This window comes from Lissotriton vulgaris, chromosome 10, assembly GCF_964263255.1.
Source record: "Lissotriton vulgaris chromosome 10, aLisVul1.2, whole genome shotgun sequence".
Taxonomy (NCBI): Eukaryota; Metazoa; Chordata; class Amphibia; order Caudata; family Salamandridae; genus Lissotriton; species Lissotriton vulgaris.
Window position 1 is genome coordinate 10,584,799 of NC_141698.1, and position 144,179 is coordinate 10,728,977.

The following is a 144,179-nucleotide window of genomic DNA, read 5'->3' on the forward strand; positions in this document are numbered from 1 at the left end:
GACACAGTGGGTTCAAGACTTTTCCACTTTCACAAGTCAGAGATATTTAAGATATGACCCTGATGACGTTGCTCAGCCTTGGGTCTCAGTGAAGATGGTTCTGAGGCTTTTTTGACTCCTACCATTAACAAGTGGGCTCCGGAGAGAACCATCAGAACCCACAAAGGGAAGAGAGATCCTTTCAAGATTGAAAGGAAAGAGGATACATACTCCCAATTAAATAACCTTACCTAAATAGTATCCTCCCTTAAAAAAATCACAGTGATTAAGGAGTAGCAAACGGATAAACATGTCCTCCACTGCACTTAGAGGTGGAAAAAGGGAAAAAAACATTTTTTTTAAAAGCCCTAACCCACTTTACTAATGGCATACTTCATCATCGGGTTCATCCAGACTCCTCAAGGTCAGGATGGGCGTGACCGTATACCAGGGAGCTCTTTTGAGTAGTCTTGATTTTTTCGGGGGGCATTTTAAGATTTAATTAAAATACCTAATTCACGGAAGGGGAAGGTCACCAAGATGACCCCGCTGTGGGACTCCCGGGCATTGGGCAATCTGAGAAATACCAAGGGATTTGCACACTGGGACACGATAGGAATTACCACGGTTGGGGATCTGTGGGAGAGAAACGCAGTGATTCCATTTACCCGGCTAAAAGAAATACATGATCTTGGAGATAGGGAACTTTACAGGTACATTCAAATTCGGCACACACTGCTCGCGGCCCTGCCCCCCGACACACCTCTGCCTGAGTCCTCGCCACTGGAAGATCGCCTCCTCACTGACTACATGTTAGAAAGAGCTACATCGCTCACTTACCGAAAATTGCTCAATAATGCCCCAGATCCTACACTCCACATAAAAGGGAAATGGGAGGTGGACGTGCATGAAATGGACGAACACGAATGGACTGAAGCACTTGGGTCCCCAAAGGAAGTGGGCATATCAGCGCGCATGCGACTAGTGCAATTCAAGATCCTACACAGGGTCTACTATACGAGGACCATGTTCCATCGCATACATAGGGTGTCCCATCCATACTGTCTTCGTGGGTGTGGGGAGGAAGGCACATTCTTTCACACCATATGGGATTGTCCCAAGATCCAGGAATACTGGAAGCAAATACTCCGCACACTTTCACAAACATTAGACCGGTCCCTACTGCCTGACCCAAGGAGGTGCCTACTAAATATATGGGAGCCCACAGACCTTTCCAGACATGAACAGCTCTGGGTCACAGCGGGGTTAATGGTGGCGAAGCGTGACATAGCACAGCGATGGGGTGCAGCAGACCTGCCGACTAAATCCCAATGGTGTCTGAATATGGATAGGGTAATGTTGACCGAGAGGGCAGTATACTCCAATCGAGCCTGCCCAAGGAAATGGAACAAGATTTGGTTGAAATGGAATGAGTACAGAGGGGACATTTGTGGCCCATTGTCGGAGGATGATCAGGAATGCACTGATGAAGAAGCTGAAGAGGGTTGTAACTAGGCGGGATGGAAGGGTGAGGGGACGGTCACGGCCACTACAATTGTGCTTCCCCTTGAGCTGTGAATGTGGGTACGGGGCGTTGAGACTAGAAGGTGGGCGGGAACGTTAGCATGCTGGGATATGTAGATAGCGAAGGCCTCATCCAAGGGGCGCCTACACCTTGAACTGCATTGATTCATGACAGACCGCAATGTCATTCCTAACAGTTTACGTTAAGAGTTTATTGTTTTTCAAAAAAGATATAAAAATGCCATCAAAACCTTATCTACTGCTGATAATGCTTTCTCGAACTGCACTTTTACTTTTCAGCACGCTCTACTGGACAATTGTTGTAATTGTTGCTTGATGAACCACTTTAATGTGCTGCACTGTGACTAACGACCACGGAATAGCGGCCGGCCCAATGGGTTGTAGGCATTCCGCTGTGTACTATTCAAAGTGCAATAAAGGTTTTGGAAAAGAAAAAAAAAAATACCTAATTCACCCCAAGGCATCGCTTTATTAGTTGGGCGAGTGGGAACAGTAAAAAATATATGCAAAGGGGCAAACAGGATATTGTGGTCCTATGACCCAAATTTTAAAACACCAACACGTTTCTGCCCTACTCTATTGACCTATATCAGTCCTTGGCATTCTACAGGGCAGTACTAGAAAGAAAAAATTACTCCCCTAGTGTTGCAGCCCTGTAAAATTCCCAGGTGAATGCTTCAACATGCAGAAAGGAAAATATACAGGCCTGGGCATAGTTCGTGGAGTTTCGATACGCAGAACTCCGCAAAGTGACAAAAAAACTCTGTGAAGTTCCACAAGTGGAGGAGGGGAGTGCGAACAGCTCGCGTTCGTGAACTTACTATTCGTAAGCATGAGCGGGGAAAAAACTCTGCTGCACTCCGCAGAGTTTTCTACACTCCGCGGAGTGCAGAAAACGCCGCAAACGGAGCAGAATTCACTGCCCAGGCCTAAACATATACTTGCTGTGTGTGGGAAGTACCCCAGCTCTAAATATACTATACTTATCAGGGGATGGTTGGGGTTGGCCCTGTAGTCAAACTAGAGTCAAGGGTCCTGGCCCACGGCAAACCAAGATACATGCCCGCTCTCCCAGGCTGGTGAGAGCTGGGGTACCTCCCACACACAGCAAGTATATTGTGGAGAAGTGTGGCTCACTGGTTAGAGGAGGCAGACCTGGAAGCAGAGGTCAGCCCGGGACCAGGGTTCAATTCCCGGCTCGGCGGGGTCTAGAGTCCTAAAAATGTCCATGGACTTGACAATTTCACGGGTTCACACTTTGCGACTCTGGGCAATAGCTTGCTTAATCTCCACAATGGCCCCTCGCGGCAGGATGCCTGGCTTTCACCTTGCGGATACCCTGCTGGGGTTATCTCACAGGGGAATACCAGGATGGGTTCCCTAAGCAAGCGCTTAGAAACCGCTTGGTGATTTGCGCTATATAAATTCCTGTACATTTACATTTTCCTTCAAACACTTCTTCAGAAGAGGGTGGTGATGTAAGCTCTGCAGAATCAACTAGGAAAAGGGACCTACTTAAGAATCTTCCTGGTTGGGAAAGTAACAGGAGGGCTTCACCTGGTCTTGATGGGTTTCATAAAGCCTTTTCATTGGCTACATTAAGAGCACAATGGGCTGCTTTTCAGTTCTTTCATATTCCTGATGAGTTCCCAGATAATTTTCTTTTAGTATTCAGACTCCTTTAGACTTTTGCTAGCTACAGATCTGTGACTAGATCCTTATGTCCTCCGTGGGCTCTTCTGTTAGTTCTCACTTCTCTTCAGGGATTATCCTTTGAGCCGCTTTCCATTGAAGTGGTTGACTTTAAAGTTTGTATTTTTAGTCACAATCTCATGTGCTAGACGAATAGAGGAGCCAGGAGTATTTATATGTAAGTCTCCAGGTCTGCAAATTTCAGAAGATGGACTCATTTTGAGAACGTATCCATCTTTTTTGACTAAAGGTTCCTTTCTTGGCACACAGAGAACAAGAGCGATTTCTCCCCTCTTGTTTTCTTAATTCTTCGTCAGAGGAGGAGAGGTTGCTCCATTAGCTGGATGTAAAACAAGCCCTTTTAATGTGCTTAGATTGTACTCTCTCTCAGGAACTCTGATATGTAGGTTGTTTGTTAATTTTGATGGGGATGATTTGTTTGTTTCTTTTGGGGAAGATAATCAGAGCAACAAGTCTTCTAGTATTGCGATTAGTAGATGGATTTGAGAAGCTATTTCTGTTGCATACAAGTCGGCTAAAGTTTACCCTCCTACCAGTATTCAAGGGCACTAAACAAGAGGAGTAGCAGATTCATGGACCACGTTCAAGGGTGTCTCTTTGCAGGAGATTTGCAGAGGGAACACTTAAGCTATTCGTACCTTCTTACAGCACTATAACATTCAGGGTGTGGGGTTTGAAAATCATTATTTTGGTCATAAGTTTTGAAATCAGCATTGGATACTTGAAGGTTCTTTATGGTTTGTTTTACATTTTTCTTTTGCTTTATTAAACTAAAGAATATTCTGGATAGTAATTCTGAGTCTTGTGATTCTTCGACCTGCATTAGCTTTGCTATTCCTCACAAGTAATTGACTGAGAAGAGGACGTAGGGAGAATGCCCCAGTTACTTACAGTAAACCTTCATTACAGATCATGAAATGTTGCCATATCATGAAAGGCTACCATTAACGAGGCATAGTTTATTGATGAACCTTTAAAACTACTGTGAGTTCAAACAATAAGAAGTTAAAGGTTTCTTTGGGTTGATGCCGATCCAGTACTGTTGCCTGATTTGAGCTAAATTGTCTTCTTTGCTCCACTTCTAGTGCACAATGCTGTGATCTGAAACGTTCCTTGAAACGTATCCAGCTATCTCGATATGATTTGGGACCCTTCTAACACTGCAGCTTTCATTCTGTCACTCAGTTGTGCAATCTATGTGCATGATGCAATACTCTTTTTTTATTGCAGAGCGCTCCAGCTGCTTGGGATGGTCAGGGTCGGCTTTAGCACAGGTGGTGCTCAGTGTGACAATTGCCCCCCCCCCCCCAATAACCCCCCATGAATTCCTCCTCGGATTCCCCCATTACCGACCCAGAAAAATTGCCCTACCGTCTCTCCATAGCCACTCTCACATACATTTTATTTGTTTTAAGGCACTGGTAAAGGCTGACTTTACTAATAAAAATGTATATTCATAAAAAGAAAACACTTTTTAGCAACATTAGGAATAGATAAAGAAAGACTTGGGAAAACCCATAATGTCCTAACCTATTTTATGCAGGTTGCATGGAGTTCTTTGATGACACTCTGTGATAGTCACTGTTCTGTATTAAAGTTGTAGCTTATGAACTGAGGTAACAAAAGGCTATTTGTGAAAAAAGCAGCATCCCACTCAGCTATCCACATAAAATGCAGGTCAGTGTCGCAGGCATCTTAACCCTCTGCGCTACTTTATTGCAAGCCAATACTGCCACTAGGCAGAACTCTGATTTCTCTCTCTCTAGCAGAAACATTCATCACAAGAGATATCTTGACATTTATATTGGTGCCTAAAGCTGAACGCGCAAGGAATTATGAATTAGGTGCTTTTAAATAGTTATTGCTAAACCCTGCGCCCCTCCTGAGAGGCCGCACCCGGGGCGGCCGCACCTGTCGCACCACCCTAAAGCCGCCCCTGGGGACGGTCCACTTCGCCGGTGCCCTGTGCAGTACCTGTCCACCTCACTATTATTCGGTACCCCTTATAGCTTTGCACTGGTATTCATGCAGCTATTTAGGACCATGTAATCCTTGAGCCTTGTGTAAAGTCTATTGTAAAGGGTTTTACCACCCGCAGCTAACATGCACGCTATATAAAGCAGCATAAATAATCCCTCCCCGACGTTGACAGCACACTGACCATACATGCCAACATTTTAGGCCAGGGACGTGGAGATTTAGAGTAAAAAATCGGGAGAATGAAAATTCCCCATTGATTTTTATTGTAGAAAATTCAATTTCAGGGGGAGACAGCTGAAATAAAGCCATTTTTGTCTCGAAACATCGGTGGTCTCCCGCCTGAATCGGGTCTATTGGCATTTAAACCAGAAGCAGTTGGCATGTATGCTGGTCTGAGGCGCTCACAAAGGCACGGATCTCCCCGGTGGACACCGCGGCCCTGTCCAGGGGACCCTGTTCAAAGGCGGGGGGACAGGCCCAAGCATCTTCTAGCTAGAAAGTAAGCCCGATCCAAGATGGCGCACCGCTGACTAGCCTGTGGGCGGAGCTAAGACCTCCGAACTAAGATGGCGCCTCTCCAACCCAAAGCAAGATGCGGCACCGCTGACGAGCCTGGGGCGGAGCTAAGTCCTCAGAACTAAGATGGCGCAACCTGCTCCTCTCCAACCCAGAGCAAGATGGCGGCATCGCTGACGAGTTTAAGGGCGTAGCTAAGTCCTCTTTCTATGTCCATGCTCCGGGCCCATGCTCCTTCTCCCTCTGGTTCCCGTCACCTCGCTCCCCGTGTACCATGACCAGGAAGAGTGAGTATGACTCGCGCGCGCTGTAAGTAGGTAGCGGCCACGAACTAGGACTAACATTGCTCTCTCTCCTCCCGTTCACAGAGCAGAAGAGGCCCGGCAAGATCCGCAACCGCGGCAAGGTAAGCGCCGCTTAACTGCGCTCCGTGCGCGTGCTGGATAGGCGTCATACGTAAATCGTACGCATGCGCTGACGCGCCGCCTTTGGCTTGTTGACAGGAAGGCGATGATAAACATGCGCAGTAGCGAAAAATGCGAACAGAATGGTGTGCGCATGCGCAGTAGTACAGGCGCGTTGCAGTTTGGGATTTGTGGTTCTTTTGTAGGTGATGCAGTTCAGGGGAACTTGCACTGTCAGTCTGCAAAGCATGTTTTTACACCCACTCAGTCTGTACTCTGCAGGGGAACAGGGAACATCTTGTAAGACTAAAAACATACCTGGTAATAACATTTCAAATGTATTAAGGACATACAGGAACAGCTGCACGTTTTTAGATTGTGTATGGGTGACACTTCTGTGGTTTCACTTGGTGTTTGATTGACACCCCATGTCACATATGTGAGCATTGTTTTGTCATCTAGGACTCCAGGGCTGTAGGGTGAGGGTGGAGTAGAGTGTTGTGGCCTTGATGTGGGCGTCAGTATTTATTTAGTATATGTTATACTCTTGCAGCAGTTATTGCCTCGCCAGCTACATGGCTTTAGTGCTGTGTCGTCCTTTTGAAAGTGCAGGAACGTTCTTCTAGCATATGGTGCCAAGAGTTTTCTGTGTCACTCTGAGTACCAAATGAGGTTTATTAGGGCAAAACTTTAAAATGTTTTAAATTACATTAATGCATAGAAGTATTAACTAGTACAATCCTCACATGTTTTGAGATATTGAATAACACAAAATATAACAGTATCCAAAAAACCTGGTTAGATAATACGTTTAGAATTATCTTTCGATTCTCTTAGAAATATTTAAAGAGTCTTCTTCCTGCGAAAATACCCCACCTCCTAAATTTAAGCCCTTCATGACGGAAACTCTTCAGTAAGACACCAGATTCAAAAGCGTTGTCGGTTTAGCTGGTGGTTGTTTGTGTGTTTATTCCTACTTCCCAGACCACCTCTCAAGGAATCTCCCGACCATATTGACATATCTCAGTATTGTATATCTGGGTTCCGGTGGTCTCGTCAATCCTTGAGCAGCTGACAGACCATTGGTCTGGCTCGTTTGTTACTGGATGATGACCTGCCGAAATGCCCAATCAGAAGCGTTATAAGTTTGGCCTTCTGACTTTAATTGAGACAAGAAATGTATCACTTGGGACGCATGCCTCCACAGTATCCAAACTCTGATTGAAGCACCAAAGTACCCATCTCTTTCAAGGTGAAGAGTGTCATTTGTGCATTCCACTGGACCAGGCTTGTTTAAAATAGAACACAGCTTGATCGCAAAGTACTGGCATTGTCCATCGGATCCCTGGCAAAGGGGTGAAGCAGGCTTGCCGCCACTAATGGATGCTTTTGGTTAATTGGATTGGTCAAAATCTCCAGAAAAAGAGAAATGGGACTCAAGGGAGTCCATGACCGCTGCAACAGAACAGAGCACAATGCCTGTGCTTTACAGACTGGAGTCACAAGGATTAGATCTGCTAACTTCCTTCTTGTCTTCGAAGCTCCTCTCAAGATCAACATGAATGGAAGAAAGACTCATACCGTTGGCTGCACCTCAAGGCTTGTAGAAACGCATCTGTCAGTCGGGATCCGGTTTCCAAGGGAAAAATGATGGAAGGTATTGGTTCAGGCAAGATGCAAAAATGTCAGTCGGACACGCCTCCCACTTATTCATCAGTACTTGGAAGATCTGAACACTCAGCATCCAATTGCTGGCATCTCTCATGTATCAAGCATTCTAGTCTGCTTCTACATTAATTCGCCAACTAACGCTGTTGGGGTCAATAATGCCAGAAATCTGTTGCAATCTGTCAGAATCTGAGACCTCAGTCTTCCCAGTTTGTTGATGTATTGAACAGCCAGGAAGTTATGTATTTTGAAAAGGATGCAAGATTTCGACTTCGAAGATAGGGATTTGATGAAATATAAGCTTGAGGATCCTGCACTATGATAATTGTTTATTCCAGTTAAATTATTATGCAAACTCCTCTTGACCCTTGCATTGCACACCTGGTTTCATTCCCTTGGTGAAAGACAGTCTGAGTGGTAGAGTTGTGACTTTGCACGTTTGCCACTGAAACTGTAGAAACCACCCCGCTGTGGGAGAAAAATTGGAATTGCAAAGTACTCATCCATGAGATGAAGGCAGACCATCCGGTCATCTTCTTGCAATAGATCTGTCAGCGGATTGATGATAAAGTAGAGAGAAACGGCAATATATGATCCAGACATTGACATCTTGAACAGGGCTTGAGGAATATACTTCACCACTCACTGTGACGAGTCAGATTTTGTCAGGGCCAGCTATTTTTAGTGCGTTGGGTCCAAATCCGGCGAGAGAGCTTAAACGGCAAAGAACAGGTGTTCTGCTCAAATCAGAGAGTGAATGAGCAATACAGAGGCCTTTAAATGACAGAGGTCAAATGTCAGCTGATGTCTTCTTACAAATTGCAGCTTATTTTATCCTGGATATTGGTGTTTTATAAACTCCTCGTACTTTGCGGTCAGAAAAAGAAAAGTTAAGTGAACTATCTGACAATCGTGCTGGGGTCAAGCAGTGTGAAGTGAATGGCTGTAGGATGTCAGTTTTTTCCTAACACATAACATTTAAATAGCTTGTAAATGAACTGTACAAATATTTCAAAATATATTTCAATAGTTAGGAAAACACTTTTTAAAAATTCTGATGCCTGAAGCAAAGATTTTAATAGAAGCAAAACAAAGGAAAATACTACTTGGTGAGGTGAAAATTTCGTGGCATGCTTGCAAGAGCTGGCCTCATGGATGGCTAACAAATGCCTGAAATTGAATGGCATTAAGACTGAGGTGCTTGTGGTAGGGAGAGCCCCGTCGGTGTGGTCCCAGAGTTTGGGGTCCACCCCTACGCCCTGCACTCAGACGAAGAACCTGGGGGTATGGCTGGACACAAAGCTCTCCTTTGAGTACCAAACAAGGCGGGTGGCAGGCAACTGTTTTGGAGTCCTGAGGGGCCTTCGCAAAACCCTGGACATGTTGCCTACTACAGCCAGGAAGACCATGGTTCATGCCCTGGTGACATCGCGCCTAGATTATGGCAATTTCATTTACCTGGGTGCAACAACGAAATGTATGCTTAGACTCCAGGGTGTACAGAACGCATCAGCTCGTCTGGTTCTCATGAGCCCGAGGAGGGTCTCCTCATAGGCAACGCTGGCTCTACTCCACTGGCTGAGAGCGTTTTGTTCAAGGCACTGTGCGTCTGCCACCTTATTATTCATGGGACGGCTCCTTCCTATCTGTCTGAGTTACTCACTCCTTATCTCCCAACACACCAACTGAGATCATGGGGGACGGGTTTGGTGTGCGTTCCCACTATTAAGAGAGCAAGGATGGGTGGGCCCTCATTCCGCTTTCTGGCTGCCCAGCAATGGAACAACTTCCCTTGATTCTCTGGGTGGAGGCACGGGAGTGCTCCTTCAGGAAAAATTTGAAAACGCATCTCTTCCCCCGGGATAGTTAGGACTGGCTAGGATAGGCTGTGGCAATCTGTGCAGTTGCACTGCAGCGCGGGGACATACTGGCCGAGTGTCACCATGAGCTTTATAAATGTGCCTATTATTATTATTATTATTATTATTATTATAATAACTATTTTGCTGAAACCGGATTCCCACACTTTATTTTTACGCTGTATAGTTTTATCAATGAAACTGCATGTTAGTGGGAAAGTTTGTGGTCATTTCAATGTAAATGGGCTGTCGGTAAATGACCGTGCACTACCACAACATGCTTTAGTGATATATTTATTAAAAGTGAGAGTTTTTGAACTTGAACTGGGAAACCGTACCACCCTCATCCTGATGATATTAGTCAAAGTAGAGGCACATCTGGGGCCATGTGTACCCTTTGTGGGAAAAGCTGAGTCTATTAAATCAAACAAAAAATGTTTGTACAGGAGACATGCTAAACTCACATATTTGAAGGCGCTCTCATATGTGAAAATGGAGAAAAAAGCTACTCAGTGAAATAAAATATTTGCCTAGGATCTCACAATTTGGGACGAGTTTATTGGCCTCCCTGAAAGTGTGCAAAGAGCATCACCTGACAACCTGAAGAAAGTGATGGAGGGGCGCGGGGGGGGGGCAATGGAAGCACCCACAGATCTGTTCATGCGCTGACCCGAAGGGCTGTCACTTGGGCCATACAGCTCCTGTTTTGCTTAGATGCGAGCAGCAAGGGAGGTTTAGCTGCAAGTGAAAAGTAAGCTATGTAGAGTTTAAACATGGCAACGACTGACGGTCGATACATTGTTTCACGGTTCATTCAAATATTTGACACACATAGAGGCACTTATTTAACTGTAGCCCAGCACGGAAAGAGACTGTCAAGATGATGGCAGCTCTGTTTGGACTCCTGGCAGGTAACTATGAGTTGCTTGTTTTTTTTGTTTTAAAGTATCTTAGGAGTTGTAAGTTGTTTTTTACTTGCTGCTGTGTAAAAGAAGAGAGGCAAAGTCTGAGCTTGCGGCCCTGTCATAGAATCTTATTGGAGAACTCCGTATTTCTGAACTGAACAGGCTAGCTCAGGCGGCGGCCTTTTTATTAATTCAACCTCATCTTCAAAGTGTCACACCTACTCTTAACATATTTGATCGCCTAAATATTCGACATGGTTCCATAGATTTCAGTGGGATCATAACATTTGTAGGTGTTCACCTTCCTCGTTTAAAAGCCTTCAGCCCCACTAAAGAGATCGCCTTACTGGGGAGCGGGGTTGTCTCAGGGCTTGGGTTTTACTTGTTAAGGTCAGTACCAACAGCGGGGTGCCCAATATTGCACCCCAGCAGCTCCCAGCATAGCACACTTCACATGAAGGTTGTCTCCCCTGAGCCCGAGGCTGAAATCCAAAGCCCGTGCAGAGCCTGTAAAGGTAAGACCGCAGTCCAGGAAACTGAAGACGTCTCTGAATTCCATACATTCAATGTGGCAGAATAAGAGGTTGTGTCATGAGGGTGAAGTCGTGCTAGCTGGAGGCACTGTACCAAACTATACATTATTTTTGACAAAATCTCGCCCGCCACTAAAAGAAATTAGCAACTAGGAAAAATGTGCCAGTGAAGTTGTTCTGGTTTACATATTTAGACACAAACTGCATTTTTAGTTACTGGAGGAGGTTACGTAGTGCTCTAAGTGGGGTGAAAAAGATATCAGTCTCAAAGATGGCCATTGCTTGAGAGAGCGCAAAGAATCATTTCTAAGATGACTTGCTGCTCTAAGGCCATATCTTTATACAGGTAACTTCACATCACACGCCCGACTCCTCGTGGCCCAATTACTCCTCCTCATCCTTTTGGTTTTCCTTTGAGTCCTCCTTCTCCAAATTCTACCTTTTCTGGTCCTCGTTCTCCCGATTAACACAACACCTGTTTTAGAGGCCCCTAGCTGCCAATGGATGGAGAACTGAAACTTGTGTCATATTCAGCTGTGTTGATGGTATTGTTGCCATCATTGGTGGCAACTTTACTGGAAAGCCAAGCCGATGGCACTGATGGCAGCACAGTGTGAATTTAGTGCTGCCAGGCAACATAAAAAACCAGAGTAAGGTATACAGGCAATGGTATTTTCACCAAATCCCTCTTAACCCCCCCAAAACATGAATCTATCTTCCTGGAGTCCCTCCACAAACAACCCTCACCCCCTAGACCCATTACCTGAAACCTTGCTTTCCCCACACCTTCCTGCTTCTGCCATGAGACACTTTTATTGAATACAGTTTAAGTGGAAAACATATTGTTGAAAAGTGGTTTCATTGAAAGGTATCGGATACAGCTCAAAACATTGTATGTAACACAGGCCTATAGAGGCTGCCTTCTCAAAGCTCAGACTTGAATTCGAGGCAGAACTGTGAGGAACTATTTCCCAGTGAAGAGTGTGGTGTTTGGGGTGGCCCAGGTGTGGAAGGTCGCTGTGCCTCAGGTGGTGTTGGATTTTTGTAGGGGAAGCCACTATCTCGTTCTTATGTTATTTGTTCAATAACTCTATCTCCCTTCTCTTTGCAGGGAAAGGACACAAAACAACCGGGGAAGCATGCTACAAACAAGAGTCCTGGCCTGCCTAACCTGTCGCAGTTCGTCCACCATGCTAAAAGGGCAGCCGAAGAGAAGAAGAAGCGGGTGAGAGGCTGTGCCCACACTGCGGCCCAATGGCTGTGAATCTATGCTGCTAGGCCAGAGGTCCCCGGGGAAAGGTCCAAGCGATCCCAAGTCACAGGGACGTTTTGTGATAGGATAGAATCCTTCCTAAAATCAGTGTCTCAGAATGATCTTCAGCCTAAGCCTTCCCTACAGGATCCAAAACAGTGTCTGAAAACAACTTTGGCGAACCCTTATCCCCTGTGCTCAGCTGTTCTATGACTGGCACAAGTTTCACTTTGATTAAAAAAAGTAGAATTGTTAGATGCACTGTGGTTGTGTGAACCGTAGATGGGAGGGATTGGAGGTTTGAAGGGAATGATTCCCAACAAGGCTGAACAGTGATTCTCCGATGACCCCAGAAATCCTAGGTGCAATGAGGGACCCACCTGTCCAAGCACACACCTTGCAAGTGTTGGGTTCCTAGAGATTTTCTGTCAATCAAGTCGCGCTGTCTGCTATTTCAACAGGTAGAAGCCATGAGGGAGAAACAGAAAGCAGCTCGACAGAAGGAGGTCAGTAAGCGGCGGAGTCTGGAGGGGCTGCAGAAAGATGCTCTGAAGAGACAGAGGGAGTTCGAGCAGAAGGTAAACATGGCGGCTTCAGTGCATGCTTATTGGGAGGTGATATTGGGGCGCACTTATAGGAGGGATCATTTAGAACCGCTCTGGTATGACTCTAGGACTATACGAAGAAGCATATAACCGCTTGCTGATGGTCTTGGCTGATTTCTGTGACACAAACCTCATCACATGGCAACATGCAAAACCACCCGATTGTTTCAGGGATCTGTTTAGGTTACAAGCTGAGGTCCGGCCTCCAGGGGGCCCTTCCTGCTGGATCCTGCCAGTCAGCTGCAGGCTAAGGTCCTTCGATCTCTAGGCTGGTTGTTGCTGGAGATATCATTACACCTCTCCATACTTTCTATGCTTCTTCCCACACTGGTCCACTACAGGCCTTAAATCTTACCATGTAGTGTGACGGCTGCTTACAGTCTTAGGATGTCACACCTCCTGGTTCTTACCTCTCATGTCCAACCTCTCAGTTCCCTCTCTCAGACCCCACCACTGGTTTCTCAGTTTCAGGTCCATCCCCCAGAACGCCTCCTCTCTAGTACCCCTACAGGCTGGCCTTCTTGGGTACCACGTCCGGCTTCCCCCTTTACTCTAGTTTCCTCTCTGGGTTCTCACTATCTGTTGTTACCATTGGTGTGTCCCTCTCTTGTACCGGCTGAGTTCTCTGCCTCCAGTCCTGCATCCTCTCTGGCCCTACCCCAGGACCCCCCCTTGTCCCCTGTCCTGTATCCTCTCTGGTCCTACCCCAGGACCCCCCCTTGTCCCCTGTCCTGCATCCTCTCTGGCCCTACCCCAGGACCCCCCCTTGTCCCCTGTCCTGCATCCTCTCTGGCCCTACCCCAGGACCCCCCATGTCCCCTGTCCTGCATCCTCTCTGGTCCTACCCCAGGACCCCCCCTTGTCCCCTGTCCTGCATCCTCTCTGGTCCTACCCCAGGACCCCCCCTTGTCCCCTGTCCTGTATCCTCTCTGGCCCTACCCCAGGACCCCCCCCCTTGTCCCCTCTGGTGTTCTTCCAGTCTGGTCCCATTTTCAGGTTCTACTTCTGTAGTATCAAACCTGACTCCGTCCTCTCTACTACCATCCCTGTGACCTCCCTATCTTGTTCTACTCTGGTGGCCTTCTTATATTGTGCCCCCCCATGATTTTCAGCCACCGAGCCTATTTTTAATGTTCCCTTTCCAGGTTCACTCGTATGAGTTCAACCTCCGAGTCCTTTGTTTTAGATCACATTTTTGGGCCAGTCTCTACGTTTTTTGTTTGTTGTTTTGTTGTTTCCTTCACATTCTCCCGTCTGCTTCAGTTCCCATACTTGTGTTCTCGGATTTTACCATTTGCCTCATCATTTCATGGCTCCTGCCCCACCACCTTCCTTTTCTGCTTGTGGCTCCACCTGCCACAGGCCCCGTCACACAGAGTCGACCAGGCTTCAGGCCAGTGAGAACCAAAAGAGAAATGAGCAGCCTCTGAGCCGCGAGAGAGTCTTGCCGCCCATTCACTGCGGCCAACGATGCGTTGCTGTGTCTGGACGGTACGGCTCAATATGAAGGGCCTGGTTTAGATCTTGACTGGTAACCGGGCAGAACCGTGACCGATATCCCGTCCGCCGAAATATAAATATAATGATATCCTCTGGGATTTATATTTCCGCAGATGGCATATCCGTCACCATAGTAACCCGTCCGCCGAGCTCTAAACAGGCCCTTAGCTTAATGTCACCTGTCACTGTTGACTCCGCATACACTTCGGTGAAATGAATCTCTTTTGTTATATTTTGCTTTTCTCTCCATCACCCCCTCCCCCAACAGGAGATCGATCTGAGAAATTTACAGAAGCACTCGCAGCTTGAAACAGAAAACTCTAGAAAAGCCTACTACCGCGAGTTTAAGAAGGTCAGTGGTGAAGCTTTGTGGTAGTGCCAGTCTTTTGTCCTTTCTTACTTTTTTTTTGTTTAATTTCCAAGTCGGCGACAGCATGGATTGGCTGCTGAGCTTTAACTGCGAGATCCAGTGCAATGAATACACGTAGCAAACAATCAACTGTATTGGAGGTCATACAGTGCCCCAGGAAGGAGGAGGGAAGTGATAGTGGAGAGGTAAGGGAAGTGGTGGAATAGTGTGACAGTAAAATCAATCATTTAAATGAACTTTTCATGCTATAATTGGTATAGCAACAGCTGCCATGAGTAATGGCCACAATAATTTTAGAAAGGCATACAACACAAGGTACAGTGTATATACAAAATATTGGCGTGAGGTTGCCGCAATTGGAAAAACAGTCGACGTTTCGACCCTCTGATAGTGCAGGAAAAGTTATCCTTGCTGCGGGGTCTTCATCAGGACATGGGGGAGGGGCAGGGAACCTAATGAAAATGGGTATAATAGACTAAAGTTAGAGGGGTGCTACTCCAGCCTCTCATTATTATCACAGCGGTAGTTTAAAGCGTTGGTCAACATCCTAGTTAAAGATATTTAGCTGATTGATTAAAAGGGGATTGTGAGTCAATACACATCAAGATTAAAAATTAACGTGATATGAACGTGTCCAGAGCATGGAACAAGGTCTGAACACAGTTAAGGGCAAGGGCCAGAGCGCCTGGGTAGGGAAACCGGCACGGTTCTAGGCAACAAACCACTCACAGGGTAAGGCATGTATTAATTGAATTACCTGAAATAGAACATAGACTAAAATTCAAGGAACATAAGAGAGCCTGAAATATAGTGAATGAGACTATCCCAAGTTACTCTCATACATAGTGACAACAAAAGTGAGTTAAAAACTAAGGAGAAAGACATACCACAGGGTAAGGAGTCCTCCGTGTGGTCTATAATTAATTAGGGCAACGTCAGTAGTAGAGCTGCACCTAAAATAATGAGCGTACACTGATTACAGGTCTGTAAAGAGGAGGACAGTCAAATGAGAGTCACAGCGATATCCGATTGGATACAGAGTAGTAATGCTTACCGGTAGCGGCGTCAAGCACTCAGTCGGTGCTAGATACATTAAGGCATCGTGGGGAATTGATCCAAAGTTCGTCTGATGAGGCAAAACAATGGAACCATGAGAGAGCAAATCACTATTAAAGGATTTAAGACGGAAGGCGGAACAGGAGGGGAGTCATACTCACTAGGTTAGATTTAATCAGGGAGCTCCGTACGAGGGCAGCCGATGTGTGCTGCGTTTCCTGGTTTAGTGAAATAGTCATGGCAACGGATCACGTGGTGATCGGCAGAGCCGTGAAACGAGAAGAAAGACTATCAGTCTCGTCAGTGATGTTACTGGAACTGAAGGGGCCAGGCAGTTGAGAAGTGTTACAGAACACGTTTAACATGTCATGAGTCCAAGACATTGCCATGAGAGAATAAGCAAATGCGAGACAGCATTCGGAGCAATTGAGTCAAACGAAGAACAATTGTGATATCAGTGACGTCTCAATACAACCAATTAGTATATTCAGGGCGTACCTCTCGAACATGAGGGTAAGGCCCGTAGTGCAGTCAATTAACACATACAATCACAGACTATGTGATAGTCACCAATGGAACAGTAGCGTACCTCTCGAACATGAGGGTAGGGCCACCTTGCTCAGACTAAGAAATAGTTAGAAGAAATTTACTGGGAAAGGGAACCCTACTTAGGATGGTCAAAAGAGGGAGGTTCATGTATAATCAATGATGAGAAATTTGAAACATATATGAGCAGAGAGACCCATCATGGAAGTGTAGCCAATTGGGAAAATGAACTATCCAGTTCATTGAGGCCAGTTTCAATTGAATTAAAATAGTAGATCCATTTCAATTCTCGGGTGTTTAGAATGTCCGAGATATTTCCACCTCGTGGTCCCAGCGTTGCCTTTTCAATGACCAGCCAACGTAGACTTTCAGGGGGATGGGAATTCAACTTGAAATGTTCCACTAGTGGTGCGCCAGGGACATCACATCGGATTCGGCTCATGTGTTGTAAAATCCGAGCTTTTACTTTTTGTTGAGTCTGGCCAATGTACATTTTTTGGCATGGGCAAACGATGGCGTAGATGATGTTATTTGAGTTACAGTTGCTGAAGGATTTGAGTTTGACTGTAAGGTGAAGATGCAAAAATTCTTTGGTCTGAATAGCAGAATCGCAAGCCTTACAATGGCCACATTTGAAATGACCAATAACTGGTGGTAAGTTCCACATGGAGGTAATCGTGGGTTGACTGTCTGTGGATAAGAAGGAGCAAACCACATAGTCCTTAATGCTCTTAGCCTTCTTAAACGCATGGAGTGGTGTCTCAGGTTGTTTGATATCATCAGATACCAAATGCCAGTGCTTGTTGATAATCCGTTTGATGCTATTGCTTTTGGTATTGAAGGTGGTGACACAGACAATACGGCTCTCTTCACAGTTGGTTCTGTCTTGTGGTGATAGTAGTTCTTCACGGGGATAGAACCACGCACGTTTGCGTGCTTTTTTATCAGGCGTCTTGGGTATCCCCGGCTTAGCAAGCGGTTTGAAAGATCCTCTGATTCCGAGAAATAGTGGTCTTTACTTGAACAATTCCTTCGTATCCTTAGAAACTGCCCGAAGGGCAAGTTATCGCGGAGAGCTCGAGGATGATGACTGTTGTAAGCCAATAGAGAATTTCTCTCAGATGGTTTGCGATATAATTTAGTGCAGAGTGATCCAGAGTGATGGTAAATCGTGACATCCAAAAAATCGATGGTGTTGCTGTCCGATTGGATAGTAAACTTGACAAATTGAGATTGTTGGTTTAGCCAAGTAAAGAAACTGCTTAATAGGTCCTGACTGCCGTTCCAAACTAGTAAAATGTCATCAATATACCTCATCCAGAGACCAATCTGGTCTCTGAATGGGTTCAATTGATTAAGGACTGTATCTTCTTCAAAAGCTGCCATGTAGAGTATGGCTACATCGGGAGCGAAAGGAGCACCCATGGCTACACCGGAGGTTTGGAGGTAAAAGTTATTGTCAAACAAAAAGAAGTTTCGGGTCATCGCTATTTTGAGCAAAGCTACAATGAACTCAGAAGGAACTTGAACAGGAGCAGGACGTTTCTGAAGACATCTGGCTATCACTGGAAGAGCCTCTTGTTGTGGGATACATGTGTATAGGGAGACTACATCACATGTAGCTAGTCTCTGGTTCAGCGGATCATAAGATATGCTTTCAATGATGTTAATGGTGTGCATTGTGTCTCGTAGATACAACAATAACTTTTACCTCCAAACCTCCGGTGTAGCCATGGGTGCTCCTTTCGCTCCCGATGTAGCCATACTCTACATGGCAGCTTTTGAAGAAGATACAGTCCTTAATCAATTGAACCCATTCAGAGACCAGATTGGTCTCTGGATGAGGTATATTGATGAAATTTTACTAGTTTGGAACGGTAGTCATGACCTATTAAGCAGTTTCTTTACTTGGCTAAACCAACAATCTCAATTTGTCAAGTTTACTATCCAATCGGACAGCAACACCATCGATTTTTTGGATGTCACGATTTACCATCACTCTGGATCACTCTGCACTAAATTATATCGCAAACCATCTGAGAGAAATTCTCTATTGGCTTACAACAGTCATCATCCTCGAGCTCTCCGCGATAACTTGCCCTTCGGGCAGTTTCTAAGGATACGAAGGAATTGTTCAAGTAAAGACCACTATTTCTCGGAATCAGAGGATCTTTCAAACCGCTTGCTAAGCCGGGGATACCCAAGACGCCTGATAAAAAAAGCACGCAAACGTGCGTGGTTCTATCCCCGTGAAGAACTACTATCACCACAAGACAGAACCAACTGTGAAGAGAGCCGTATTGTCTGTGTCACCACCTTCAATACCAAAAGCAATAGCATCAAACGGATTATCAACAAGCACTGGCATTTGGTATCTGATGATATCAAACAACCTGAGACACCACTCCATGCGTTTAAGAAGGCTAAGAGCATTAAGGACTATGTGGTTTGCTCCTTCTTATCCACAGACAGTCAACCCACGATTACCTCCATGTGGAACTTACCACCAGTTATTGGTCATTTCAAATGTGGCCATTGTAAGGCTTGCGATTCTGCTATTCAGACCAAAGAATTTTTGCATCTTCACCTTACAGTCAAACTCAAATCCTTCAGCAACTGTAACTCAAATAACATCATCTACGCCATCGTTTGCCCATGCCAAAAAATGTACATTGGCCAGACTCAACAAAAAGTAAAAGCTCGGATTTTACAACACATGAGCCGAATCCGATGTGATGTCCCTGGCGCACCACTAGTGGAACATTTCAAGTTGAATTCCCATCCCCCTGAAAGTCTACGTTGGCTGGTCATTGAAAAGGCAACGCTGGGACCACGAGGTGGAAATATCTCGGACATTCTAAACACCCGAGAATTGAAATGGATCTACTATTTTAATTCAATTGAAACTGGCCTCAATGAACTGGATAGTTCATTTTCCCAATTGGCTACACTTCCATGATGGGTCTCTCTGCTCATATATGTTTCAAATTCCTCATCATTGATTATACATGAACCTCCCTCTTTTGACCATCCTAAGTAGGGTTCCCTTTCCCAGTAAATTTCTTCTAACTATTTCTTAGTCTGAGCAAGGTGGCCCTACCCTCATGTTCGAGAGGTACGCTACTGTTCCATTGGTGACTATCACATTGTCTGTGATTGTATGTGTTGATTGACTGCACTACGGGCCTTACCCTCATGTTCGAGAGGTACGCCCTGAATATACTAATTGGTTGTATTGAGACGTCACTGATATCACAATTGTTCTTCGTTTGACTCAATTGCTCCGAATGCTGTCTCGCATTTGCTTATTCTCTCATGGCAATGTCTTGGACTCATGACATGTTAAACGTGTTCTGTAACACTTCTCAACTGCCTGGCCCCTTCAGTTCCAGTAACATCACTGACGAGACTGATAGTCTTTCTTCTCGTTTCACGGCTCTGCTGATCACCACGTGATCCGTTGCCATGACTATTTCACTAAACCAGGAAACGCAGCACACATCGGCTGCCCTCGTACGGAGCTCCCTGATTAAATCTAACCTAGTGAGTATGACTCCCCTCCTGTTCCGCCTTCCGTCTTAAATCCTTTAATAGTGATTTGCTCTCTCATGGTTCCATTGTTTTGCCTCATCAGACGAACTTTGGATCAATTCCCCACGATGCCTTAATGTATCTAGCACCGACTGAGTGCTTGACGCCGCTACCGGTAAGCATTACTACTCTGTATCCAATCGGATATCGCTGTGACTCTCATTTGACTGTCCTCCTCTTTACAGACCTGTAATCAGTGTACGCTCATTATTTTAGGTGCAGCTCTACTACTGACGTTGCCCTAATTAATCATAGACCACACGGAGGACTCCTTACCCTGTGGTATGTCTTTCTCCTTAGTTTTTAACTCACTTTTGTTGTCACTATGTATGAGAGTAACTTGGGATAGTCTCATTCACTATATTTCAGGCTCTCTTATGTTCCTTGAATTTTAGTCTATGTTCTATTTCAGGTAATTCAATTAATACATGCCTTACCCTGTGAGTGGTTTGTTGCCTAGAACCGTGCCGGTTTCCCTACCCAGGCGCTCTGGCCCTTGCCCTTAACTGTGTTCAGACCTTGTTCCATGCTCTGGACACGTTCATACCACGTTAATTTTTAATCTTGATGTGTATTGACTCACAATCCCCTTTTAATCAATCAGCTAAATATCTTTAACTAGGATGTTGACCAACGCTTTAAACTACCGCTGTGATAATAATGAGAGGCTGGAGTAGCACCCCTCTAACTTTAGTCTATTATACCCATTTTCATTAGGTTCCCTGCCCCTCCCCCTGGTCCTGATGAAGACCCCGCAGCAGGGATAACTTTTCCTGCACTATCAGAGGGTCGAAACGTCGACTGTTTTTCCAATTGCGGCAACCTCACGCCAATATTTTGTATATACACTGTACCTTGTGTTGTATGCCTTTCTAAAATTATTGTGGCCATTACTCATGGCAGCTGTTGCTATACCAATTATAGCATGAAAAGTTCATTTAAATGATTGATTTTACTGTCACACTATTCCACCACTTCCCTTACCTCTCCACTATCACTTCCCTCCTCCTTCCTGGGGCACTGTATGACCTCCAATACAGTTGATTGTTTGCTACGTGTATTCATTACACTGGATCCCAGAGTGAATAAACCTTTGCGGATCAACATAATTGTTTTTGATTAATTCATTGAATTGTACTATATGTTCCTTGTTCACACTGGGACCCCTTCCTCCTAGTACCTACTGAACCCAGGTCCCAGTGACTACAATTGGGTAACCCCCTCATTCATAACCGAGCTTTAACTGCAGCAGTACCTTGGACTAATAGATCTAGTTGGAAAGTAGCCCAAGTGGCCAGCCACCAGCTGAGAGCTTGGCTACCGATGTGCACGAAGATATTTTTTTCTGTACCGCACCATACCTCAGAGGGCATCACTGCATGTGCAGCGTACCGCAGAGGGCCTTACTGCATGTGCAGCGTACCGCAGAGGGCCTCACTGCATGTGCAGCGTACTGCAGAGGGCCTCACTGCATGTGCAGCGTACCGCAGAGGGCCTCACTGCATGTGCAGCGTACCGCAGAGGGCCTCACTGCATGTGCAGCGTACCGCAGAGGGCCTCACTGCATATGCAGCGTACCGCGGACACACTCACTGCAGTGTTTCTCCCTGCCCTGTCTCCTCCACCTCAGGGATTTCATTGTATCGTGCAGTTGTGCACATTATGTCTGCAAGGTTTAACCACTATCTCGCCCGTTTAACTAACGTACTTGCAGATTTTCAAGTCTGGCGGGAAAAACATTTGGCACAAGAGCAAAAAGGGACAGTACGAAGCCACACAGGCAGTCTGTCCCAACACCTGGGTCAATAAATGCTTTGAGAACTGGCACCATCTGTTACTTAAGCGTCCATGATGGTCGCAGGGCATCAGTACATGCAGAAAGATGCACTGTAGGACTCGTGGGATCACTAGTAAACGAGAAGAGGCCCTCGCAAGGTGAACCTCTTATTTCTGTGCTGTCTGAGGCACTTAGGATGGAAATTGGTTTCTGATTTGCCAAATCTGAGCAATAGCAGTACTTTTTCTGGACCAAAGCAAGTATGGGGCCCTCGCAAGTGTAGGTGCTCGCAAAGGATGCTGAAGCGAGCTGCACGCTGGACGATCTGCATTCCTATTTTGTAGGCAGTTCCCTTATAGATCCGGCCTGCAGCCCAAACGATTACTACAGTGTTGTACAGCAATAACCGGCGTGGTTGGTGGAGACTCGCAGAACATGCTGAAATCTGGTCTGTGCCAGGAAGGTTGGCCCAAAAAGAGCAAATGTATTAATAAGTTGTTTTATCACCACCAGCTGGGCCTTATTCGACCCACATCTCCATTCTGTACTTTTGGATCAGCGCACATATGCCTTTTTGCTTCACAGAGTTACCTTCGATGGTGCTAGAGTAAGTACATTCGCCACGCGAAGGGTGACACTTGTGCACACTCAGTCTGAGCGGCTGCTCTTCTTCCTGCAGGTGGTGGAGGCAGCGGATGTGATTCTACAAGTCCTGGATGCCCGGGACCCGCAGGGCTGCCGCTGTCCTCAGGTGGAGCAGGCAGTGGTGCAAGCCGGAACCAACAAGAAGCTTGTCCTGGTGTTGAATAAGATTGGTGAGTAGGGGCTGCGAATGGCCTCAGCTTTTTACGCCACCTGCAAATGGACAAGCAGCCTCTAATGTTCCCACTGCTGTTCCTCCCTGTTGTTGGCACAAGCCTGCAGCTACACTGCCCCATTTCACTGTCATCGGCCGAATGGGGCCGCCTTTAGGTTATGATGTTAAAGGAATATTTGATACCTCGGGCACTGCACCAACAGCCTCTCTCTTTTAAGGTATAAAAGAAAGGTACTGCAAGAATGGGCTGTCCTCTGACCCACAGTATCAGAACCCCATAGCAGGGCCCTGTGCTTGTTGCATTTCCACTCACAATCGACCCAAAGAGGGACTCCTGAGCTATGGGCGTTGCCGCCAACCCCGGCTACAGAGGTCTGATAAGATTCCACATTGGTGAAGAACGCCCTCCTTTTCAAATGACTTGTAAAGCCGGCTCCTTCAGAGTTCCGTCTGTAGCCATTCGGTATTTAGACTAACAAAGTTCTGACTCCGTTCCTTTTCATTCTCCCTCCAGATCTGGTTTCCAAAGAGATTGTGGAGAAGTGGCTCAAGTATCTACGCAACGAGTTCCCCACTGTGGCCTTCAAGGCCTCAACGCAGCAGCAGAATAAGAACCTGGTGAGTCTATGTTGTAGAACGTGCTCCTTTGCCCTCACTGTGCCTTAGCACCGGTATCAGGACCGGTTCTAGCATCGAAAATCTGTACTCCAGAACAAGCGATGATCCACGCCCTCACTCCACTCCGTGGGACACCAGGCAAGCCTCGGTCTAACCCATCTCTGTTCCGGTAACGTTATTAGCGTGCAACTTGGAAACTACTTTCCTTCCTCGATTAGGCACTTGAAGTTTACAAACCAGGAGCGTGGAAAGTAAAATCCACTGCATTTTTGTGTGAGCACCAGCTGTAGGGTTTTGTGAATAGATTTGAAGTCTGTGGCTTTTCTTTCGTTCTTCACCCATCAGAATCTCTCAGTGTGGGGCACCCTTCTGATCTGCCTTTCTTTTGTAGAGGGCACTTCCCTTGCCCTGATCACCAGTACACAGTTTTTTTTCAGATTTGTGAAACTCAATACAAACCTTTGATTTCTTTTCTTTAGCAACAAAGCCGGGTGCCGGTGAGCCAAGCATCCACCGACCTGCTGAGCTCTGGAGCCTGCATTGGGGCTGATTGCCTGATGAAGCTTCTGGGGAACTACTGCCGGAACCAGGATATCAAGACGGCTATCACCGTAGGGGTCGTAGGTGAGGCAGTGGGGCATTGTGAAGCAGGGACATGGGCAGGCTTCAGGCCGCTGGCTAGCCAACATCTCTAGGAGGCGCTGTTTCTGGCTTATAAAGCAGACATGCTAGAAGGGAATCTGTGTGCACTTGTCTCACACTTGAAACTCTCTGCAGTTAATAATACTGCATCTGTCGTTCAAAACAAATTCTCTTTTTTTGCGTGACAGGCAGACGTTAACTGATTTCTTGGTTGTGACATTCTTGCAGGGTTTCCCAATGTGGGAAAAAGCAGTTTGATTAACAGCTTGAAGCGTGCCCGAGCCTGCAACGTGGGAGCAACACCCGGCGTCACGAAGTAAGTGGTGTGCACAAATATGTTGTGTGAAAAGTGCAAAATCACCGCAAGGGTATCCTTTCGTTTAGCAGGGTTGTGTGCCTAGGCCTACAATCACTGCTTCTCTGTACAACTTCTCTGCGCTGTCTGACCTACCGGTGATATATGCGCCTAACAAATACCAAATACATACATACATGCATACATACATACATACTTACATACATGGTCTTTGCAGTTATTGGTTTTCCTCCACCCCAGCTGAACCTGCCCCCATGACTTTACCACCTTTTCTATAAAAACTTCCTTATGTGTCTCTCATCCTGCTCTTCCTCCCCCATGGGGAGAGTTCACTAATCCCTGTTCTGCGACCTCCCAGCTTGTGGCAGGTGTTAACATCTGTTATTCCATCTATAGCCTAAAATGCTTTATTTCTACTTTATATTTATACACTACATATTTCAGTGTCTCTCTTTTCTGTGTTTGTACCCCATATTTCTGCCAAGTTTCCTACCTCCCTCTTTTATTGTATTTATTCCAATGACATAATAGTACTTCTCATACCGTCTTTGAAACGGTTTATACCCCTAAGATATCAAAATGTCCCCTGTACCCCACTTCGCCTCTGTTTACACCCTGAGTTTTAAATATCACTCGCAACTCGTCTCTCCATCTTGAGGTTATCTATGAAAATATTACTCACTCAAATCTCGAATTGTCCCCTTTCGTAGGTCAGTTGAACATATCTTCTCTGTCTCCTATATACCCTCTCTTACACTGTCTTATTGGCTTTAACATATGTGTTTGATAATAAATAAATGAGGCTGTTTGCCTTTTATTTGTCTTTCTTATAATCTTTATTAAAATATATCAGCACTATGGCGTCTGGCATACCTTCTCCCACTGAATCGAGGCTTTACCATTGGCTCGCCATCGTACCCAGCTCACACCTGCTGTACTGAGCCCAAGCTTTCCCACACTGCAACTACCAGGCATAAAGTAATAAAGGTATATACCTGTCAAAACCTACAAAATACCTCCTAAGAGGGCCTCAAGTTTGTTCAAGTGGGTCACCTACAACAAAACCCTTGCCTACTAAAGTAATCAGCGAGGTTCCATTTAACAAATTCCTGCATACGGTCTTTGAGCTCAATGTAGCAACAATCCATCGTTCAAACCCCGTTGCCTTTCATACATGCTCGTCACAGTAAGTAAGTCAGGCCTATGGGCTGCCTCATAACTTGTAAAAATGAACAGATCAAATCTTGCCTATCTTCTCCCAATGAACCAATCACTCCAGTAGCCTCTACCATTGTCTTGACTCTGTAACCAACACAAGACCATTGAAGTGCACGTATACGAGCAACCGTCCTGCATAGTTATAAAATTACACATATGTAAATAATTGCAGTTGTCAAAACAATATCTAACTCCTCTCAAAAGGGTCTAACCAGGATTATCCCAATGAAAATATTCGAGCCCCAGGGTTTGTCACAGGAGATGCAGAGCACCAAAACCATTGCCTACTACAGGAATAAGATGCCTGTCCACGGCTTGTAACGCAGCACAATAATAATCCGCGGTTAAATGCCTGAACACGTGCTTTCCATGATAAATAAGCCAATCCTGCTGCCCTTGTAATAATGTTTCATAATAAACCGTTCCGACAAATGGCTTTGTCATAAGTTAACACTGGTCCAATCAGGTCTTTACCTTTTATCTTTGACTCGTCCTCATGACTAACTGACATCTACTGTATTGAGCTAAGAAGTCAAGCGTCGGACCTACAATCACAAAATTAGAAATGTAATCAACATTACAATTGGCGAAGCAAAATACTAGTTCTGCTAAGGAAGGCCTTCAAGGATTATCAGAGAGCAGATATATCCCACAGGGGGTAACAACACTAAAACCTAGGGAGATTGCATGTAACAAAATAACTCTCTGCAGAGTGGACTAGAGTAACAACAATCCAACCTTCATACCTATTGACTTTAACATTTCTTCACAAGAAGTCAGGCCCGCTGACTTTCTCATAACATTCCCTAATAAACAGATCTGGCTCATAGCCCTGGTCAGGGGCTTGCCACCACAAGTAACAAAGGCCTGTTGTAAGGAGTAAAAGCTCTCACACATGGCAACGATGGGAGAACTAACACCAGAATGATCTAACTGTCTAGAAACAGCTGCTTACAAGGTGGGAAGAAGACTATTCAAGTCCTTTCTGGGGTCCAAGTCATTTTAAAACCAATTGTTCAAGCTTTTCAGTCAAAATAGGTGCTGTGTATATTACACCCATACTTATATTTCTTGTGCATGTTTCCTCCAGATGTCTCCAGCAGGTGCACTTGGACAAGCACATCAAACTCCTGGACTGCCCTGGTATTGTGATGGCCACCTCCACCTCAGACGCGGCCATGATCCTGCGCAACTGCGTGAAGATCGAGCAGCTCGTGGACCCGGTGGGGCCGGTGGAGGCCATTCTGAGGCGCTGCAACAAAGAGCAGGTATGGATTTCCCAGCGACCAAGTGATTCTTTTATTGAGAGGAAGTCGTGCCTGCTAAAGCATACGCTTCAGTGCATAATTTGTGCTGGTGGTTGCCAGTGCTTGGCACCGGCACTAACTTGTTGACACCGGCTCTAGTGATAGTCCACCACATGGTGGCGCTGTCTTTTTAATTTTGAGATGAGCACAGCAACTAGGTTTATTAAGCCAATATACACCGAAATGTAATCATACCAGTCTCTCATACCCAATATTATAGATTTGTGCGCCTGAAATAATCTGAATTGTCACACTTGTAGGAGTTCAATGGATAGGTGTTAGCTTGGTACTGTCATTGGCAGGGTATGGGTGGTGCAAGCTGCAGTGGGCTTCGGAGAAGGGCCCTGGCACAAATTAACCACTGTTCTGCTTTGACTTCGCAGATCATGCAGCACTACAACATACCCGACTTCAAGAACACCATGGAGTTCCTGGCGCTGCTGTCCAAGAGGCAAGGGAAGCTGCGCAAGGGCGGTGTTCCTGACCACGAGAAGGCAGCTAAGATCGTCCTTACCGACTGGACCAAGTAAGGGAACAGGAGCCGTGGTGAAGTCACTTACAGAGCTACAGCAGCCTATGACGACAACCAGCAGAGCGAGCGCCGCAGTAGTTATAGGGATCCCTTTAAAGTACACTTGTGCGTATCGGGGTACGCTCCGGCTGTCTGCTCACTCCTCTGCAGAGCAAGTGCTGCAAATGATAGAGTGGCGGGACAAGAAAAATTCAAGACATTATAAAATCTAGGGGCCCGATCAAGTGAAGCTTAAGTGTTCAATACCAAGAGAGCCTACTTCAAAACCCAGGAAAGGGCAGTATTTAAGTTCAGCGATTACCCTCTTCATAATGTTTATTTTGGGGTGTTAGTCCCATAAAAAGTGTACATACATGAAATGTCCAAAAATAAGCATACACATGTAATATTACTCATACAATCAAAGTGTACAATGCAGGGCCGAGCGTGGGGTCTCTGGATAAGCTGCGCCAATCTCCCGCAGTCCCTGCGGTGGGATGTACTGATGCACTCGCGCAGGAGCTCTACCTGCTGGTCTCTGGAGAGCTGTGCATCTGTGCTGTCACTATCTGGAGATTGCTTGAACTCGGTCGGGCTTCTGAGCCCAACTTTGGAACGGTGGTGAATGGGTTATGGAACAGTACCCAGGTGCACCAAGACACCTGCAGGCAGGCTGGTGATCGCCCCCTGTGGTGCAGGCTTCGGTCCTGTTCCTTGCAGGATATCCGTTGGGCATCTGTCCTGACCTGGAAGGATCTTGGCATTTCCTCTCTGCTGAGGGGTGTCCAGGGAGTGGTACTTCCATGGGGAGCATCTGCTGGTGGTGCCTTCTGCGTCCATTGGCATGTGATAAGCAGCTGTATCAAACTATGTGCCCAGCCACCATTTTGAATCCAGTGTTCAACCAATCAAAGGCCAAGCTTCTTCTTCCTCTTCTCATGCCATATCTGCCCAGTCCTTGCATCTTTCCTGGCTCTGAATGTTCCCCTTATATTGGTTACTCGAGTCCAGTCCCTTAAGATGTGTTCACAGCCCCCGTGGGTCCACCCTAAGATTGCTGACACACAGAAAAAGGTGATTTCACCACCAACTTTTCCGAATGTCATGCAGCACCACAAGTTCTTTCGTATTTATGCTGCTGTTTGGATTTTCTGGCCTCAGACTTAATCCACTCCCCTAAAACCCTCCCTACATTCTGCAGACCAGCTCATTAAACACAGCCGGGTCTGGTGGCTCAGTGGTTCAATGCGTCCACTGCAGGGGCCTGTGTTTGATCTCACGGTCACAGGTTCGAATCCTGGCTGAGCCACCCAGCTTTTCATCCATCTGAGGTTGATAAAATGAGTACCATTGCGTTGGGTAACAATAAACATCTGTTATTCGGCGCCAAGATACCCTGGTGGGTGACAATGCTTTAAAAATACACGTTATATTATGTTACAAATGTTTGTTCACGTCCCCACTTTCTTGTCATTAGCCATCGACTTCTTGCCCGACTCATCTTACGTTCACCCTCTATGGGTCTTGCATAAGTCCCTTTGTCCTGCATGACTATAGACTAGAAGGGTTTGCGTCATATCCACATTTTCCTTTCACACATTTATTTTGGATCTTGTTTTGAGTGGACGAAAGATTGTAAAACTTGGAATCGGTTCTCTCCTCCTTTGAAATATTCTGTCAGCTGATGTCAGAGGTGCGCCCTCCCTGCACCGTTCGCCAGGGCTGCAAAGCACACTCTGGTTCCAGATCGCTAAACTAGGACTTGGATATGGTTTTGTGGTGAATGTATGTGTGCACGTGTTGCTGTAAGCAGTGCTGTGGGTGATCATACGTCATTCTACACTGCTAATCGTTGTCATTCTCTCACCCTTCCAGCGGGAAGATCTGCTATTTCACGCACCCCCCAGAGACGCACACGTTGCCCACGCACATCAGCGCTGAGATAGTGACGGAAATGGGGAAGGCCTTCGACTTCGAGGAGCTGGAGAAGGGGAACCTGGACGCACTCTCACGTGAGTAGCCAATGCAAGCTGATTCGTGATTAGTGAAGCCACTTGCACTACTGTGCGGGCGTGCACCATTCATTCTCACTGTGAAAACCTGCAATATTTCAGTGATTACCACATTTGTACAGTCGGAGAGGAGTTGTAACCGGGAGCTTCTCTTCTTCTTGCACATTCTCTTCCATTTTAGAAATGGCTTCTGTGCCCCTGGGGATAGGAATGGAGGCTTCTGGTCTGACTAGTGGAGGCGTGGAGGACATCGACCTGGAGGAAGAGGAGGGCCCAGAGCTCAGCGATGAGGCAGAGGAAGTCATGGACGACGCTCGAGACATGGAGGTGAGATCGTTTCCTACCTTCCAGCTCCTGTACTCCTAAGGTTTGAGTAAGCCAGACCTCATCATTACATATGTGTCCCTGTGGGGTAGCGTTCCTCATAATCCACACTGGTCAGCCCAGGCCCTTCCTTGTAACGGGGGTCCACACGAGAATCCGCTTATGAGGCTCCATCTCCAGGCATGCAGAGGTAGACCGATGCCTGCACATAATTCGGGACGCCTTCCACAGTGAGGATGATTCGGGCATCAGGCCCACTTTTACAGTCCGTGAGGGCACAGCCTGCCACAATCTGGCAGCTCATGAGTGCTCCAGGGATGGAAACAGCAGGTGACCGAAGTTTGCAAAGATGCTCTGTTGGAGACTGTCCCTTCCTGCATTCCTTTGATGGCACAGCAGAAGAGTGTTGTGTCCCCAACCCCACAGGGTCCAACACGCCATGTTTCCTCGTGCTTCCCCCTGCCTGGGCAGAGTGGGTTTTCTGGTGGCTTATCCCATTTTTTAATGGTTAATATACATTTGTTTATGTTTTTCCAATGATGCTTTGGAAGCCTGCTCCAGATTTGAAGAGTTTGCTCATGCACCATGTTTGAACAGAATAGAATTAACATTGGGAAGTCAGAGCTACTCGTTTTTACAGATAGGAGTTTGGGGCGAGGTCACTTCTGAGTTGCACAGACACCAGCCAGGGGGGGTGGTAACTTGTTTGCAGATACACCTGTTTGGGGTGGGTGGGTGTTTGTGGTTCTCATGGATTGAACTTGGTGGACTGTTGTCTGTTTTTGTATTCCTGCATGTGATAAGGAAATGTTTATTTCATTCTTGTCCTATCCCCTGCCGGCTTCTAGTTTGGCACCATGACGGTGGAGATCAAAGACAGTCAGAAGAGCAAGCCTCAGGCGGACAGTGAACGAGTCGTTCCTCGAGCCCCAAATCTGCAAGAGATCTGGGCAATGGACCCCCTCCAGCAAGGCCAGGGGCTGCGGGCAGCAGGCAAGAAACGAAAGAAGATGCAGAAACGCGCAGGTGAGTCGTCATTGCAGGGTCCGGGGAACCTAGATCTTGATTCCAGTGGTTGGAAGGAGTCTTGGTACAGATGGTTGCAAGACATGAGAGTCCTTGATTCTACATTATGGATCCTAAACTACTTTGGTCGCAGAATCGCACTGGTAGAACCTCGACTCATTGGCACAGTGTGTAGGCATAACGTGGTGCCCCTTTTCCTCTTTATAGAATATTCTGTGTATTTGCGTAACTGACAGTGAAACAACATCAACAGCTGGTTCTAGGGCCATGTTTCATTTAAGTCAAAATTGGGTGCCAATTTCTCCCGCTTTCTAGTAGTAGTATATTTTAAAAGCCTTTCCGTGAGCGGGTTTGTCAGGTGTTGGACATTGGATGCATTAGGATCTTCTTGAACCACAAACGTGCTTGTGCGGGGTGTGGGTTTACAGCAAGGATTCAGAACTGTGCTTAGTGCTCTGTGACGCCGAGGATTGTCTCAAATACACATGCTATGTCTCTTGTGGTCCAGTGGCCTCGGACTGAGATATCTGTGGGGAAGGAACCAGACAACAGGCTTCAGAGCCTGTTTTGGCACCATGGTAGGGTCAGTGTGCTGGCAGCTGATAGGGCAGTTAGGGCACTGTAGTTGACTAGAAGAGTTCTTTAGTGGGGGTTCCCTCTACCCCTGCCCGGGCTCATGGGCACTGAATATTTCCAGCACTATCTTGCTTGACCCTAGAACACTTTTACAATGACCTGGCTTTTTTAATAGAAAGTACTTTCTTAAAAGAAAAAATGAATTGCTTTAAAGAAGAGCCCATTCGTTTGTCCTCGGATGAAAATAAGGCACTGTCCATTTACATTTTGAGGTCTCTCCGAATGGTTTGCCCCAGGCGGACACTGCAGTTTGATTTACAGACCTGTGTAGTCAATGTATCTGATGTGTGGAGTGGCAAGAGGTGTGTACTTCTGAATCTGGCATGGTAGCTGCAGGAAGCTGGCTCTGTATATACAATACCAAAGTAAGGTATAGTGTGCACAGAGTCTGTGGATCCCCAAAGGTGGGTAGAGGTAATAGTAGATGGCACCTTTGTGGTAGCGTGGTCGAGCAGTAAGCCAGTATCAGAGGGTAGTGTTAAGCATTTGTAGTACACACTCAGGCAAAAAATGATGTCACACACTCAAAGACTGAACTCAAACTAATTTTGTTTGTATAAAAATATTATTTAGTTCTATGTATTTCCTAGAACTAAGCAAGCCTGGCACAGGTAAGTGTAAATGGTACTTTTAAAGGCTGGTTGCTTTCCAATGAGGGATTGGGGGCCTCCGGTTGGTGGCTGCTAATAAGCAGACCACAAGGTTGAGGGAACAAAGCTCCTGGACCTGAGCTCAGAGCAAATGGTGGTTAAAGTTAGCATCCAAAGTACACCCACAGCGGCACTAGGGTGGCCGGGTGCTGTTTGGCGGGTGCCCAGTTGTTTTCAATGGGAGTTGCTAGTTTGGGATTTTGGCTGCAGGCTCGGTCCAGGAAGTCTTCCTGGAGGAACCAACAGCAGGGCAGGTAAGTTGGAGGGCTCGTGGGCGTAGGTCCACCTCTGGTCCTCTTCTCCAGGGCACATGACGGCTGAATGCAGGGGTGCCTTTTGAGGTCGGATTTCACCTTACCGGGCCACTCGCGGTTGGGGGGAGTCTCCGCGCAGATGCTGCAGGCTACGTCAGAGATTCCTGGAGGGGTCAACCAATGGTGGACTCGGACTCTGGAGCGCTGAGGGGCCTTGCTGGCACCAGTGGGTCACTTAGACTCGGGCCGTGGGCGACGGGTGCAGTAGTGGCTCCAGGCATCGGGTTTCTTCGTCCTCAGCAGCCTCAAAGTCTGTCTTTGGAGTTTCTTTTGAACAGACCTGCTGTTCACAGGAGACCCGGTCTTTATTGAAGGCACTTAGTCCTCCCAGGGGTCTTCAAGGTCGCTGGCTGCAGGCAGGTTGACTTTTGGCGCAGGATTCTTTGGAAACTGCAGATGTGCCGGTAGGGCAGGGGCCAAGTCAGTTCTTCTCCACTGGGCATCTTCTTTCGTCCTTCTTCTTCTTTGGTTGCAGGAATCTGTCTTCTTGGTTCAGGGTTGCCCCCTAAATACTGTATTTAGGGGGTGTTTTAGGGATCTCAAGGTCAGTAGCCAATGGGCTATTGACCTTAGGGTGACTACACCCTTGGTGTGCTCACCCCACGGGGAGTAGTAAGCACAATCCCTAATCCTGCAAGATGGCGGGCACTGAAGAGTGGGCTTCACTTTGCCTCCCCCACCTGAGGGGTGGGGTTGGCAGAGGTGGGCACACCTTCTGGGCAGGCTAATTTTTCCCGCCTTTCTTCCTGCCGAAAAAGAAGGGGGACAGGAAGGGGGCCTGGTCCTGATAGCAGGAGAGGCTGGGGTTCACATTACAAAGGCTGCCAGGCCTTTGAAGCTCCTCTGCCACAGATGGAAAAGAAACAGTTGATGGACTGAATGCTGGACAATGCAAACATTCGCCCCCAGTCTCAAGAATCCAGGTTTAATCCATCCTCATTCTTTTGCTCACCACACCACCCCAGTTTGGACCCAGCCATATGCAAATCAGTCTTGACCCTAGGATGATTGTTATCAGTCCAGGAATGACCTGGCCTGGCAGTTCAGGCTGGACAGGCCAGGCATTGGGTCAAGTTTGGGCGCAGGGTCAAGACTGATTTGCATATTGCTGAGTCCAAACTGGAATGGCATGGTGAGCAAAAAACGATGGATTTAGGCCTAGATCTCTGTACTGTAGTGAATGTATGACATGGTTCTGTATTCTGTCCATCAATTGTTCTTTTTGCATTTGTCGCCCCGAGTGGGACGGGTATGCCCTGTCGTGGGTCCCGTGCTCTCCATGCCACTGGAGTCAAGCTATCCTAGCTGATGAGGGCTGAAAGTCCGAAACCGGTCCTAGGATGCTTGTTTCCAGCCCAGGGAGGACCTGGCCTGGCAGTTCGGGCGGGACTGTTCCCATTGGGCACAGGGTCAATCAATTGTTCTTTTTGCCCCTGCCACAGATGGCTCTTCCTGGCCTGGGGGAGGTTTGAGCACCTCTGTGAATGAAAGGCTTTGTTTCTGGGCTCAGGGAGCCAAGGCTTCCACACCGGGGTTCAGAAACAGGTCTCTTGGTGGCAGGCTGGAGAGTACCAGTCAGGGACCCACCAGAGGCTGGTCGTGTTTTTGGGGGCATCTCTAAGATGCCTTCTGAGTGCATTGTTCATTAAATCCCACACTGGCATCAGTGTGGGTTTAATGTGCTGAGAAGTGTGATACCAAACGTCTAAGTCTTCAGTGCAGCCATCATGGTGCTGTGGAGTTCGTAATGACGACCTCCCAGCACCATATACTCTTAATGGAAGCACTGCACTTACCATGTCTAAGAATTGACTTAGACACTGTAGGGGTACCGGGCACATGCTCCTGTACCCTCACCACTGGTATGCTGCACTTAGTTAGAGGGGTGACTGATCTATGCCAGGGCAGTGGGTTGTAGGCATGGCACACAGGGATGTGACATGTCGACTCTTCACTTTGTTCTGCACCGAGACACGCAGCCTGCAAAAGCAGTGTGTGTGTAAAGGTACAAGGCCTCTAAGGGTGGCACAATAAGTGCTGCAGCTCTTAGAGGCCTTCCCTGATCACAGTGCCCTGGGCATCTCTGGTACCTTTTACAAGGGACTGACGTGTCCAGAGAGGTACCAATTGGAGGTACAAAGGTATAGTTTTTGGAAAGAACACAGGCCCTGGGAACCTGATTGGCAGGGACCCAGGGCACATCAAGTCAAAGTGCATCAGTAGTCTGGCAAAAAGTGGGGGGGTTACTGCAAACACCCAGCTTCCTACAGCAGCCATGTTGTAGAGCTACTGCTACATGTGAGTAACATTAGAGATAATAGTTTAGTGTGGCTGCTTTTACTCTTGGGAGGTGCTTCACACAACCTGGAAGAGACCAGTTAGCAATATATTTGTGAGACCAAATGAAGGTTCATGTGAAAAGGGTTCCTTAGAGGCTGTGTGTAGTTTGTATATGGGCAATACAAGATTAGTCACTGTAGGAGGCTAGCAGCTTTATCAATGCAAAATAATTTTGCCCTGCTACTTATTGCCTGAGTTTGGAGTGCTTGTGTCAGAAACATGTGCAGAAGATTACATGGGTCCTTAGGAAAAATCATGTAGTAATACAGTACCGTGAATTACCAGTAATTTGGGGTGCGATGATTGCGAAGGTGGTATTACCTTACAATTAAAGATTTGCCATCAGTAAAGAATTACTTCAGAAATCGGTATTTATGTTCAAATTTCTGTAGATTGTTCATTCATTCCCAAAACATCAACACACCTAGAACCTTGCTTTAACGTGGCAAATTGTGCCGGTGGGAGGGGGTCACCCATGGTTCAAGTTTGTGACGACGCCACTTGTAATCCTGATTTAGTCTGTACATCTCATTGATGCCTGAATCGGGATTCCCCCCAAACGTACATTAAGCACTGATGAGATGCTGATGACATTTATAGAGCCTATAACTCAAAACCAAGGCAAACCCTGTATGCCCCCAAGACCCGGGTCTATGCATTACGGAAATAGTGGTTCCATGGGACTCTTATGCGGAGACCGATATGTACGTATCAACTGTATCCTGATAAAATGCAATCAATTCACGCAATGCAATGAATACCGGATACAAGACTTTTTTTTGTTATAAAAAGTGGCTGGTATTTCCACTTAATATCATCAAGTTGGTGCATAATAACAACGTGTTATCAATGGTGACAGTAGTGCTGCAGGTACAGTGTGTGAACAAGGTGCAGGAAGTGACCATGCAGAAGGCAAAACAAAACTTATTATAGAAGCTCTGGTCCCAGGAAGTCACTTTTGACTCCCAGAGATGAGAGCAGAGATTGGATAGTTATGGTCAGCACATTTAAGCCCATGAGTATCAATATACAAAAACTCGTCAAAGGGCATGGGCAACTGGTAGAGTAAACAAGTAACCAGCCTCCTCTGTTTGCCTTTGAACAGAAAAAAAACACTAGGGAGAAGGTTTTGACAGCATATAGGGACCCCCTCTGCAACACACTCTGGTCACTATGGAACCTTCCAGTGGTATTGAGACTTTACAGATGCAATAATTACTAATTTTGTCAGTTCACATGTAACAAGAAAGTGTTTGCGAAAGGGTCGAACGAGTACAAACTTAGATCATTTTGTAATTGTAACACAAGAAACCATGCACTGCGCTCTGCCAACCAATGTCAAATGGCCCTGCCTAGATATAAATATGCCAGACTGGGAGGCCAGTCCATTGCAGTTCAAGCCGCCAGAGCCTGGAATGCACTTCCTCTGTACCTTAGAGCCTCTCCGACCATCTCTGTTTTTAAGAAGGGGTTAAAAACCCATCTGTTTAATGCCCCTCTCTAGTTGGGTTGGTTATGCTATGTTCTGACACTCTCTTTTTCTAAAACTCACCGCGCCAGGATACTTTGTAGTAACAGAGGGCGATACAAAAGACTTAACACCTTGGCTGCTAGGCGTTTTCCCCCTCCTGTGCTGATATTTTATCACTCCCATTGTTCATGCTCGTCATCAGCACAGCTCAACTGTGCATCATGACGAGCTGAGCTCGTCTTGAGCATCGAAAGGGTTAATAACAGAACATAACATTTAGGTCATGTAGTGTCCTTGTAATCTGGCATACATGGGTTGGCCAGACCCAAATAATCAAGCAGAGGATTTGTCAACAGAGAAGCCAGGTGAAATATAAAGTGGAAAGGCCACCGTTGATCGAACACTAGTTAGAGTTGAACCACACTCCTGACGAGATACGGTGGCAAGTGATAAAGATGGCGCAACTGGAAAGCCGAGGTGGAGATATAGCGATCTAACAGAACCAGAAGGAAATGGATTGATTTGCTACAGAGTCCAGCTTATGGACTAAATGACATCCATGACCTTTGTTGTGTGGCCGCATTGAATGGATTCACTGCATCCTGCATAGCGGGTTTGTTGATCGATATTTGCAAGGTCGTTAGACCAGTCAAAACATGAGAATGTGAAGCTGGTTTCGAACTTATGTATGAATTCACCCACATCCGGCCTTGTATGTCTTCAGTAGTAGCACTCTGTGTCGCATGGTAAATAGACTGATTCATTTAAGTCATTTTTGATGCCCGGCATTCAAAAGGCGGGACTGTGGCACACCTTGATACATAGCACCCCTGTTATGTTTACCACCAATCACACTCATTCCCAACATGTGCTAGGGGCCAATATACCTCACGCTGACACATGTACTGCTCTGAGGACTGTCTTTTCTAACGTGACATGACCAATATATGTTTTATATCTGGTATACAGCGGTCGCTAATGCTGCAGGAAAGTAGAGCCATGCAGACATCTCGGCAGGCCTTGACGTCATGATTATAGTGACCGTGTATACATTAAATAAGCCATATTCTTTCAGAATAGCCAAAATGACATGAGTCCCAGAGATCATACGTGTGAAGGGGCACATTATAGTTGACCTTGTGTCGTGGTACATATATTTTTAAGTGGTTTAGGGGAAGTGGCACTGATTGATCCCCTGGACTTATTCCAAGATGGCGGCTGGACATGTGTGCTAACGGTCTAGTGTTCGTGGACACTCAGTTATTTTAGAGGGAGCGCCCCGCTCATCTGCGTTCAATGAGCCGCAGGCACTGGAAGTGCATCCAGGCCTCGCAAAAAGCAAGTGTTGTTGGAGTCCACTGCTGAGTTGAGGAGACATCTTGGTGTACTGTGAAGGTACTTAAATGATTTCTTTGCAATTATAGGGTATTGACACCATAGGTATGTTTGCTTTGTTGGAGTACAGTGACCGAAGTATTAAGTGGATCTTGGTAGGAATGACTTACGCACACACTGGATTGTCAAGCGCAATCAGGTAATTGTTTGACCATTGGTACATCAATCTGGGTGTGGCTATCTGCATGGTGTGGTCTCACGCAGGTGTATGATGAAGAAAAGCATATGGGTACCTCGTATGAGTTAGACAAAGACAATATTCATGGCAACACACGTGATTTGCACACACACTGAATTGGTAATGTTAGGCACAATCTAGTAATTGTTTAAACATTGGTTACAGTAAGTGGGGTATTCCTATCTGCATCATGTAATCTCACCAGGCATGTGTTCGAGGGAAAAACATGGTTGCCTCACAGGAATTAACAAAAACAATACTTCAGGTGCCGTATGCTGGCACATATGATGATAGCGGTGCACAGGACGGGTACCCTGCTGCTGCATGTATATTGAAATAGGATATGCATTTCTTTTGAGATTACCCCTTCCATTTCAGCTCAATACACCATACCCTTTTCTTGCAGAGTAGTATACTATTTTGGACTCATGAGTGTATACCTGGGGTTCACATCAAGTCCAATAGGTGGCGAGTACTCCATATGGCCATGCAATGACTAAACGGGCCTCTGACTGTTTTCTCTTGTCGGTGAATTCAGTAGCAAGATGGTTTGTCCTGATGACTCCCTGTAAACAACTGTACGGTCGAAACATCGAACCAAAGATCATAGATTATATTTAGGGAAGACTTGTGATTTGTAACACGCTCCGAGAGATTGTTTCTGAGAGCAGGGATTCTATAATAGGAGCAGTTATTTTACCCTGGACATAGCAGTTTCTTGCACCTTGTTCACAAACTGCGCCAGTTTCAGTGATGTCATTTATAGCCACCAAATGGTCCTAGACATAATTTTACTAATAAGAATAATCATAGTATTCGGTCAATTTTAATGACTCAAAACCCAGACTGAATCTGTTGTCTCAATAGCATAGAGGATATTAGCCCACAGCCTCAAAGAAATTTAATTACAGTAAGTGCCAAAGAAACCATGAAACCAAGAAGGTCCTCTTGGGACGATTAATTTAATATACCATATAACAATGTTTGAAAATCAATCTAACTATGTACATATATTTACACACATCATAACGCAAATTACAATTTTATAAAAAGAGGAGACGTGCACAGAGAAAGATAAAGTAAGTGCTCAAGTGAATGATCAAGAAGATCAGAAAATAGTGTAGATGATTTATATACAAAGAAATAATGAGCCTGTCCTAGGTAATGCTTGTAAAAAATACTTCTTTTTTACTCGCTAAATGCTATATACAATTCCTTGGTCCTTCAATTGCACCGTTGGCAATGGGGTGGCCAGGAAGAGAGAGGGGGGGGGGGCAATGGACAGGGATTAGTAGGTACAGGCTCCCAAGGGGGAATGTCGTCGACGTTTCGACCCAACCATAAAGTGGGTTGTTCAAGTCCTCAACAACGGGTCTTCATCAGGACGGAGTGGGAAAGGGGAATGTCTCTCAGAGTGCACGTCAATTAGAATTCATTGGGCACCTGTAATGATAAATAAATAGCGGGGCTAAGTATCACTATACCTTATCAAAAAGGGGTCAACTAATGGCCTGTGTGAAAAAGCACTCACCCTTCAGTGGTGCCTTGTCAAGACAAGGTGCGTCGATTGATCCGCACCCACAATGTTAAAATCCAAAGTTATACTGCAAGAACAAAAAAGAAGAAAGGAGGTAGCCATTAATGCTACAACGCTGTTCTCTCTTTGTAATAACTCCACAACAGTGAGAGATTAGACAAAGTCCATTTAGTAATTGTAATGGCTCCATAAAAGTGAGAGATAAGGCAAAAACCATATAGTAATTGCCAATTGTCTGATAAATCAATATCTCAGTCAATACATGAGAATCAAACTTATTTGTATATATATCCAAGTACTCGTCTGGGAGGTCTATACTCTATACATGAATTCCTTAAAAAATGTTCTCACAATGTTCTCGCAGTGATCACTTACCCAGTACGTGTGTACACTGCTGTTATTCAAAAAAACGTTTTCCAAGCCAAACTGACACTGAATGTCGAGGCGTTAATTCGCTGGTTTAGTTAATTCTCCAGCAAAACAGACACACAGTGCTGTAGAAGAAATGAGACAAAATACGTCTTCATTAGGGCGGTGCCAGCGAGACTCAAAGCAATTATAACTTCGGATCCTCCATTAAAACATACGGATGCTCCGTATTACATACCCCGTTTTTTCTTATGAGGGCGAAGAATATTGTTTCTTACGTCTCACTCTTGCTCCGCTGAGTGGTGCACAGCTTCCCTCACCGATCCGCGTTATGGAATGCGGAAGCTGAATCCAACGCGGCGTGCTTGTGCTCGTAACTAAGTAACCAACGCGCCTACGTTGTGGCGTCCCACTGGTTGCTAAGAGATCGGCCATTGTCGGGATGATTATAAAGAAGCGGTATTACGCCCTGGAAGGATTAGGCATAGCCTGTCGAGGCTTCTTTTTCTTACGTAAATGTCTCCAAAATTAAAAATAATAAAACGTGAGTTAATCCTGGAATTGCACCTTAATTCAGTACGTCTGTATTTATATGAAAGACGGGTTGTCTTCATTGAAGCATATGGCTATTTTGATGAAAGGAAACCATGTGACTCATATACATCAATTAAAACACAAACAAACATTGCAAATATTCAAAAAGTGACATATATGAACAGTTATAATAAAATCATAGTGCATATGTTGCAAAACATTTACAGCATGCGCAATACACAATAGAAAGATTCACGGGTACAGCCCTTGATTACTGATGCCTGCTAGGTAAGTCACAACATTAGCGCAGAGGCTTCAACCATTATAGAGCGTTGCCATCTGTCTTGTTATTTCCTCATATTCATTGAGGCCCTTATTCACAGTATCAAAAGTGTGCATCCACTTACACTCACGCACATTTAAACAGTTTGAAAAATTGCCTCCTCTCACATTGACAGTAACCTTCTCTAATATCCACCATTTCAGACTTTCAGGTGTGTGATCAAAATTCGTAAAGTGTTCAACCAGTGGGGCCCCTTGGACTCTACAGCGGATCCTGCTGCAGTGCTGGAGGATTCTGGTTTTGACTTTCTGGACCGTTTGACCTATATACCAAAAGTCACAGGGGCATGCAATCACATATATCACTCCAGTTGAATTGCAGTTAGTATGTTGTTTCATTACATGCGTGTAGTTGTTGTGAGTGCATGATTGTAATTCCTGTGTTAGTTGACATGCTTTGCACGATCCACATTTATGGTGGCCCAATACAGGTGGTGTGTTCCATAATGTGGACTGGGCCTCCCTGGGTATTTTGGGTAACAATGATTGGACTACATAGTCCCTCACACTTCTTCCCTTCTTAAAGGCAAACATCGGTGGGGACATGATCCCTATATCGTCCGCCACCAGGTGCCAATGGGTATTTATTATCTTCTTGATTTCAGTGCTCTTTGTATTAAATGTGGTGACACATGTTATCCTATCATCACTGTTACTGACTTTAGTTTTTGGTTCCAACAGGAATTCTCTGTGGCAAAACCAGGCCTTTTTTCTTGCCTTTTTCAACAGTCGTTGTGGATAGCCTCTCTCCAACAGGCGCTCCATAAGTGACATGGATTCATTAAAAAAATCCTCCTTATGGGTGCAATTCCGACGCAATCTCAGGAATTGACCATACGGTAAATTGTCCCTGAGATTGCGCGGATGATGGCTATTGTATCGAAGTAGAGTATTCCTCTCACTCGATTTTCTATAGAGGGTAGTGTGTAACAATCCCTCCTCCTCCACTATATTGATATCAAGAAAATTAATTTTCTTTTTGCTGAATTTGCCTTCCCAAATCATCAGGACAAGGCGATGAAAAAACTTTGATGGATTTCCATGAATGGTTAAACCTACGTTCTAAGGATATACAGTTTACCTTGGAATTCAGCAAAAAGAAAATTAATTTTCTTGTTATCAATATAGTGGAGGAGGAGGGATTGTTACACACTACATTCCGACTTACCGACTCTTAAATACCGACTCATACCGAATCGGTATTTAAGAGTCGGTAAATTGGAAGGAGGCAGATGTAGGTAAAAAATTACCGATTCTGTAAGAGTCGGTATTTACAGATTCTGTAAATACCGAATCTGTATTTCCCATTGATTCCTATGGGCCTTGAAGCCCATAGGAATCAAAGTGAAATACAGATTCGGTATTTACCGAATTGGTAAATACCGAATCCTGGCAGGGGGAACGGGGTGTCACTTTGACACCCTGTAGCACCCCAAATGCAGGCTTGTGTGCCATGTGGCACACATACATGCCCTAAGGGCAAACTGTGCCACCTACATATGGATTTACAGAATCTGTATATTTACCGATTCTGTAAAATACCGAAGTGGTAAATTTACCGAATCGGTAAATTCTGACCCAATCACCGACCAGTATTTGGCTACCTACATCTGGCCCTGTGTGTAGTGCTTTGGGCGCCCCTCTTGATCCAACAAGACTGCAATCTGTTAGACGGGCCTATGTAATGGCACACACGCATGATCTGTGTTTGCCCATGAGAACAAAAATCAGCATTCGGGATAGAGATACAAGTACAGTTGGGCACTCAGGGCGGGGGGTGCACATCTCTTACCATGTAGAGGACTCTTCCATCCCAACCCACCCCGAAAGGGGTGCAGATAAAAATTCCAGACCATGGAGGGGCCAGAAGTCTGTGCTCTTTGGGTTCTCCCTAACAACATAGCTCAGCTCTCATGTCTTGCAGTTAACGGGGATAGCACCACCGGCTTTCCATGAAGGTCATGTCTACTGAAAAAATAAAATCCACAGGATTATCCAGAAGAACTTTCAACGTGCGAACCTGCAAATACAGTTGTCCAACAGCGATGTCTTTCGCAGAGGCACTTGTGATGCTTCCTTCTCCCAGACATGCAACTATTCAGCAGATCTCAAATGAGACTATAGGCAGCCTCCGTGGCAGAGCAGAAGATAGTCACATCATTGGCTGGCAGAAAAGAAGCCCAAAACGAGGTGTACAGGCGACTATAGTACGAGCGTTCTTAAAAACGTATTTAAGAGGTTCCCAGCCTGACGGGCATTGTTCCTAAAGAGATGAATACATTAAAGATTCTGTAGCATGGAGACGGGGCCCGTGACCCCGGTTGGAGGGAGCGAACTTATAACGTGTGACCCCCCCCTCTTATCTCCCCAGGCAGAGAACAAACCTACATGGCACAGAGTAGAGGAAACATACAGCAACGACGAGGATGAATGGGAACATGGTCCCTTTAACTGGACAAGTACGCTGAAGGAGAAGGAGGAGCCTAGACCGGACATAAAAGACTCCCTACCCGTGGACCAGGTGTGTCTATACACCGGAGGAGCGGTCAGAGTGGATGAGAGAGGCGGTGAGGCGTGGAGCATTGGAGACTTGAGAGACGAGAGAGAAGAGAAGGCGAGGTATCGTGAGGACATCGGAGGGCCGGGAGAAGACGAGCCACGGACGGCTGCAGCGCCGGGTCCTGGACGTGTTACATCAGCGGGAGGAGCTACTGAGGCGGGAGCTGAGACCAGATCCGAGATATCCGCTACAGCGGTGCCAAGAACGAGGGAGCCGGCCACGGACGGAACAAGACATCGGTGGTTCCTAAGGAGACAGTCAGGAGCAGCAGAGCCAGGAGGCCAAAGACCCCACGCTTCGCCCAGCCACTCCCCCGGAGGGGCGTGGCTCACAGAGGTGCGTAACAAGGTTGCGGGGTGGGTGTGGAATAGACACCGTGGGAGCCCCGGTCCCGTAGAATAAGGCCCTGTGCACTTCACTCACAGTCACGTTGGGGAAATAGGTGCACCGTGTGATTCCTCACCCCCTACCCTGTTCTGTCTTAAAGTACAAACCCTGTCCTGATACTTTCCTCTGTCTTGCTTCTCTCCTTCGGTGGAGGCTGGGACGACGGAGACCGGCAGAAGCGGACGAAGAGGGATCAATCTGAGGCGGGAAGAAGGAGTAATCGGGAAGAGCCGACGAGAAAGGAGCAGATCTCCGCGGCGCCCTACTACCCGCCCTACTTGTACAGACCGCTTATATCACTCAATAAAACCTAGTTTGAAACCTACCAGGACTCGCCTCCTCCCTATCCCGGTCCAGCCGATTACAGTGGTGGAGAATGCGGGCAATCCGACCATCTGTGTAACCGAGATGGAAGAAATCCTGCAAAGACTCGCTAAGGGCCAAGAGCGGCTGGAATGGGTGGTCGAAAAGCAAATCCAGTCGGCGGACGCCGACAGGGAGATCATGAAGGCTGCAGTGACGGCGCATGCCCTGGATCCAGTAATACCAACGGTGTCCTCCTCTACGGGATCGGTGCCCCACAACATAGGCGGGGTGTCACTCCAGAAATACATTCCGGGAGAAGACCCGGACTCGTTTCTACTCAACTTTGAGAGAGTCGCCCGGGCCTGTGGCTGGCCCGTAGCCAAATGGCCTTTCTTTCTGGCCCCCTTACTGGTGGGGGAAGCCCAGGCGGCCTACCAGGTCGCCAACCCTAAGGGTGATACTGCCTACAAAGACATTAAGCTCATAATCCTGGATCATTTGGGGCTTGATACAGAGGCTTACCGAATCAGGTTCAGGAAGGAGAGGGGTGTTCCGGGGGAAACTCCAAAAACACTATTTGTCCGGCTGAAGATGGCGGCCGACAAATGGTTAACCCCTTCAGTGTGCACGAAGGAGGAAATCATGGACCGAGTCTACTTGGAACAATTCTTGGAGGCCCTACCCTTCGCCACACAAAGGTGGTTGAAACAACATCATAATCTAACCACGGCACAAGCAGTGGAAATGGCCACCACCTTCACAAGGGCTCAACCCAGGTCTCTTCCCTCATGGGATGGGGAGAAACCTAAAATACCGATGAAAACAGACAAGAAACCCATGCGAGCCCCTGAACCCGTACGTTCCAAGCCATGGAGACCGGAGCCTCCGGTACCCAGCGGACCCCTGTGCTTTGAGTGCGGTACATGGGGCCACATTGCTAGGATGTGTCCGAGGAGGAAGACAGGTGAAGAGCCCATGGAAGTGGGATACCTGCCCCGAACAGTGTTATACTCGGCGGAAATGGGGCCAGCATTCAGGGTGAGTGTTAAGGTGAATGGTACCCTCATACAAGCGTTGTTGGATTCGGGATGCCGCCAGTCCGTGGTGCAATCCTTGCATGTGAAACCGACTCAAATAATACCCCAGGATCAGGTATACATCCGGTGTGTCCACGGCGATGTTAGGCCCTATCCAGTAGCCCTCCTTCCAATATGTCCCGTCGTGGGTAGACCCCAGTCGGTAAAAGTAGGAGTGTTGCCCACCCTACCGGAGGACCTAATTATAGGGACCGACAACCCCGCATTCCTGGAAATGTTTAACAGAAGCCTGCAACCTCGAGGAAGGAGGACTCCCACACACCCCGTAAAACCTGCGTTGGTGTCACAGGAGCCCTGGATACTAGACCGAAGTTTCCGGTTTTCCCAGGCTAACGATGCGTCTTTACATAACGCCTGGGATAACGCTCAAAGGACCCAAGGACAAACCCCGGTGCTCTATCCCAGATTCTTCATCAAAAACGACCTACTGTACCGACAGGGGGCTAAGGACGATCCAGAACAACTGCTAGTCCCCGTGGCCTTCCGGGAGCAGGTCTTGTTCTATTCACACGCGCACTTAGTGGCGGGCCACACCGGGGCGGAGAAAACAACGCAGAACATCCTACGCCATTTCTACTGGCCAGGGATATACAAGGATACCATGGAATACTGTCAAACCTGCGAAACCTGTCAAAAAAAGAACATGACCAGGCCGTCCGCGGTGCCCCTCCAACCCCTACCCATCATAGGAGTCCCCTTCGAAAGGGTAGGCATGGACTTGATTGGACCCCTTCCAACAACCCGGAAAGGTCATCAGTACGTGCTTGTGATGGTGGACTATGCCACCCGATTCCCCGAGGCCTTCGCTTTATCATCCACGACGACAAGACAGGTGGCCGATAAAATGTTGGAGCTGTTTTCCAGGGTGGGATTCCCCAAAGAGATACTTACCGATCAGGGGACCCCCTTTGTGTCTAAACTGATGAAGGAGGTATGTCAACTATTAAATATACACCAAATAAGAACCGCTGTTTATCATCCACAGACAGACGGTCTTGTGGAGAGATACAACAGGACACTGAAGACTACATTGAGGAAAATGCTTGAAGTAAACGGTAAGGACTGGGACCAAGTACTACCTTTAGCCCTGTATGTGATCCGAGGGCAGAAACAGAGCAGCACTGGATTTTCCTCCTTTGAACTCCTTTATGGGAGACAGCCCCGGTCTCTCTTAGACATGACTAAGGAGGCCTGGGAGCAGGAACACCCTGAAGATACCCTGCACACTCTGGAATATGCTCGAAACCTGAGGTCCAAGTTGGGAAAGATGAGAGACCTGGCCTACACAAACCTAGAGAGAAGCCAGAGAAGACAAAAATCGGTGTACGATAAGGGGAAGAGATGGAGGCGACTACAAACAGGAGACTGGGCCCTAGTATTGCTCCCCTCATCTACCCAGAAATTCAAAGCAGAATGGGGAGGACCCTATCAGGTCGTTTCGACAATAGGTAATACCAGCTACAAACTTCGGTTATCTCCACGGAAGACCCAGGTGTACCATATAAACTTACTCAAAAAGTGGTTAGGACCGCCACCTGCTGGAGTACTGAACACCGAATCTTCTCACAGAGAGGACACCAACACCATCGGGAGCTTAGTGATTAACGAAGACCTACTGGACCACGAGAGGAAGGATCTCCAGACGACTCTAGGGAGACATGCTCCGATATTCTCGGATCAACCGGGAAGAACCTCCCTGACGGAACATCAGATCCGGACCACTCCGGGCAAGGTGGTAAAAATCAAACCGTATCGCATTCCGGAAGCACGAAGAAAAGGCATTCAAAAAGAAGTGGAGGACATGTTGAAGTTGAAGGTGATCCGGCCCTCTAACAGTCAGTGGTCCAGCCCTATCGTGATGATCCCCAAACCGGATGGCACCCGCCGGTTCTGTATGGATTTTCGAGCGCTCAACGACATCTCTACCTTTGATGCCTACCCCATACCCCGGATCGACGAATTAATCGAAAAACTAGGGGAGGCCCGGTACATCAGTACCATAGACCTGACAAAAGGGTACTGGCAGGTGCCCCTAAAGGAGGAGGATCGACACAAAACGGCCTTTTCAACTGAATCAGGTCATTATGAGTTCACAGTACTGCCTTTCGGGCTGCACGGGGCCCCAGCAACTTTCCAAAGACTTATGAATAACGTGCTGAAACCACACAAGGAGTATACGTCGGCCTATCTAGACGACATAGTGGTGTTCAGTCCGGATTGGACATCCCACATGACTCATCTGGATCAAGTGTTCACAACGCTGCAACAAGCAGGGCTGACGATCAACGCCAAGAAGACGCGGCTGGCCTTCCAAAAGGTGAAATATCTCGGCTACGTTCTGGGACACGGGATAATCGAACCCCAGATCGAGAAGGTACGAGCTATATCGGAAACACCCTTTCCTCGAACCAAGAAGGAGATGCGCGCGTTCCTTGGCCTGATCGGCTACTACCGGCGCTTCATTCCGCAGTTCGCACAGCTGGCTGCCCCCCTAACGGATACCCTGAAATCTACGGTCAAACAAACGGTGCTAACGTCCCCCTCGGGGGACATGTTGAGAGCCTTTGACACCCTGAAAAGAAGGATCACGTCTGCACCTATACTGACGTCCCCAGATTTCGATCGCCCTTTTGCCCTGCATACAGACGCATCCGACTACGGCATTGGGGCGGTGCTGTCACAACCGGGGTTGGACGGAGTGGACCATCCGGTAGTATATGTCAGCCGTAAACTGTTTCCTCGGGAGCTCAAATACCCTACGGTGGAAAAGGAATGCTTGGCTATAAGATGGGCCGTAGAGAAACTGGCTTATTACCTTGAGGGTCGTACCTTCACCCTGTACACAGACCATGCCCCCCTCCAGTGGATGGCCCGGAACAGGACCAACAATCCGCGGGTGCTGCGATGGTTCTTGTCTTTGCAGCCTTTTGCCTTTCGAGTGTGCCACAAAAAAGGGGTCGACAACACTGGGGCTGACTACCTGTCACGTAATCCCCTTCCCGAACGGAAGAGTCCAGGGGGGGAGGTGTGTAGCATGGAGACGGGGCCCGTGACCCCGGTTGGAGGGAGCGAACTTATAACGTGTGACCCCCCCCTCTTATCTCCCCAGGCAGAGAACAAACCTACATGGCACAGAGTAGAGGAAACATACAGCAACGACGAGGATGAATGGGAACATGGTCCCTTTAACTGGACAAGTACGCTGAAGGAGAAGGAGGAGCCTAGACCGGACATAAAAGACTCCCTACCCGTGGACCAGGTGTGTCTATACACCGGAGGAGCGGTCAGAGTGGATGAGAGAGGCGGTGAGGCGTGGAGCATTGGAGACTTGAGAGACGAGAGAGAAGAGAAGGCGAGGTATCGTGAGGACATCGGAGGGCCGGGAGAAGACGAGCCACGGACGGCTGCAGCGCCGGGTCCTGGACGTGTTACATCAGCGGGAGGAGCTACTGAGGCGGGAGCTGAGACCAGATCCGAGATATCCGCTACAGCGGTGCCAAGAACGAGGGAGCCGGCCACGGACGGAACAAGACATCGGTGGTTCCTAAGGAGACAGTCAGGAGCAGCAGAGCCAGGAGGCCAAAGACCCCACGCTTCGCCCAGCCACTCCCCCGGAGGGGCGTGGCTCACAGAGGTGCGTAACAAGGTTGCGGGGTGGGTGTGGAATAGACACCGTGGGAGCCCCGGTCCCGTAGAATAAGGCCCTGTGCACTTCACTCACAGTCACGTTGGGGAAATAGGTGCACCGTGTGATTCCTCACCCCCTACCCTGTTCTGTCTTAAAGTACAAACCCTGTCCTGATACTTTCCTCTGTCTTGCTTCTCTCCTTCGGTGGAGGCTGGGACGACGGAGACCGGCAGAAGCGGACGAAGAGGGATCAATCTGAGGCGGGAAGAAGGAGTAATCGGGAAGAGCCGACGAGAAAGGAGCAGATCTCCGCGGCGCCCTACTACCCGCCCTACTTGTACAGACCGCTTATATCACTCAATAAAACCTAGTTTGAAACCTACCAGGACTCGCCTCCTCCCTATCCCGGTCCAGCCGATTACAGATTCCCACCCAAGAGAATGGTAGTGACCACGAGGACACTCTGGTATAGGCCGCTCATGCAAGACTTGCCTCCTGTGTCTCAAAGACTGGAAAGAAGCTCGTCTGCACTCCACGTAAGTTGCATCTGAACATTTAAACACAAGAGTATTTAGTACAGGTCTGAGGCTCCTGACGGTGACCATCGGGTCGAATGAGAAACTAGAAGAAGCACTATTTCTCATAAAGCTCAGAAAACTCCTTCTCTACTTGAGATTTTTAAGTTCATCGTGATACCTTGTTCAGCTGCTGTCTTCCCACTCCACCAGGTGAAAGATTCAAAAGCGGGGCCGAATCCGCACAAAGCCATTAGTAACCTTCCAGTTACACACTCCTGGAAATGGTAGGAAATATTGATGGGGACAAATAGTGAAAAGGTTGACGAGAAAGAAACCTTGCACAAAACACCCCAAAGTTCTCGCTTAGACTGTACTACTTCTGCAGAGATTCTGATCGAGTAATCATCGGAAGGGGCAGACATCACAAACATTAACCCTACAGTGCAAGGGCATGGTTGTCCCTTAAGACATACTCAGACTTTTGATACCTAGGCTATGTCCCTCTAAAACTGAAATCTACTGAAGTTAGCTGCCCTTAATTAAGCAGGATCCTTTTCCACTGCTACTCGTGTCGAGTGAACGTGCTGGTTCAAACTGTACACAGCTGCAATCTCCATCTGATGACATCCTTATAGATGTTAAATACTAGAGATGCAAGTGCAGAAAACTCGTGCACAAAGCCAAGAGCAGACCGCAAAGAACTACAATTGCCCCAAAGTGCCCCCTAGCCTCCTGAAGCATGTTTTCCACCCACACCAAGTAGATGAATCCAGATGTGATCAATGTGCCAGCTGCTTCTCCAGCAAAATCATTATTCTCGGGAAAGAGATGGACTTTTGTGCTAGTAGCACAGCAGAGACACCAAGATTGACAGCAAACATCTTGACCAGAGATGCACCTCACCTCCGCAGTGCATTAGTAAAGCGATTACCAAGACCAAGCCATCTCCATACTCACTTGACCATAGTCCTGAATTATCAACAACAACAAAAATACACAAATGCCCTTACTCCACTTGTGGCCAAACTGTACAGATGTCTCCTCCGACACTAGGCTGCTTCTTGACCCACTATAAATTGGCCATCTATGACATGCTTAAAATGGTGGACAGACTTCCAGCCGAACAGAAATGTTAAGACCGCTCATGACCTTCCCTACTGCACAAAGATTCTCAGGAAATGTGTGGCCTTCCTGCTCACCACACAACCAGCTCTTGGGCCCTTACACTTAGGTTTTAGAGCTCGGCATAGTACAGTCAGCAGCCTCCTCAACTACTTAATATAGAGAACACGTCTGCTATCATTTCTACTCTTAAGCGTTCGAGAAGCTCGTTCACAGCATCCTCCTCACTCTTCTAAAATAACGCTTCGGCCTCCGTGGCATTGATCTTAACTGATCCAGAGCCCCACCTCTCAAACAGAGAGACAATAGTTAACTCTGCATTGAAACGCTGGCCATCACATCTGTGTGTGCTACAAGGCTCCGTTCTCTCAACATCCAGTTTCATATTTACGCTGAGTGAATAGGTGAATGCTTGTAGAAACAGGGTCTCGGTTTACGAATACCTGGATGCGCCCAGCTATAGAGAATTGATTGCCCACATGGCCTCCTGTCAAACATCAACCTTGGAACGCTCACTGAACCATTAGCAATGGTCACTGTTGAGAGATCATACAGCAGGACAGACAATCCATTGCCAAGAATCATCTAAAGACGCTAGTCAAGCATTGGTCATAGCAAGGACTGCCTATGGTAAGACTGTACCAGCCGCCCCAGCTTATGTCTAGACCTACTAAAAGCGGTCCTTGATCCTACAGCACAACCCTTATTCAGAACAAAGAAATACCAACCATATCATGCCTGCCCTTGCATCACTACACTGGCCAACCTAGAGGCGTGCAGCACCCACATGAGCGCTTGTATCACCTACAAGGCACGGTATGTGAAGACACCGGAGTATCTGCAAAACAAAATACCTTATCCCGGGAAATAAGCTTAGGAGCGAAGGCCCCTCTAGGTCTTGATTCACAAAAAGTGAAAAATGAAACGGGCCTTCTTCAGGACACCTTAAGATCTGGAACTCAGTCAACGAATCTCTGCGTGGATGCCTAAATTACTCAGTTTGAAACAAAACTGGAGAAGCACCTACAAGACATCCGATACCCATTCGTATGCTGGTCCGGCCAGGTGTTCTCAAATGCTCAGTTTACCATGCAAAACTTTTGACCTCTTGTGAAATGCTCGGATAGGGAAGACTCATCGGTGGCCTCCTCCGCCGCCTCCCCATGTGAAGCACTTCGCCACCCTGTATAAGAGGGTCCGCTCTCCTGACCAGCTGGAGTGAAGAAAGAAGTCTCCTGAATGGTGTTTAAGTACAACAATAGTGAAATGATCTATTGAAAAAAAGCTTTGCTGAAGGCAGTTCTAAACTTATGACCTAGTGTCCCTTCTGCAGATTTGTTTGGTTTGTTGGAGTCCCTGCCGAGTCTTCTTAATGGCCACGCAGATTCTCGACATGGTGGCCCTGGTCACGAGGAGTCTTGCACCTCGGAGAATAGATTTTGATCTCATTGGAGTTTGGGGCCAACAGTGCAGAGTCCTTCTGTGCACACAAAGGCTGATCTTGCGATGAACCGACCAGGCACGCCACTTTATTTTTTTGTTTGGGTGGCCCTCATGCCTATTGCAGCATTTTACTTGGACTACTTCAGTGTGTTCCAGAAGCTCCCTTCAACATAGCACACATGGAAGTGATCATACCCTAAAGAGGTTACATATGGGGGCAAGGTTCGGTAAGGGTGGAGCTGGAGCTAGTCCTGACGAAGGGGGCACTCAGCCGATGGCAGATGTAGAGTGAAGATGGAGCTATTGAGCTCCCTCCAGGCTGGGATGGTCTTGGTATAGAGAGCTCACTTCCGCGCTCCAGGACGTTTGGTTCTCGATCTCTTCCCGTTTGAGTTTCTGGGTCATCACTTTTGAGAGGGAGGCACCACACACCGCGCAGAGCCAACAACACATACAATTGTGCCGCGGGGTGGTTGGAGGACGGATAAGAGGGTTGTGGTTAGTCAAATTGGTGTTGGAGGTGGGTGTGTGTGTAGATAAGCTCTCAGTGTCCATGCGGAAGACACCCAGACCTTGAACAGTGGTAAACTGGTGGAGGGAGGGGCGGGCTTGGGCGCGATTGTATTGCAATGTTTTTTGTAGTTGCCTCACCTCACTTCAATAAAACCAGTTTGTGGGCTCGGATTGATGGAGGGTTAAGTCTACACCAGACCTCTCCCACCCTGGACACAGGGATGCACAATTAATTTATTCTGTGTCGGGGTATCTGCTTGGAAATGTACCATTTGTTTACATGAATCTCATTCCGCTCTTTCTTTCTCCTCTTTCAGATAAGTTAGCAACTAAGCTTTCAGACACCTTGACGGCGGCCATGAACTTCAATTTCTTGGACATTTAGTCCTGTGGGTGCCGTGTTACCACCACATCCAGGCCTCGCGAGGAGAGTTTGTAACCGTGACATTCAGAGGACACATTAAATCTTTGAAACATCCCAGTGTCCAGTCTCTATCGGGATTGGTTGTGAATGTTTTCAGGGGTGTGGAGGAGACGGTCGGACACGCGCATTACAAAACCACAGAAAAACAAAGGAGTAAAAAAATGCACATTAAAGGGTTAAGTTGTACAAAAGCTTTATTGAATCACAAAACATTAACATCTTTCCAGTCATTCTAAGAGCTCCTGGCCCGGCCCGCGGGCATGGAAGGCAGACACTCCGGAAGAGAACATCCTAACCTGGGCTGCCTCTAGAACCCAATAACATTAAAGCCTTGAAAAAAGGGACACATTTATAAAAAAAATCAGGACACTGAATTAAAAATACTGACCTTTCACTCTGTGATCTGTTAGATTTAAAAGTACATTGGACAAAAGTGGTATTCCTGCCCTGCATGTGTCTTGTTTGGTAAAAGTTAAGTAACTAGTGATACAGGAAGAGCCTGAACATCTCCCTTCCTCCTCCCCAATTTACTGGACCAGCCAGAGATTTCATTGGACAAGCTTACCTCACTGGTGTCCACTGGTCCAAACAGGGACATGGCTGGACTCCGGCCAAGCAGAAGAACCAGCGTAAAGTACTGAACCCCACCCCAGCTCCCAAGGAAGTCTCTCCCTACCCCCCTATTGACAATGCTCCTGTAGCCCTCAGTCTCAACGGAGGCTCAGTTCTGAGAAGTGACCACAGGGCGCATGTTGTTAAACTGGGCCTGGAAGGATGACATTAAGAGAACGGCCTTTCCTGCCTCACTGGTCTGGAGCAAGGACATTGGAGGCTGAAGACGGGTTCTTTGAGGTGATGGAGTGCGAGAACCAGATCCAGCAGCACGGACTAAAAAGGGGGGTGCAGGATACCACATGGACGACAACTCCGCCTTGGCTTCGGTCTAGAGGTGCGGAGACTTTGCACTGCGTAAGCTGTATCTTGGGCTCTGCAAGAGAGAACAGATGATCATTCAATGGACCGACCTCAGACACAACAAAACCACAGGATATGCAAGCAAAACAGCTGCAGGGACTTCTCTTGCAAGGTTTGAGGTGTTGGTTTGACAAAAGACCTAATAGCCTGCAGGACATGGGGACACCGGGCCTTAGGTTATGCAGAACATACTTCTGCCATTGGTGTGTCTTCATGGTGCTCGTGACCATCTCCAGGTGGCAGATAAAGCCCAATCTATACAGATGTGTGTTTTGATGATGCCACACCGAGGGCACTGTTGCGGAATATGGGATACGAGTAGGTGTTGCCTTCAGGGAGCGAGGGGCGGAGCTTCTTATTCATGGCTCCAGGGTGGCAGAGGCTGTTGCCACAAGAAGCTAGTCAAGATGGTAAATATCTTCTTGCCTATGGACATTCTCCTCCATTGGAGGGACAAAGGCACACCTGTCCGAAGCGGCATAAATCAATGTGTGCGTATGAATGTATTGAATGAAACTAATGATGGGTGGGTGTTGAGGGTGGTCAGATTAGGTCTGTCAGCAAATGGATTTTTTTTGCAAGAAAATTGTATGTAAGCCATAAATTCACAACAGCCCTGTTCGCAGTATGTCATATTATGATGATACATTCATGTAGCACATGAAAATAGCCCTTCACATATTTACAACTGAGTATGACACAGAAATGGTAACATTTCAATAATCCAAAGATGCAGCACATTGTAGGCAGAGCGACCTCAGATGGACGTACGAGAACATGAAAGCAAACAGCAGCTATAGCCGTGCAGCATCTGCCGACTCACTGGAGTGTACTGACACCAGACACAGTTTCCAGATATCCTTGGACCTACATCTCAGCCCTGGATTTGCACCATGGTGCTTGCTCTAACCATGCCCTCGCCGCTGTCAGTGGTTTGTCACCAACCGAGTGGCGCCTGTCTCCTTGCCAACTGAAGCAACAGGGCAGTAAGTCCTCCTACAGTCTTGGACATCAGCCACCTAGCCAAGAAGCAGGACCAGGGGCTGACGGTATCGCTTGTACCAGTATTCGGTTAGGTTCCTCTCCAAAGGCAGGCCAGGAATCTAAACCGCCAGGGCATTGCCATGCCAAGTGCATAAATCCAGCGTGTGGCATCCAATGCAGATCACAGATCTTTATTTGGGTCAATCTTATGCAACCACATAGAGTCACAATCTGTGGAGGTACGCAACATGCACCAGTCTACGTTTAGCGTTAGGGGATACAAGAGTGGCTTGCATGCAGGAATATGCCCATTCTCTTCCGTCCATCATTCTGTTTCTGCTGCTGGCACTGCGACATCCCTTCTATTTTCAGCAAACCCTCTACAGAACCTGGTAAGCCCTCCATTCCTGCCTCCGGCGTAACTACTGCTAATCTCATAAAACACTCCACGGTCATGAAGGCTTCGTCCTCAGATAACCGTCCCACTGACTGAGTGTGTCATTTAGTCAATAAAAACCATAAACATTGCCAAGACTTGCATTTACACATTACAGTGCTTGTTACTCAAATAAAATATACAATATGAACAGTAACACTGATAATATAAAAAGATATAATCACATTGTTAAAATATCTGTTCCTATTTTTTAGCCTGTGGGGGCTGCCGTGCATAAAGTGCTGCGGTGCGCATTGTATCCTAGGGTGACTCCATCTCTAGCAGCCCACGCTGGCATTAAAGGGCGGGCGAAGTACTGCCTATGAGCATTAGGCACCAGTTCACTATAATGGATTAAAGGCGCCAATCCCAGGGCAGGCAGAGCCATGGGATGAAGAGCACCAATCCCACAGCAGGAAGGACCACAGGATGAAGCGCACCAATCCCAGGGCAGGAGAGACTAGGGGATGAAGCGCACCAATCCCAGGGCAGGAGAGACTAGGGGATGAAGCGCACCAATCCCAGGGCAGGAGAGATGAGGGGATAAAGCGTACCAATCCCACGGCAGGAAGGACCACGGTATGAAGCACACCCATCTCTGGGGAGGAGGGACGAGGGGATGAAAGGCACCAATCCCAGGGCAGGCAGGAAAGAGGACGAAGCGCACCAGTCCCAGGGGAGGAGGGACCACAGGATGAAGCCCACCAATCCAGGGCAGTAAGGACCACAGGATGAAGCGCACTAATCCCAGGGCAGGCAGGATCATGGGATGAAGCGCACTAATCCCAGGGCAGGAAGGATCATGGGATGAAGCGCACCAGTCCCAGGGCAGACAGGACGAGGGGATGAAGAGCACCAATCCCAGGGCAGGCGGGACGAGGGGATGAAGCGCACCAATCCCAGGGCAGGCAGGACCACAGGATGAAGCCCACCAATCCAGGGCAGTAAGGACCACAGGATGAAGCGCACTAATCCAAGGGAGGCAGGACCACGAAATGAAGCGCACCAATCCAGGGCAGGAAGGACCACGGGATGAAAAGCACCAATCCCAGGGCAGGCAGGATGAGGGGATGAAGAGCACCAATCCCAGGGCAGGCAGGACAAGGTGATGAAGCGCACCAATCCCAGGGCAGGCAGGACCACAGGATGAAGCACACCAAACCAGGGCAGGCAGGATCGCAGGATGAAAAGCACAAATCCCAGGGCAGGCAGGACCACAGGATGAAAAGCACCAATCCAGGGCAGGCAGGACCGCAGGATGAAAAGCACCAATCCCAGGGCAGGCAGGACCGCAGGATGAAGCGCACCAATCCAGGGCAGGAAGGACCACAGGATGAAAGGCACCAATCCCAGGGCAGGCAGGACCACGGGATGAAAGGCACCAATCCCAGGGCAGGCAGGACCACGGGATGAAAGGCACCAATCCCAGGGCAGGAAGGACCACGGGATGAAGCGCACCAATCCAGGGCAGGAAGGACCACGGGATGAAAGGCACCAATCCCAGGGCAGGAAGGACCACGGGATGAAAGGCACCAATCCCAGGGCAGGAAGGACCACGGGATGAAGCGCACCAATCCAGGGCAGGAAGGACCACGGGATGAAAAGCACCAATCCCAGGGCAGGCAGGATGAGGGGATGAAGCGCACCAATCCTAGGGCAGGCAGGACAAGGGGATGAAGCGCACCAATCCCAGGGCAGGCAGGACAAGGGGATGAAGCGCACCAATCCCAGGGCAGGCAGGACAAGGGGATGAAGCGCACCAATCCCAGGGCAGGCAGGATGAGGGGATGAAGCGCACTAATCCAAGGGAGGCAGGACCACGGAAATGGCGTCTGGGGGCTAAGATTTCCACACACAAAGAATAAAACAGAAACCAAGCTCTGCTCAACCCAAGAGCATTTTATCAAGTTTGTCAAATGTCTGAACACAACTGGAGAACAAAGCAGACGGACAAGGAGAGAAAAAGAACATATGCTGAACACGAAAAAAGGAATAAGCCAACAATACTCTAAGTACAACTAAGGATGTAAGAGGTTTAATCCAAACAGGGAGTACAATGCAAGGATCTAGTGCTGTGAACTTTAGAGATTTTATGTTGTACCCGTCCCCAGGTTAAAAGGAAAAAAATAAGTTGACCCTTTTTCTGATGGATACTTCTACCCACAGCTTCCTCAACTTTTGAAAATTCACCAGACTAATCTTGAAACATGGCAATAGCTCTGCGTGCTGGTGTGACGCCACTGGAGCCTCACAGCGCCACCTTGGTGCCCAGATGTCAGCTCTGTTTCCACGCCCTTCAATGCAGACCTAGAGCGGTTCTAAGGTTTTCTTTAAATGTTTTTCCAAGTCACAATTCTACAACAATTAAGTGCTTTAGAGAAGTGCTTCCACTAACACCCCACCCAGGAATCCGTGCTTAATCCTGGCTGTCACAGCCATGGACAGATGTCCCTCTCCAAAGCCCCCCCTCTCCCCAGAGTCTGCCGGTGGGGCCTGGGGCTGAAGCAGGACCCCATGTGTGGACCAAACCAAGGCTATCAATGAGGGGGCAAGCTCCTTATGGCACGCCCAAAGAGTGTCGGCCTCAACGCCAGTCACAGTTGCAAATGAGCTTGAAGTGTCACTCTTCGCCATCCTCAAAGTCGCTGAAAGAGGAAAAGGAGTGAGCACAAAAAGCAGAGAACTGACTACACCTCACAGTCTCTCAAGCGTAGTTCACCCCCAGCAGAGTCCTCTTCGGAACTGGAGCTAGTGGGTATCATTCCACCCGAGCAACCTCCCCCTGTAGCACCAGTATCTCCTCCGGCACCTGCTACAGTGCCGGTCCTGCATCCTGGGCATACCCTCACCTGTTCCTCTGCCGGCAGCTGCACAGGTTGTGGTCTGGTCCCAGCTCCAGCCCCTGTTCCGGCTTACCCAGACTTTCCGTCTCCATCCCTGCGGGCCATGATACAGAATCTCAGAACACAGCTTTCCCTCCCCTCACCCCCGGTGCTCCTTGTGTGCCCCATGGGACTGGTCTTGGTTGTATTTGTAAAGCACACGTTCACCCTTAGGTATGTTGGCGCTGAATAACAGATGTTCATTGTTACCCAACTCAATGGCCGATGCCAGCAGGAGTCACATTGGCACTGTGCCCCTTCCCTGTGGCCCCTCCACTTGCACAATTCTGGCAACTGTATCAGGGTCGCCAACGTCAGAGCTGCTCCTGCAGCTTGGATTAAAGGATGAGGAACTGATGTCATAAGGCTGGGGTGGCCCTATATAGCTCCCGTGACATCACACCTGCACAGATCTGGTGCCAAGATGCAGCCAGTACCACCTACCAGCATGGAAGAGCCATTGCAAAGTTCCAGTTCTGGTCTGGCACCTGGGAATATTCAAAAGGTGAGAAATCTGCAGGTAGTTATTAAGCACCAGAAAGATGCTTACCAGAGACAAGAAACTGTCTTTAGGGAGTAAAATGACATATATCCTTCTTGGCAGCGCCCAGCGCTCCAACTCTGGATGGTCCAAGCAGATAACACCACCACACACTTACGGTTTCCTCGGACACAGGGATGTTGTACACTGACGGTTCCCCTCGCTGCACACCACTCCTCCGGCTGCCCTTACGTGATGGGGAGGCTGCCCTTTTCCGAGGGGTGCTGGTGAGGCGCCGATCCGCTGAGGAAGCAAAAGCATTAGTTTGTTCACTTAGGAGATGAAAAGGGGATCAAAACCTCTCGAGAAAACAATTCACTCCACTAAAGCTTTTGGAATAAAAGAGGGCAAACTGCGCGTCTTGTGTATGGTTTAGAATTTCTGCAGTGATCAGAGACAACTTACCGCTGGAAAAGTATTAAATTGTGTCTTCATTTATACACCCCCCCTCGCAGCTGCACACCGTTTCAATAACAACCAAGAAATGGGTGGAGTTTACAATCTGTAGTAGTGCATGTACCCCCCTACACAATGTAGGGATGATTTCGTGTAGTAAGACGTTTAACCTTCCTACGCCTGGTGGTATACGTCATATGTTGTCCATCTTGAGAATTAGAAAGTCCCTACCAGAGCAAGGGATGTGATGCTCTTATGCTGGTAGGAGCTAGAGGTAGTGGTTTCTCAAGCAGTGCCCCACCCCAGAGTTATTCTGCACCTTGTAGGATTTGTCTTCAAGGCCTACCAGGCTTCGTAAGGCTATCTTCACAAGTTAACCAGCTTTGCGCCTGAGCACCCCACAATCGCCTCATAAGTGTCCAGGCAACAGCTAAGATCTCATCCTTGCACCTTTGACACCCAATCAGTGTTTCCACATCCCGTCCATTCCAGAAATCTCTTTACGAAACACTTAAGTGCAACCTGATTCGTACATGTGTCACCATAGCGTGAGTTAACCACAGAAAATGAAAGCCTTTGTAGAAGAGAGAGTAGAGACCAGGGTTAGGACACACCAGGACCACGATTGCCCAACATGGATCTTGAACTGTACCGTTTAGGTACCTGGCACCCCCCTACCATGAACACACTCACGTGTCAGCTGCTTAATCACTGGCAGTGGCTGGGGGCTAAGCAGGACCTGCGGCTGGACCAGGGACGGCGAGGCAGGGAGAGGCTCTTCGCTGGGGATGAAGGTCAGCTGGAGTAGCTCAGCTTGCGATGGTGGAAGGGCTGGTTCTGGAGCAGCGCCATCGTATATATCGGCCACAGAAGTATCGAGCATGCCCGAATCCACAAACGTCTCATTCAGCTTGGAGAGATGAGAGCACCTCCGGGCAAGGGGAGAGTCACGTTTACCCAGGAGCCTCTCTGTGTGAAAATAAAAAAAAGCACAAAACACATCAGCCTTAAATCCTAAGAATACCAGGGGACCGCTGCCCGATCTCCTACATGGATGTGGGTACGGTGGTCCTTCATGTGCAGAGCCATACTCTGGCAACAATCCTTACTTCGAGTAACACTATCACTGGACCAAGGCCTGCTTGGTTGAAGGCTTTCAAACAAATACTACTCCATCAAGTGGTGCCATGGGCTGCGTGAGTTTCACTTCTGAAGAGGGGCCAGTCGAATCCTGTGCCTTTGGCATGGACCCAAAGGCGCAAGGTTGACTTTACTTGAAATTAAACCACTGCCATAATCAAGATACATCTACAATAACTCCAGCATGGACTTCAATCCACTCAGACCTCCCATTCTTCGTGGACGAGACTCTCAAACACTCTACAAGAGGTTCAACTCAATGTGCTTCCTGCGCACAAAGTCATATTTTGCACCCAGGGTCGGTGCAACCTGCCCTCCTGATGGATACTTCTAACTGCAGAGGCCTCACTTTGTGAATTCCCATGGTGGCAGGCTGAATCCAGAAGCATATTGCGTTCATATGCTGGGAGGTGACTATCCGACGTTACGGCGGCCTTGACCCACTGGTGGAAGTGACTGCATGGAGCAAGAATAGGCACTACCCCTGCGCACGCCAGTCCGTTCAGCTTTTCTTCACCCTTCGACAGGGATTCGGAGCTCAACTTCCAAAATGTGGGGTTTTCATCGACTTCTAAGACCACTGTTTCCAGCAACAGTGTGCTTGGGACGTCCCTCTCAAAGTCTACCGGCTTCGGACTGTGCTGCACCTACAGGAAGATATCTCAGTTACAGACCCTATGATGTCCCTCTTTGATGTCTCCGATCGAAGCAGGATTCTAAAGTAGGCTAGAAATTCTTCCTGAAGTATATAAAGGCAATCTGAGAGAGAGGCAAAGCTGTATGTCACAGAGTTGAAGAAACAGTCCGGTATCAAGTCCCGGGCACATTCCAACTCCAAGTCCCAGGGGCGGCCCAGGTCCAAGTTCCAGTCCGCAGGTACATCTAAGAAGTCATTGATGAAACCCGAGGGCAACCACAAGTCATTGAGAAGACCCTTACCCAGACATGATCATACAGTCATCCCACTCTGACCCTATTCTGCAGCTGGCGCTGGTGTGGGGCAAATGTCCTGGGCGAGTTTGAGTCCTCCCGGAGCACCTTCAGGCCAAATTAATCCACCAGGACCGCAGTCAGAGTTTCTCTGATCTTTCCTGCCCGTGTGCTAACTGACCCAGTTAGGCCTCCACTCAGCCCCTTCACAGGATCCAAGACGCACCGCTACTTTTTTGCTGGAAGTCAAAGCAGTCCCGTCTGGACCCCTGACTGCACCGCTCCAGAGGCATTGGTTCTGGATCAAAGTTCAGCTAAATCTACGCCAGAGTCTGGTTATGAGATTACTAAGGGACAGCAAGTGGTGTTTAAGGACGGTCTGACCAGGTCTCTGCCTCAATGCCGATATCCGGCACCCCAAAACCTTATTTGGCTCAGATCTGGCTCAAGACTTGCTGAATGTTCCACATGGCGGGATGATGGGGAGGGGGTGTGTAAATTTGTAGCTTCTTCACTAAACCAATTATTAACTCTTTTTAGACTTGCAAAATGCTGGACTCGCGTATAATGCTGGTGCGTCTTGTCCATTGGCACATGCGGGCTCTGCAGTGGAATCTCTACCTTCAAAAGGCTGAGCACATTGGGTGCTGCTCGGATCTCATCCGTGAGTCAGATGGGGCAGCTTAGGACCAAAATGTTGAGTGGAGGATTCCAACGTGATGTGTAGCAGGGTCTTGCTTCTGTACCACACCCCGAGCTCACAGTGGAGACTGATGCATGGACTGGGCTGGGGCGGCCACCTGGATGAGGCGGAGATCAGAGACGAGTGGAGAGCAGACACACCAGATCAATCGCCTGGAGCTGTGTGCCATCCAATTGATCAGGAAGGTCCGTCTGCCCTCCATCGAGGGCAACCCCGTGCAAACACAACTGCCATATGGTACTACAACAAGCAGGGCAGTGTGGGGCCACGCCTGCTGTGCCAAGAGGCACTGAGTGTGAGAAGCTGGCTGGATCTTTTTCCTGTCAGTCATCTAGCAGGGTCCGTGAATGCCAGGGCAGAACAGCTCCACAGGCGCCATCTAGCTGACCACAAGTGGAATCTGCGTTCAAAGGTGGTTCAAGGCATACTGGCCCAACGGGGTGTCTCTTGGGTAGATCTTGTTGCCACCTCAGAGAACGCTCATGGTCGGTCTTTTTGCAGTGGAGCGTTTCCGCCTCAAGGCCCTTTGAAATAAGAGTTCCACCTCCCGTAGGACTCTGGTCTCTAATCAATCCTACCACTGCATCCCAGTTTTTTAAAGAGGTCAGGAATGTCTAGGCTCCGTTGATTTCGACAGCCACGAACTGAGCTTGGGAGGTCTGGTATGGTGATGGTACCTCCTGAAACTGAGCACTTGTCCCATGCGCAGTCCACCGCTTCAGGAGAACCAGCTCTCCCAACAGGGCAGGGTTTTACACCTGAACCTCCTCCGCCTAAACCGCCAAGCACAGAGAGTGAATGGCTTTGATCTACCAAAGGAATTGGTAGAGGTTATTGTGGCTGCTCAACGTCTGTACATCCAATAGATCTATTCTGGACATCGGGCAAAGTTTCCGATGGAGCGTGAGGACAGTTGTGTCGATACATTGCAGGCTAAACATTCCGATTTTGTTCTATTGGTCTAGAGTTTTCACAGCAAAGCCTTGTGGGGGGCACGCTCTTGGCCTTTGTACCTTTGCCAGATCAGCCCTTTTAAGTCAATAGTGGTGATGCGTTTGTTTGGAAGAGTTACATGTAGGTCTCCTCCGGCACCCTGTGATGTTTGGTCCTTACCTTCTTGATGGGCACGCCTTTCAAGCATATGCACAGATGCTCTTTCTGGCAACTGACTCTGAAAATGGTCGTCCTCATTGTAATGACTTCAGCACACTGGGTCAGTGAATTACAGGCGCTGTCAGAACCGCCATAAACCACCTTTCCATAGAAGCGGGCGCTTCTGCCATCATTTTGCCGAAGGTGGTGAAGCCTTTCCATGTGGGGCCGTCAGTTATGCTCCCAGCTTTCTCCTCACCATAATATTCCTCCAAGAAGGATGAAAGGCTGCACCAGTACGCCCTCTTCAGGGCTTTTAGTTTGCGCATTGACCAGACTAAGGAGCACAGAGAGGATGACCAGCTTTTTGTTGAGTTGTCTGGTGCCAAGAAGGGAAGGACAATACATGTTTTTTGCATACAACGTGCTATGCCTTGGCTCACTCTACCACCGAAGCTTGCCCAGGGGTGTCCAGTGTTGGACAAATTATAGGCAGCTACGTGTGCGCCCGTCCACACTTTCACCAGGCATTACAGCCTTGACTCACAGGTCAGCATGGAGGGCCACTTTGCTGACGGTCCTACAGGATTTCCCAGTGTGATGTTCACTCCTGAGACCCTCCACCTTTTGGGGTGTATTGCTTTGGTATTTATTCAAAAGATAAGGAAACTGCGGTTAGAAGTATCCATCAGAAGAACAAGTTACTTACCGGTGGTAACACTTTTTTGGTGGATACTCTTTAAATGCAGATTCCTCACTGACCTTCCCTCCTCCCAGCTCTGTAGAATTACTCTCCAAGTGTTAATGTTTCAAATTTGATTTTGCACCTATATATGGCTCCACGCCACCACTTCGAGGTGGGGGGAATGCTCCAGCAGTGAACAATGCCTGTCAACAAGTGAGAAATCTGTGGTTACATAGAGTATCCATGTGCAAGAGTCACAGGAGCGAAGTAACATGTTCTCTGCTCGACCAACCGATGGAAATCCGGATGGCTCCCCACCAAACACAGAGGTCTCCTGGGCTCAAGGCCAACCATGGCATGGCTACTTGATGGGAAACATAATTTACAAAGCATACGATACATCGCATGCCATTACAATGACCGCGTTGTTACATCGCAAACTATTACAATGAAAGTCGTTACAACGACTTGTTGTAGGGTGCAAAAGGTGTTGAATTTAAAATCCAACACCTTCCTACTGTTGCACAGACTGGAGCTGGAATAGTAAATTATACGATTCCAAAATCTAGTACACCCCCTACAGCAAGTTGTTGTAACGACTTGCGTTCTAATGGCATGTGATGTAACAACGCAGTCATTGTAATGACCGCGTTGTAATGGCATGCAATGTATCGCTTGCTTTGGAATGTGGCCTATTCCTACTTGATACTGCTCTAATGGTAATGCACACTCACCCGGTCACCTGCTGGTTGTCCTCACGCAACCCCTGTGCCCGGTTACAATTCACGTTTCCTCTTGCAAGGACTGGCAGCCGCCCTGGAGTGCCCATCACTACCGTACTCTCCTTCATGAAGCAAACAAGCACTGAAAGATCACCAAGGTTACTCTGACTCCATTCATCCTTCCCTGATCAATCTCAGCCCTTGTTGGTCTGTTTCACTCCAATCCATGTGCCAGCCACTAGCCGAAGTCTATTGCAGGTCTAAGTGCGCCCTGGACCTTATAGGCAGACTTGTTACTCTGAAGAGTAGTTGTGGGGTCGAAGGAGTGTCAAATCTTAACACTAATGGGTCCCAGTGAATCAACGCACCCAATAGTTTTCCACTGTTTCAGAGTAGAATAGTGGTATATAAGTTATTTATCAAACCTGTTAAATTGAATGTGGTCAGGTATTTTTATTAAACTGGTGTGTGCCGTATTTCCCAAATGGGCAAAGTAGCGCTAGATAAACACCGTAAATGAAGATAGGCACGTTATGGGGTAAAACTCTGAACGGATGCACCTAATCCCAGGTCTGGATGTAGCCTTTTCTCACCTTTAACAGTCACAAGTTTGTTATTGTCCGAGTGCTTTTATTTCACGGTGCACTTCAGACTGCGCAACGCAACAGGCGCTGTAAACAATGGTATTTGCAGGTTAAGGTTCTAGGTAAACTTCAGCTCTCCATCGGTGAATTCAGAGGGGTGACAAAGTGTAAACAGGAGAGGACTCGTTGGCATCAAACCCTACAGAAGGAAGTTCTCCCCTCCTCGTCACATTACCTGCTTCCCGTACAATGTGCTGCAGCTCTGCCTGTGTGCTGCGCAGTGACTGAAGCACCTGCAAGTTCTGCCTGTGCACGTCTCTGTAGGTGGCCGTGAAGTAGCCCAGAACGGAGAAGGCGATCGCCGCAGAGGTCTTCCGCGCTATTCCCACCCAGAAGGCAATCCTTTCCTGGAAAAAACAATACAGGAAGGCAAGGAAAGGCATCATTAGTTGGACACTGGGGTGATATTTTAACATCGAGTCGAGGGGAGGGAACCTGCGCCAATCAAATCTACAGATACAGCAAGTGCCTTACCTGCTCCTTGTCAAATGGCAGCAACGTTCTTGGATTGGAGGACACTCTGCTTCCTTGGCTAGTTTTCATCTTTTAAATATTCCCAGGCACAAGGCAAGACCATTTTAACTTTCAGTGTTTAAGCAGCACAGGCCTGGCAGGTTAGACATCAGTGAAAGTGATAGCTCCCAGCACACTACTGGCATCGGGGCTTACCAGCAGCTGGCAGAGAAGCAGCGAGCAGAGAGAGTGGTGGGCAGAAGAACAGCCAGCAGGGGGTTTATTCTGACTTTTCACCTAGGGAGATCTTCATTCTCTGGACTCTTCATAGGAGTGGTCCTAGAAGGCTGTGCACATGTGGATGGACAGACAGACGGAATCTACCTGTAGTACATATAGACCAAGCTTCACAGGACTTCAAATGTAAATCCCAGAGCGGGCTCTCTTTCAGCATGTGTAGCCGGGTGTGGCTAGGTCTGAAGGGCGCCAACAGAAACTGCTTTACCCAGAGGACAGGGAGGGACCTTCACACTTGGGATCAGGGCCAGGGGTCCTAGAAGCAGAGCGGTGGACACACTCCTCTTTGGGAGAAATCTACAGCACATACTTGGTATTAGACCTCAAAATACCATTAGAATAACTTTTACAGTACCAGACAGCTATTTACCAAGACAGCAAAAGGCGATCACCATCAACCCGAATCAAGAAAAACATTACCATGATCTGTAGAACAGCCATAGGCGCGGCTAAGGGTGTGCACGTCGCCACACACACCGGGGTGTCTTTAGCACCCGGAGAAGGCTGATCGTCCCTCCTGACCTATAGAGTTGAGATCCGATACCCAGGCAGCCTCCGGCGACCAAGCTCACCATGCTGCCCAAGGGCCCGATTTAGATCTCGGCGGACGGGTTACTCCGTCACAACGGTGATGGATATCCCGTCCTCTGAAATATAAATGCTATTGTATCCTAGGGCCTGATTTAGATCTTGGTGGACGGGTTACTCCATCACAACGGTGATGGATATCCCGTCCTCCGAAATATAAATGCTATTGTATCCGAGGGCCTGATTTAGATCTTGGTGGACGGGTTACTCCATCACAACGGTGACGGATATACCGTCCTCTGAAATATAAATGCTATTGTATCCGAGGGCCTGATTTAGATCAGGGTGGACGGGTTACTCCATCACAACGGTGACGGATATCCCGTCCGCTGGAATATAAATGCTATTGTATCCGAGGGCCTGATTTAGATCTCGGCGGACGGGTTACTCCATCACAACGGTGACGGATATCCCGTCCTCTGAAATATAAATCCCATATATTTCAACAAACGAACTATCCGTCACTGTTGTGATGGAGTAACCCGTTCACCAAGATCTAAATTTTGCCCTAAGTGCCCTGTTCATTATGCAGAACAGGAAGGGGTTTACAATATGTTAACTGCACCACTTTAATCAGGACGGTATCCCTCTTCTTTTGAAGTAATCACATTTCTATTTTTTCTTAAAGTTGTATCTCCGACTACACTATATATTTATTGCATCCGGAGGATTTAGTTTCCAGCTATACCTTGGCGGCTGACTTGATTGCGTGAGTGAAGAGCTTTGAACAGATTGTGAAAGGCAAACTGAGTGAAAATAAGAACGCAATTTTAATGCGGAGCCTCATTGGGCAGGAAATGAAGTCACTGTGGATGAATACAAGGTGGAATGACTGACACAAAGTAGTATCTATATACATAAGATGCTATCATTTGGGGGCTAAGGCGGACCCCGGATCAGTACCATGAAGACATTGAGAGGGCAGAGCGAGGCTTGTTGTGCACTGGGAGACAAGCATGGGATTTACAACAATGTGTGGGTGTGTCAATGGGAAGGCGGTTAGAATTATGAGGACTGTGCAATCTGCTCCTTGTTGGGCAGGGCGTTGCAGGGCATGGGGGGGCCAGAGTCTCGCCGGGCATGTGGGGGGGCCAGGGCGTCGCAGGGCATGGGGAGGCCAGAGCGTCGCAGGGCATGGGGAGGCCAGAGCGTCGCAGGGCATGGGGAGGCCAGAGCGTCGCAGGGCATGGGGGGGGGGGGGGTCAGAGCATTGCAGGGCATGGGGGATCCAGAGCATCACCGGGCATGTGGGGGGGCCAGGGCGTCGCAGGGCATGGGGGGCCAGAGCGTCGCAGGGCATGTGGGGGGGCCAGGGCGTCGCAGGGCATGTGGGGGGGCCAGGGCGTCGCAGGGCATGTGGGGGGGGCCAGGGCGTCGCAGGGCATGTGGGGGGGCCAGGGCGTCGCAGGGCATGTGGGGGGGCCAGGGCGTCGCAGGGCATGTGGGGGGGGCCAGGGCGTCGCAGGGCATGGGGAGGCCAGAGCGTCGCAGGGCATGGGGAGGCCAGAGCGTCGCAGGGCATGGGGGGGGGGGGGGTCAGAGCATTGCAGGGCATGGGGGATCCAGAGCATCACCGGGCATGTGGGGGGGCCAGGGCGTCGCAGGGCATGGGGGGCCAGAGCGTCGCAGGGCATGTGGGGGGGGCCAGGGCGTCGCAGGGCATGTGGGGGGGCCAGGGCGTCGCAGGGCATGTGGGGGGGCCAGGGCGTCGCAGGGCATGTGGGGGGGGCCAGGGCGTCGCAGGGCATGTGGGGGGGGCCAGGGCGTCGCAGGGCATGTGGGGGGGGCCAGGGCGTCGCAGGGCATGTGGGGGGGCCAGGGCGTCGCAGGGCATGTGGGGGGGGCCAGGGCGTCGCAGGGCATGTGGGGGGGGCCAGGGCGTCGCAGGGCATGGGGAGGCCAGAGCGTCGCAGGGCATGGGGAGGCCAGAGCGTCGCAGGGCATGGGGGGGGGGGGTCAGAGCATTGCAGGGCATGGGGGATCCAGAGCATCACCGGGCATGTGGGGGGGCCAGGGCGTCGCAGGGCATGGGGGGCCAGAGCGTCGCAGGGCATGTGGGGGGGGCCAGGGCGTCGCAGGGCATGTGGGGGGGCCAGGGCGTCGCAGGGCATGTGGGGGGGCCAGGGCGTCGCAGGGCATGTGGGGGGGCCAGGGCGTCGCAGGGCATGTGGGGGGGGCCAGGGCGTCGCAGGGCATGTGGGGGGGCCAGGGCGTCGCAGGGCATGTGGGGGGGCCAGGGCGTCGCAGGGCATGTGGGGGGGCCAGGGCGTCGCAGGGCATGTGGGGGGGGCCAGGGCGTCGCAGGGCATGTGGGGGGGGCCAGAGCGTCGCAGGGCATGGGGAGGCCAGAGCGTCGCAGGGCATGGGGAGGCCAGAGCGTCGCAGGGCATGGGGGGGGGGGGGTCAGAGCATTGCAGGGCATGGGGGATCCAGAGCATCACCGGGCATGTGGGGGGGCCAGGGCGTCGCAGGGCATGGGGGGCCAGAGCGTCGCAGGGCATGTGGGGGGGGCCAGGGCGTCGCAGGGCATGTGGGGGGGCCAGGGCGTCGCAGGGCATGTGGGGGGGCCAGGGCGTCGCAGGGCATGTGGGGGGGGCCAGGGCGTCGCAGGGCATGTGGGGGGGGCCAGGGCGTCGCAGGGCATGTGGGGGGGCCAGAGCGTCGCAGGGCATGGTGGGCCCAGAGTGTCGCTGGGCATGGGGGGGCCAGAGTGTCGCAGGGTATGGGGGGGCCAGAGCATTGCAGGGCATGGGGGGGGGGGGCAGAGCATTGCAGGGCATGGGGGGTCCAGAGCATCACCGGGCATGTGGGGGGGCCAGGGCGTCGCAGGGCATGGGGGGCAGGGTGTTGCAGGGCATGGGGGGCCAGAGCGTTGCAGGGCATTGGGGGGCCAGAGCGTCGCAGGGCATTGGGGGGCCAGAGCGTCGCAGGGCATGGGGGGGGCCAGAGCGTCACAGGGCATGGGGGGGCCAGAGCGTCACAGGGCATGTGGGGGGGCCAGGGCATCGCAGGGCATGTGGGGGGGCAGGGCGTTGCAGAGCATGGGGGGGGGCAGGGCGTCGCTGGGCATGGGGGGGGCCTGAGCGTCGCAGGGCATGGGGGGCCTGAGCGTCGCAGAGCAAGGGGGGGCCAGAGCGTTGCAGAGCATGGGGGGCCAGAGCGTCGCAGAGCATGGGGGGGCCAGAGCGTCGCAGAGCATGGGGGGCCAGAGCGTTGCAGAGCATGGGGGGGGGGCAGAGCATCACCGGGCATGTGGGGGGGCAGGGTGTTGCAGGGCATGGTGGGGGGCCAGGGCGTCGCAGGGCATGGGGGGGGCCAGAGCGTCGCAGGGCATGGGGTGGCCAGAGCGTCGCAGGGCATGGGGGTGGCAGAGCATCACCGGGCATGTGGGGGGGCAGGGTGTTGCAGGGCATGGGGGGCAGAGCGTCGCAGGGCATGGGGGGGGCCAGAGCATCGCAGGGCATGGGGGGGGCCAGAGCGTCGCAGGGCATGGGGGGGGGGCCAGAGCGTCGCAGGGCATGGGGGGGCCAGAGCGTCGCAGGGCATGGGGGGGGGCCAGAGCGTCGCAGGGCATGGGGGGGGCCAGAGCGTCGCAGGGCATGGGGGGGCCAGGGCGTCGCAGGGCATGGGGGGGCCAGGGCGTCGCAGGGCATGGGGGGGCCAGGGCGTCGCAGGGGATGGGGGGGCCAGAGCGTCGCAGGGGATGGGGGGGCCAGAGCGTCGCAGGGGATGGGGGGGCCAGAGCGTCGCAGGGGATGGGGGGGCCAGAGCGTCGCAGGGCATGGAGGGCAGAGCATCACCGGGCATGTGGGGGGGCCAGGAAATCGCAGGGCATGGGGGGGGCAGGGTGTTGCAGGGCATGGGGGGGCCAGAGAGTCGCAGGGCATGGGGGGGCCAGAGCGTTGCAGCAGATGGGAATATAGACGTTCGCTAAAGTTAACACTTTAAGTAACAGATTTGGTGGGGGAGACTGTGGGTGTTAAGTCACTGGTCCAGTGCTGTGTTTCTACCTGCTCACTTCATCATTCTGGTCGCATGTTTTCCAGTGCAGAGGCCTTGCCTGCTGAGAGGGTCTCAAGATCTGACGTACTCAAACTGTGGGACACCCCTCATCGATTGGTGTGCTAGACCTACAGGTGTGAATGGTAAACGCTGCTCCTGCTGCCACTGTCGAAGTTGTGCTTTCGGCTCTAAAGTGAAGCACAGATTACGGTCATGCCCGAGTGCCGGCGAGTAAGAGTGGTGTGAGAGATGTGGTCTGATGCAGGGGTATCCCCATTTCGTTTTTTCTGCTTGTATGAAACCAAAGGTTTTTAGGGTAATTCACAGATTTAGTCAGAGTGAGAGTAGGGTGTTTTATCCACTGTGTGTGTCCCCCTCCATGACTTTCCTTCCCTTTTTTCCATGTGGACGCCATTTTAAAGCAAGTGAGCTCTGTCGGTAGAGTGGATTCTGGAACGTTTCACAGGATCATTGTGTGCCCCTCTCTGGATAAAGACATTCCCATCAAGTCAACCAGTGGCTCTAGAGTGGAGACAGCTGGACAAAGTAATGTGGCCAAAGGCCGTGGCTGTGGCAACATACCTACAAAAAACGAGACGCCCGCCCGCCAAAACCTGCATCCTGTTCTGCCCAGAAGCAAGGACCCTGCAGCAGCTAGACTGGTCTGAGGCTATCTGGAGGTACCCCGTGCCACAGTGGATATTTTGGGATACCTGCCATCTCCAGGGAAACCAGAGTGGCAGGATACCATTGAACTGTTCAACAAGTACAGGAAATATATACTTTATAGAGATTGATTCTATTCAAAGGGTTGGGAACAACTTGGAGTTTGAGTGGGAAGCGGTCATGGACCCAAAGAGGTACTGCTTATGGATAGAAGCCAACCCGGTTACTCGGGTCAGAGTTCACCAGCTCACCCTCCAGCACACAGACTGGACCAGAGACCAGGAACTAGTCTTCCTTCCTTGGAAGAGCTTGGAATCTACTCCATGACTCCGGAAAAAGCTGGCTGCTGCTCAGACGTGAAACGAAAAGTATTCAGAGAGCCTGGTCTGCAGTGAACCTGCCTTATTTCAAGCCTCGAGTTTCAGGGGCGGTTGCCCTGTGTGCCCTTGGCAGAGGCACTACATTTGTTATGACCGTGTACCCGTGGCTGCTCCTGTCCAGTCAGAAAAGAGGGAGGAGAGAAAATTAAAAACCCAACTATTGCCCTGGTGTGGGATGTCCTCCGTTGTTAACACTCAAAGGGGTGCTCAGGTCAGAACCTCTCAGACGTGGAGCTGGCCTTACACAGGGCAGTTATCCAAGAGGAAGACAGGTTTGGAAGCCGAGACTCACCATCTGCTCATAGCCAGACTCCTCTGCACTCTCCAGGATGGACGAGCAGATCAGGCGCTCTGCGTAGACATTCATGGCGACAACAGCAAACAGCATCAACCTGCGGAGCACAAAGGGCAGGTTTGAAGACACGGATGTTCATACGGTAAACCTGGAGAAGAGTATGGATCTCAGCGAGGCGCAAAGAGCCCAATAAAGCACCACACAACACCAATAGTTCATTATGGACAGAAAACGTTCCTTCATTTTGAACACCTTTTCCCAATTTTGTGTTTTTTGCCATGAATGTACTTATTTTACATGAACTACACAGATGAAAACAAGGGCGACGCTTTGTTTTAATGTTATGACAATTAAGGCAATCTCATGCCCCTTACCCTGCTGAACCCCTCACCTTACAGGTAAGCTCAAGGTACACGAGGCCTCAGCAGCGACCCGCAGCAGGGATCACTTGGGCTGCTGATGGCCAGATTACACCCGTTACTAAGGTCATTACCATCTCTACAATTTTCAGCGGGAGCTCCCTTAAAAGTTCAAAACTACCACCATTTACATATGTAGGACACTCTTAGCTATCCAATACTCTAATGGGGGCCACTTTTATTTTGGGCTTAGGCCAGTTTCATGTCTCAGCCCGACCCTAGTCCTGTCTTTGCCGCGCCTCCTGTGATGCCTCAAAAGAATGCAAACTACCATTGTTTCTGGAGCTTCTGCAAAGCGCTAGTCTGTACAGATCAGCTCAATGTGGCGCTTTAGGGCACCAGGTTGTAAAGGAACAAGAAGTGCACTGGATCCGCCCCTCCCCCCATCTGAGTTTCGTACCTGGCCCCTGCAGTGCGCTGTGTGGATGTGACCAGGAACACGGCGGCGCAGGCCAGAAGATTGTACAGGAAGGAGTAGAGCGTGTTGGACTCTCCCACCACGAACTGGTGCAGGTAGGTGACCCGGTTAAAGATCTCCGCGAAAAGGAGGCGCTGCTCACTGGCGGAATGCTGCATGTCCTCGAAGGCCTGCTTCACACCTGCAGAATGGGAGAGAGACGAGAAGTGCTTAGTCCCTCACAATACAGCATCCTGGTTCTGCACACCCTGGAAATACAAAAACCTGTAGGTATCCTCCTCTTAAAGGTGGCAGAATGGTAAGGAAGGGAAATAAGTTACACCTCTGGTCCACCACACTCAGTGGCGGGACTACAACATCTTCCTGGAAGGAACCTTCATGACAGAAGCACCGAGGTAGCACATGGCAGAGTTTTGGATGAGGAGTATGTACCCACCACTAACATCAGAGCTTTTATTTCTGAAGATTCACAGTGAACAGTAGTCCTACTCTGGGCAGAGCAATACAAGATCAAGGGACCTCCTCTGGGCGGAGGCCCGTGGGGTCCAGGGACCTACCCCGGGCTGAGGCCCGCGGGATCCAGGGACCTAACCCGGGTCGAGGCCCGCGGGGTCCAGGGACCTACCCCGGGCCAAGGCCCGCGGGGTCCAGGGACCTACCCCGGGCCAAGGCCCGCGGGGTCCAGGGACCTACCTTGGGTAGAGTCCTGCAGGGTCTTCTTCAGGAGATCGCCATTCCTCAGGATCTCCTCCTGGGTCTCTAGAGTGGCATTCTGGGCCTGGATCATTTCGGCAGCCATGTGGTTAGTTACCTCCAGCTGCCTGGCCACGCTGTCCGAGTTCACTGTTAACCTGTAAAGATAAACACAGGCGTGTTTCGATAGCAGCAACAAGTCCAAAACTCTAAAAACAATCCAAAGTTAGAGATAAAGACATATGCAATAGGACCACAGAAAACAGACTTCTTGCAATACCAGGGAAGTGAGGTATCGAGAGCTCAGCTGAACCTCAGGCCCAGTCTTCCTCTAGATGAGGAAATGCCGGGGTCAATGAGCGCAAGCTCAGGTTCTCCGAGCACGAGAAACAAGTGTGCCCATTTGCTCCTGAAAATGGTGCGAGAACTCATTTTAGGGTTGTCCAACATTCCTAAACCAAACTTCAATATGGTGGCAGACACCCCCATAGTTTCGTTATGTCAGGATTATAGTAGACACCTTACGTAGCCCTGTCGTACTTTAGGATGGTGCAGGACCCATTGCATGAGGAGCCCTATCAGCTCAGAAACACTTAAGATACTTCCTGCTGCCTCTTCTTACCGCAGGATGGTGTCCTCAGCCTGCTTCTGCCAGACCTCGTTCTGCAGGAAGTAACAGATGCTGTGTGCATGGGTGAAGAACTCTGTGTAGGTACCAAAAGCCACAGCGTCCATGTCCTGCGTGCATTCTCGGATCGAACTCCTCTCCGTGCACTTGGGGAAGGTCCGTCCAGACCTAGGAGGAAACAGGGTGAGGAGAGGATGAAGCCATTGTATCAGTGTTGTTCACTTACAGGAAAAAAACAAGTTGTTGCATTATTGGAAGCATCTCTGGAACAAAGGTCCTGCCTCACTGTCAGGGGAGGCCAGGAGTGCTGTCACAGGAGCAGGTGTAGTGCAGGCTGGCGGAGGGGAGGGGTTGGTACCTCTCCCATCTGAAGTGGACACACTGCCTTCTCCATGTAGAGGACAAACTCATAGAAACTCATCATGAACCACCATCTGGACTAGGCAGGACACAAAATCAGAGAGAATGGGGGAGAACACAAGAGAACACAGAATGCCAGTTTGGACCACTGCGGTCAAACCGCTGACACCAAGGCACAGATCCTCAAAGCTCCCAGCTGCCACAATCCAAGGTCACAGCCTCAGGGAGAAGGCAGCTCAAACTTCAGGGTGGTACAAAGGGCAGAAAGTTTACTGTCAGAACTCAGATATAAGGTGCAATGCTTGATCAAAAGAGAATCTCTATTTGATCTAAAGGACTTGGGCAAACCCATAAAGAATGGGAATTCCTGAGGTTATTGTGTGCTATCAATAGTGTGAGGGGCAACTAAACACGGTTCACAAACAAGAACCAAAGGCACTCTTTACCAAAGCTCTACGTGGTGGATGTCGATGAGCCCGATTCCCAGGCCAATGATCTTCATTCTCTGAGTCAAGCAAGGGATCGTCAACAAGCACCTGAGGAAGACGCGTCACCAGTCACGTACACCAAATGTCCTGATGCATAAAGATGCCACGTTATTGACTAAGGTCTTGCCCAACCGACTAGATGTCGCCTCAGACCAGTCTGCGCTGTTGAGGCAAAGAAGGATGGTGAACGGTGTTCAAGACCTCACCAGAAGGAAGGCTCCGTGAGTTAACAATCGATGCAGAAATATGCAGTTATTGAAGGACAAGTTCTAATCCTGACAAGACAGACTCAGCCTACCAACTTTTCCACCCCACTAATGGAGTACCATCAAGTATGGAATTCCCTCCCTAATTCCTTGTGCCAGATTTCTTCTGAAACAATTTAGGCGAGCAGTAAAAACATGACTTTTTAATTTAGTTTAATCCTCTGTAAACCTTGATCGCTGCTTGTCTCCCGCGTGTCACTTGTCGCTCTAGCGCCGGGTCACCTCTTTTGAGGTAGCTGTTTGCGCTCTATAAATACCTGTATTATTATTATTATTGAGACATATTTGCATCTGATATTTACAACGCTCAGCAATGGCAGACTTGTGGTACGAGGCACCATATGAAGAGAGCAGGAACATAGATACCTTATTGAGAAAATAATGAAAACAAAACCTGTATGTAATGGGATTTAGACCAATGTTCAAAGCATGAATTTTGGCCAACTATTGGCAGCCTTTATCACGATAAATCTGAATGTGATGCACGTCAATAAAGTCTGGTTCAGTATGTACGAGAAGGAGCAGCTTCCGGTCACCGTTCCTCACTCTACAGATCCAGGTGCTAAAACGATACACAGCAATGCGAACATCACGGTGAGCAATTTCAGCTGCAAGTTGCGTAAAATATATTGATATTCACTTCCATTTGGGAAATCTTTGGATTTCCACAAAGGAACTTCCCGGAGTGGAAAGTCCTTTAAGATGTTCTTGGGATTTAAAATATGTCTCAATAACTCAGAAATGTTGTGGTGAAAAGTCACGGAGAGGTCTGCAAATTACATATCAAACATGTCCTTATAGGGCCTGGCCATCAACGTCAGCGATGGAGGTCACATTACCCAAGATGCTACTTTCGGTAAAGCAGATGAAAACGCCAGGGCCATCCAGCAACTTAAAAAATAAGGTCATGCCGGGGTTAAATATCCTCTTCCAAAAAGCCTTCCATGAAAGCTATAAGACACAGAGAAGCGAGTTACAGAGTTTGTTCTGGCAGCAAAAAGGCTAAAATGAGCCAGAGAGCACTGCTCAAGGTCAATGAGGAGCAGGGGTGGAGGTGTCCAACTAACCCAGATAATGTACATTTGTATCCAGCCACTCAGCACAAGAAATGAAGTGAGAAAGGAGGTGCTCTCCTGGACCAAGTAGGATGAGTATTAATAAGCCATATTATTTCCACATGGGCAGACCTACCTCTGAAGGTGGCAGTGTGTGAAGGCCACAGCAATGCGGCTCTGCTCGTCCTCGTCCAGCTGCCGGCAGCCCACGTCCACTCTCTTGAGAGCCGTGGTCCAACAGTCTCCGAAACTGGGGTGCCTTGAAAACTCCTGCAGCCTCTGCAGCTGTGTCCGTCCCTCCTCCAGGCGCCCCGACTCTAGGTTGGACATGACCATGGTAAGGCAAGAGGTCAGCAGAAGCAGCCGTGGCACATCCATCTGTGGCAGTCAGTAAAAGACGCTTTTTTCCAAGTCTTCGACAGCACCAGCCCTTTAGCTGCGAGGAGGGGAAGAACAGAACCACACCGCACATGATTAAATGCAGCAGACAGGAGCATGGCCCACACTGAGCACCCCCTCATTCTAGACTCCAACCCAGCCTCATACAGTAACTGGTCCCCATGGAGCCCCACAGCCAACCCCCTCCAAGCCCTTCCCCGTGGTTGCTACAGACTACTTCTGTCCACCAATGCTCCCTTACGACTGGTCTTAAATGAACAACTCACCTATTCCTCCTCTCTTACATTGTCCACTCCACATCGCCCGCCCTTCCGCACTCCAACCCGCCCGGCTCAAGGAAGGCTGCATGAATCAAGAGACCTTTGGTACAGAACCATATTCTTAAACTAATTCTAACACCTCACCATGAAGCATTCTTCAAGGCAAAAGAAAACGGTTTCCAGAAGCATTAGACCTAAAGAAATCCAGTACAGAGATTCTTTGAAACTATTTGCCCAAATCGTTTTGGGCGAATTTAAGAGCTCTTAAAATCGCCCAAAGCGATTTACTATCAGAAACGTGTTTCTTCTTATATCCTACACCAAGCAGAATTGCAAAGTGGGGGACTGGTAAAGGTACGTACTGTCCGCGATGCACTAAATATAGTACAGATTCCGTTCATATGTTTGCCACTTGCGCAGAGCTTGGGCCATTATTAACCAAGATACAAGATTTTCCTCGGACAGGTTTTATGTCAAAACATTTTGCTAACCCCTACGGCAATTCTATTGGGCATACAAGATACGGTTGATAGAAAGAGTGGTGGGGCCCTAATATTTATCGCTATGGCAATTTATAGGCTATGTATAACCTCTGCATGGATAGATCCTAACCCTCCTTTATTCTCACAGTGGTTGGCCCGGTAACACTCAATATGAAAAAGCTATCTACTCTAAAAAGGGCACTCGGGCCAAATAGAAAGGGTTAGTTACCTGGGAATCCCTTTCTTGTTGGCTCCACCAAACAAATCCACAACAAAGTTAAAGAAAGGGGAAACTTCCTTGTTTTTTGGACAGGGGCAGTATAAATAGGAGTGTGTAAACCTGCCCGCAGCACTGACACCACCGAGATGGGATTGGTTTGGTATGGTAGCCATTTATACAGTAATCAATATGGTTTCTTTTTTTAAGCAACATTCCTTATGCATATTGCACTTTACACCTTATCGCACGGAACACTTTTTCCACCCCCCAAGGAGAAATTGTTAAGAATACTGCAAAACAGCAGCTTATGTACTTATGATAGCAAGTGTTAAAGAATGGGTTTATTAACATTAACAAATTTGTTCGCTTTATAGATCAAACTAGAGGGGACAGCCTAACTTGGTGTATTATTTATTTGTATATTTTGCACAAACTCTTATTAAGGCTATATGATTTTTGCACAGGTCACTTTACCTCCTAGGGACTTATTTTATGAAAAATGATGAAATTCAATGTTCCATTGCATTGCACTTTATGTAGGTTTTTTTTTTACTCAAAGATCAAAAGCATACTAGTAATAGCTTGTGACTCTTGTGTTTTTTGTGGCCCGATATAATAAACTCAGCTAAAGTGCTCATTGGGATTATTGGTCTTTAGCACTGGCACATGTCTACCTATTAAGGCTCGGGGAGAGGGTGGTCGCTGTACTGTGCTTTTCATTAAAAAAAGGTGCAAAAACCTAATTTAGAGTGCTTGACGGCCCAGCTCTGCGCCAGCCTCTTATTCATTGACGGAGTGCTGTATGTCTGTATTGGGATTTATGGAGCGCAAACCTAGCTCAGAAGCACCAGTGCATGCAGGGGATGGGGGCGATCTACAAGATCAGTACTTCAAGTGGGGATCACACAAATACAATTGACACATTTTTGGATACAAGGAGATATAGTAATGTGCTCAGAATCACATGTTGTTGAACCAAGTGCAGAGGCTACCGACATATTACTTGATGCTATGTGCAATGGGTGGTGGTGGCAGAGACTCTAGCGCAGGAGCGAAGGAGTTTTCACTTGTACAACCTGTGAGGAAACTGCCCACCTGCTTCTCCCAGTAAAAAGGTCTATTTATTTCCCATAAATGAAGTCCATGTCGGGGACATCACTGAAGGGAACCGGCTGAGTGTCCGGCATTGAGCGAGTGGTTTACGAATAAATGGAGACTGCAGGGGTCCTTTGGTTCCCACGTGTCTGCTGTAGATAATGGGATTCACCTTTGTGTTGACAGTTTGTTTTGTGTTGTAATTATTTTATAGGTATCAAGAACTCCAGAAAATAGCAACTGTGACAATGACATGTATATCCATCATGGGTACAGAAGAGATGGACCCTCAAAGAGCAAGACATGCATACCCAACAACGGGGAGCACAACAAAACTAACCATGTGGGGACGACATGAGACAGGGATGGGAAAGGGAGAGAGCAGAACCCCAGAGGGCAAGATAGAGGGAGTAGAGCGTAAAGAGGAAGGAAAGAAAAGTGAAGAGAAGAAAGTGGTGCGAGATCAGAGGACGTTGAGCTGTGCGAGCAGACGGCATACGCAGGCGGCCTTATGACGAGGAGAGGTGCAGGCAGGAAAGAAGGGGGAATGGGGGAAAACCCAAAGTAACTGTGGGTAGGGCCAGGGCTCGTTCCGTTCTCCTGCAGGAAAGAGGCCCATATAGGGTGAAACAGATCAGCTTTGTACAGCAAGTTGTAGATTATTCTTTCATATGAGGCGGTTTATATACAGTGAGGGCACCTTTTGTCATCCTTGCAGCCTCCCCATTTCACAAAATCTGGTTCATGGCAAAGGTCTACTGCCCATTTCCTTTGAGCAAGGGTAGATAGCCCAGGTCTGAGTGAAACTCACCTATTTAATGAGTTATAGCTATAGACACGGACAATGAATACAGACCCATCCTGCGGAAGGAAGCAGATACACACTGAACCAGTGAAAATTCACTGAACTGTGGACACTGGGCAGAGAGCACTGTTAAATCAGTCGAGCAGCAACAGAATGCTACTCCCGGATAGGAGACGGCCACAAACCTTGAGTGTGGCAGACCCTCTAGTTGGCTCAGGCATCTCATCTAGACCACCAGGATAAAAGTACTGGGGCCTTGAGTCAGTACTGGGTGACCATCACACTCTTGACAGTGGCCTGTACATCTGTGTAGTACAGAAACAACATTAATATCCCTGCCAGATTGAGTCCTTCTTCCAGAGTAGGCTGAAGGCTAGGAAAAGCCTACAATAACCTCGCTGCTTTGGCCTTGGAAGAGAAGGAAGAACCAAGCAACTAGAAGGCTGGGCGGCACCTTCCATGGGGCAGCGATCTTATTCCTAAAAGACCTGCACAAGACCCAGGTGACTGGAAGACCCTCATGGGGCTGCATCGATGGACCAAGACACCAAGCCCAGGAGTACAGGTGTACAGGAGAGGAGGAGAAAGAAATCTGACTCAAGACCTGTTCCTTCACAGAGTGAGAAGCTTAAGAATGCATCACCTCCAACGCCCTACCGTGTGTGTACATTGTTCTTATTCATCTAGCTTTTTTTATAGAGTTATATATAGCACGAACTTGATCCGAATCGGGTATCGGAGTGCTTTACACTAAATGAGGACACATTAATTTTTGTTAGGCAAGGGGAAATTAAGTGATTTGCCCAGAATCACAGGATGTTCAGCGTCATTGCCGAAACTCGAAGCCAGTTCCCCAGATTCAAGGTCGACCGCCCTAACCATTAGGCCAACTCCTCTCGCCCCCGAGCGGCCCAGGGACAGTGTTGATTAGCACGCCCAATCTCTTCCACTGCCTGGAGGACCTTTTTTTTTGTTTAAGCAGCCACTGATGTTAAGGTTCTAAACCTATCACAGGTAGAAGGTGGAGTAAACATTCATCCGGTTCGGGCAAATAGCCAGGGTTGTCACTATATAAAAAGGTTTTGGGGTGCATCTGAACCCCAGAATGCAACTTATTGTTGTAAAAATGTTGGTGTCTATGGCTGCTGAGGACATTCACAACACTTTACCGTGCTTCATTTGTGATATTCTGTGGTGGTGTTGAGGCGGCCGGGATTGTCACTTGAAGTCAATTTCCAACAACTGTTATGATACAAGTACAATAAGACAAAGGTAATGAGGCAACTTAACAAAATAGATCCCTTTTGCTGCAAACAATGGACTTGTGAATATACACCTAATGTATCAGAAATTACCACCAGTCAACCAAATAGCAATATGTGTGGGGTATTTCTGTGCATGGTGGGTGGTGCATTACTAGTAATGTGAAGTGCCAGCAGACAGTGGGTTGGATTCAAAGCTATAAATGTGTTGGGTCTTCACTGTTCTCAGTCATAATACATGGACATTGAAACTGGGCCCTGTGTTCATGGCTTATTTTTGAAATCCGTTTTCAACCTGTGCTGTGATTGGTGGTTCTTTGAGTAGGTTTCAGAAAGCTGAAGTCACAGTTTGTGTAAAATTAACACTTATTTGTCGAAAGCGCTAACCCAGTTATTAACTTCAACAAAGAACGGATAGAACCTTGTGTTATATATAAAAGTTATGATTATTATTGCAGAATGCCATGGCCTCAGTGTATCACCATAAGAAAGGAGACATGCTGAGTCGACACCAGCAGATGCCAAGAGCAGCAATGAGAAGGGAGATGCTCAGGGGTCTATTTACAAGTCCCATGCGCCCCCGGTGCGTCACCTTCAATATGGGAAAAAGTGGCGCACAGGCAGCGCTTGGAGCTTGTAAATAAGCCCCCGATTCCGGTGCATGTTTTACATACATGCCAACATTTTAGGACAGGGCCTGCGGAGATTTAAAATAAAATATTGTGAGAATGAAAATTCCCCATTGACTTCTATATTAATAAATGCAATTTAAGCTAAAATAAAGCTATTTTAGCTTGAAAAATCGGTGGTCTCCAGCCTGAATCGGGTCTAATGGCATGTATGGTTTTAGGCCACTCTGAGAAGGATCTGTTTAAGCTTCATTGGGCATACCCCCTTCAAATGCCCTGCATTTTTCATCCCCCTTAAAGCAGTATTTAAATGTCATTCCATTGACAGATTCTGTGTAGCGCTTCGGTGTCTTCAAGGCGCTCTCCTGGGCACTATACACGGAAAGCTCCTAACCAATCCCCACCCTTAGTAACCACGCTGGAGCCCCGCCCCCACCAGTCTCCTTCTCAGCCATTAGTGAAAAGCATCACCAAACCACGCCCCAGATGCACAGTACAACCAATGCGAGCGCAGGTCGGAGGAGCGCGTGGCTTCCGGGTCACTGCCCCGCCTCCCGCGCGAGCTGCCGTAAGAGGACGATAGCGCACGGCTTGAAGCCGTTACCGAAGGGGCCCGCGTTTCTCCCTCCGTGTTTTTAATCCTGTTTATTGCGCAGTTTCATTCTGCCAGGACGATCCACTCTCTTCCCTGCCCCGAGTAGGCGAGTTTAACGCTTGAAACCGTCGGCTACGCGCGCGTGCGCTCACCCGCGTTGTGGCGGCAATAACTCCAATCAGCAATCTCCTTTCATTCGCGCGCCCACCATTGGTTCATTTATGGGTACTCATGGGCGGGGCCGCGGCTGGCACATTTAAAACGAGGCTTGAATCACACCTGGGAAGAGGCTTGGAACGCACGCGCAGTGCAGGCTGTCAGGCGGTCAAGGTTCAACGGTCATTATAACTAGGGCTCCCGGTTTTATGGTATTTATTTTTTGAACATTTCCGTCTGTATTTATCCATATTTATTTTTTCATCATTTTATCTGTAATTATCCACATTTATTTTTGCCGCAAACAAAAGAAAATACTGCAGCTAGTATTTTTTCACATGTATTTAAATAGACACTGCAAACTTGCACTCAGTTGTTATAGGTTTAGATATATGTATATATATATATATATATATATATATATATACACCTAAAATTAAATAAACAATATATTCATCTGAACACTATGCAAAATAATTTAAAGAGAACATAGGACTAAACAGACCTTGAGTAACTTCCATTAAGAAACCTTTACTGTGGGTCTGTACACTAGGTACCAGAGGGAGGATAGAACTAGCTTTTTGTAAACCGCTTTAAATCCTGTCATCTTGTCACATTTGCTGTGCATTCAAAGACAGAGGTCAAATGACAAGCTGTGTCTATGAGGAAGCAACCCATTCTTTTTTCTCATTGCAAAATAACTTGTCTGGGATTATTTAGACCTACATAAGAATTCTTTTGGCAGATTTTTCTACTATTTTGTTTTAAAGGGAGGAGATAATAATTTTCCAGTGTACACTATTTATGCCTTGCTGAAACGCAAGGTGACCCCTCATATTTTTTAGGGCAACTGTGAGAGAAATGCTTTTTTTCAAAATCGGAAATATTCTTCCCCTGGAGCAAACACGGATGCACCACCCTAGATCACTCAATGAAAGTATTTAAATTGATTAACTGGCCAAAAGTGTTTCACCCTGCAACAAAAGGGCCACAAAATTGCGTACACAATAAAGCTATGTACTACTCGCCCCCACCCCCTTCCCCTCTGAAGCAAACATAAAGACAAGGGGCTGCTGAAAGCGCCGACCAAGGTAAAGTACTGCACATTCAATAGGGGAAGGCACTCCGAGGCAGGAGCAACAGGCTCTAACACTGCCCAGCTCACCTGAATACCGCAAAGCACTCTCAGATTACGAGACCTAGCACACATCCAGAAGTGACATGGGGAGAGTATGCTGGAGGAGGATGACTACCCCAGGCTCCCCCCAGGGGTCCTGATGAATGACCTGCGAAAGGAGAGTGTCAAAGGCGTCTTCCCTCTTAGTAGGACGCCTTTCATATGCAGATAGATGGCGGCCGCATTTCCCTTGGCATTAGATTAGGCAACCCTGGGGTGAAACACTGCCCGAGCTCAACTGAATGAAGTACTCTCAGACTAGGAGACGTGGCACACGCTGAGTGCAGCTGCATTCCTCTGTGCACTAAATTAGACAATCTTGGGCTGAAGCACTTTTTCGAAATCGTGTTTGTTACTATTTTTCCGTTTATATTTATAAATACAGACAAAGGAAAAAAAGTTTTCCGTCTGCATTTATATGTGAAAATCCGTTTAAACGGAAAACCGGGAGCCTTAATTATAACATACATGCCACCATTTTAGGACAGGGACGTGGGAGATTTAAAATAAAATATTGTGAGAATGAAAATTCACCATTGACTTCTATTTTATTAAATGCAATTTAAGCTAAAATAAAGCAATTTTAGCTTGAAAAATCGGTGGTCTCCCGCCTGATCAGGTCTAATGGCATGTATGGTTTGAGGCCACTCTGAGAAGGATCTGAGAGAGAGAGAAAGACTCTGTTTATTTAGACCTTAGTCTTTAAAACCAAATCGAATAAAATTCAGGATATTATACATAATTAGTTATTAGTAAAACAGTGTACAACTTTTGTTAAAATCTTTCAAAAGGTATAAAACATACAGAACATTCTACTTAAAATCCGAATCATCTTTGACTTTTAAAGTCAGGGCTGTTCCTTCTCTTCAGCAGTCCACCATTGCTGTAAGGAGATTAAAAGGTATTAAAACCCATAGGACTTGTCCTGCCTAAGTTACTCTTCTTCTTTTATTGTATACAGAGTAACAGGGGTTTCTCACTACACTTCTTTGAGCTTTCCCCTGACCATTTGATTGATTTCTTTCAGGTAATAACCCAGAGCTATAGCTATTTCTAGATATTCCATTCTTAGCACTAAATTGATTGCTTGGGCTCTCGCTCTTGTTATATTTTCTGAATATGGGTCGCAGAATCCGTTTTCTCACTTCAACATACCTGAGACAGTCAAGAAGTATGTGCATTATCTCACACTTCGACACCATACCGCACTTGCAAAAAAAACCATCTGGGTACATCATTTCTGCCGTGACTTTCTCCTCCACTCGCCAGGGGATAATGCCAATTCTCATTTTTAAAATATCCCACCTAAATCCATAGTTCGGGAGTGCTTCTAGGTATGGATATCCTATATCGGTTTCCCACACTGCTATCATGTTTTTTACCGATTTTTTTTTATTTCTTAGATAACCTAGGTCCTGTGACCTTGAGTGCTCCCTTCCTATTTGTCTAAGTGCCTCTTTTGTAAAGACTGCTTCTAAGGGGTTTTGGGTTGTACCTACATCTAGGCAACAAATTGTCTCTTTTATCTTCTTTTTTGCCTCAGCTGCCCATCCTAGATTGCTATGTTGTATTTCCCCACTACACCAGTGTGACACCTTTTGCGCTTCCTCTAGAGATTGCCGTTTCCAAAATCTAGCCACAGCCATTCTGGTCTGGGTATTCCACCCTATCAGTCCTGTTTCGAGTCTAATTGCCTGTAGCATGGCTGACTTTGGCAAGGACATTAGCGTTTTTACCGCTTTACCGTCCTCCCGATTCCAATCCCCTTTACCACTAAGGAATAGGACCTCTGCCCCATATAATACTTGTGGGGGGACCGTGGCTGAGAAAGCTTTTATCATGGGTTTATGTGACATATCTCCGTAGGTTTTATTAAATTTTTTCAAACCACAAATAGAGGAAGAAGCTTTTGCATTTTGGTTTTCTACATGTTTGTTCCATTTTAAGGATGATTCGAACCATAGGCCCAGATATTTATATTCTTTTACTGTTTCTAATTTAGTTTTATCTAGATACCAGCAAAAGCTTTTTGGCTTTTTACCAAAGCACATAACCTTTGTTTTGTCCATATTTACTATTAGCAGTTTACTCTTGCAGCATTCGTTAAAAGCATTTAATTTCCTCTGTAGCCCCAGCTGTGTCTGGTCAGTGATAACGAGATCATCTGCATACAATAAGCATGATACTTTCTTACCACTCATTCTGGGGCTAGCACTCTTCTCCACCTCCAATTCTACCGGCAAGTCTGCAAGGAAGATTGAAAAGAGTAGAGGAGCTAACGCGCAGCCCTGTCGGAGTCAATCAATCAATCAATCAGTGACACTTATAAAGCGCGCTACATACCCGTGGGGTCTCAAGGCGCTGGGGGGGGGGGGAGCCGCTACTGCTCGAACAGCCAGGTCTTCAGCTTCTTCCTGAAGGAGAGGTGGTCTTGGGTCAGGCGCAGGTCGGTCGGGAGGGAGTTCCAGGTCTTGGCGGCCAGGTGGGAGAAGGACCTTCCTCCTGTAGTCGCTCTTCGGATGCGGGGGACGGCGGCGAGGGCGTGGTTGGCTGATCGGAGGTGGCGTTTGGGAGCGTAGAAGTTGACTCGGCTGTTGAGGTAGCTCGGGCCTTGGTCGTGTAGGGCTTTGTGTGCGTGGGTGAGGAGGCGGAAGGTGATTCTTTTGTTGACGGGGAGCCAGTGAAGGTCTCGCAGATGTCCGGAGATGTGGCTGGTTCGTGGGATGTCGAGGATGAGTCTGGCTGAGGCGTTCTGGATCCGCTGGAGTCTCTTCTGGAGCTTGGCGGTGGTCCCGGCGTAGAGGGCGTTGCCGTAGTCCAGTCGGCTGGTGACGAGGGCCTGGGTGACGGTCTTCCTGGTCTCGGTGGGGATCCACCAGAAGATCTTCCGTAGCATGCGTAGGATGTTGAAGCATGCCGAGGAGACGTTGTTGACTTGCCTGGTCATGGAGAGGGAGGAGTCCAGGATGAAGCCCAGGTTGCGTGCATGGTCTGTCGGTTTGGGTGCGGTGCCCAGGGCGGGAGGCCACCAGGAGTCGTCCCAGGCGGAGGGAGAGGAGCCCAGGATGAGGACCTCCGTCTTGTCCGAGTTCAGTTTCAGGCGGCTGGTCGTCATCCACTCGGCTACCTCTTTCATCCCTTCGTGCAGGTTGGCTCTGGCGGCGGCGGGGTCGTTGGTCAGGGAGAGGATCAGCTGGGTGTCGTCGGCGTAGGAGATTATGCTGAGGTTGTGTTTGCGTACGATGGCCGCGAGGGGGCTCATGTAGACGTTGAAGAGGGTGGGGCTCAGAGATGATCCTTGGGGGACGCCGCAGATGACTTCGGTGGCCTCTGACTTGTACGGTGGTAGGCGGACTCTCTGTGTTCTCCCGTCGAGGAAGGAGGTGATCCACTCCAGCGCCTTGTCCTGGATTCCGACGTTGCTGAGGCGCCGTACTAGGGTGCGGTGGCAGACCGTGTCGAATGCCGCGGAGAGGTCTAGGAGGATGAGGGCCGCTGTTTCTCCATTGTCCATCAGGGCTCGGATGTCGTCGGTGGCGGCGATGAGGGCGGTCTCGGTGCTGTGGTTGGCTCGGAAGCCGGACTGTGAGGGGTCGAGGGATCCGTTCGTCTCGAGGAAAGCGGCCATCTGCTTGTTGACGGTCTTCTCGATGACTTTGGCTGGAAACGGGAGGAGCGAGATGGGGCGGTAATTCTTGAGGTCGGTGGGGTCCGCTGTTGGTTTCTTGAGTAGGGCGCTGAGTTCGGCGTGTTTCCAGCTCTCGGGGAAGATGGTGGTGTCGAGGGATGTGTTGATGATGTCTCGCAGGTGGGGTGCGATGACAGCGTCGGCTTTGTTGAAGACGTGGTGAGGGCAGGGGTCGGTCGGTGATCCGGAGTGGATGGAGTTCATCGTGCGGATGGTGTCTTCGGTGCTGATCGGGGTCCAGGCGCGGAGGGTGGTGGTGGGGGGTGGTTGTTCGGTCATGGTGTGCGTTGGTTGGTTGTTAAAGCTGTTGTGTATGTCCGCGATCTTGTTGTGGAAGTATGAAGCCAGGGAGTTGCAGAGGTCTTGCGATGGGGTGATGTCGTTGTTTCCTGCGCTGGGGTTGGAAAGCTCTTTGACGATGTTGAAGAGTTCCTTGCAGTTGTGTGCGTTGTTGTCCAACCGGTCCTTGAATGCTGTTTTCTTGGCGGCGCGGATCAGCTGGTGGTGTTTCCGGGTGGCAAGTTTGAAGGAGGTCCTGTTGTCCGGTGTCGGTTCCCTTCTCCAGACTTTCTCGAGGGCTCGGCAGTTCTTCTTGGAGCTCTTGAGTTCGTCGGTGAACCATGGGGCTTTCTTGCTGCCGGGTCTGCTGGGCGGGGTCCTCAGTGGGGCGAGTTCGTCCGCGCAGTTGCTGATCCACTTCGTGAGGTTGTCGGCGGCCTGGCTGGGGTTCGCTGAGCTGGCAGGAGGGTGCTGGCTCAGGGAGGTGGCGAGCTGGTCTGCTGTGATCTTGTTCCAGCTTCTGCGGGCGGTCTGTTGCTGGTGGTGGTGGGTCGTTGTTTTCTTGAAGGTGAAGTGGACGCAGCTGTGGTCCGTCCATTGAAGCTCTGTGGTGTGGCTGAAGTTGATGTCCTTGCTGGATGAGAAGACAGCGTCGAGTGTGTGTCCGGCGAGGTGGGTGGGGGTGGACACCAGTTGCTTGAGTCCCAGGTTGGTGAGGTTGTCGAGCAGTCCATTGTCCATTGTCTATTGCTATTTTTCTTTGTGAGTACCCCCTGTGTATCTTTTACTACTTGGGCCCAGTTTCCTCTATGTAATTCTTTTAATATCGCTAATAGGTCAGTTGGGATATTATATTTAGTCAGGCACTCCCAAAGTTTCCCGCGATCCACTGAGTCAAAGGCTGCCCGGAAGTAGACAAAACAACAAAACAAGTTTCCCCTTTGCTCTATCGTCTTCCGGGCCAGCGCCCAAAGGGCATAACAGTGGTCCATTGTGGAATGGCCTTCCTTAAATCCTCCCTGTTCCACTGGGATAATTAGATTTGTCTCTACCCAGTTTTTAGGTTTCGTAACCTGGCGAGGGGCGAAGCCCCTCCCAGATCGAAAACTATTGTCTACAGTAGGGATGTCGGCCCCGCCTCTGCCTCTCATTGGCTAGCTCCATAAATGGAGGCTAGCCATTGGGAGACAGAGGCTGTCAATCGCGCTTTCTCTTGAAAACGCGATTCGGGGGCGTTTCTGGTGCTTTTTTTAAGCCCCGCCCCTTTGTCCCGGGCCGCGCTGCGATTGGCTGCCGGCCCGGGACACCCCGTGACGTCATTCCCGGGCCGCGCTGTGATTGGCTGCCGGCCCGGGACACCCCCACACCCCCGTGATGTCATTCCCCGGGCCGCGCTGTGATTGGCTGGCCGGCCCGGGACCTGACTTGTTTCTCTCGCTCTCTTCAGTGGGACTCGAACATAACAAGAAAAGCTGAAGTATTCCTTCCAGATGCTGTTTGCAGAAAAAATCTTCCCATATTCGAGTATCCGAATAATCCTGAATATTCGGCCCCCTCCCCACCCCCATGTGCTTCCAGGAGCCCAAGGTCACACGTGCATTGCGAGATATGCCCAGGTCCGTTAGGTCATGGGTTGCTTACTGTAGCCCTCCCCCCAATGTATTCTGCTTTTTGTGATGTCCTCAGGGCAGGAAGCGGGCAGGACACCCCTCACGGCGGGGCCAGCACTACATTTGCACCCCGAAGAGGCCAATTACCATCGCCCCCTACCCCCAGACAAACATTTAAGGAGCAGCTAAAGTGCTAAACTCGGTCCCATCCACTCCCCCTCCCAGAGGCCTTGGTGGGAGGGGAGGGGGGCGGGGTGTGCGTCTTTCATGGCCCCCACCTTTGAAACAGGAGCGGGACTTCCCTCAACCATCGCCATGAGAATGTGCCGTTAATGAGGGGGTGCAGCAGGGGGCGCTGTCAGGGCATGCCTCCCTTCACCCAAGAGGGCACGAGTGCCCACTCAAAGCAACTTTACAGGTGTGTGCTGCTCAGGGGCAAGACTGTAAAGCAGCTCAGTGGGTTGTGCGCCTCTGCCCGCCGTAGACTGGTGTGTACCCTGCGTTTGCGCCTCCTCTGGAGCAGCAGAGATCGGGGCGCATTACTAAGGGGCACCCAGGTTATTTCAGGGTCATTGTGCTCGAGTGTTACTCCTAGCACTAACATAGCACCTTCTGGCTGCTTCTTGGCGCTTTGGCCGCTAACATCATCAGCCACGGATTTGAATCTTGATCGGGCCAACTAGGTCACTACACAGAATGTCATAGCTAGTTACACCTATTTTTCACAGCACTATAGAATGGAGCCAGGGAGTTGGCGCTATACGCCGAGACTCATTAATATCAGGACAATGCCGAGGTTTAGTGGACACCCCACGAGTGACACAGCAGAGAGGGGGCGCGTCAGGGAGGAGGCTTCAGGAGAAACCCAGGGACTGAGAGTAAAATATTCAGCTGGAGAGAAGGTGGGGGCAGCGGAGGGAGGGGGCGGGGGGAGCATTTCTGTGCATTAAGCAGGGCCTCGGGGACGTGCACCGCACGTGTCAGCGAGTGTTTAACTGGTAGCAGCTGGGGGCGCCCCTCCCCCAAGCCCCGGGGTCTGTGTCGGGATAATCCCGGATTATTGAGGGTGAATGAACCGGAGCAGAAGGCTGAACCTGTGGGAAAACCGGGAGCAGCAACTGGTGTGTGTGTGTGGAACAAGAGGCTCTCTGGTGGCCGGCGGGGCTGGGGTGGAGGCCAGGGCATGCCTGGGGTGCCCTGCTGCCCTGTGCCACCGCCCCCTCCCTACCGCCTGGCATGCCTTAATGCCAGCACCGGTTCTGGGATACTGTGCCCTCCTCTCCTGTACGTTTTCAGAGACAGTTCTTTTGTAAACTGTCCTAGAAAATACCCCGGGGCTGAGCATTTTAAATGAGCATTTCGAATTCATTATATTTAACCCAGTCACTCCCGCCAACCTGTCCCTCAAAGCGGGTCACCCGGGGCCGCGATTTACAACTGCGGACAAGCTGCTGCAGCAGGCGCAGTAACCCGCGGAGCTATTCCGCCTTCAAAGACAAGGGATGCGCCGACATAAAGCTCTATGTGCTTGTGTTTGGGGGCTCTGTACCTCCGCGATTCTGTGGGCTCTCAGTAACACCTCCTGGAGGGAGGGGAATTGACATGAACCACCCGAGCTACCTCCTGACGTCTGTGCGTCACTGGCTCAAGACGAAATACAGTAGATTGTAATTTTGGTCTTTGAGTCCCACAATTAATCAATTTAAAACATCACATCATATGCATTACCTTACTTCCACCAATTCATTTAACAGTAATAAGACAATAAATATATTTAAACAACAGGTTTATTTGGCCTTGCGTATGCCCTGCTGACGTCAACGTATTTGACCGCACAGTATCTGATATACGTCACTATAATGTTTCCAAAACAGTTACTGAAGCCGATAACACACTGGGGTCTTAAAAGAAACAAGATGATTCTTGAAATCATGCACAAAGAAGCCAAAGACACGAAAACGGCTGATGATGTACCTTTGAAAATCCTTGCACATAACAACTTTGTGGGACAACAGATATCATCCAAGAGGCGGTCTGGCCGAGAGCGGGACGGAGGAGGGATGCGGGCAGAGCAGTGGCGTCACTAGGGTTGGTGTCACCCGGTGCGGGTAACTCATGGTGTCACCCCCTCACAACTTACCGGATGGACCAACTCACCCTCTACCTGCATCATGTCCCCTCTGTCTGCACCATCTCTCCCTCTGTCCGCACAATCTCCCCTCCGCCTGCACCATTTTACTCCCTGCCTGCACCATCTCACCCTCAGCCTGCACCATCTCCTCTCTGCCTGCACCATCTCATCTCTGCCTGCACCATCTCCCCTCCGCCTGCACCATCTCTCTCTCTGTCTGCACCATCTCTCCTCTGCCTACACCATCTCCCCTCCACCTGCACCATCTCACCTCCGCCTGCACCATCTCCCCTCCGCCTGCACCATCTCACCCTCCGTCTGCACCATCTCCCTCTCTGCCTGCACCATCCCTCCCCCTCCGCCTGCACCATCTCCCCTCCGCCTGCACCATCTCTCTCTCTGTCTGCACCATCTCTCCTTCTGCCTGCACCATCTCCCCTCTGCCTGCACCATCTCACCCTCTGCCTGCACCATCCCCCTCTCTGCCTGCACCATCCCTCCCCCTCCGCCTGCACCACCTCCCCTCCGCCAGCACCATCTCCCCTCCGCCTGCACCATCTCTCCCTCCGCCTGCAGCATCTCTCCCTCCGCCATCACCATCTCCCCTCCGGCTGCAACATCTCAACCTCTGCCTGCAACATCTCACCCTCTGCCTGCAACATCTCACCCTCTGCCTGCACCATCTCTCCTCTGCCTGCACCATCTCCCCTCCGCCTGCACCATCTCACCTCCGCCTGCACCATCTCCCCTCCGCCTGCACCATCTCACCCTCCGCCTGCACCATCTCCCTCTCTGCTTGCACCATCCCTCCCCCTCCGCCTGCACCATCTCCCCTTCGCCTGCACCATCTCACCCTCTGCCTGCACCATCTCCCTCTCTGTCTGCCTTATCCCTCCCCCTCCGCCTGCACCCTGGAGCACTGCGAAACACAGCCGATATTACAGAAAGGGATTTCTTTTAACTACGGTATTACTTGGAATTTGTCATCTGTTTTGTTCTGTGGGAATTTCAATCTTGGGAGCTTTCTGGGCAATTTCAGTCCATTGCCTGCCTGAATTTAGTGACTAGCAATACCGAACCCTCTCATTTCAAGTAACCTCTTCCGTTCCCAGAAAACTGTTTTTATACCCGAGCAGTGTTTTTGTTTTACTTATATATGCCCAATCAGTTTAGCACCTCGATCTCTGCACTGCGATGATTTTTTTTTGTGCTTGCTTGTGGTGTTTTTCACGTGATGGTTTGAAAGTGAATTGCTTTCATTCACGTCATTAAGCTCCTGCCGGCCGCAGACTGAGCTGTGTTACATACACAGCCTAACCAGATGGATGGTGTCACCCCCATGTCAGGGTGTCACCCGGTGCGGTCCGCACCCCCCTAGTGACGCCACTGGGGCAGAGGGAAGGGGGGACGAGAGCAGGGCAGGCAGAGGGGGCGAGAGCAGATGGAGGAGGGCTGCGGGCAGAGGGGGCTAGAGCAGGACGGAGGAGGGCTGTGGGCAGAGGGGGCGAGAGCAGGACGGAGGAGGGCTGTGGGCAGAGGGGGCTAGAGCAGGACGGAGGAGGGCTGTAGGCAGAGGGAGCGAGAGCAGGACGGAGGAGGGCTGTGGGCAGAGGGGGCGAGAGCAGGACGGAGGAGGGCAAATGGAAGGGGGGGGGGGCGAGCGGAGCAGAGCAGCTCCAGAAAGAGCTGAAGGCGAGAGACAGACACAACGCCCACGGATCGCATCAAGCCGGGGAAAAGAGTATGGGACCTCGGCGAGAGGGTGGGTGTGGGGGGCGGGACTTAAAAAAAGAGACAGAAACGCCCACGGATCGCATCCAGGCGGGGAAAATAGTAATTGACACACCTCTCTTCCAATGGCTAGCCTCCATTTACGAAGCTAGCCAATGGAAGAGAGAGGCGGAATAAAGCACACTATTGAAACAAGCATTTACAATGCAACGGTTTTGCCTTTGGAAATGTTAAAGCTATTTGCAATGTAAATGACAATGCCATTTATTTATCTGTTTTCAAAACCAACACATAAATACAAATGTTGTAATTTACAATGCCAATAGCTCAAACTTTTCCAAAGGCGAAACCGTTGCATTGTAAATGCTTGTTTAATTTGCCTAGTACTATTTTGGCGAAGATCTTCTCCCCAATGTCAAGTAAATTGATTAGCCTATAGTTTTTAGGACTATGCATATCCCCTTTCTTATGTATGGGCCGTATTATGGCCCCTTTCCAGGTATCGGGGAATCTCCCGGTTTCTAGGATTATTTGAAACATGTCTGCGAAAAATTTTGCCCACCAGTCTGGTTGTGTTTTGATTATCAGTGCCGGGAGGTTATCAGAGCCTGCCGCTCTCGTAAGGTTTAGACTCTTTATTGTTTTTCTAACCTCATCGACAGAAAACTCAGGTTTCATACCTACTACCAGACCGCTCCAATCTGTGTACAGGTTCTCTTCCTGATCTGTTTTTGCGCTATACAGGTCCTGTAAGTATTCCTCCCAGGCCGCCTCCTCAACAATGCAGTTCATTGCCCCTTTGTGGCCTTCTGCTGCTGAGTTCACTAGTTGCCAGAACTGGCGTAGGTTTCTTGTTTCAATCGTCTCTAGAAGTTTTACCCAACATCCTTCTTTAAATTCTCTTTTTACCCTCCTTGTTAACATGTTATACTCTCTTTTTAGGGCCACTAAGTCCTTTCCACTGGCCTGATTCCCATTTCGGGCAAACCGGCGGGCCATTCTCCTGACTTCTCTTTTCTTCTCCAGACATTCCTTTGTAAACCAGCCTGTTAGTTTACCTATTTTTCTATTACTTACTTTGGTTTTGTTATTTCCCCCATTACCATCTCTTAATCCTTTGCAGAGTATTTGGACAACCTCCTCGATTTTTCTTACATGCCAGTCAAGGGTTTGTCCACTTACTATCTGTAGATCTAGATTTTGTTGCAACCTTATTAGTCTTGAGATGTATTCCTCCGTTAGTTTAGTTGTACGGCGTCTAGGGTAATCCATCTGTTGCTCTAACACTTGAGGGCGGGGTTCTACCTTTACTACTGGAAACTCTAGGGATAGCACATTATGGTCACTCCCTTCTCTATTTGTGATGCTAAACCCCGAGACTAAGTGGAAATTCCAGGGTGCCAGAAAAACATAGTCAATAGGGCAACTCTGCGTACCCAATTTAAATGTTCTCTTGGCCGGACAGTCTTGGGGGCCCCTTCCGTTTAGGCAGAAGAGATTTTTAGCTCCTAGGAAGTTAGCCAACTGTGTGTCCTTTGCACCTAGTAAACATTCGGGAAATTTTGCCTGCGGTATGTCATATGCATCTAGTATTTCTCGGAAACAGCAATCTACATTCTTTGTGTGTAATTTGTGGTTAAAATCTCCAAGAAGCAAAATAATGTCCTCACAGTACTTTTCACATAGAGAAACCAAATCCTCTTGAAAAAAAAGCCATTTCCTCCACATATTGCTCCATAGAGGCCCATTGGATGTACACATTTATAATCAGTATTGTATCAAGATTTATACTTTCTGATAACATTATTCTACAAACCAGCAGCCATTTGCATCTTACAGTTATTTCCACTACTTTTTTCATAATTCTTGTAGACACTAGGGTCATTAATCCACCTGCGGGGCGCCCAAATCTATTCTTCTTTGCAGGTCGAATTAACTGGTAGAAACCATCGAAAATTAGTGTCTTGCCACATAACCAGGTCTCCTGGATACACATAATTTCTACGTTTTCTCCAAGTTCATTTACATTTTTATGTTTTTCATCAGCTCCTAGCCCATTTATGTTCCAGGAGGCCAGTTTTATGCTATGTGGCATACCTTTTTCCTATTCAATGTCCTCTAACCAACCTTCCTCCCCCTGTTCTTCCTTGAATTTCTGTGATGGGCCTGCCTGCCCTAACTCCTTGCTCCAATTCCCCCACCACTGGTCGATATTTGAGTTATTTGCTGTTATTTTTGTGTTTCCTGGCATCTCACCATCCTCAACCTCGTACTCACATAACCTGACCTGTCTCTTTCCTAGACCTGCGTGGCATTTAAGGAAGTGTTGACCCTGCCCTTTCTTCTCGCCTATGTCTACCAATACTTCGTTCTCCTCTAGCAGTCTTATTCCCTCCTTCTGTAACTCAGTTGCTGCTTTCTTGATCATCTCTATTACCAGGTTGGAGTACAGTGTAACTTTTGTAATCTCTTTCCCTTCTCTGACCTGACTGAACCCCACTCCCCTTAGGTCGTTTGTTCCAATTGCTTTGAGGTTCTGACATTTTGCAAAACCTTGCAGCAGTTGTGACCTATTTAGGGGCGGCCTCTTTCCAAGATTCTTCCCCCCTTTTCTTATTGGGATTTGTTCAAAGTATAACTCCATATTCCCGTTATTCTCTTTTCTTACCCTAGATAGAGGGGAGATTACTTTCATATTAGCTTTTACTACTTTTTCATACGAACTACCAGGTCTAATCTCCCTTGTGACCCAGGTCTGCAGATTTCCTCCCAATGGCCTCGCGGTCACTTTGGACACAGCTAGGGGCTTATTTCTATCTAGGTTCTTTTGTGTGTTCGAACTCTTGAGACGGGGCGTCACATTTAGCTGCCCTTTTGCAGTTTCTTTTTCTTGTGTACTACTATAGTGTGCAGATCCTTTTGTGACTCTTCCCTGTGTACCTCCTACTTTTACCCATCCAGTTTCCTTAACCATTGTTTGTTTTCTTTTACTAACGATTTTTTTACCTATACCCCTTGCACTTTTAGTTACACTTCTTCTATGCCCACATCTATTATGCTCTGCTCTCCTTATTACCCTCATAGGCCATTTTGATATATATACTTGATGGCTCTCCTTGAGGAGGTTATCGGTCTGTAGCTGACTTTTCCCCTTCATATCTCTTTCTGGCATTGGCGTTTTGTCTACAATCTTTGGCAAAAGCTCTTTCCCTAAGGGCGGTTCATTGCTTTCCTCCTGTATCTGTATTGATGACTCATGACCGGGGATTTGTCTTACCATTGCTGGCATGAGAGCCCTTATCCCCTGCAACTCCCCCTCTATTTTGCCTAAGTAAACAGTTTGATTTTTTAACACCGTATTATTAGACAGGGTTACTTCTAGTAGACCTTGTAGGGTCTTTTGGAGAATCAGCATTAGATCCAACATGGAGACCGCAGACATTGATGATAAGTCCCGATTTAGATCTGGATTTAGCTCTGGAGTTGTATTTAGTTCGTCGGCTTGCTTCAAGCTGTTATCTAGGGTTCCCAGCAGACTTTTAAAGTCCTTTCTTTTCTGGCTTGTCCTGCTGCTGCTCCGGGAAATTTCTGATACTCTCTCCTTCCCTTCCGAGGGGATTGGGCTGTCCTGTTGAATCAGGCTATCTAGGGGGTCTCTCTCCAAGTTTTATGAGAAGAGTAGCTGTGGTGATGATGGTAGGTCCCCCTGATCCAGTAATAGCTGTAGAGAGTGGTTGACCATATTATGTGAATCGGTACTATGCACCTCCACCGGTAGGGAGGTACTTCCTTTCTCGCCCATATCGGAGTTCCCATTTATGGAAGCTAATTTACTTATAGTTTTTCCGTGGGTTAGGTTTTGGTCATGTACTTGTGCCGATGTGACAACTTTTTTAAAATGTCTCCCCACAAAATCCTTCATTGCTGTGGCTCTGCCTGGAGGGTCAACCACAGCTTTGGTCTTCTTTAGCCCCTTTCTTTTCCCTTTAACTGGGGACAGGTCTATACTCCCACTGTTCCCTTCCAGGGAGCCCGGGCTTACTGCGTTTGCCACCTTCATTTTTGTCTTTAAGTTTTGTTCTACCACTTTTTTACCTTTTTTTGCAACCATCTTGGCGATTTCCCATGGTGCTAATGTTACTCTTGGGGCTAGTGACTCTTTCTCGTTGTGTGGGATAGGAGGGGAAGTATTTTTAGTAGTATAGTTTAATCCACTGCTGATATTGCCTGAGTCGAGCAAGTCTTGTTACTTTGGCTCTTCGTATACACAGAAACAGGCCTCAGTGGGGTGCCAGTTCAACTTCCGATTTTGTTGCCGAATTGTTGTTTTAAAAACCCCCAAGCACGAAGTCGCCCGACAGCTGAAGCAAAAAGCGCCCGCAGTTCCACTCGACTACTGGGGCTTCATGCTCCTCCTCTCCTCATCCCTCACTTACCTCTGCGTGTCTGACTTGTTTGGCGTGCCTCGTGCCCGGCCCGTCTGCCAGCAGCTTTGGGCAGGGAGACCCCTGCTCCACTGCGTCTCACAAGTTGCTTAATGCTGTCCTCGTTTTCCTTCCGTTTCCTTCCGTTAAGTGCCGGTTCCAAAATAGATGCCGGTTCGCTTTCTACTGCTCCGCTCACCGCGGCTCGGGTCGCTCGCCCTGTCTCACTCTCGCTCCCTCTACGTCGAACGTCGTACGTGCGGTAGCTCTAGGGCGGAGGCAGAGGCGGGCTACGGGATCCGACACGCTCGGTCAGAAGGATCTGTTTAAGCTTCATTGGGCATGCACCCTTCAAATGCCCCCTAAAGCAGTATTAAAATAATCTCATTTCATTGACAGATTCTGTGTAGCGCTTAGGTGTCTTCAAGGCGCTCTCCTGGGCACTATACACGGAAAGCCCCTAACCAATCCCCACCCTTAGTAACTATGCTGGAGCCCCGCCCCCACCAGTCTCCTTCTCAGCCATTAGTAAAAAGCATCACCAAACCACGCCTCAGAGAAACAGTACAACCAATGCGAGCGCAGGTCGGAGGAGCGTGTGGCTTCCGGGTCACTGCCCCGCCTCCCGCAAGAGGACGATAGCGCACGGCTTGAAGCCGTTAACGATGGGGCCCGCGTTTCTCCCTCTGTGTTTTTCATCCTGTTTATTGCGCAGTTTGTTCATTCTGCCAGAACATTCCACTCTCTTCCCTGCCCCAAGTAGGCGAGTTTAATGCTTGAAACCGTCGGCTACGCGCTCGTGCGCTCACCCGCGTTGTGGCGGCAAGAATTCCAATCAGCGATCTCCTTTCATTTGCGCGCCCACCATTGGTCCATTTATGGGAACTCATGGGCAGGGCCGCGGCTGGCACATTTAAAACGAGGCTTGAATCACACCTGGGAAGAGGCTTGGAACGCACGCGCAGTGCAGGCTGTCAAGCGGCCATGGTACATGGTCATTATAACATACATGCCACCATTTTAGGACAGGGACGTGGGAGTTTTAAAGTAAAAAATAGGGAGAATGGAAATTCCCCATTGACTTCTATTATTGAAAATGCAATTTCAGGCGGGAGACAGCAAAAAGAAAGTTATTTTTGGCTTGAAAAATCGGTGGTCTCCCGCCTGAATTGGGTCTGTTGGCATGTATGTAACAATGACAATGATTAATACATCTAGAGCGCCTATCTTAACCTTAGAGAAAGGGTGTACCGTACGGATGTTATGAGGCTCGCTAAAATCTTTTGCGTGTTAAGCTTTCCACCTCCTGCTGCAACTGAAACCCTAAGCATAGCCCTAAACATGCAGAACTGTTTTCTGTGTGTAAACGTCATAGACTGTGGGCTGCGTGTGGAGAGGTTCTACCCTCATGTGCTCCTTGAAGAGCCTTGAATTGTAGAAGGACAGACGGTGGACAAGGAGTGAGCCCAGTTTCAGAGAGTGCACGATCCACTGTAGGGCGTGCACAAGCGAAATACTACTGGACTGGTCGTTAGCATGATTCCTGTCCACAAACCCCCACAAGTGGGAAGGAAGACCAACCAGAATTAAATACCTGAAAACAATCCAAACCTCCGAAATGTCATAGTGTCCATCCAGTGTAGTTAGTGTTCTGCTGGACCTCCCTGCATGCACCTCCCTTGGGGCAGTTTTAACACCCACCACAGACGTCACTGATCAGGCGACTCTGGCAATAAAAGAGTTTGGGTGCATGTTCCCTGGGCCAGTTTGCACCCCCCAGAATAATGTGTGTTCATTACAGTATATGGACCTATGGCCCACAACTACATTGGCGACAAGGGGGAAGGGGGGGGGGGGGGTCTGACACCACCTGATGTGCTGCACTGTGAGTGAGGATAGTGGGTCAGCTCTGCTGCACATAACCCGACCAGGCATCAATCAATCAGCAAAAGTACTAAGCAAAATAAGATCCTCAGGTGCACCTGGTCCGAACAGCCTCCCGGCCCAATTGTTCAAAGAAGACTTGTCACTATGGTCCGCAATACTTCTCTCACTGTTTATAACCTGTACTAAACTCCATCAAGTACCCGACAGCTGGAGAGGTTCAATATTGCACCCAATTTTTAAAAGGGGCGACAGACTGAATCCCTGTAATTATCGGCTGATAGCCTTGTTGGATATTGAGGCTAAGATCTATGCAGCCGTACTCTTAAAAGATCTAGAGGCTTGGGCAACAACAAACACAATAATTCCTTTTTGCCAAACTGGCTTTAGGCCCAATTCCTCCACACTGGACAACATAATCACCCTATCCTACCTTGCTTACCAGGTGTTAGACCTGACTGGCTTTTTGGCGAAGTCCCTCCTAATTTTTATTTATTTTGTCCCCTTTTTGCCCCTCAAACCCTTATTAATTTTTGTGTCTACTAACTTTTTGTAGGTGTTGGCCAGGGGGATAGGTGTTCTTTCTCCCCCTCATAGACTTTTACCTCAGGCCCAGAGGCCTGTTCTGACAGGAAAGTTGGCACCACCTAAAATGGTGGCCGCCAACTGCCCCAACTGTCACATCCAGAACTTGGCCATAGCCTAACATAGGGCATTCCAGAACCTTCTGGTCCATTCTGGACCACTGAAGGGCAGCCTATAAAAGGCGGAATGCAGGGAAGCCATTTTGTGCTGACCAGAGAGAGGAGGAGTGAGGCAGTGGTGAGAGGAGGAGGACGCACTGGGAGCAGTTAGTTTGTCCTTGTGACAGACAGCCACTACAGGAGGACGTTCCCCCTTCAACCCCTGACCAATCCCTCCCAATCACCTTCTTCTACTGAGGAGTAAAGTCCTCTGCCCAGCATAGGACTTCAAAGTGACTGTTCCAGTTAAGGACCCCAGTGAGGTTATTGCAGCCAGGGTTCCAAACGAAGTGAGGTTAATCCTAGTGCCCTTCCCCTCATCCAGTTCATCCAGTGGTCACAGACCGACTGCTGGCAGCCCCCATTCCCCTAGCGCCACATCGCCATCGTGTCCCTCTTCCTACCTGTGGTGGAGGAGACAGTGAAGTGACAGGCTGTGTTGCCCCTATCCGGCGCGAGACAAGCGGCGCCGTGCGGAGCATTGTGCTGATCAGGAGGTGAGGAGCCGGCTTGTGGTGGTTGCCCCGGAGTTGAGGAGAGTGTGGGGAGGCGCTGTCGCGAGTGCGCGATCTCCAAAAGGAGACGCTGCTCCCTCGCGCATGCCCCAGCGTTGTAGTGTCCCTGTGCAGGAGGGGCCTATGATCGAGCAGGCCCGGGTGGACGCCTCCTTCCTGGGAGCGTAGGCGGAGATTAGCAGCATCAGGGCGAGCGCTACTGCGCAGGTCAAAGAAGGAAGCGGCCCCGCCGAGCATCGGAGGGAGCACCGGCCGCCTCAGGGAACCCAGAGAGAGTCCCGCCTTCTCCCTCGGCTCGCGCGCCACGCAGAGGAGCTGGCCGAGCCGGGAGGGGGAATCTGAAAGGCCCGAAAGTGGCCTGGGGGCAGTTGAAATTGGCATAACCTTCCCCTCGAGTGCCACGCAGAGGAGCTGGCCCGAGTGGGGAGAGTGAGCATTACGGAGCGTTTTGAGGCGTGAGGGCCTCCCCAGCCTCAGTTCCTCGACCCCCTTCATTGCTGTTCCTCTATCAGCCTGGCGCAGGACGACCCCAATTCTGTGAATCCAAAGTAAGGAGAGTGGGGGTGTGGGAAAACGGATGCCAGGGAGCCTTTTTCAGGCAGAGAGATTTACTGATATCAGAGGTGATTCCCAACACCCTCACAGTTAATGACCAGGGTTCTTGGTTGACAGAAATCTGAGGAACTTTATATTAAGGTGTTGGAGGAGTGAATCCAGCTATTCTTCTTGGTGATAACCTTGGAACTGACTACTGGGAGGAGGCCTTCTCTGTATACAAACTGGCCAGGGTGATCTAGGTTAATTGAGATCATAAACCTGTTCCCCTTTAATCAATTGCTCAGTAGTTGAGCCTCTTAGTTCAACTGTAATGTACTGAATTGTGATTCCTTTTGAAACTGATAGGCATTGAACTGTGATTCCAACTGAAGCTGAATTGTTGCACTTTATCAATTGTTTGACAGAAGAAAGGAGTTACTTACTAAAGGTGACTGTGTAATAAGATTAAGAGTGCTGAAGAGGATAATTTAGTAATTTACTTAATAGTCTTAGAAATGTGTTTGCCGATACTAAGATAACCTATAATGACTTGCACTGTATAATTTGAAACTGAAGAGTATATTATTTTTATAAAGCAGCACATATTTTTCCATATTTTTGGTGTAGTGTTTTCCTTTTGAGTGTTATTGCGTGGTGTTACTTTTGGGTGGTCTGCAACCTTTACACTGTGCCTCTGTATGCTAGTCTTGCCCTAGGCCAGGCTACCTAATTCCAACATATTGGTGCCTAGCGGTGGGATTGCGGACTTGGTTGCAGCTACTTACTAGTAATTTGACGTAATACACCCAACCTACACCAGGAGTTTTCTCCTTGCGGCCCTCCCAATTAGTCTTTTTGTTTTTTCTAAATTTATTCCTGGTGGTGGGTGGAGTTGGCTTTAGGTTGCCTTTGCCACTCCAAAATTTCTGGTGTGTATCCAGGTTTGCCTGACTCACAATGGAGTTTGCGGTGGAAAACCTGGAAGTCTATTCCGTGCCCCAATTGAGAATGTTCTGCCAACAAATGGGGGTCTTTTTCAAACATGGTGCTAGGAAGGGGGAGCTCCAGACTAGCCTTAGGGCCTGGGTGGAGGCACACCAAGAGACAAAGGAGGAGGATGAAGAGGTTGACCAGGACGCGGTGGGGGAGGTAGAAGAGTTATTCCGCCATGAGGGGGAAAACTTACTCACCGGACCAGTGTCCTATTCCAGAAAGGGCAGTAGCACCTCTGGGAGAAGCCTAACGGAAGCTGAGCTCACCGATAGGAGGGAGAAAAGACAGCTAAGGTGGGAGTTGGCCAAGTTGGAGCAGGAGAAAGAGGAGAGGAGGATGGTCCACGAGTTTAGACTGAAGGAACTGGAGCTCCAAAGTCTACGACGGGGGTCCTCTCCTGTTAGGAATGGTGGCAGCGAACTGAAAGAGTCAGCCAGGGAGACCAAACCCTATATCCCAAAGGACCTGATAGCGAGCTTCAGTCAGGGGGACGATGTAGCTAAGTGGCTGGCCGCTTATGAGGTTTCTCTGAAGGTTCATGGAGTGCAGGAGAAGCACTGGGGGGGTAGTTTGTACAAGTACATGCCTCCTGCTGGTCGGGACACCTTGCTGGCCCTGGATCCAGAGGAACAGACAAACTACCCCACCATGAAGCTGGCGTTATTGAGGAAGTTCGGGCTCACCCCAGAAAGGTACCGACAGAAGTTCAGGGGGAGCCACAAGATGGGCACTCAGAACTGGGTGGACTTCCTTGATTACGCCAGAAAGGCCTTAGAGGGTTGGGTCAAGGGCAGTGAGGTAAAAGATTATGAGGGGCTGTACGATCTGTTTTTGAGAGAACACCTCCTCGAGAAATGTTTTCCCGAGCTGCGCCAACACCTGGTAGACAGCAAGCTGACCAATCCCCGGAAGCTTGCAGAAGAGGCGGACATCTGGACAAGTACCCGGGTGTCCTCCAAGGGGACTGGAGGGGAATCTCAAAAAGCCGGACATGGCGCCCCCCAAAAGAAGGAGGGGGGGGAGAAAAAGAAAGAGTTCTCTAAAGGTCCCCAAAATAACTTCCAAGGGAAGGGAGCAGGTTTCACCCCTAGGGCAAACCCGCCCCGGAACCCTCATCCTGGCCAAAGCCAGCAGCCCAGGGTTCTCCACTGTTTTGAATGCGGTGGCGTTGGACATTATAAGGGAGATGTCAGATCCCCAAAGAGACCACCCCCTCCCACCGGAGGAAAGTCACCGGGAGTAGCTAGTGTAGCGCTCGGGGAGGAGTTGCCCTTAGATAAGGGGGGTGAGTGGGCGGGTGTCACCTTAGTGTCCTTGGGAGAGCGGGAGATGGTGCCAAAGATCCAGGTGCCCCCAAATACTACAAAGTATGGGCAATGGGTTACCATCAATGGCCAGAGAGGGGAGGCTCTGAGGGATACAGGAGCCAGCATGACTATGGTGAGAAGTCAGCTGGTGTCCCCAGAGCAGATTGTTCCTAATGTACTCCACCCCGCCGCGATGGCTGACGGCAGAATGGGCCACTATCCAGTGGCTGAGGTTCCCTTTGAGTGGGAGGGGGTTGCAGGTTCACTTCGAGTTGCCGTAAGCCCTGCCGTGCCAGTCGATTGTCTGTTGGGGAATGACATGGAACACAACCCTTGGAGAGAGGTGGAATACCGGACGCATTCTGCGATGCTGGGTACACCTGACTGGGCCTGTGTTAGCACACGGTCTGCGACTGCCCGGAGAGGGAGTTCGCCTGGGTTGGAGCCTGGAACAATGGCCCAACCCGCTGCTAAGAAGGGACAGACCCGGAGACAGGGAAAGCCTGCTCCGGCTTCCACACCCCATGAGACAGATCGGCCACCTGCGGTGGTGGACCAGGAGTCCGTGGAGGGGGAAGTAGACTCTCTGGAGGATTTACCCATCCCTGCGGAGTGGCATGTGGAGGGAGGTCCTACCAGAGAGGAATTCTGTAAGGGGCAGAGGGAGTGCCCCACCCTTGAGGGACTGAGGCGACAGGCTGAAGCCCAAGCAGCAGGTGATGTTACGGGACATTACCATATTTACTGGGAGGATGGACTCCTCTACAGTGAACCCAAGGTACCCTTGCCTGGTTCATCAAGGGCCTTGGTAGTCCCGCAACAGTACCGAGCCTTTCTTTTGGAACTGGCTCATGCCATACCCCTGGCAGGACACTTAGGTCAGGACAAGACCTTTGCACGGCTTGTCCTCCACTTTTACTGGCCTCGAATAAAAGTGCCGTCCGACACATACTGTAGGACATGTGTAACCTGCCAGGCCAGTGGGAAAACAGGGGTGAAGCTAAAGGCTCCCCTGGAACCACTTCCAGTCGTTAGCACACCCTTTGAGAGGGTGGGCATCGACATTGTAGGGCCTTTGGATCCACCAACAGCAGCTGGTCACAGGTTTATCCTGGTACTGGTGGATCATGCCACACGGTACCCAGAGGCAATACCTCTGAGGACAGTCACTGCACCTGTAGTGGCAAGAGCCCTAATGGGAATCTTTACCCGAGTGGGATTTCCCAAGGAATTTGTGTCCGACAGGGGGACCAACTTCCTGTCAGCTTACATGCGGGCAATGTGGAAGGAGTGTGGAGTGACCTACCGGTTCACCACCCCTTATCACCCCCAGTCGAATGGACTGGTTGAGAGGTTCAATAAGACCTTGAAGGGCATGATCAGAAGTCTGCCCGAGAGCCTGCGGAGGAAATGGGATGTCCTCCTACCCTGTTTACTCTTTTCCTACAGGGAAGTGCCCCAGAAGGGAGTGGGCTTCAGCCCCTTTGAGCTTCTGTATGGGCACCCTGTACGCGGTCCTCTCAGCCTGGTGAAGGATGGTTGGGAGAAATCTCCCCGGAAACCCCCCCAGGATGTGGTGAGCTACATGCTGGCCTTCAGGAGCCAAATGGCGAAGTTGTGGAAGCAAGCTTCTGACAACTTGGAGGCCAGCCAGGCAGTCATGAAGGAGTGGTATGACCACAATGCTCACCAGGTGGAATTGGAGCCTGGACAGAAAGTGTGGGTGATGGAGCCTGGAGAGCTTAGCGCCCTCCAGGATCGCTGGACAGGCCCCCTTGAGGTGTTGGAGAAGAAGGGTAAGGCCACATACCTGGTGGACCTTAAGACCCCTCGACAGCCCCTACGGGTGCTGCATGCCAACCGACTCAAGCCCCACCATGAGAGGCCCGAAGTCATGCTGATGATGGTGACTGACGGGGAAGAGGAAGCGGAAAGCGAACCTCTCCCAGATCTCTTTTCGTCCCAAGAGAAGGATGGGTCAGTGGAGGGAGTGATTCTCTCTCCCACTCTCACTCCTGAGCAACGGGAAGACTGCCGCCAGATACTGGAGCAGTACTCTTCGTTGTTCTCCCTTGTCCCGGGAAGGACCCACCTGTGTACCCATGATGTGGACACAGGAGACAGCCCACCAGTGAAGTCCAAGACCTACCGGCTGTCTGACAAGGTGAAGGCTAGCATACATGGAGAAGTTGCCAAGATGCTAGAGCTGGGAGTAATTGAACCTTCCAACAGCCCTTGGTCCAGTCCGGTGGTGCTCGTGCCAAAAGCCGCACCCCCAGGCACCACACCTGAACTGAGGTTCTGTGTGGATTACCGAGGACTGAATTCAGTGACAAGGACTGATGCTCATCCGATCCCTAGGGCGGATGAATTGATTGACCGGCTAGGAGCTGCCCAATATCTGAGTACCTTTGACCTCACTTCAGGGTACTGGCAGATCTCCTTGACAGATGGAGCAAGGGAAAGGTCAGTCTTCTCCACGCCTGAGGGACACTACCAGTTCTGTGTGATGCCCTTTGGACTCAAGAACGCCCCTGCCACATTTCAGCGGCTGGTGAACCAGGTCCTCTCTGGAATGGAGAGTTTCTCTGCTGCTTACTTGGATGACATTGCTGTCTTCAGTAGCAGTTGGGAGGACCATCTGCAGCATTTGCAGGCCGTTCTCCAGGCCCTGAGACAAGCTGGATTGACCATCAAAGCCAGCAAATGCCAGATTGGGCAGGGGTCGGTTGTGTACCTTGGACACTTGGTGGGTAGGGGGACTGTGCAGCCCCTGCAGGCGAAGATTGAGGCAATCATGGCCTGGGAACCCCCCAAGACACAGACTGAGGTCCGAGCTTTCCTGGGCCTCACAGGATACTACCGTCGCTTTGTGAAGGGGTATGGCACTATTGTAGCGCCCCTCACAGAGCTCACCTCCAAGAAACAACCTCGACGGGTAGTTTGGACAAAGGCTTTTCAGCAAGCTTTGAAAAGTTGAAACAGGCAATGTGTGCGGCACCGGTCCTGAGGGCCCCAGACTTCTCCAAGGAGTTCATTGTCCAAACAGATGCATCAGAACATGGCATTGGGGCAGTGTTATCGCAACTCAACGAAGAGGGCCTGGATCAACCTGTGGTCTTCTTATCCAGGAGACTGCTTCCCCGGGAACAGAAGTGGAGTGCCATTGAGAGGGAAGCTTTTGCGGTGGTGTGGGCTCTGAAGAAGCTGCGGCCATACCTCTTTGGCTCGCACTTCCTGGTTCAGACTGACCACCGACCCCTTCGTTGGCTAATGCAGATGAAGGGGGAAAATCCCAAGTTGTTGAGGTGGTCCATCTCCCTACAGGGAATGGACTTTCGGGTGGAACATCGGCCTGGAGTGGACCACGCCAATGCAGACGGTCTCTCCAGGTATTTCCGCCTTAGTGATGAGGACTCCCAAGGGGTTGGGTAGTTCTCCCCACTTTCAGCTGGGGGGGACGCGTGTTAGACCTGTCTGGCTTTTTGGCGAAGTCCCTCCTAATTTTTATTTATTTTGTCCCCTTTTTGCCCCTCAAACCCTTATTAATTTTTGTGTCTACTGACTTTTTGTAGGTGTTGGCCAGGGGGATAGGTGTTCTTTCTCCCCCTCATAGACTTTTACCTCAGGCCCAGAGGCCTGTTCTGACAGGAAAGTTGGCACCACCTAAAATGGTGGCCGCCAACTGCCCCAACTGTCACATCCAGAACTTGGCCATAGCCTAACATAGGGCATTCCAGAACCTTCTGGTCCATTCTGGACCACTGAAGGGCAGCCTATATAAGGCGGAATGCAGGGAAGCCATTTTGTGCTGACCAGAGAGAGGAGGAGTGAGGCAGTGGTGAGAGGAGGAGGACGCACTGGGAGCAGTTAGTTTGTCCTTGTGACAGACAGCCACTACAGGAGGACGTTCCCCCTTCAACCCCTGACCAATCCCTCCCAATCACCTTCTTCTACTGAGGAGTAAAGTCCTCTGCCCAGCATAGGACTTCAAAGTGACTGTTCCAGTTAAGGACCCCAGTGAGGTTATTGCAGCCAGGGTTCCAAACGAAGTGAGGTTAATCCTAGTGCCCTTCCCCTCATCCAGTTCATCCAGTGGTCACAGACCGACTGCTGGCAGCCCCCATTCCCCTAGCGCCACATCGCCATCGTGTCCCTCTTCCTACCTGTGGTGGAGGAGACAGTGAAGTGACAGGCTGTGTTGCCCCTATCCGGCGCGAGACAAGCGGCGCCGTGCGGAGCATTGTGCTGATCAGGAGGTGAGGAGCCGGCTTGTGGTGGTTGCCCCGGAGTTGAGGAGAGTGTGGGGAGGCGCTGTCGCGAGTGCGCGATCTCCAAAAGGAGACGCTGCTCCCTCGCGCATGCCCCAGTGTTGTAGTGTCCCTGTGCAGGAGGGGCCTATGATCGAGCAGGCCCGGGTGGACGCCTCCTTCCTGGGAGCGTAGGCGGAGATTAGCAGCATCAGGGCGAGCGCTACTGCGCAGGTCAAAGAAGGAAGCGGCCCCGCCGAGCATCGGAGGGAGCGCCGGCCGCCTCAGGGAACCCAGAGAGAGTCCCGCCTTCTCCCTCGGCTCGCGCGCCACGCAGAGGAGCTGGCCGAGCCGGGAGGGGGAATCTGAAAGGCCCGAAAGTGGCCTGGGGGCAGTTGAAATTGGCATAACCTTCCCCTCGAGTGCCACGCAGAGGAGCTGGCCCGAGTGGGGAGAGTGAGCATTACGGAGCGTTTTGAGGCGTGAGGGCCTCCCCAGCCTCAGTTCCTCGACCCCCTTCATTGCTGTTCCTCTATCAGCCTGGCGCAGGACGACCCCAATTCTGTGAATCCAAAGTAAGGAGAGTGGGGGTGTGGGAAAACGGATGCCAGGGAGCCTTTTTCAGGCAGAGAGATTTACTGATATCAGAGGTGATTCCCAACACCCTCACAGTTAATGACCAGGGTTCTTGGTTGACAGAAATCTGAGGAACTTTATATTAAGGTGTTGGAGGAGTGAATCCAGCTATTCTTCTTGGTGATAACCTTGGAACTGACTACTGGGAGGAGGCCTTCTCTGTATACAAACTGGCCAGGGTGATCTAGGTTAATTGAGATCATAAACCTGTTCCCCTTTAATCAATTGCTCAGTAGTTGAGCCTCTTAGTTCAACTGTAATGTACTGAATTGTGATTCCTTTTGAAACTGATAGGCATTGAACTGTGATTCCAACTGAAGCTGAATTGTTGCACTTTATCAATTGTTTGACAGAAGAAAGGAGTTACTTACTAAAGGTGACTGTGTAATAAGATTAAGAGTGCTGAAGAGGATAATTTAGTAATTTACTTAATAGTCTTAGAAATGTGTTTGCCGATACTAAGATAACCTATAATGACTTGCACTGTATAATTTGAAACTGAAGAGTATATTATTTTTATAAAGCAGCACGTATTTTTCCATATTTTTGATGTAGTGTTTTCCTTTTGAGTGTTATTGCGTGGTGTTACTTTTGGGTGGTCTGCAACCTTTACACTGTGCCTCTGTATGCTAGTCTTGCCCTAGGCCAGGCTACCTAATTCCAACACCAGGCAACGAACCAGAAGACACCAGCACTCTACGCATGTTTTGTGGACTATTTATCTGCATTCGATCTGGTGGACAGAGGCATTCTTTGGAGAAAACTGCAGACATGGGGCATTCCCGGCGGCCTTCTCAATTCCATCATATCGCTATACACAACTACCTGGGTGAGGGTCAAGCTGTCAGACACTGCGCTAACCAAGAAGGTCAATACCACCCAAGGGTTAAAGCAAGGGTGCGTCCTTGCTCCAATGTTGTTTAATTTATATACAGCGGACATGTCGCTGGCGCTTACCAACGTTAATCTAATCTCCCCAAAAGTCAGCAACACAAAGATCACAATATTGCAATACGCGGACGACATCGTCCTCCTCGACAACTCAAAAATAGGTCTCCAGCGAGCACTAAAATCTCCACCTACACAATAGTGTAAATAAACGGAGAGTAAACAAAGCAAAAAAAAGGTTCTATCATTCGGAAAGACGCAAAAAATAAAATACCAATTGGTCCCTGGGTCCCTTAAAAATCTCTGGAGCCATATCCTATAACTATTTGGGCACATGGTTTTCTGCAAACGGCGCATCAACAACACACAAGCGTCACATAAAGAACAAGGCAGCGTTAATAACCACAAGACTGTGTCAATTACACGCTGCCCTTGAAAGTCCATCCTCTGCGCCAATTAGAAAGGTACTCAGGGCAGTATTACCATCCGCAATTACCTACGGCAGTGAGGCCTTTCCGGTCAACTCACCAACACCATCGAATAATTACATCTAAAAATTTACAAAAGAGTGTTTAAATTGCCCTGTTATACCAGGGGACCCCTGGTGAGACTTGAATTTGGCCTGGAGGGCATCACAGGGTCAAGTATGGGGTCTTTTGTAAAGTACTATCACAGATGTATCACGGCAACACCGGGCACCCTGAAACTTATTTAGCAAGATATCTTCAAACATAAAATCAAATCCATGGTCCACTTACTTAAAGACATCAGTAGAAACTTTACAAATCGACCTGACCACGTTAAATACTTCTTCACTTACGTTCACTGCAATAAAAAGTATAATGAAAAAACAGACTAGATTACTTTCCAAGACCATGGACCTGCAAAAAATTAATACCACTCCACCATTAAGGGCCCTAGCAGCGTCATACAACAATGAAAGTCAAGTTGGACTTAGAGCACAACCTTACCTTAATCGTACTATAGGGAAAGCCTGCCTGACTAAAATCTTGGCAGTAATCAAAGATTTTAATCCTAACTGGCCGCTGCTCTCTATAATAGACAAGTGCAGATTCTGTGGCTACAAATCAGAATCTCTTTTACATTTACTGTGCAGCTGTCCGATCTTGCTTGATTGCCGTCGAACTTTACTAAAGCCACTCTTTTTAATTCACGGCATAAGAACATGCAACCAAGCAATGAACTGGATTTTTAGGACAATGGTCCCCCCTGAATTGGCAAGAATAGGTACATTTTTTAAAGCTGCGCAGGAGAGGGACTTTAATAGGGGTATAGCCCATCTACGAAGGGCTATAAGACTATTAGAACATTCTGTCCATAGAGGACACAATGTTCTAACAAAAAAAATAAAGTCTTTTGGGAGCGTGAGGGGATGTGAATCCCCTCAGGCTCCCTGAAGCCTTTGTTCACAGACAGAGCTGTGAGCAAAGAAACATTGGAATGATGGAGCTCCGGGCTTATACCAGCCATTATAAGCCCGGAGCACTCCATTGTTTTCAATGGAGCTCCCAACATTCCAATGTTCTAATAACCCTTAACCCATGGACAACGGACATTGATGCATAGCAGAGTTAGCCTACGCCATAATTGAGTCTTTTTTTGTTGTAAACTTTTTATTTATTTTATGGAAGGTTTACTTTCATTCATTATTTCCATAACAGACATGGGAAAGGGAAGATGGCAGAGAGAAAGTCTATATACCAAGTGCTTCCTTTCCTCATGCACAATAAGCCATTCATATTGCATGGTTTTGACATGCAACTAGCATTTTATTTTACTTCTGTATAATTGTGTTTCTTCTTAAATGTTTTCTATTGTCATGGTTTTAAGTAATCTACACAATAAACTTTGTATTGACTTGTGTGGCGGTTGGTTCACACTAGGAAGCCTGAAGACCATCCAAGCCCAAGAGGGAAGATCAAGAGAGGCCAAGCCCAAAAGGCACATTCAAGAACACTTGAGCTGCTGGTGGAGTGCATCTAGACACACAAGCAGCAAGCCACCAAAATGAAACGAGGGCAACCTGGCAACAGCACAACATGGGAACCAAAAGTAAGCTGCAAGAATGCGCAAACCAAGATTCTGCCCCACGCTTACGATTAAATCTGTCCAAGTAGCAAGCCATCGAGGTGAAATAAGAACGTCCTGGCGCCACTTCAGCAGGAGAACTAACAGTAAACCACAAGCATGCACGAAACAAGTCTCTGTCCTACGCTTCCCATCATCTCCATCCAGAAAGAGTCACCAAAGACTCGACAACCCAAAACATTCAAGCACAAGGATGCAGATGCCTCCAGAAATGAAGAATGCAAACACCTGGCCAACATCACTCCCAGTTGACCACGACCCAAGAAAGTAGTCCTGCAACCATCAAGGCAAATTGTCGCCACCTGTCATACAGGTTCACCACACGATTGGCAAACCCACTGTACAAGCCCCCCTTCTGTGTGTCACTCCTCCCATCCTTGCAGCAACAAACATCTTGAGTGGAGTCCAACACCGATATCAGAACTACAGACAAGAAGCACTAGTGACACTCGGAAGAGTCTGTCAACCAAGACTGCCTGCTCACCCTGCCTATACCTGATCCTGGTGGCGAGAACAAGTTTTGTCCAAGACCCATCGACCTGTGCAGTTTCACAAGCGACTAGACAGTGGCTCCTTAGCGGCTTTGAAGTGGCCCAGCCACAGCACATGCACAGACCCAGTGCAGACCACACTCAGTCCCATTGTGACCCAACTAAGGTTCCTCCCAGGGGCGTAACACAGGCCCCTGAAGTCTACACGGTGCGGGGGGCCCAAGCTCCAAGAGGCCCCCTCGGCACTGCACTCTGGCCAGAGAGCTCGTGATTGACCCCGGAGGGGGCCCCCTTACGTACTGTGCAGGGAGGCCCCCTCAGTTTTCGTTACGCCAGTTGTTCCTCCACAAGTGTGAGAGTTGGACTTGACATATGCCCCACTGACAAATTTCCAGAAAGTAGCAGGGTTTTGCAATGGGGACCTCAACAGGTTGCAGACATGTTCAAAGAGCCAAGCAACACCAGCAATCCAAGTTTTGCGATGGACTCTGCCAATCCTCCTTATGCACCCTGTTTTTGAACTGTTGACACCAACCACAAATCATCTGGAGAATCGGCAACGTGAACCAACTGCACAGAGTCGACATGACTCCATCCGGAATGCCATTAGAAAGTCCTTGATGTCTCTAAGACAGCTTTCTTGTCCTGAACCACTCAGGTTAACTTATGCATGTAAGTGGAGATGTCCTGTTGCAACCAATTTCATCAGTCCATACATCCACGGCTGTCCTGCTGATTGACTCCAGAGACTGATGGACTACGTGGTATCCAGTTTATTAGGTCTCGGCTAGACAGCATATGCTCTGCTTCGAAGAGGTGTGATGTGTTCTATCTGTGGGTTTAGAGGCCGACCATTTCCTACCATTGGTAAACTTCAGCATCACTCTAAATTTCTTTGATGCCATTTGTCATGCCCTCTTATTGTGTTTGGCCCTCCTATAGCGCATGTACCAAGTACTAGTCTCTATACACTGCTCCTGTTTTGCGGAGATATTTTTGTCTTTGTTTTCAAGCACTCTATAGGAGTACTTGTGTTTTCAGGCCGGCTCCCTTGCACCCATACACACATACCACTAAAATGCATGAACATGTGCATAAACTAATGCATTTCTTTAAAAGTTGCTAAAACACAAACAGAACTTATTTATTGTTTTTGCACGATCCAATGGTATTGGAGCATGGAGCATGGAGCACTCGCTCCGTCATCCGTCTTACCAAAGCGCAAACTGAAGCTGATGGTATTGGAGCCCTTTAAGTGCTCACCAGTTACATTACCCAATGACACATTCATTCTTGTCACTGATCCTGCTTCAATTGAGTTTTTTTTCCCGTTGTTGCTTACCCATCTCCCCATCCCCTTCTGCTTCCCTGCTTGACCTGTCACTCTACTGCCCCTCCCATTGCTGCTTCTTTTTTTTCTCAATCTGATGGTATTGGAGCGCTTGTTTCATCCTCCATCTTGCCATACTGCTAACACCAGCCAATGGTTTGGAGTGCTTTAAGTGCTCACCTGTTTCATTACACAATGACACCTTCATTGTCGTAGGCAGGATGAAGCGTAAGTGAAACTGTTCAGCCGACCGCGAGATTAGAATCTGGTTCCAGAGTTCACCTGTCGGCAGATCTGGCCACTGCATCATATCTTCACTTCAAAGCTCCACAACTGTTTCTCACTATCACTTCCACATTTGTTCAGCAAGACCCAGTCAACATCAAACAAGCATTGGCAAATCCAATAGATCTTGGCAATGACCAAGCTATTGGCCATGCCAGTGTAAATGTCTTTTATCATGTTGTTCAGCAGCACATCTGCACTATACACCCTCATACAGATATACAGGTTAGTGATGTGCTTGGCATGGTTTTTGTACCCCTTCGGAGGCACAGCTCTCAGTAGTGCGGAAGGTGCTGTGGCAATCCCGTGTGGTCTTTTAAAAGACAATACACAAACTTTTATTTGAAAGGACTGATTGAAGTTTTCCAATATGTAATGTATTGAACCAGCCATGCGACTGGGTTGAGTTGACGGCGTATGTTAAACAGTGAAATATTCAGTGTTTCACTTTCCCACTTCTTGATCCGCTTTGCCTGCATGGATGCGAGTTGTCCTTTGATTTCCCATTTTCGTTGCACCCGGGTCTGGAGAGGAAACAGAGCTTATGGTTTGCGATCTTTATTTGTAGAAAACAAACGCAAAGCTTCTTGGTGCTAAATCAAGTAATATAACTGGCCTAGATAGAGTTTGAGTAAAAGGGGCAGCTGGAAGAGCGTTCCACAGTTTGGCAGCTGCAGTGGGGGCCAGTCCAGGCGACTTAGGGGTACCAAGATCCTGTCATATCTTGAGATCCAGGTTTGTCCCCAGGATGGAATCATCTGTGGTATTGAAGGGACTGACAGCTCTAAAAGTATCATCTTTCCTACACCATAGTTGTCTACCTGACATCAAAGGTCATGCAAAGCCCATTGGATGTCCAGTTCTGCGGTGCGTCCTCGCTGGAATCCGGCTTCGGAGACACCCAAAAGATTACTGTCTTTGCAAACCTTTGTCAGGGAAAGGTAGAATGGAGATTGGCTGAAAGTTGTTGTGAGTCAACAGTGTTTTTTCACAAAAGAAAGAGATTCCACAATGGTGGAATCAACCGTATGCAAATCAGTATTGGTCCAGACTCGATAAGAACAGTCCAGCTGTGCAATATCATGTCCCCTTTCAACAATGACGCAAGCAGACCAGAGGGATCCCAGATGTGTTAGGCCACCAGTGAGCTCGGAGACCTACATGTGGTAAAATACGGCCAAGGTAGTGATCCTAGAAGGCTGACCTCCCTCCCCTACCTGGCCTGTGTTTTACCAGCAGAAATCTCAAAACTGTTCATTGAAATGCCATAATGTAATTTACATAAGGAAATGCACTTTGTAACCGGTTAAGTGTACACTTACAATTACTTTCAGAACTTTTAAAGGCTACTGGGGGGGAGGATCATTCTAGGGATGTCATAGGCATGGTTAAGAGCACATATTGCCCAATCCTTTCTGTCTACATCTCATTGCATTAATTAATAATGTAAGTTTAGGTAGAAAATCCCAGAATACTAATCACTTTAGTGGAAAACCCTACCTAAAGTTTTGTTCAGTAATCTGCTGCCCTTTTCTTGTGTCTGACCTGTGCTTAATATTCGTTCAGATAACAAGGTAAATGTGTAAGAACTCAGATTCATCTCACTGGATCCCATTTGTGGATCTTACAGTGACTTGATTAATGCCTTTAATAGAAATCACGTTATTTCCACCTGTTTTGTTTCCGTTCATATCTTTCTCGTAAACAGACCTTCTGTGCCATACTACTTATCTTGCATCGGGTATCTGCAAAGCCATGTTGGAATTTTAATCCACACTGGTGTGGGCTCTATGAACCCCAAAATGTACACCCCAAAAATGACACCTCAGCAGCATGTGAACGGTGGATGAATCAGAGATTGCACTAAACCTCCATTTCATGAGGCAATGTGTTCCCGAGATAAGGCACATATAATCCAGACAATTACACATTTGCTATCATTCACACCAAGAATTTTGATTTCTATTAAGGACACAGAGGTGAGGATTATTGCTTCACTTTCTTTTACTGTACAGAAGCCAATGAAAAAATGTTTTACTGTAACACAAACTACATTTCCCATGGTACCCTGCTCTCAACCACCAATCATGGTCCAGCAGTCCATATAAGAATAACCATTGCCAGTTTAGGAGCCTCTTTCTGTGCTCCGAACAGTCCATCAAATCAGAACTGCATCAAGAACCAGCCTCCCCTGTAGGGCCTACTCCAGCGTCCATCTCCAACTCAGGAGCAACAGCTCATCCAGTAACAGGAACAGGAAGAGTCAACATTGACATGAAGCCTGGAACAGGATCATTCGGCGTTCTGATCCGAACCTGAAAATAAAATGAGATCCGTAATATCCATAGAACACAGACTATATCTATGGGTGGGTCAACAATTCATAACAATCTTATAATGACTGACATATTGGATGGGATAATCCTCGCCTCCATGTCCTTAATAGAATTGAAAATTCTTGGAGTGAATGCTAGCAAATGTTTTATTCTATTTCAGGACCGGAGGCTCCGATTATTGCTAGTTTAATGTTAATCAGAAACTATAGAAGTCATATCACCCACAGGTTTATAGTAAAACTGTTTAAATAGAGATTCCGATGACCAGTCAGCCGATTTCATAATATCTTGAATGGTAAAACCCAACATACATTTTTTCAGAGGCCATCGCTCCTCAAACAGAGTGAGCTCCAAAGACCTGCATATCAATACCAGCTTCAGCCATGATTGATTTCAACATCTAGCAATTGGGTCAGATGAAACAGGTTTAAATGGCTTTTGCAAAGCAATCAAAAATTGTGTAGAACCTTCAGGTCGCAAAGTACAAGTACATTGTTCGTAAGCTTTCAAGCATTGAACCACATACAATTTATTATTAGCAGGAAATGCATTCTACTCTGTACAGCGAGAAAAGTTTATGTTCTGCTAGTAATGGTAAAAGAAACTCCTTCTGGAGTAAATACTCTGCAAATTAAGTCCAGTGCCCTCACATTCAATTTGCGTCTACAGGCGGATAAACATAAGAGTATAGCCAGCTTAGCTGACAACTGTTTCCTAGACACATGAGAATTGTCCGGCCACTGTTCAAAAAGAGCCAGAACCAATGCCACATCCCACAAAAATGAATACTCAGCCTCGGGAGGATTAGCCACCTGGATACCCTTAAAAAGTTTGCAAACCACTGGGTGCATACCCACCGGCTCACCATCCACCTGTGTATGACCAGCTGAAATGACAGATTGAAAATTATTCACAGATCTGTAAGACAAACTTGTTGAAGCCTTACAAGACAGAACATTACAATGTGGGATATCTTTTCCCACACGGGATCCACATGCCGTGCCAGGCACCAACCCATCTAGCATCGCCTTGCTGAGGAGTACTGCTTCCTGGCAGAAGGTGCTCAAGCTTGTAGTGTGAAGCTTGAAGCCGTATCCAAAATGCCTGGCACTTCCCACTGTTGCCTGAAAGACTCCAGACCATCAGGGACAACTGTCCCAACATTATCAGTGGGTACAGTTCTCCGTGAGAGCCCTGGAGCATCGTCCGAGACCAAGGCGGCTTCAGGGATAATCGCACGTCAGTTCCAACAGAATCGGAAACCAAGGCTGAGCTTTCCAGAGAGGGGGTGATCAAAACCACCTCTGCCCATTGGCGATTGATCTGAGTCACCACTCTGGGAATGAGACGGAACAGGGGAAAAGCATCATTCAAAGTTCCAGACGAATCCTGCGAAAAAGCATCTGTTGCTTTCACTTACGGATCTGACCTCCATCTGAAGAAAGTCTCTAACTGGCAATTCAGTCTGGAGGCGAAAAGATCTATCGGGCCTGTATCTGTCAAGGTTTGACTATGTACGCGTACGAGCTCCTTGGGATCAGAACAATGGTCAGATTGGGTCCACCCCTCAATACCCCCAATTCCGCGTACCATACAGGCACAGAAGCTTGGAGTGACTGAGTGAGGGAAAGGGAAGTGGGGAAAGGAACTGCAAGTAAGGAGACCTGTAAAGAAAAGATAAAGACAATTAAGGTCTCCACTCTCACTGCTATTAAAAGATAATGTTTATATACATACATAAATATAGTTTTGCTATGAAATGTACCTATCACATGCTGCCTTATGGAACCAATGACTTTCCTCATGCACCACATTTAGTCTTGTGTATCCTTCCTTGCTGATATGTGCAAAAATTCTGCAATACAAACGAACCACAAGTAAATTCAAAACTCCTCATTCAAAGCCTTTGTGGTACTAGTATAAGGCAGGCTATGTGTCATATATAAATTCATACATACTATGCACTCACTGTAAATCCCATGTATGTTTGTCAATGATGAATATTCTCATCAACGAACATAATAATGTCACCAAGCATTCGATTCAGAAAATCCTTTCTTTTCTGTGATGGGAAATATACAGCCAATGGACCAAAATCAGCAAAAAGCAAAAATCCTTTAGGTAAATGAAAGTTACTCATTATAGAAAATGGTAATTTCAAAGTGTTCATTTATCTCCCAAGTTTAAATGTCAAAAAGAAGAAACTCCCTTTACAAAAATAGAAGAACCAGTCTTTTATTTTGGGAGTTTATGAAAAAAGCAGAAGTAAAAAAAAACACTGTGATTCAGCAGTACAACAATCTTGAAGGAAAAAATCAAATAGTCACTTGTCTGTATAATGTCAGAAGTCCAGTACACGTTGCCAATCAGGATAAGAATTACAGCCAAACAGCTGTTCCTAGAAACAGGCTTGTCTAGTGCTAAAGGTCATGAGACCTCAACCAAGAAGACATGATTTCAAATAGATGAAGCGCTCCTCGCCTTCACAAAATGAACACACACCAGCTGGTGTGTATCAAAGAACAGACAGAGAACTCTTTCCCTGCTACAATAACAGGAAACATGAGAATGACGGAAAAGGCAGACCTCCTTTAGCCACCAAATTCCACAGTTCCTTTTACTGAAAAACATAGAAATGCTGCCCGAACCGGCAGCCGTAAATCTTCACTTCTTCCGCTCCACTTGAGAACAAAACTGACTTCACAGGTGAATGGACTTATGCATGTCAGCCTATGTACATGCACTCAACTTATAGTCACCCCCCCCCCCTCATGACTGACTGAGCTGCTCCAAATGGACCATGGGAGTTGTAGTGAAATATGTGCCTACAGAGGGAATAACATTGTATTACCTTTGCCTTTTATTGTGGGTTTCTTGAGCTTGAATATGAAACTTGAAGGCGCCTATGACTGCCTTTTCCTGACAGTATCCAGTGAAACAGACGCGGATGGAGTGGCTAGTTGCTGTATTCTGTCAGATACCTGGGGTTTCAATCCTCCACAGCGTTGGATTGAATCGCTGATTCAGGCAATAGTGCCAAAAGTCCTTGGCTATCTCCCCCAAGAGGGACAATTTGGTGCCCCAACTTGTTGATGTGCCTCACTGCAGACATGTTGTCCATTCTGACGAGAATGTAACAAGATATTTTCTTTGGCGAGAGTGTTTGGATCGCAAAGGACCCCACCAATCGCTCTAGACAGTTTAAATGAAGGGACAATTCTTGGAGAGACCACCTGCCGCCGTTAAAGATATCTCCGCAACACGTTCCCGAGCTCCACTGGCTGGCATCTGACTCTATTATCTCCCTGCAGTTGGGACCCGGTGGTGGACCTGCTATTCCAGGCATCCATGATAAAAAACATATGGAATAAACAATCTGCTTTGATTGTTTATCTGAACACATCACCATAACGTTGAATTATACTATTTGGCAACATTTCGTGATATATTTTTCTCTGAGGCAGTGCACTTCTATTATGATAACCGGCGATGCCCGCTCTTTGTTAATTTGTGGTTAATTAGCTGGAAAACATACACTTAAAAAGACAAAACAGCGACCACACACGCGCGTACATACTTTCCCACTTCGTACAGCCAGGGGAAAGTATGTACATGTGTGTGATGTGTTCAGATAAACAATCAAAACAGATTGTTTATTCCATGTGTTTTTTTTATCATTTGAGATACCAATTGGTTATTGAAACTACCAGGGGATATTCTACCCCCATTTTTCAGACTTGCTTATTTTTGTAGGTTTTCTTTTGAAAGATAGGCATACAACATATATAAACAAATATTATATTTTGAGTGCAGTAGGGATCACACTAGGTCCTGCCGAGTAAAGCAGTGGGGACTGCTAACGAAACATGTTGACCCAGTAGGGGGCATCTCACTAAGGTATACCCCCTGCACATCCCCACTTTTAACGTTTCCAGCTAGGGAAGTGAATAAAATGTGTTTTTTCCATTAGCCAGGGAATTTGTAGCTTCTTTATGCCTTTCACAGACCCTAGCACTCTCACTCCTACACTACACATAGCCTATTTTCACAACAACAGTGCTCTGGCGTATCTGTAGGTTGCAGCACGCCCCGCCCTGTATATGGACGGGAGACCCCTAAGATGAAGCATGACACTATGGGATTCGCAGTGTGTGAGGGGTATTTTAAAAACACTCAGTGCTTTCCCATGACATTTCATGGATCACTAATACACTTTTTCCAGAACCACTAGAAAACCAAAAATAAGGTATTAGCCAATATTTAGGGTAGAATCATATTGTTTATGAAAAGTTGAACAGGAGGTGGATTTTATCTTTACACCTCTTTACTCCCTCCTCCTTTTTGTTTTTTCTACAGTCTCCGCAACCTTGTCAGGGATATCGGGCCTAGGACATTCCACCCGAAGATGGTTACGGACCTCAGTGTCATGACCGCATCTTAAGTTCTCATGGAGGTATTCAGGAACGGGAACCCAATGGAATGAACGTGGATGAACCATATCCGGATGGTTAAAGGTAAAGGGATTCGAGGGATTGAGATCAGAAACTCATGGCCTGGCTGAGATAGACTTCTTCACCTTCTGTTTTTTTAGGGGAGTTATCATGATCGGAATGGGTGGAATCAGTTTTCGTGGTAATCGTATCAGTATTGTTATCATCTTTGCGTTTGGGTGGTGCACCCGTAGAGGTTGAGGGGGCCGGATACCCATGATCACTCAAAGGGCGCTGCGCGAGGTTAGTCAGAGTGTCAGCATGAGGCCACTCAGAGGAATTGGCTTTTGCTTTACGGGGTACGCCTGAGGCTTAGGGTCCAGCGTTGCAGAGTTCTGAAAACCATGGCGTTACGCAAAGCTCTCTAGTTGAGCTGTAATGGGCGTGAGGGCAGCAGCCAGAGTCTGACTCACTGTAATGGGGACAGCAGTCTCAATTGCCCTATTGACCGACTGCTGGACAGAGGCATCCAGCGCGTCAACTTAAGGATTCTCCAAAAAGGGCCCCTGTTATTCCTCATAATAGGATTTGCTGCAATACTAATAAGTAGCGGGAAACTGAGCATTAAAAGAGTGCTACGGCGAGGAGTGCAGGTCAAGAGGGATGTGTAACCCCAAAACGCCCAAAAGCTGTCCAATTGGTCCCATCGCTCAAGGGAGAGGTCGGGCCCAATGAGGGGAGGTGCCGACAACGTGCACAACGCGGAAGTGACTGCGAAGCGACCTGCTCAAACAGCGGAATCAGACAATCATGACACGGTCCCGAAGTCGGGATATACACCACAATGCATCTTATAATCCTGCTGCGCCGACGGTGCGGGAAAGGAGCTCAAAGTACCATCACCAACTCTCTATAACCATCACTATGACATAAGCAATTTCAAAGGAAGTAATCAGGAGCCACTGGTCTCAGCTGCGAGCAGCAAAGAAAGAGGCGCTTAAAATGACGAGGGCAGCAAACTTGTGAATAAATGCAGTCCAGTGAGCCAGCGGAAGGGCCTCGGGAAACTGCAACATTTCTGCGTCCATGTTGGAAAGCTTTCTTTGGGAACTGCAAGAACAACGTCAATGGAAATGAAAAAAAGATTTAGCTTGACTGAGTGCTGCAGAAATGATGAGCATGCAGGAGGAGACGTCCATTTTAAACCAGGTGGCGCTGAAGCCTCACTGAGGCCTGGTCAGCACCAGCCAGGAAAAGACACTTTAAAAATGCAGTAGCGCCCTGTCACTGTGTACATGTAACATCTAGATTAAATGCACGTTCTGCACATTAATAATGCATAAAAATATAAACTGCACATAAACTCTTAACTCTAGCCACCTCTAAGGATAAGCTAGTATCTACTAGGCCTGGGCGGTAAATTTTATTCCGCTTGCAGAATTTGGGTAATTTCACGTTCTGCAAAGAACACGAAATTGCCAAAAATTCCGCCATCTGCAGCTTGTGGAATTTTTTGCTTGTTCACACTTTCAAAATGCGTGTTTGCAAGATATTTCCACGGAAAACGCAAACAGCTTACGCGAACCGGATGAAAACATCGCTAGCGGGCAGAACAAACAATTCCGTCTGTTTGCGGAACTCTGCGTGCTCGCAGAGATTTTTTACAGTTTCGCTGAGCTCTGCGTACAGCGACTACGCACATTCTGCCCATCCCTAGTATCGACAGCGTGTCTCCATAGGGCCGAAAGAAACATCACCCCATCACCACACCCCGAGCGAGCTCCTTAGACCGCTTGCCCAACGCAGCAGCCTAAAAACCAGCGGCACCATCGACAAAGCTATAGCGACCTGCACTGCAGCCTACTTGGATGCCACGCTCACCATCTCTTGGCACCCCTGCACCCAGGACTCCATGCGACAGGACATTACATCCTGCTGCAGTCCCTGTCCAAACGCCGTCTACCCCTGCAAACGTGTGCTGACTGCGACAGTACCTTTGACACCGTTCAGCTCTCGGCTGCCTTTCGGCTAGGTTTGCGCTCTACAACTACCACGCACACGCATATATAATGAAGCACTAATCAGGACACCAGGGCTTGACACTGGAGTGAACATAGACCTTTTAGAGTGGCCAGGGCCGAAACCTTCCCACCCACTGTGACTAGGAGAGTGAATGTCCACTCAGTGAAGCTTTTACGCACATCTACTTCTGTTGTCAGGGTCACGCTTCGTGTTTTTATTGTTTTACTCATATTTGCACCAGAAACCTTGTTTCTTGCAGAGTGGTTTCAATGACACCAGAGGACAGATATTCAATTGATGTCACTTCCTGTGATGTCACATTGTATGCAGCTTAGAGGGACCTCACACGTGGACTTTCTGCCAGGGGCCCCAAAATCCCAGACCCCGCTCTCGGGTGGCAGACCCAGCCCGCTTGCGCCTGTGCACAGCGGGGGGCTTCAGGGGGGGCTCTTAGATTCGCTGAAAGCACTGTTTCCCAGCAGCCCTCGGGTGATGAACGGCTGTGGTTGAGGAGGAGAGGGCGGGGCGTGCCAGGTTCTGGCCCCTGCCACGCCCACCTCTCAGAGGCGCAAAGGGTTGCATCAGGGGCGCACTCTCTCCACTTGGCTGGTATTTCCCCCGAGATAGGAGGCACCCCTATCTCAGGCGCATTCCTGACATGTTACTGACGCAGTCCCAGCCCTGCTCGATTCTCACAGGAGAGGCCCTGCATTCTGTGCCTCAGTCGCTGAAATGTGACTGTCTCTGTAGGACTGACCCATCCCCAGGCCGTCTGGCCTCTGAGAGGCCTAGAGCTACACGCCTGACTCTGCCCCTACCCTTCCAGCCTCTAAAAGACCTGCCCTCCAGGCAGGGGCCTCTGGGGCACATCTGGTTCACCCTCATTCAGGGGCGCTCTTAGGGGTGGATGAGATAGCAGGATTGGTGGTTAAGAATGAAGCCCTCTGCATGAAGTTTTGGGACTTTATCCTCGCGTCTGACCCCAGTCACGCGGCAGGCCTGCTGCCCACGGCTTTGCGATTGAATACCCCACTGTGTGTACACAGGCACCCCCCCCCCGCCAAGGGGCCCTTGTTTATTTGTTTTCAGTGCCACCCTAGCTCGGCGCACACGCCCGACCCCCAGTGAGGTCGGGAAAGACTCGTGCGGAGAACAGACTCGTGGTTGTGTCGGAAATCAGAGCATCTGGGCTCTGGCGGCGTCCGCCCCTAACCTCAGAATAACATTTCCCAGGATATGGGCAGATGTTTGAGAAATAGTTTCCATACTCTCCTTCCCCTGTGCTGGCACGGATTGCATCTGGTTTTAGTTTGTTGCTGTTTATTTACCCTTTTTACACTTTGTGTCTTTTTGGGTGTTTCTTTTCTATACTGGGCAATGGTGGTATGGATTTGTCATTTATATATAGCGCTTAATTACTACCCCTGAAGAGGCGCTGCTGCGGCTTATGGCCTCATTATTCTGCTCAGCAGCCTTCATATAGATTTACCTCATGATTCCATGTCACACGGCCAGCTCTCTTAATATTCAATACTCTCATTTACACACCGGTGCATTCTGGGACTTGTAGTCTTACTGTAGTCCTTCTGAGGCTCCTGAAAGCGATGATTTGTAATCGGATATTTCAGGACTGGCACTGCTGTGTCCTGGTGACATGGAGTCATGCAGACATGTTATATGTGCCTGTAAAGGCACAGGCATCTCCCCAGGGCCTGAAAGCTGCACACTGCCTTGAAGAGTGGTGTCAGCTGGAGGGTGCTCTGGGAGGCCAAAGGCTGGAGGGCTCCTTGGGTGGGTGCTCCGCTCACTGGTGAACACGGGCAGAGGCACCTGTGAGAAGAAACCTTGCCTGCAGTCAAAGTGAGAACCAGCCTGACTCTTGTAGGTTGTGCAGGAGGCAGGGAATCAGGTAGAGCAGCCTCATGGTTCCACCCTGGGCGCTGCTCGGCCGTCCGCGAGAGAGGATATTTTCCGAATGCGCCATATTGAGAACTTCAAGGCTCTACCTTTGAACATCAGAAGCATCATTTACAGGCCTGAAGAGGGTTTGACCCTGGTCAGTAAGGATGCTGCTACATCCTGCCGGACACATGTAGAACCATCATGTTCCTGTCCCAGCTGTTTCTTTACCCCGTCCCAGGTTCCTGCTATCCTCTGCGAGCGCCCAATGAATGGAAGGAAGGAGAATGAAGAGGTGCCATGCTGCAGATTGAAGTCAGTTCCCGGATGATTGCCTAGGAAAAGAGACAGTCAGAGACAGTCTCTGCTAGAGGAGGGCCAGCCTCTCACTAGAGAAGGGACATTACAATAAACTCTGTTCAACCCCCAGACATCGTGGCATTTGTTGTAAGTGGGAACACGTGGAGCCCAGAGTGACCGCTCCTGATATTTCCTTATGCACTGTTAGTCGTGAGAAGTAGTGTGATGTGTAGGAAGAAGAGCCTGCCTTGAGATGCCATTGGTGTTTCAGAGAACCATTGTGTGCAGCAGCCTCACCTAGCTTGTGATGTCCCAGCTTGGTGCAGCAGACTGTCTTGCGTACTATAACTATGAAAAATTAGCCTATAAAGAAGCAACAGGCATCAGAATTAGTGAAGGTTGTTATTCTACTGTGTTCAGGAAGAAATTGATGAAAGATTTGATGGTCTGATGCAGATACTGACGTTGGCAATGATCAAAACATTATGGACTCCTTTCCACAGAGTCTGGGGAAGTTTCATGGATCTGGGATAATGTTGCACACCCATGACACAGTTCAGCGAGCAACGCCAATGTGTACAAGTACTATGTCCGGTTGCAGGCGAGATCAACAACCTCCTGAGTCAAAACATGAAACCACCGGTCTCTGGACCAACACCTTGGATGTCACCTATAGTTGTTTTACAAAAGAAAGAAACCAATCAAATAGGAACATGTGTTGACATCTGTGTGCCAACTACGTCAGTGAGGGTGAAAGATGTAGAGAGCTCCACAGTTAATAAACATATAGTCAGCCAGTTGACGTGAACCCAGATATTGTCAAGGCTTGACCTCTCCAAAGAGTATAATCTTCTAGAAATGCACCTACATTCGAGACTCATCACAACTTTCGCTATATAGCTGAGGCTGCCTGGCTACAAGTGTCTAATTTTCTGTATTTTGTCCATGGCTGAGATCGCCAAGAAATTGTTGAAAAGGGCATTAGACCTGGGCAGAACTGTTTAACTACAGTGAAAACAGTCTAGTATTTAATAGAAGTGTTTTACAAAAGTATCAGGCTCTGCATGAGGTATGTATTGAACTTTAGTGAGCTGGTTTCAGTGAAGTGAGAAGTTTACTAAAATGAACTTTAGGTAAATGTTTGTTGAGCTTGAGGTAAGCTGCTCAGCCCAAAGGAGGTCCAATGCTAACACTAGCCACACAGATGGAAATTGAGCATTTATACAGGCATATACATGATGCCTTTGAAACCTATGTGGGCAATTACAGAGAAATGCATACATATGTTCAAGTAGTGTATGTGGTAATTTATAGGGGTGGGTGAAAAATTCTGCTCCGCTGGCAGAGTTCGCAGAGTTTTGCCCGCTCTGCGCTCTGCTAGGAGCATAGATTTTCTGTAAACCTCCGCCAACAGCCACGTGGTGGAATGTTTCCTTGTGTGTGGCTCGCTAATTTTAAAATGGTGAGTGTGAGCGAGAATTTGTGTCCCCTTGCATGATTTTCGAGCGCTAGAATTACTCCAGGTCAGATTTCTCTACGCAGGAGGTCGCAGCAGGTCGCTATGGTTTGCATTGAGAAAGCTGCAGCGCAAGTAGAAAATCTACTTGAATGTCAGAAAGAAGCAGCGCTCCCTGGCTCACCGCATGGTGCAGTTCGTGCTGATTTTACAGCGTGGAACAAGCTCCCAGTGCTAAAGATCTGCAAGACGTGCTAAAATTCCACTGCCCAGAGAGTTCCACGGAATCTCACTGAGTTTTTAGGTAACTCAGTGGAATTCCACAGTGCCCACCCTTAGTAAATTACAGAGATGTGTACAAGTGCTCTAGAAACCCATGTTGACACCTACAGAGACACTTGGACAGTGCTCTGGAACCCATGTGGGCACCTATAGAGTCGTACATTGTTCTGGAACCCTAGGTGAGCACCTACAGAGACACGTACAGTGTTCTGGAACCCCATGGGGACACGTAAGAGACATGTGCACAGAGTTCCGAAACCCCATGTGGACAACGAAGGGACACATGTACAGGGTTTTAGAACACCAGAGACAAGTACACAGGTGCTCTGGAACATAGTGATGTGCACAAGTGATGTGGGACCCTGCATGCTGCAGCACTGTCCTAGGACAAGTACAAAGATATAGATTGAGAATGGAACTTGCATCGGCTATAAGTGTGGCAGGGTATGCTCAGACGTGAGTCCCTTGCTCACTTTGCCACTGGATTCAAGCAAGCCGGGCTGAAGACGGCTGGAATGCCAGAAACCGGTCCTCAGAAGCTTGTTACCGGTCCAGGGAAAGACATGGCTTGTCAGTTCGGGCTGGACTGTTCCCATGAGGCACAGGGTCAGACTGATTTGCATATAGCCATGTCTGAACTGGGGTGGCAGAGTGGGCTAAAGAACGGTGATGGATTAAACCCAGATCTGTTGACTGGGTGTGAGTGTTTGATTGATTCAGATGCTCCGTTCATCACCACCCCCCTTTTGTACCGCTTTGTTCGCCATAAATTGGTAGGGTATGCTCAGACGTGAGTCCCTTGCTCATTTTGCCACTGGATTCAAGCAAACCTGGCTGAAGACGGCTGTAATGCCAGAAACCGGTCCTAGGATGCTTGAATCCGGTCCAGGGAAGGCATGGCTTGGCAGTTCGGGCTGGACTGTTCCCATGAGGCACAGGGTCAGACTGATTTGCATATAGCCATGTCTGAACTGGGGTGGCAGAGTGGGCTAAAGAACGGTGATGGATTAAACCCAGATCTTTTGACTGGGTGTGAGTGTTTGATTGATTCAGAAGCTCCGTCCATCACCACCCCCTTTTGTACCGCTTTTGGCCGCCATAAGTGTGGCAGGGTATGCTCAGACGTGAGTCCCTTGCTCACTTTGCCACTGGATTCAAGCAAGCCGGGCTGAAGACGGCTGGAATGCCAGAAACCGGTCCTCGGAAGCTTGTTTCCGGTCCAGGGAAGACATGGCTTGGCAGTTCGGGCTGGACTGTTCCCATGAGGCACAGGGTCAGATTGATTTGCATATAGCCATGTCTGAACTGGGGTGGCAGAGTGGGCTAAAGAACGGTGATGGATTAAACCCAGATCTTTTGACTGGGTGTGAGTGTTTGATTGATTCAGATGCTCCGTCCATCACCACCCCCTTTTGTACCACGCACAAAACCTCGGCATCATGCTGGACTCTTCGCTTACCAAGAACCACCTGATCAACACTGTCTCCTCATCATGCTTCCACACTCTTCGCCTGCTTCAGAAGACTTTCAGATGGATCCCCACTAAGGCCAGAAAGATGGTCACCCACGCACTCATCAAAAGCAGACTCGACTACGGCAATGCACTCTACGCAGGTGTCACCCAGAAGCTCCTCAGGAAACTTCAGAACGTGAAGAGCGCCACAGCCAAACCGGTTCTCAACATCCTCCGCCACAGCCACATCTCTGAACTCTCAAATGCTTCTTAGGTTGCCATAATCCATGCCTAATCACAATATATATTATTCTCCATACTACCAGTTACACGTATGTCAAAATGAACAAAATTAATAGCTGATGATACGGTAAGGTAAGAGGTCTGATTTTAGTACTATCAGGAGTTGGCCTAATGGCTAGGGCGGTCGACCTCGAATCTGGGGAACTGAGTTCAAGTCTCGGCAATGACGCTGAACATCATGTGATTCTGGGCAAATCACTTAAACTCCCTGTGTCTAACTAAAATGAATGTGTGTACTCATGTAACGTAACTGGTGCTATGTAAAGTGCTCTGATACCCAATACGGGTCAAGTTCGCGCTCTATAAAACTCTGCAAAAAAAAAGAAAACTAGATTCTGAGGACCAAACAACGGTATTGGTTGCCTCCTCTTACACTGACTACCTGTGGCACCAGTCCCACTCTGCAGCCACTCAGAGCGAGCTGCCAAGGTGCCCAGTGCCAGGTGGGCAGAGCTCGTTCAGTCCTGGCTTTGCTTTTGTACTCTGGTACCTGTTGTTGTGATATCCCAAGGATAAATGGGAATGGAAAGAAAGCCCGGACTGGATGTGCCACTTATGCCTGACCTGGGACAGCTTGAAACCTCTGTCCCCCTTCTGGCTGCAGAAATCCGACCTAGGGCAGGCTGTCATGCTCCTGGGCTTGGTGTTAGGGCTATAATGCACCCCGAATATCTACCCTCTGGCATCCCTGGCAGCCACGTGTCATTCCTGGACCACTTGTGAGATTTAGAGCGCCTAGAAGCCTTCCTGCGCTAGGGTACTACTGAAATACAGACCCAGCGTAGCCGGTGGGGTGGCACAGCCAGCACGGCTGGTTCATAACTGAAAACAAGTCTATTGGTTTTGCCAATGCTTTTTATAGCTAGGGATGAATTCAGAAGAGCTGTATATGAATAGCAGAAGGCTGCCGGCAGGGGGGGCTACAGAACTGGGAATGACGTTGAATTGCAAAATTACAGAACCGTGTGAAAGCACGCAGGCCGGCCTCCCAGTGCCGCGCGCAGCTGGGCCACATGAGGCAGGGCATTTATTTATTTTTTAGGTCTCGCTGAGCCAACACGCATGAGTTTCTCTGCGAGTGTTAAGTAAGGGCTTTCAAAAATGCTCCCTAGTCTGCAGGTGGATCAGATACAGTGCATGCGCGCAGGGCGTGCGCACCATTTGTCCGCCTGCAGCCTTTGGGAGGACTTTCGCGGCCGCTTTGATGTTCTCAGTGTGCCGCGCGACCACTTAGAACATCAAATTCGCCGCGAAAGTGCTCACCATTTGCCACACAGAGCACTCTATAACCCACACTTTCCACCAATCATGGACATTAAACCGAATAGCTGTTTACTAGACCATCCAGAAAGCGTCTAGAGCTCTCATTAGGAGTAGGAAAGCACTACACAAATTCTATTCGTTTGCTAATAAATTGAATTTACCGACGTGTGCCAAATAGCATAACACATTTGTCCGTCCTTATGCATGACACTTCTTACGCGTAAGCGCCCATCTGTCCCTCCATTCAAGCTCAAGAATAGACAAAGTGACAAAAAACGCATGAACGGAATATCAGGTCTTCACGTGCCACGTAACTACCGACATCAGCTATATAACACAAATACTTTATTCCACCCATTGCAGTACCACGGACTAGACTGCTACCTGTCCTGACAGCGTTTCAGCGCCGATCTTCAGTGACAGAAAGCGCTATGCAGTTGCCACTACAATTCATGTATAGAGTCTGTTAATATTCAGGCGCCTTAACATACCTGCTGGCAGAGCCATATCAGTAATCCCTCATGTTGAAGACTGTCTGAACAAGCGAAATTCCATCCCGTGACAGGCCGTGCATGTTCTGAATTAATCAGGGCTCTCCTCGGCATCAAACCGCTGCTCTTTTCTATCATTTTTTACATTTTCGTTGATTACAAATACGTGTATGGCCCTTTGCAATAGCCGAGTCCATTGTTTCGACATTTGTTCCTGCCTTTTCCTCCTTGCTGACCCCGGTTCTCTCTTTTTAGGGCGAGCTGACGTAATTGCAAGCTGTCAGCGAAGACAACTAATGTTGCCCGTATTTGGGAAAGTGGACACGAGAGGGGCACGAGCGCAGATGCGGATTTCACCTCGTGGGCGCGCACGTCGCCTTGCCCCTCTCGTGTCTCATTCCCTTGCGCAAACACACTCCACAGTCACGCATGCGCACATACCCAGCCACACACACTGCATACACACACTGCATACACACACGCACACACGCAGACCCACGCGCACACACACAGACACATTCGAACAGACACACACGCGTACACCCCCTCCCCTCCCACTCACCGGGCTCTTTCGGCGTGTCTCCTCTGCAGCGCTGGTCGGAGTCGGCCGGCTTCACTGCTTCCTCGGCGGCGGCGGGCGGAACTTCCTGCTGGATTGCAGGCCCCGCCCCCGTCTCGGCCAAAAGTGCCTGACTTCCGGTTTTCACGGAGCAGGGCTGCGGCGGTGATTTCTTTTGGGGGCAACAGCGGTAGGCACCCTCGAATTCGCAATGCAATATTAGTATTGGCAAAAATGTGTAACGAGTCGCCACAATAATAGTATTTATTTAAAACGTAACCTACCTGCATCTCAGAAGGGTTGTGTTCTTTTCCCTTTGCCTGTCTATGCACGGTCAAGAAGTCTCTTTTGATCTATCTCAATGGCAGGAAGGAGCCTGGGCTCAAGGGCCGGATTGTGATTGCGTAACATGAAGTTGATAAACAACAAGCAAGTGTCTAGGGGGGGGGGGGAGGTGAGGGCTCGCCTCATGGTTTGGACCCTATGCAACACACACTCCACACAATACCACTCAGTGCCACAATTATATGCTACATAATTACACTGCACTCAATGCAACATACACTCCAAACAATACCACTCAGTGCCACATAATTGCACGCCACACAATTACACTCTACTGAATACATCACACTCCACATAATTACACGCCACATAATTACACTGCACTCAACGCAACATACACTCCAAATACCACTGTGTCACATAATTACATGCCACATAATTATACTCTACTGAATGCAACACACTCCACACAATACCACTCAGTGCCACATAATTATGCTTCATAACTACATTGCACTCAACGCAACATACACTCCAAATACCACTCAGTGCCACATAATTACACTGCACTCAATGCAACATACACTCCAAATACCACTCAGTGCCACATAATTACATGCCACATAGTTACATTGCACTCAATGCAAAATACACTCCGAATACCACTCAGTGCCACATAATTACACGCCACATAATTACACTCTACTGATTAGACTGCGCTCAATGCAACATACACTCCAAATACCACTCAGTGCCACATAATTACACGCCACATAATTACACTCTACTGATTAGACTGCGCTCAATGCAACATACAATACACTCCAAATACCACTCAGTGCCACATAATTACACGCCACATAATTACACTCTACTGATTAGACTGCGCTCAATGCAACATACACTCCAAATACAACTCAGTGCCACATAATTACACACCACATAATTACACTGCACTCAATGCAACATACACTCCAAATACAACTCAGTGCCACATAATTACACGCCACATAATTACACTGCACTCAATGCAACATGCACTCCAAATACCACTCAGTGCCACATAATTACACGCCACATAATTACACTGCACTCAACATCTAAGTCACGTAAATACAACACATATTGCATTACAAATGCTATAGGTGTCACATTTGCGAAAGTTAAAACTATTGGCATTGTAAATGACAAAGCTATTAATTTTGGTATTTTCAAAACCAACAGATAAATATAAAATTTGTCATTTACAATACCAACAGCTCAAACTTTCCTAATGCGAGACCTATTGCATTGCAAATGCTTGTTCTCTCTGTCTTCCCCATGGTAATTTCACCAGGAGACGAAGCTGATTACAAAGCAAGGCCTCTCACTCAGGTAATCAGCAAGCACCACCACCACCACGTCCAACACCAGCACGCCCACAACCACCACCTCCACCACCACCATGTCCACCACCACCACCACATCCACCAGATCCACCACCACTACATCCACCACCACTACGTCCACCATGTCCACCATGTCCACCACCACCACGTCCACCACCAACACACCTACCTCCACCACCACGTCCACCACCACCATGTCCACCACCACTACCGCGTCCACCACCACCATGACCACCGCATCCACCACCACGTCCACCACCACCATGTCCACCACCAACACCACCACGTCCACCACCACCACCACGTCAACCACCACCACGTCCACAACCACCACCTCCACCACCACGTCCACCACCACCACATCCACTATGTCCACCACCACTACGTCCACCACCATGTCCACCACCACCACGTCCACCACCACCACCACACCCACCTCCACCAAGTTCACCACCACCACCACATCCACCACCACCATGTCCACCACATCCACCACCACGTCCACCACCACCATGTCCACCACCACCACTTCGGCCACCACCACGTCCACCACGAGGCCACTACCAAGTCCACCACCGACACGTCTACCTCCACCACCACCACATTCAATACCACAACCACATCCACTACCAAGTCCACCACCAAGTCCACCACCACATCCACCACTACATCCACCACCACCATGTCCACCACCACGTCCACATCCACCACCACCACCACCACCAGGTCCACCACCACCACGTCCACCTCTACCATGTCCACCACGTCCACCACCAACATGTCTACCACCACCACATCCACCACCACTGCGTCCACCACAACCGTGTCCACCACGTCCACCACCACCATGTCCACCACCAACACCACCACATCCACCACCACCACAACACCCACCTCCACCTCAAATACCACCACCACCTCCACAACCACTACCTCCACCACCACATCCACCACCACATCCACCACCGCCATGTCAACCACCACCACCACCACCACAACCACCACGTCCACCACCACCACCACCACCATGTCCACCACATCACACCCACCACCACCACGTCCACCACCACCACGTCCACCACCACCATGTCCACCACCACCATGTCCACCACATCCACCACCACGTCCACCACCACCACCATGTCCACCACGGCCACCATAACCTCCACCTTGAGGCCACCTCACTCTATCTATCACCCTCACTCTATCTATCTGTCGCCCTCACTCTATCTATCTGTCGCCCACACCCTATCTATCTGTCGCCCTCACTCTATCGCCCTCACTCTATCTATTGCCCTCACTCCTATCTATCTATCTATCTATCTATCTATCTATCTATCTATCTATCTATCTATCTATCTATCTATCTATCTATCTATCTCCCTCCATCTATCTATCGCCCTCACTCTATCTATCTGTCGCCCACACTCTATCTATCGCCCTCACTCTATCTATCTATCTATCTATCTATCTATCTATCTATCTATCTATCTATCTATCTATCTATCTATCTATCTATCTATCTATCTATCTATCTATCGCCCTCAATCTATCTATCTATCGCCCTCTATCTATCTATCTATCGCCCTCTATCTATCTATCTATCGCCCTCAATCTATCTATCTATCGCCCTCTATCTATCTATCTATCGCCCTCTATCTATCTATCTATCGCCCTCACTCTATCTATCGCCCTCACTCTATCTATAACCCTCACTCTATCTATCACCCTCACTCTATCTATCTGTCGCCCTCACTCTATCTGTCTGCCGCCCTCACTCTATCTATCGCCCTCACTCTATCTATCGCCCTCACTCTATCTATCTATCTATCTATCTATCTATCTATCTATCTATTGCCCTCACTCTATCTATCGCCCTCACTCTGTCTATCTGTCTATCTATCTATCTATCTATCTATCTATCTATCTATCTATCTATCTATCTATCTATCTATCTATCTATCTATCTATCTATCTATCTATCTACCCATCTATCTATCTATCAACCTCACTCTATCTATCACCCTCACTCTGTCTATCTGTCTATATATCTATCGACCTACCTCACTCTATCTATCGCCCTCACTCTATCTATCTATCGTCCTCCCTCTATCTATCTATCGCCCTCACTCTATCTATCGTCCTCCCTCTATCTATCTATCGTCCTCCCTCTATCTATCGCCCTCACTCTATCTATCTATCGCCCTCACTCTATCTATTTATCGCACTCACTCTATCTATCTATCTATCTATCGCACCACCACAGCATCACTCAGCACCACCACAGCATCACTCAGGGGCACCACAACATCACTATGCGCTACCACAGCATCACTGAATGCCACAGCATCACTCGTCGCCACCACAACATCCCTCCACGCCACCACAGCATCATTCTGTGCAACCATTTAACAACAACTGGTTCAAATATGTTCTCTCAATGTTTCAAGCTTTATTACAAATGTCACAAAAAGATGTTAATATTTCAGTTCTGTTCTTGGATTTTCGTCACAATAAAATACACTGAACATAATCTTCACAAAAGTTATTTACAAAAGTTTAAGCTATTGTCATTATAAATGACAATAGCTTTTATTTAAGTATTAATTATTTAAAAAAATTAAAAGCCATTGTTATTTCTAATATCAATACATCTAATTCACGTAAATACAAAACATGTTGCATTACAAATGCTGTAGGTGTCACATTTGCGAAAGTTATAACTATTGGCATTGTAAATGACAAAGCTATTAATTTTGCTATTTTCAAAAGCAACACATAAATAAAAAAATCGTCATTTACAAGACCAATAGCTCAAACTTTCCTAATGCGAGACCTATTGCATTGCAAATGCTTGTTAATGTAATTCTTGAGGTTTAATATAGTGCAAGCTTGGTGCAGACTATTACAGCGTGTTTACCAGGGAACAAGAACAAGTTACAGAAAATGATAAACGTGATGCGACACAGGGGTAAAATAAATCATCCAGTGCCAGTAAACAGAAGTATGATATATAAAACATAGGCAGAGTAGGAAATATTGGAAAATGTGGAAGAAAGGCAAAACAAGCATTTACAATGCAACGGTCTCGCCTTTGCAAAAGTTAGAGCTATTGGCATTGTAAATAACAACATTTTAATTTATGTGTTGGTTTTGAAAACAGATAAATAAATGGCATTGTCCTTTACAATGCCAATAGCATAAACTCTTGCAAATGCCACACACAAACACACAGACCCACACACACACACACAGACTGACACACACACACACACACACACATACACACAGAGCCATACACACAGAGCCACACACACACACACAGAGCCACACACACACACAGACCGACACACACACACACACACACACACACACAGACCCACACACACACACACACACACACACAGAGCCATACACACACACACACACACAGCCACACACACACACACACACACAGCCACACACACACACAGCCACACACACAGAGCCACACACACAGCCTTTTGGGTAACATGTATACAGTACATACAAAGTGACTATTGTGGAAATAGAAGCTGCGAGTATGGGTGACAGCCACAAATTGCTGGGCACCAAAAAAAATAAAAGCAAGCAACTCACCGAACAAATATGCGTATTTTATGAAAAATAAACGTGTGCTTGGCATAGACAACAGTATTCATCATAGCCCTGTTACTGAACTTCCAAACAATAGTGATCTGATATATGGGTCCAGAAATGGCTGATTTTCAGATGAGTGCAATAAGAGGGAAACACATTCCACAAGTTCGAATCCAATATTGAGTGATCGGGACCCCTGCCACAATACGTACAGCAGGCTCCCAGGCCAGTAGGACGAGGACTTGACCATATATGAAGAGGGTAACCTCGCCGAGTCGGTGACCAGCAGTGTCCTCACCACACACAGGCACCATGCACAGTGCGCGCGGAAGCCGCAAGGCCCATCCAGGTACTACTGCACTCGCATGGAGTTTTACCCAGACAGAAACGTCATCACAGCTGACGAGCTGCTTCTTCAGGGTGACTTGTGTGAGCCGGAATGTTCTGACTTGCGGGAAGGGGGCTGCAATGGGATCTGACGAGGGGAATGGCAAGAGGGTGATGCTTTGGCTGAGGTGACACGCCACACCCGTGATGACGTAGGACTGATCTGCCTGGATGGGTGTGTGCCCTCCATTGGCCTGAACGGGGCGTCGGATTGCACAGAGGCTACCGATATCACCATTGACTTCTGTGACAGTCACTGAAAGCGCAGAGCGCTCGAGACCGGAGGAGTCCAGCTCACAGGCCGGGGGTCAGCTCTGCAGACCGAGATGGTGCTCAAAATGCCCTCTCTCTATAGTGAGCAGCAGGAGCTGCAAGGTGCCCGGGGCTGCCACCGCCATACAAAATGATTCTGCTGCCATCGGAGAAGAAGGTAAGGGGGTTGGGACAGCTGGAAAGGAGTTTCGTGTTTATATCCCACACTGTTCAGTTGAGGAACTCGTCGAGGCCATGGCATTGCATGAACTGGAGCATTCCCCCTCAGAGGAGATTTCAAAGCTGATGATGAATGAGAAACCGGCAGTGGAGGAGCCTGCAAATGGAAGTGCAAAGGGCAAACGGGCAAGATGTTCGAGGAAGGAAGACAGAAAGGTCTGTAAAGTGAATTCAGCTGGGCATGTCAGCAGCGTGGCAGCACCAGGAGGGCAGCGTGAACATAAACTGCACCACAAGGGCATGCACAATGAAGGCAAAGCTGGGACTGGTGACAATATAATCAGCAGACACTCGCATGCAGAGGATCACCGCTCTTCTGCGGCGCAGCTGGGAGCTGAAATCTGCCAAAGCGACCCTCTTACCCGTCACATAGAAGAAATGGATATGTCCTGTAACTGCGACCGGAGCAACATCCTTTCTAACATGCGCTCGCCATTTGTCTGTAAGCCCTGTCCTTTTCAGACTGGGGGGCGTGTTTTTGACTGAGAACGTCACTAGGTAGAACAAAACTAAAAAACACGCCCCCCAATCCGAAAAAGACGGGGCTTAGAGCGAAAATAGAACGTCACTGAGACCTCTTCTCAATGATGGGCCGCCGTTTAGGAGGCCAGCCAATGGAGAAGAGGGGCGGGGCTTAACCTCGCTACTCAGAGACATTAAATCTCGCCAGCAGAGAGAATTGCGCATGTGCGCAGCCTACGCTAGCCGAGACCTAAAAATGGGCAGGTCAAGGAATGGTCTGAAAATGAAACCAAAGTAAGGTGCTTGAAAAGAATATAGAAGGGGCTGAACTACCCAGATTGTGCGAAGAGCATCATGGGACAGCGGGGGCGGATATCTGATGGTGCCAGGGGGGAGGGCTGTCCTCAGCCATGACCGACATGTCAGGGTAACTGGGGGCTTTTAAGCACCTAGAAGGGTCTAGAGGCAGGGAGTGGAAGGGGAGGCTGGGGAGGGACTTCTACATTCCAGAGAGGCAGAGGTTCATGTAGGCGGGTCCAGCGTTGTAGATGGCCTTGTGGGTGTTGGTGAGAAGTTTGAAGGTGATTCTCTTCTCGACGGAGAGCCAGGGTAGTGTCTGCAGGTGTTGGGTGATGTGGCAGCAGCGCAGTAGTTTGAGGACTAGTCTGGCGGAGGCGTTCTGGACATTATTGAGTTTTCGGGTGAGTTTCTTGTTGAGCCCGGCCTAGCAGGTGTTGCCGTAGTCTAGTCTGCTGCTGATGGGGGCATGGGTGACAGTTTTCCTGTGTTCTAGGAGAATCAACTTATGGTCTTACGTAGGAGTCGGAGGGGGTAGGTGTCAGCGATGATTTGGCAGTTCATTTTGAGTTAGGAGTCCCATGAGGTCACGAGACCGCGGCCCCAGAGTCCAATCCAAAGCGAGCAGCTAGTCCTTCTTCTCTGTCCACCAGCTGGCCCAGGGCATCACCAGAACCACGACCACAGAGTCCAATCCAGACGAGACGGCAGTCCTTCTTCTCTGTTCACCAGCAGCTCATTTCTGGAGGTGAGAATCCTGCGGATTCATGGAGCAGGATCTGAGCGGAGTGGTGAGGAGCTGTATCCGTGAGTGAGGAGCTGCAAGTGTGAGTGATGAGAGACTTAATAGTTAAAAATCTAAATTTTCCTTTGGAAATCTCATTTCATTCTTATCCACTCATATATCTAGTAATCCACTTGCACACCAATTATTCACTAGAAATTAAAAATAGAAGCTCTACTCAGAGTGTGTAAGCACTTATGTGCATATTTAATAAATAATATAAAAAATTAAATAAAATTATACAAAAAAACATATAATGAACAACAATATAATAAAATCATTAAAAACATATATCAATCAATCAATCAGAGTACTTGTAAAGCGCACTACTTACCCATGAGGGTCTCAAGGCACTGAGGGGAGGGGGGGTGTGCTGCTATTGTTCGAAGAGCCAGGTCTTGAGGAGTCTTCTGAAGGCGAGTAGGTCTTGGGTCTGCCGACTGTGGGTGGGGAGGGTGTTCCAGGTCTTGGCGGCGAGGTAGGAAAAGTTCTGCCGCCGGAGGCCGTACTTTGGATGTGGGGGACAGCGACGAGGGCGAGGCTGGCGGAGTGGAGCTTTCGGGTGGGGGTGTGGAAGCTGAGTCTGCTGTTCAGGTAGGCTGGTCCGGCGTTGTGGAGTGCTTTGTGTGCGTGGGTGAGGAGCTTGAAGGTGATTCTCTTGTCGACGGGGAGCCAGTGTAGGTCTCTCAGGTGGGGGTGATGAGCTGCGGCGGGGGACGTTGACGATCAGTCGGGCGGAGACGTTTTGGATGCGTTGTAGTTGTCGTAGTTATTTGGCTGGGATTCCTGCATAGAGTGCGTTGCCATAGTCCAGTCTTGTGCTGACGAGGGCCTGTGTCAGCGTTCTTCTTGTTTCGGTGGGGATCCACTTGTAGATCGTGCAGAGCATGCGGAGTGTGTTGTAGCAGGAGGAGGAGATGGCGTTGACCTGCTTAGACATGGAGAGGGAGGAGTCGAGGTTGAATCCTAGGTTACGTGCATGGTCGGTGGGTATTGGTGCTGTTCCCAGTGTGGTCGGCAACCAGGAGTCGTCCCAGGCTGATGGGGTGGGTCAGAGGATGAGAATCTCTGTGTTGTCCGAGTTCAGCTTCAGACGCCGCTCCTCATCCAGTCGGCGACGGCCTTCATTCCCTCGTGGAGGTTGGTTTTGGCGGTGTGTGGGTCCTTGATGAGGGATAGGATGAGCTGGGTGTCTTCGGTGTAGGAGATGATGTTGAGGTCGTGATGGCGGGCCACTTGTGTGAGGTGGGCCATGTAGACGTTGAACAGTGTCAGGCTGAGGGATGAGCCCTGGGGTACGCCGCAGATGATGATGGTGGCTTCGGGTCGGAAGGGTGGGAGGCGGACTCTCTGGGTTCTGCCTGAGAGGAAGGACGTGGTCCAGTCAGTTTTCATGGATTCCAGCTTCTAGAAGGTGTGTTTTTAGAGTGTGATAGCATACCGTGTCGAAGGCGGCTGACAGGTCCAGGAGGATGAGGGCTGATGTTTTGCCGTTGTCTAGTTGGCACCAGATGTTGTCTGTGGCGGCGATGAGGGCTGTCTCGGTGCTGTGGTTGCGTCTGAATCCGGACTGGGACGGGTCCAAGATGTTGTTGTCTTCCAGGTGGCGGGCCAATTGCACGTTGACGATTTTCTCGATGACCTTTGCCGGGAATGGGAGCAGGGAGATGGGCCAGAAGTTCTTGAGGTCCTTGGGGTCCGCCTTGGGCTTCTTGAGGAGGGCGTTGATTTCGGCGTGCTTCTAGCTTTCCGGGAATGTCGCTGTTTCGAAGGAGATGTTGATGACCTTCTGTAGTTGGGGTGCGATGGCAGCGTCTGCTTTGTTGAATATGTGGTTTGGGCATGGGTCTGACGGGGATCCTGAGTGGATGGAGTTCATGACCTTGCGTGTCTCGTCATCGTTGACGTGGGACCAGGAGGAAAGGCGGATGGCGCTGGTGGTGTTCACAGGGGAGGTGGAGTCTGGCGTAATCGGGCGGTCGTGGTGTTGAAGCTGTCGTGGATGTCAGCGATCTTGCTGTGGAAGAAGATGGCTAGTGAGTCGCACAGTTCTTGTGAGGGCGGGATGTCATTGGCGTTGGCGCTGGAGTTGGAGAGCTCCTTTACGATGCTGAAGAGCTCTTTGCTGTCGTGTGCGTTATTATCCAGGCGGTCTTTGAAGGAGGATCTCTTGGCTAATCTGATAAGGTGGTGATGTGTGCGGGTGGCGTTCTTGTGGGCTGCGTGGTTGTCCAGTGTGCGTTCGTGGAGCCATATCTTCTCCAGTTTCCGGCATGCGCATTTGGAGGTCTGGAGCTCGTCGGTGAGCCAGTTGGCTCTCTTGCTGGCATGGCTGTTGGAGGGTTTCTTTAGCGGTGCGAGGGTGTTGGCGCAGTCGTGGATCCACTGTCGGAGGTTACAGGCTGTGGCATCTGGGTTGGTGGGGCCGGTGGGTGGGTTCTGGGCGAAGGTGGTGATCAGCTGGTCGTCGGTGACTTTGCTCCAGCAGCGGCGAGGCAGCTGTTGGGTGCGGGGTGCGTGGTTGGTTTCTTGAAGGTGAAATAGATGCAGCGGTGGTCGGTCCAGTGAAGTTCAGTGGTGTGGTCGAAGGTGACGTGGGAGCCTGTGGAGAAGACGGGGTCCAGTGTGTGGCCTGAGGTTTGGGTAGGTGCGGTGATAAGTTGTCTGAGGCCGGGGTTGGCGAGGTTGTCGATCAGGATGGCGGAGTTGGCGTCGTTGTTGTTCTCGAGGTGGAAGTTGAGGTCCCCGAGGAGGATGTAGTTTGTGAAAGCGAGTGAGCGGGTGCTGGCGAGGTCGGCGATGGAGTCACTGAACTGAGCCTGGGGTCCGGGGGGGTCTGTAGATGAGTGTTCCTCTGAGGGTGGTGTTGGGGTAGGTGTGGATCCGGAAGTGCAGGTGTTCGGCGGTGTTGAGGGTGTCGTCTGCGTGGGTGGCGACCTTGAGGGTGGACTTGTGGACGATGGCTATTCCTCCTCTGATTCCGTAGGTGCGATCCCTGCGGGTGATCTTGTAGCCGTCCGGGATGGCTATGGCGATGTCGGGCGCCGAGGAGTTGTTCCACCAGGTCTCGGTCAGGAAAGCCACGTCTGGGGCGGAGGTGTCGATCAGATCCCAGAGCTCGACGGCATGTTTGCGTACGGAGCGGGTGTTGAGGAGTATGCAGCGGAGGTGGTTGGGTCTAGTCCTTGGAGGTTTGGTGGTTCTGTCGCAGGTGAAGCTGCAGGTGTAATGTAATGTAATGTAAAAGACATTTCTATCGCGCAACTTTCACTCCAAGGAGTATCTTGGCGCTCACCCAACCCAGATGGAGGAGTTGGAGGGAAAAAAAGGATGTCCTGCATTCTACACCACAATTACACCAGAGTCCTGCACGTGGCATCGGGCAAAGAAAAGATCCAAGTTTTTAATGCCTTCCTGAAAGAAGTTTCTTGGGAAAATGAACGTAAAAAGGGGGGAAGCTTATTCCAGGCCTTGGTGCCCAGTACAAAGAGGGATTTGCCACCTTTTGTAGCCAGCTTGAATCGGGGGATGTAAGTAGATTCAGACTGGCAGACCTCAGACAGCGCGTCAGGTGATATCTTTTGAACCCATTGCATATGTATTTTGGGCCTCGTTGGTGAAATGCCCTAAAGGTAATTAGAAGAATTTTAAACAAAATTCTTTTACCTATTGGCAGCCAATGAAGAATGTTAAGTGCAGCAGGAGAAGGGTCTGTGGGTCCGTTCCGGGGATGCCTGGAAGCAGGTGTGGTTTCGGCCAGCGTTGAGTGCGCGGAGGGTGCTGGCGTCGAAGTGGAATCTGGTGTTGGGGCGTTTGCGTGGTCCAGGGGTTCTGGCGCTGGGCGCGGTCCAGACGGGCGCAGACGGGCTTGCGTTAGGGGCGCCTTAGGCCTTAGGAATCATTAAACACCAATTCATCTGAAAGCAACCCCCCCCCCCCGGACAGAAAAACTATACGAGACAATACATTTTGTCTTGTATCTGTTAATTCGAGATTTATAGACAGCACCCTGCAGGGGAAGATAAGCTTTCCTGTCTTTTTAATGGCCGCTGACTCTCCTCAAATTTAATAAAGGTATTATGCGTCAACACGTTTCGGTGGAGCAGTGTAAATAGAGCCACCTGCTTCAGGAGTAACAATTTTCTTTTCCTTATCCCAATTGAATGTGATTTTATAAACCGGTGCTACGGCACTCGGGAGGTGTGACTCCTGCGAAATTTTGGAAGTGCACACTTGATATAATGTGAAACTTAAAATCTTTTATCCTTTCTTTATTTTCATTAGGTACACAGTTTATTTGATTTGCATTTGATTTCGGTAGAGTCACCCCCTTTCAATGATACGTCCTCTCAACCATCCCGTAATTGAAAGGGGGGGACTCTACCGAAATCAAATGCACATCAAATAAACTGTCTACCTTATGGTAGCACCGATTGGGTGGGCAAAGGTGCAGTTTGGCTCATCAGGCCGGCAGGGCAGGTTAAATCAGTCACCTCTGCCTAACCTTGGATTGCCCGTAAGTTAACCCAACACTTTGGCATACTCCTTGTATGAAATAAACCTGCAGTATCGACATGCGAGGATCGGTATCTACTGGTGAGGAGCTGTATCTACTGGTGAGGAGCTGTATCTACTGCCGAGGAGCTGTATCTACTGATGAGGAGCTGTATCTACTGGTGAGGAGCTGTATCGACGTGCGAGGATCTGTATCTACTAGTGAGGAGCTGTATTGATGTGCGAGGAGCTGTATCTACTGGTGAGGAGCTGTATCGACATGCGAGGAGCTGTATCTACTGGTGAGGAGCTGTACCTACGGTGAGGAGCTGTATCTACTGGGGAGGAGCTGCATCTACTGGTGAGGAGCTGCATCTACTGGGGAGGAGCTGCATCTACTGGTGAGGAGCTGTATTTATTGGCGAGGAGCTGTATCTACTGGTGAGGAGCTGTATCTACTGGGGAGGAGCTGTATCTACTGGTGAGGAGCTGTATCTACTGGTGAGGAGCTGTATCTACTGGTGAGGAGCTGTATTTACTGGTGAGGAGCTGTATCTACTGGTGAGGAGCTGTATCTACTGGTGAGGAGCTGTATCTACTGGAGAGGAGCTGTATTTACTGGTGAGGAGCTGTATCTACTGATGAGGAGCTGTATCTACTGATGAGGAGCTGTATCTACTGGTGAGAAGCTGTATCGACGTGCAAGGATCTGTATCTACTGCTGAGGAGCTGTATCTACTGATGAGGAGCTGTATCTACTGGTGAGGAGCTGTATCGACGTGCAAGGATCTGTATCTACTAGTGAGGAGCTGTATTGATGTGCGAGGAGCTGTATCTACTGGTGAGGAGCTGTATCGACATGCAAGGAGCTGTATCTACTGGTGAGGAGCTGTATCTACGGTGAGGAGCTGTATCTACTGGGGAGGAGCTGCATCTACTGGTGAGGAGCTGTATTTATTGGCGAGGAGCTTTTTCTTCTGGTGAGGAGCGGTATCTACTGGTGAGGAGCTGTATCTACGGTGAGGAGCTGTATCTACTGGTGAGGAGCTGTATCTACTGGTGAGGAGTTGTATCTGCTGGAGAGGAGCTGTATCTACTGGTGAGGAGCTGTATCTACTGGTGAGGAGCTGTATCTACTGGCGAGGAGCTGTATCTACTGGGGAGGAGCTGTATTTACTGGTGAGGAGCTGTATCTACTGGTGAGGAGCTGTATCTACTGGTGAGGAGCTGTATCTACTGGTGAGGAGCTGTATCTACTGCTGAGGAGCTGTATCTACTGATGAGGAGCTGTATCTACTGGTGAGGAGCTGTATCGACGTGCAAGGATCTGTATCTACTAGTGAGGAGCTGTATTGATGTGTGAGGAGCTGTATCTACTGGTGAGGAGCTGTATCGACATGCGAGGAGCTGTGGAGCTGTATCTAATGGAGAGGAGCTGTATTTACTGGTGAGGAGCTGTATTGATGTGCGAGGAGCTGTATCTACTGGAGAGGAGCTGTATCTACAGGTGAGGAGCTGTATCTACTAGCGAGGAGCTGTATCTACTGGTGAGGAGCTGTATCTACTGGCGAGGAGCTGTATCTACCGATGAGGAGCTGTATCTACTGGCGAGGAGCTGTATCTACTGGAGAGGAGCTGTATCTACTGGTGAGGAGCTGTATCTACTGGAGAGGAGCTGTATCTATTGGAGAGGAGCTGTATCTACAGGTGAGGAGCTGTATCTACTAGCGAGGAGCTGTATCTACTGGCGCGGAGCTGTATTTACTGATGAGCTGTATCTACTGGTGAGGAGCTGTATGACGTGTGAGGAGCTGAATCGACATGCGAGGAGCTGTATCTACTGGTGAGGAGCTGTATCGATGTGCGAGGAGCTGTATCTACTGGTGAGGAGCTGTATCGACATGCAAGAGCTGTATCGACATGCGAGGAGCTGTATCTACTGGTGAGGAGCTGTATCGACATGCGAGGAGCTGTATCGACATGCGAGGAGCTGTATCTATGGTGAGGAGCTGTATCTACTGGGGAGGAGCTGTATCTACTGGCGAGGAGCTGTATCTACTGATGAGGAGCTGTATCTACGGTGAGGAGCTGTATCTACAGGCGAGGAGCTGTATCTACTGGTGAGGAGCTGTATCGATGGTGAGGAGCTGTATCGATGGTGAGGAGCTGTATCGATGGTGAGGAGCTGTATCTACTGGGGAGGAGCTGTATCTACTGGCGAGGAGCTATATCTACTGGCGAGGAGCTGTACTTAGTGATGAGGAGCTGTATCGATGGAGAGGAGCTGTATCTACTGGGGAGGAGCTGTATCTACTGGCAAGGAGCTGTATCTACTGGCAAGGAGCTGTATCGACATGCGAGGAGCTGTAACTATGGTGAGGAGCTGTATCTACAGGTGAGGAGCTGAATTTACTGATGAGCTGTATCTACTGGGGAGGAGCTGTATCTTCTGGTGAGGAGCTGTATCTTCTGGTGAGGAGCTGTATCTACAGGTGAGGAGCTGTATCTACTGGCGAGGAGCTGTATTCACTGATGAGCTGTATCCGTGATATCTGTGAGTGGTGGGGGCCTAGACTGTGAGGGGCAGGCAGGGCCGGTCCATGCATATGCCTGCGTGTGAAGTGTGAGGGTGCGTGAGGGCGTCTGTGGGGAGGGGGCGTGGCTTGCGTCAGGAGTAGCAGCCGTGACTTTGCACAAGTTCCTGTGTTTACATGTTCTGAGAAAAACGCTTCCTGATGCTTGTGCTGGGAGATGAGAGCCGGATCCCACCGGGCT

General features: G+C 48.8%; 2 protein-coding genes across 3 annotated transcripts; one reads left to right on the forward strand and one right to left on the reverse strand.

The window, feature by feature from the left end:
• Positions 1-5,931: 5,931 nt before the first annotated feature.
• GNL3L (G protein nucleolar 3 like) lies at positions 5,932-52,408 on the forward strand. The gene is made up of 15 exons (XM_086940183.1): positions 5,932-6,020; positions 6,102-6,139; positions 12,214-12,327; positions 12,816-12,932; positions 14,728-14,811; positions 22,479-22,614; positions 23,131-23,234; positions 23,714-23,858; positions 24,105-24,192; positions 26,501-26,678; positions 27,101-27,243; positions 29,104-29,240; positions 29,422-29,567; positions 30,413-30,590; positions 52,248-52,408. Exons 1-15 carry the CDS (start codon positions 6,008-6,010, stop codon positions 52,313-52,315), a joined length of 1,689 nt encoding a protein of 562 aa, XP_086796309.1. The 5' UTR covers positions 5,932-6,007; the 3' UTR covers positions 52,316-52,408.
• Positions 52,409-52,533: 125 nt separating this feature from the next.
• LOC147684308 (uncharacterized) lies at positions 52,534-81,448 on the reverse strand. Of its 2 annotated transcripts, XM_086940182.1 has the most exons (10): positions 81,392-81,448; positions 75,629-75,928; positions 73,318-73,491; positions 72,696-72,853; positions 71,985-72,183; positions 71,163-71,262; positions 64,660-64,831; positions 59,262-59,537; positions 58,291-58,415; positions 52,534-53,342 (listed from the first exon to the last, which is right to left on the reverse strand). In XM_086940182.1, the coding sequence occupies exons 2-10, from the start codon at positions 75,868-75,870 to the stop codon at positions 53,298-53,300; spliced, it is 1,491 nt and encodes a 496-aa protein (XP_086796308.1). In that variant the 5' UTR covers positions 75,871-75,928; positions 81,392-81,448; the 3' UTR covers positions 52,534-53,297. The 2 variants fall into 2 exon arrangements, with proteins under 2 accessions (XP_086796308.1, XP_086796307.1); XM_086940181.1 differs by lacking the exon at positions 81,392-81,448 and having other exon boundaries at positions 75,629-75,999.
• Positions 81,449-144,179: the final 62,731 nt, after the last annotated feature.

Excerpts from the sequence above, each read along its gene's own strand:
- GNL3L (XM_086940183.1), top strand. Across the intron at positions 14,812-22,478 it reads ACTACCGCGAGTTTAAGAAG|GTGGTGGAGGCAGCGGATGT; the intron begins GTCAGTGGTGAA and ends TTCTTCCTGCAG. Across the intron at positions 23,235-23,713 it reads AGCAGCAGAATAAGAACCTG|CAACAAAGCCGGGTGCCGGT; the intron begins GTGAGTCTATGT and ends TCTTTTCTTTAG.
- LOC147684308 (XM_086940182.1), bottom strand. The coding sequence starts at position 75,870 with ATGGATGTGCCACGGCTGCTTCTGCTGACCTCTTGCCTTACCATGGTC. Across the intron at positions 72,854-73,317 it reads GCTGAGGACACCATCCTGCG|GTTAACAGTGAACTCGGACA; the intron begins GTAAGAAGAGGC and ends TTATCTTTACAG. Across the intron at positions 53,343-58,290 it reads TCCCTGTGTCCGAGGAAACC|AGCCCAAGATACAGCTTACG; the intron begins GTAAGTGTGTGG and ends TCTCTCTTGCAG.